Source organism: Doryrhamphus excisus, chromosome 11 (genome assembly GCF_030265055.1).
Source record: "Doryrhamphus excisus isolate RoL2022-K1 chromosome 11, RoL_Dexc_1.0, whole genome shotgun sequence".
NCBI classification, from domain to species: Eukaryota; Metazoa; Chordata; class Actinopteri; order Syngnathiformes; family Syngnathidae; genus Doryrhamphus; species Doryrhamphus excisus.
In genome coordinates this window covers 727,770-856,476 of record NC_080476.1, presented here as the reverse complement: position 1 = coordinate 856,476, position 128,707 = coordinate 727,770, and the positions used below count along the sequence as shown (strand labels likewise).

The window sequence follows — 128,707 nt, the reverse complement described above, 5'->3', positions numbered from 1 at the left end:
AAGTCCAATGCAAAATTGAGGAGAAAAAAATAATCTACCTAACAAACATGGACGCCATTAAGAATACACCATATGTGGGACGCAGATGACCAAAATGCATATGGCACAGCTTGACAACTGTTCAGTAACATATATTACAGTAAACCTCGGATATATCGGATTCAATTGTTCCCACTGGTTTTGTCCGATATAAGCGAAATCCGTTATATGCGTATACCGGAAAATGTCCGTTTTACGCATATACTATTGGATTTATATCCGGTATATGCGTAAATGGGATTTTATCCGTTATAAAAAGGCACTTCCTTGACTATGTTTCCAATGTACCTGGACGCGCAGGCAACGCTGCAAACGCTGCAAATGACGTCGTATAGCGATAGCCTGTCACGATTCGGCGAATCGGAGCGCCACGATGCGGCCATCCGATCGATATATGCGAGGGAAATTTAATGGAAATGCATTGGAACGGGACTGGAGATTTTGTCCGAAATAGGCGAAATCCGTTATAAAAAATCCGATATATGCAATGAATTTTTATTGGAAATGCATTACAGAAAATTTGGTTCTTTTTTATCTGTCCGTTGTGAGCGATTTTCCGATATATCCGAGGTTTACTGTATATACGACTGTAACAGAATAACAACTATAACAAGAATTGCAGTTCAAATGATCTGCATTTCCAAAAACACAAAGTGCTAGTAAAGAGGTCAACCTTGTAGACATGAACTACCAATGGGAGCTCACAATACAGGCTGCATTTAGTCAGTCTCATCATATCTCCAGGTAACCTTGTTGTGACTGCATTTCCTTTTTTTCAGGCTTCTGACTTTCCTCAGAGTCCTCCATTTTCATTTATTAATCTCAAATTTCTTGTCAATGTAACGCGTCGCTAAAAGGCTTGCTTGTTTCTTGAAACAGCATTGACTTTCCTGCATGTGCGCCTGTTTGATTGACAGCGTACCTCTGCCTGTCACACCCACACACACAGCCCGCGACCCGCCCCCATGACAGCCTCCACTGTGTGGACGCATTAAAAATCGGGACATATGGACAACATAACACAGCTCGGGTTCAGATCGGGGGGTCCGTTCCTCCCCGTCACGCCTCTCCAAGTCTCACTGCTGCCGCCAACATGGGCGTTGAAGCCCCCCGGTAGAACAAGGGAATCCCCCGAGGGAGCACTCTTCAGTACCCCCTCAAGGGACTCTAAAAAGGGTGGCTATTCTGAACTGCTGTTTGGCGCATAAGAGCAAACAACAGTCAGGACCCGTCCCCCCACCCTAAGGCGGAGGGAAACTACCCTCCAACATACAGGCCACGGGCCGGGGCGCAACAAGAAAGTCCACCCCTGTCCGTCGCCTCTCACAAAGTCCATCCCCTCTCGAGAGGACTGCTTGCTATCCGTCGAGGTGAGTCCGACTATAGCCGGAACTTCTCAAACTAATGCACCAACTCAGGTTCCTTCCCTACCAGAGAGGTGACATTCCATGTTCCGAGAGCTAGCCTCTGTAGCCGAGGCTACCCAAATCACTATGCGGACCCTTTTGGCCCCTCCCATAAGTGGTGAGCTCATTGGAGGGGGGACCCATGTAACCTCTCCGGGCTGTCCCGCCCGGGCCCCGTAGTTACGTATACGTAGGTCCGGCCACCAGACGTTCGTCATTGTGCCCCTCCTCCAGGCCTGGCTCCAGAAAAGGAAAAACCTGGTCTAAAGTTTAAACTCATCATAAGGGTCATTTCGAGCTACTCTTTGTCTGATCCCTCACCTGGGACCTGTTTGTCATGGGCGACCCTAACAGGGGCATAAAAGCCCCCGACAACTTAGCTCTTAGGATCATTGGGACACGCAAACTGGGATAGGCTCCAGCAATCCCGCAACCCTTGTGAGGATAAGCGGTAGAAAATGAATGAATGAATGAATAACGTTATGACAATTAGCGGTCGGACATCCCTAGCTGATGATAGTAATAATACTACTGTAGCTTGCTCTCTTTGAAATATTGTTGCTTTAAATGTGTTAAACCATTTTGGTCAGGCAGTCATTCAAAGGGTTTTTGTTATATACCCTATTTTCCGGACTATATGTCACACTTTTTTTCATAGGTTGGCTGTTCCTGCGACTTATACTCCAGAGCGACTTATAAATGAAAAAACTGCTTATGTTACATAAACCATGGACACCTTTTCTGTTTATGTTTATTTTTTGTGTAGCTGAATAAGCATTGTGTTAGCATATCTTACACCGATTTGCCTTCCAAGAGGGTGTAATGTCTATTTTGGTCATAAAATAAATTACCCACAAAAAATACGACTTATACTCCGGAGCAACTTATAGTCCAGAAAATACGGTAATTATTTTACGGCAACATGCTATGTTTTTTATATGTACTTTGCTAATATGCAAGCGCATATGACTTTGAACTCTTGCATCTCCCTCCACTGTCCATAAAAATTATTATGGGTAATCCGTATTGACCTTATTTTTTCATGTGCTCCATCTATACAGTCCAGTTCACTGGTAACTATAGGAAATAGGATTAAACCTCTACTTAAGATACTGGTGCTGTTGACACTTGGCAGGGGCTTAGTTAGCCTGAGATGTCGCCTTAAAGCACAATAATTACTCCAGCAAGAGACATCTTAAGCACTGGCACTGAACATACTGGACTCTGGTAGCTCTTTATTAGATACACCTGTGTAACCTAATAATATAATATACACCTAATGAGATCTGATACAAATGTTTAACAGCGTCTAAGAGCACTGAATGCAGTCTGCGTAGTGTATAATTCTATAATTCATACTCACAGGTGGTTCTGTTGTTTTTGATTGCCTTGTTTAGCTACATAAGAGGAGAAAAAGAAATGATACACTCATTAGTAGGATTTACATTTTGACATTTTGCTTCAGTTTGCGTGCAATAAAGCACACATCTTGTTGTGTTATTACTACACTGTGTGAGTCCAACTTCCTTTCATGTATTTTTACAAATGTTGTTGTTTATCCTTAGCTTGCTAACAAAATGGCAACCGGAAGTCAGCTATGCCCCTTTATGATGCCGTCAGCGGTTGACTCTCACAAAACACATTAAGGTTGGACCTTTCGGATCAAATAAATGATGCTAAACAAGGTTCCACCGTATATTAAACAGGTTTTTGAATTACATGGACTTAACCATTGCAGTAAAAAATTGTCTATATTAGCAAAGGGAGGTTGAGCTATGTAAAAATGAAGTATTGCAATTTGTTATGACTGAAGTGTTATGAAAAATAAAAAGTTGTCGTGTTTTATTAGGGTGAAAAAACAAACCATACATTATAATCTGTATTGGTATCGAAAAAAATGTCAGAAATGTAATCGGTAGTAATCATAAAGTCCGCTATCACCCATTACTACTATTAGCTACTTCTGGCTAGCGAAGTTACATGGAATGCCGCTCCTTTGAGCTCTCGCGAGACTTGAGATAAGAAGCGTCGCTAAATGGTGGGGGTGGGGTCAGCGTTCCTTGATGCAGTTGCAAAGCAGCGGGAGGAAGACAAGCGGTCGTCAGGCTCAGCTGCAGCCCCACTCGTCCCACACTCGAGTGTGTGGAGCATCCGTGATTCCCCGCGGCGTAATCATAATATCATCCTCACTCTCACACACCGCGATGATATCTGGGAACCGTCGAGGCGCAGTCATGGCTCTGCCTGTGGTGATATTTGGAGCCCTGATGCTGCACACCGTCTCCACGCAAAACGGTAGGAAATGAGCTGCCGTCTTTTAATTATTGCGGTTTTCTTGGGCGACGTCGCCTTCCTGTGATGAACCGCCATAGTCATTTTGGCACGCCGTCAAAATGACAAATTTGCCTCCACCTGCCGAGCCCCAAGGTAATTCCCTCAGGCTTCACCAAGATCAGTGGCTGTTCATCCAAAAATGGAGGCTTTCCGAGTATCGATAAAAGATGAATAAGCTGTGGAGGCCACGCAATGGCCTGTGTGACGTCCCCCCCCAGACGTCCCTTTTCTTAAAGTGTGGCGCTGAATGCTGAATACAGAAACAAGTGTCAAGGACAAGTTGTTGTCAGTACCTATTGGATGAGATGGAGATGCAGGTCATGTTTGAACATTGAAGTTGCACACACACATGAGCAGATAAGTAGATGTATATGTGTGTGTGGCCTGAAGAAGTGCAGCTCTGTAAATAGCATCAATCCATTTTGCTGCATGCTTCTATTTTTAGCGTGGAGATGCTGCACTGGGATCCGTGCCTTTCATGTCCTCTTCCTACAATGAATCTGTTAACTCTTTGTAGATATGCACCGCACAAGCTCATTCCATTCTCACTTCACCCCCTCCTTGTCCAAAATGCGCATAAATCTGCCAGATCAGGGGAGTGCAACACAGCCTCAGCGCAAGGTTGCAAGGTTGCAAGGTTGCAAGGTTGCAAAGCCATAATAAAAATGAGTAGTGTGTTTCTTGGAATGACACTGTGTTGGTATGCACTGTCCATCTTGTATTCAGCAACCATGCCCCCCCCCCCCTTTTTTTTTTCTTCTCCATTCTGCACTCTTGCGCAGGATGCTAAAATGTTCTATCGTGTTTTCAGTGCTTGGTCCTGGCACAGTGGCTTTTTTTCTTCTGTGTACGGTCCCGTAAAATGGGGGTTTGTCATATGAACGTGTGCAGCGGGAGTTGTTTGTGGTCGTTTATGGCAAGGCTACAAGATGCAATCCACGTGTCATGTTACTAAATGTTTGTTGACAATCATTTATTGGAAAAAAACGCTACATGAAACACTGTCGTGTGAATGAATGGCTGTCATGTGCACTGGACCGCAATCTATTTGTGGAGGAGGGGGTGGAAGGAGGTGACGTCACCAGGTGGTGCTATCATCAAATTTGTATAATGACCACGGCGCGTTTGCATGCATTACATTTTTTTGTTCATGCTAAAAACATGTTGCTGCTGTGGTTGACAGAACTAGCATAAATATGTCTTTGTTTTTGTTCTAAATAGACATTTTTATACATAAAAATGGACAGTGTCATAATGTTCACCGAGACATGACGTAACAGCGGAGTAGCAGATGATGCTATTGAGCTAGCCCGACCGCCACACAGACCAAAAGCAGACCGTGCATCTAGTATGTGCACTGCTTTCTTTGTCACCAAAGGTGCTACCATGTTTATTTGTTTATTTGAATGTTTTGGCCTTTTTGGAAAAAGCCACAAATGAGATCTGTTTATTTGTAGGGCACACCATTACACCAATGGTCTACTATGGGCAAAATCTTTGATGATTTTATTAGTAGAGGGTATTGTCTTGTTCTGCCTTGAAGAAACTTTCGGCCGTTGATAGATGGATGGAGGGATGGATACTTTATTCATATCCAAGAGAAATTCACATTTCCAGCAAAAATGTCACTTCAAAATAAGTGAGAAGAGTTGCTCTTAGAGTAAGAGTTGCACAATGAATTCCATGTTACCAACTTTCCTTTTTACTATTGACCCGGCGGCAGCAGGGCAAGTGTCTGGTCGAAGCAGCTTCACACTCAGCAGCAGGCCAGCAGGACGCTCACATGTACAAACCGAAAATAAACGAGCACTTCAATGTACATGAACCTATCAGTAAGCCAACCAATCCCGGTTGAGTAAAAACCTTGTGGCCATCACTAGTACAAACAGTTCTGTCTGGGATGAGCTTTATGGCCTAACTGGCTGTCCATCATCCTGCTTGCTCTGGAGTATTTTATAAATCTTCTTTCAATGTATGCTCGTCATATGTGTGTGTGTGTGTGTGTGTGTGTGTGCATGGACCCAATCACTTTTCCAGCATGTTACTCTGAGATGTTTCATTAATGGCACTTTACCCAATTTACTCCGGTGCTAATATTTTCACCAGGGAGGACTGAGGAAATATGACAAGGTCATTTACAAGACTTTTGCATTTGAATCCTGACATCAATTTCGATGCATGATGCCATTCATTTAACACGGCCAAATGAGCGCCGCCTTGCAGGGTCATCCCTTCCAAATTGATTGAAAGCTTCCCAGGAATAGTGCACATGCTGTAATCAGAATGGTTCCACTCGTTCTGAGGTTGACTTTGATTTCCCTCCTCCCTTTGGTGACTGATGTTGATTTCACCTTGTTGCAAATGCATTTCATTGTGTTGCTTTGTTTCGTTTTGATTTGATTACCATTCCGTTTTTTTTTGTGGGCTCATCCTTGTGCATGCTACCCCTTCTAAACCGGCACCCCCAGCCGGCTTTGTGAAGTCCCCCCTCTCTGAAACGAAGCTCACCGGAGACACCTTTGAGCTGTACTGCGATGTCGTCGGTAGCCCCACCCCCGAAATCCAGTGGTGGTACTCTGAGATCAACCGAGCTGATTCCTTCAGGCAGCTGTGGGACGGCGCCCGTAAGCGGAGGGTGTCCATCAGCACGGTCTACGGTGTCAATGCGGTTAGCGTGCTGGGAGTCTCGTATCTAACGCTGGATGATATCGGGACGTACGAGTGCAGAGCCAGCAATGACCCACGACGTAACCACCTGCACCTTAATCCCGCCATCACCTGGATCCGAGCACAGGCTACAGTTACGGTGCTGCAGAGTGAGTGGTCAGTGTAGTAGAAGTGTCCTCCCTCATGGTAGAAACCACATCTAAATCCTGTGATGCAGCCTCTGCTCCAACCTCTTCAGAGTACCTTTAGATCCCTCCGTAGGTCCCAAACGGAGATCAGTTGTGTTGTGCGTGTTCGCGTGTAGTGCCCCCGTAGAGCCCAAACCACCTCTCTATCCCTTTGTCATCCCTCCTCATCTCCTGTTTACTTGTTTTCATCATCATTTTTCTTCCCGTTGTATAAATGTGATGACTCGACGAGTCTTTTGTGTGATTTGCATAACTAATTTAACATAATTATGTGCATTGACAATGGATGTAGCTTGGCTCATTTTTGGACAAAATTGCTACAAAATCTTCAACATACTGTAATGGCAGTGACTGAGGAAGTGGTTGAGGAAGATGTAGTCACCAATGCAATTCAATTGTGTTATTAATGTAAGATATTTTTTATGGCACCATTTTGTTGACATAATAAGACAAGCTGTTTAGTTAGACATGTTTAGTTCGGGTGGGATTAGTGTTTGCGGTCTGTCGGGGAAATACTTTCTACCTTTACTACCTTCTTTCTCCTCACACTAGCCACGTATACATTGACCCAAATGTTCCAATTGCATTTGGTGTATTTGCTCAAACGGAAAGAATCTAACCTTTGTATACACCTCATTCCGAAAGAAAAGTGCCAATCCGAATGAACATATAATCGGATTCACAGGGTGGAATATTCCTTTCCCCAATCCGATTGAGGTATCTTGTACCTGCTCAAACAGAAGGTTGTCAGGGTGCGTTCTTCTTCTGTTGTTTATTGGCGGTTGGCAAGCAGCTTTCGTGTGCATTATCGCCATCTGTGGAACAGAATCTAAACCCTTCTATACGCCATTCAGAGGTTTTTCTTAAAAAAGAAAATATAAAAGAGAAAACATGTCCCGATATAATAATATTAATAATAATAATAAAATATTAGCAAGATTGAATTTAATCTGTTCCTGTTTAAATTGATCCCGGGTGCGTTCTTTCAGCGCATGCTCAGATATGACGTAACACGCAGATCCAGACGTTCTTCACTTTTAAAAATGGAGGCCAGCAATCGGCACTGGACTGCTGCGGAAAGTTTTGTTTTTGATCCAAACTAAATTTCAAGACTGGATGAACGAAAAACTGGTAATACGGAGTTATTCCAACAAGTGAAAGAAAAACTCGAGTCGGTATCACGTGATGTTGATGTTTACGTTTTACTGGGCATGCCTCTTTGACTATTCTGTTGGATTATAGCGGCGCATGTAGACAAGAGATTGGAATATTCCTTTCCATGTATACCATTGTTTTCGGAAAAGTCATTCGGAAAGTGGAAAAACTCGTCATGTAAACGTGGCTACTGACACAAGTGATGTCACTTCCAGTAAGATTCTGTGTCGGCCTTTCACAAGAACAAATGTAGCTAAGAACAAGGCCAAATTCCATCTTAAACAGTAATTTAGGTTTTGTTGGCCAATACTGCAATTCCTTTTGTGGAAATCAAAGGCCCTACATACTCATGGGAAAAATGATTAGACCACCCTTGTTTCTTCACTTTCATGTCTGATGCAACTAAAGGCACATTTCTTTGAACAGCTATAATGATGATAAGAATCGCTCATAAGAGTTCCATTTTTAAGAGATGATATCTAGCAACTTTCATGGTTTTCTTGATTCTTCCAAAATCACTTATATTCTTACATGAATAACTTTAACATTGTATTTGCTAAACATTTTTGTAGTTTAGTTGTACCAGGCATTAAAATGACCAAGAAACTGAAGAAACTAAGTGGTCTAATATTTTTTTTCCATGATCATCATAGCTGAAGTAAAGCGTTGCATTGATACTGATCGTAATGGCAGAACAGCATTTGGGTGGTTTTGAATCTTCCAAGTATGTGCGTAGACAATACAATTATGTGAGTATTGACATTCTCCGTTGTCTACATGTGCAAACAAGATAATCAGGATTAAGCAGGATACAAACGCTCAAATCAGGATTTTGCACGGTTTTCAGCATTAAGCAGTCTTAAGCAGCATTGTGGATTTTATCGCTAAGCTACGCTTGAAGCCACTTGATTACAGCTCTAACTTACACATTACAGATTGTACATTTGATTTATTTCATTTAACTACCGATTTGTCACTTTAGGCTTGACGTGCAGTTAGGCCTGTCATGATAATCAAATCAATGAACTACACAATGAATAAAAAGGAACTGGATCATTTTGCTGGTGTCTGATTTTGTCACCATTTTGTGACATGAAAGATTTATGACGAAGAAAAATGAAAAACAGCTGGGAATGACTGAAATGTACGTTCTATTGTTTTTGTTGTTTCTCAGCTGTTTTTCTCCCATTTCATGTTAGGAACTGATATTTCCCTGAAATGTATCTATGTTCTTCTGCTGAATACTAAACAATAGGAAAACACATTTTTTGGTCTAAAATGGCTGGGATTGGTCGAGTTAAATATGCTTGAGAAACTAAGGTTTATTGCTTTTTAAACACTTTTATTCCATTATTTATTATCATTACATTAAGGAATAAAATGACTAATTTTGACAGCAATCATTTGAATTTTTAGTTTATCGTGACAGGCCTATTGGTCGTAGTGACTACTCCTTCTTTCCAACATTTGTTCCTGTCAGTATGATACTATGTCGGATACGTTTTTGTCATCCCTAGTCTCCCGTTGTTACTGCACAAAATGACTGCACTTTGCTCATCTGAAGCCTCGGTCACATATTTCATAACACATTCCGAGTCAGCATGACATCTGCCTGGGCTAATCAATGTCTTTCTTCCAGAGCCATCAATCGCTGCCTCTGAACACACTTCCCTTCCCGTGGAAGGCCACAGCGCCCCTTTCGCTCTTCAATGCAACCTGACCAGCAGTGACAATCCCCTCCTGGAGAGCTACTGGATGAAAAACGGGGAGGAGATCCCAGAAACTCGCAGCCTAAATAGGAATACCGAGTACAAGTAAGACCAGTCGCTCACTCCTTGGAAAGGACCGGCGTGTCTGTGCACTTGCATCCGCTTAAAAAGAGGTTTAGTGTGGCTTCACGCTTGAGGTGTGCTTCTGGTCTGCAGGCTGAGCAAACCAAGAGGAGATGATGCCGGGGTGTACATGTGCGTCTTCACCTTTGGGATATCCCCCGCCGCCAACACGACCATTGAAGTCAAAGGTCGGTGTTGATTTGTGAGGCGCAGTCCTCTCTCCGTATCTCCTTTTTCAAGGCGACGTTGCATTTATTGCCAGTAAAACTGTGAGCCTCAAGAACACGTCGGCCTGTCATGCAAAGGGCATTTTTTGTCGTCTTGGCAGCTCATGGACAGCCGCCGCCCTTGACACCTCCCGTCCAACCAGTGGCCAGCTCAGTGGCAGCAGATGGTGTCTTGTTTGTGTGATGCACAGGGATTATGTCTCAACCACAGAATCTGGTTGCACACACGTTGCTATGGAGGGAAATTTGCACATTTCAAAGACACTCAAACAGAATACAATTTAAAAATGCCGTGTTTACAAAACACAATATGTACTGTATATCTTGTCGGTGTACTATTTTGTTTTTTTGTTTGACTCTATCTTGCTGCTTCTGTTTAGCCACAGCCCCAGTTTTGTATGTTTGATGTCTGCAGCAGATCTTAAACCTTCATCCTGTTTTTCCAAATTCAGTTCTGAGCCCCGCAGGGGCCAAGCAATCACTGTTGTGCACCTTATTTCTTTACTTTTGCTGAAGTTTAGTTGAAATGGATTTGGTATGTTTTGTCAAATCTTAGTCGTTAACAAAGTGACAATCTGGGCTCATAAACGCAACCTCTTGGTGAAGGTCATTCTCATGATTAGTTGTATTATTTCAACCAGTCCCATTGCATTTCTCTTTTTCACCATCTGTGATTGTTTTTCTTTCTTTTAGCCGCCCCTGAGATTACAGGCCACAAACGGAGTGAGAACAGGAACGAGGGTCAGCGTGCTCTGCTTTATTGTAAATCGGTGGGCTACCCTCATCCCACTTGGACCTGGCGCAAACTTGACAACGGCATTTATAGGGTATGATGCGTGTGTGTTTTCATAAGATATCTTTGAATGTTATGGCATGGTATGGTGGCAGTGGCTCAGGAGGTACAACCGGCCGTAAAGAAACCAAAAGGTTGGCAGGTTGATCATTGCTACCGTTGTGTTCCTGGGCAAGACACTTCACCCACCTTGGCTCCAGTGCTGACCACACTGGTGTACTGGTGGGGATCAATGTTTGGTGGTCAGAGAGGCTGTAGGCGCGAATTGGCAGATGTGGCTACAGATATACCTTACCACCACCGTTGTGTCACTGAGGAGTGAATGAATATAATATATAATATATATGAATATAATGAATATGAATATAATATCTATTGTCATCCATCATATCTATTATCAGTATACCTCTAAACCAGGGGTGGGCAAACTACGGCCCGGGGGCCACATGCGGCCCACCAAACGTTTGAATCCGGCCCGCCAATTGCTTTTTCGTATTTCAACTTTTAACATACCAGCTGGCAACATGACTTTCAAGTCGGATGTCTTATTCAGTAAAAAAAAAAAAAAAAAAATCGTAGTTTGATGTATCTGATGTTGAAAGTGCTCCTGAAAAAAGGAGAAATGAAAACATATAGCTGATAGTATGACAATTAAAATTAGACAAATAAATCAAGGCGTAAAATTTTTTAAAAGTATTAAAAATTATTAAAATTATTAAAATTATTAAAATTATTTAAAATTATTTAAAATTATTTAAAATTATTTAAAATTATTAAAATTATTAAAATTATTTAAAATTATTAAATTATTAAAATTATTAAAATTATAAGCGTAAAATCATGTGTGTTAAATATATGTTCTGGCCCCCCGCACAATTTTGTTAACTCAATGCGGCCCATGAGTCAAAAAGTTTGCCCACCCCTGCTCTAAACTCTTTGAATTTTTTTAAACCTTTTGGAATGTGGGAGGAAATCGGAGTACCCGGAGAAAACCCACTCCACACAGAGATGGCCGAGGGTGGAATTGAACTCGGGACAACCGTGCAGCCCCTTTTGTTTACTTACTTACTCTGCTGAAAATGAATCGAACCGTGACCTTAAAACCGAATTACCTACCGAAATGTGATGACGCCATGTTATGAACATAGCGGCAATATGAATGATTTTTTTCTTAACAGGAAATTGACAACTCATCTGGCCGATTCTTCATCAGCAGCAAAGACAATTACACTGAGCTCACCATTGCCAACCTGGACATTAACTTGGACCCAGGCGAGTACCAGTGCAACGCCACCAACTTAATGGGCAGCAGCGATGAGAGCTCCGTGCTGAGAGTCCGCAGCCATTTGGCCCCCTTATGGCCTCTTCTGGGGGTTTTGGCCGAGATCATCATCCTGGTTGTCATCATTGTTGTCTATGAGAAACGTAAGAAGCCTGAGGATTTACAAGACGGTAAGTCGCCTTTTGGAACTCTTCAAATTTCTATTTATCCTGCTCCTGTTTGAAATACAAGCGAGCAGCCGCTCCCTCACCAGTTACACCAGTAACGACAGTAACTGGTGAGGCTGCCGCTGAGGTGCTTCTTATGATGAGTTACGCTGCCATCAAAATGGAGTTGTAACAACGAGCCAGTCAGGCTGATCTTTATACAGTGGTGCCTTAGCGTCATTAATCCGTCCCAGAAGGTCCGACTCAAACCAAAACTAGACTCTAAACAAGGCAAGTTTTCCCATTGGAAAATCATGTCAATCCAGCTTTAGCTTTAGGGCGTAATCGCTTTTTCACACAGGGCCATGTAGCTTTGGATTTTTTCCCCCTTAATAATAAAAGGTTTCATTTAAAAACGGCCTTTTGAGTTCAGTTGTGTTGTCATTGACTAATATTTAAGTTTGGTCGATGATTTGAAACATTGAAGTAAGTAAGACAAACATGCAACAGGGCGAACACTTTTTCACACCACTGCATCTGTGGTGGTCCATTTTTGATTTAAATTGATAAATGAACGCATGGGAAATCAATAACAAAAATAATAGAAAGCACACAATAAAACATCCAACATGTGGATATATTTTTGCAAACAATCTCCAAGAAATCATGAACAAATATTAGATTTGCATTGCATTGGGTCCTTCCACTATGTAGCCAGCAGGAGTCTGTTGTTTGGGAAACCTTCCATTTCCAAACTTGCTTGGCTGTCCTGCCCCTGCTGATGGCAGTGACGGCAATGATAATGTGGGGTAGTGCAGCGACAGCTCCACAGAGAAGCGTACCGTGCAAAGATGCAGGCCAATAGGATGCTTCTAGAGCAGGGGTCTCAAACTCAATTTACCTGGGGGCCACCGGAGCTAGGTTCTGGGTGAAGCCGGGCCGCATCATGTTTAAAAAAAAAAAAACAAAAAAAACGCATTTATTAAAAACTGGAAAAAAAATCAATAAAAAAACTATCTTCAATGCTTTTGCTTCTGCTATACCCTACACCAGGGGTCAGCAACCCGCGGCTCCAGAGCCGCATGTGGCTCTCCAGCCTCTTTGTTGCGGCTCCCTTTGCAATGCTTGAATATTTTTTAGCACCCGTGTGGTGAAAATGCACGTCTTTGTTATGAGTTTACAAAAATCCAACTTTGTGTGAGACCATGAATGCATCCTGACTGAGTTCTGACTGGTGACTGAATGAGCAGACAGGATGCTATCCAGTTCTCTCTGACAGGTTAACATGAAGGGAAATGAGTAACACTTTGAGTTATTTGAGTTATTAATTATTATTAATGAGTTATTTGACGATTCTAAAAAATAAATTAGAGCTCATTTAAAAACAAAAGTTTATCTCCAGTACTAGCAAGAGTACTCCAACTCGTCTTTTTTTTCCCCTCCAATGTTGTTTTAAACATACAACGTTTTGCGGCTCCAGGCTATTTTTCTTTAGTGGGCAAGTGGGTGAAATGGCTCTTTTCATAGTAAAGGTTGCCGACCCCTGCCCTACACTTTTTCACTACTTTGGTTCCGGTTTTCCACACCAAAATATCTGATAAAACATTCCACTGTTCTCAAATATCTTCATTTTTATTTTTTCTATACACAAAATAAGATTAAAAAAATAAACAAATTAAGAATAAAGACAATAAATCAATCAATCAGTAATAAATAAATAAAATAATAATAAAACAGCAAATAAGAAAAACATAAGAAACCACATACAGTTGGTAGAGAAATGATTTTTTTTCAGATTGAAATGTACAGTATTAACAGTTATTTAACCTTTAACATGAACATGAATGAAACGTAATAATTGTACCCAATTAGCAAGTTAGCATGGTACTCAGTTCCATCTGGGAGCAGCGTGGTAACTTTAACAACATGTTTGATGAGATGCTTTATCTTGACGTGGATTTTCCCTTTTATTCCAAATCATTTCCTGCATTTATTTGTACCCAGCGTCATAAGCCTTTAGCTTCATTGCTAATCCAAAGCAAAACAGGGCGGGGTAACAGTATGGGCGGGGCAAAATCATGTTCATTGTGTCCGGTGTGCACACAGCTTTAAGCTGTCATTTCAACATTAAACTTTGGTATCAAGGTGGGGGCCTCAAGTTTGAGACCCCTGTTCTAGAGGGAAGCGCGGCCCGTGTGACTTGCGCTCTGCGGTCTCGCCAAACCATCAGAGTGCATTCCTTCTCTGCACTTGGTCACCCGACACTTTGCTGTGCCCACATTCAATAATTCAGTCTAACGAGGTGGATCCGATAGGCTAGTTCTGTTGCTGGAGGTCACACCTTCTCAGGACAATTTGGTGCATTTAATATTAAAGAGAAATGTGATACCGCAGTGTCATGGAGATGGACCTTCTCAATGGTTAATCGTATTGCAGGGACCTGCAGTAGTGGACACATTTAGTATTTAATACCAACACGGGAGTCCTTCATTTTTCTGCAGGACCATAAATGATGCATTAATGGTATTTTGATGACCTTTTACATTCAAACTGAATTTTTATATGATCGCAGGTTTCTGTATCCAGCATGCAAAGAATGAGTGACACCTCTGTGACGTTTACCAAACATTATCAGATGTTCATGACGAGTCTTTGAGTCTTCTTAAGACTTTTGGTATCGCTTTGAGCTAGATTGAGCTCCATTTAATAACATTGCTCGCACTTCTGAATTACTGCAGGACATGTAAATAATTGATATTGTAATTGCATTGCCTTAAATTAGGTCAGCTTGCGCTGAATATTTTATTGTTGTCATATCTGTTCCGTCTTCCCCTTTTCCCATTTGCCTAACCTAATCGGTGTTGGTGGTAAGTGTGAGACTGCATGCTTCAGCGTCAGCGTTTCCTGTTCTGCTCTATGTCAGACATGGTTTGCTGAGTTACGAGGATGTCTTCATTTTACGTTCTTGTTGCAGCAGTCAAAAAGCATGCAAAATAGTGTGGACATTTTGAAATATTCCCATTTCTAACACTAACCTCTAAGGATGTTGATTTATCATACAATTCTGGACTGTGCATGAAAGAAGGATTTTTGCTCTTTATCCAGCAGTGTTTCCCGCAGGACTGTTATCTATATGTGGTGTTGTTTGCATGGGAGGGGCGGTGGGTGACATCTAATAGCGAAATTGGCTATGGCGCAAAACTCTGGCCAAAACGGACATTTTCAAAATGTGGACTCTGTGTTGGTGTGCGGACGGGTAAAACATAAAGTTACAATTTTTTTTTTCTCACAAATTTCCAATTACACTAGTGGTCAACATTTGTAGAAAACCCTATTTTTTTTCCAGTTATTTATTGAAATTCAAGTGTTTCAAGTCTAATGAACAGCATAAAATGGTACAAAGGTAAGAGGTGAAATGCCAGAGGTAAAGTTACCTAAAAGTAAAAATAATGTGTATTTCAGAATGATACAAAAAGTCCCGTTTCAGGGCCCATAAAGTGGCTCAACAATTTAACCTTATATTGTTATATTGTAACCTTATATTGTTAACCTAAATAAAACCCGTTCTGTAGTACTTACTACAAGGTCTTGAGTATTTACTACATCCTCTGACTGCATACAAACAGTGTCGGGAACACATTGTGGTACTATAGTACTCTTGTGAACATCAGTTGAGTGTTGTACTGGATAAAGTCATTTGTTGCTATAAAAAAGGGAATGAACGATGGAAGAGAGACAGACCATCTTAACACTTAAAGGGGACCTATTCTGTTCATTTTTCGGCCCTTTTTATTGAGTTGTGGAGCTGCTACACACGATAACCCGCAAGGCTTTCTAGATCTTCCAGAATCTGCACCTATTCCAGCTGTATTTACTTGGCTTTCCAAAACGGTCTGTTTTAATTTACTCCACCCATGGCCCGTCTCCGGGCACGCCCACTCTGCTACATTCCTTAAAAAAATAATAATAAATAAATAAATTTAAAAAAAAAAAGCTATATGTATATATATATATATATATATAGCTTTTTTTTTCTCCACAGAAATTTGAGTCTTCTAAAACTTTATTATTATTTTTTTTTAATTATTTTAATCCTCCGCCATAAACGGTATTGCCTGCGACAGCTATGAAAAGGAGGGACCCATGTGACCTTTGGCCTTGGGCATGTGGGGGGGCGGTCTAAGGAAGGTGAAAGTGACAAAGGCTACACATGCTAATCTGTCTGTGTTCAAATGCTCTGTTTTGCTGCCACATTACAAATGAAAGCTTGCCCCAAGCAAGAGGAAAGTTTCCTTTTGTCAAATTCACTACTTTATTCATAAAATCTCAGATTCAGTTTTTTCAATGTGGACCTGATATGCTGTCGTAGGATCAGGATCGTACTACAACACTGGAGAATTCTGCTTTTAATTAGTTTAAAAATGATGTAATTACGAATAATAAAATTCACCATGCATTGGACATGGGTAATGAGCGAGGGCAAATTGAATAAAGTAGGGCTGCCACAAATGTACGGGAAACACTGCTCCAGTGTGTATTATTTCTGGTTTGTACATGTGCTGTTGTGCTGCATTCAAGTGCATTCTATTTGTACCGTTGCAAGACATTCTACCTGCTTTGTTCCACCGGGCTGCATTTACATATCATAAAACTGTGCAATGTGTATGAAATGCTAAACAAAACAAGCTAACCAAATGCACCACCTTTTGGACAAGCAAAAAACATCTTATTTGCATTGCTTATTTTTGGTCTTCATTTCTCCTTATTCTTCCCTTGCTGCCTCAGATGATGACCCAGCTGGACCAGTGTAAGTACCGATATTGCAGTTTTTTCTGTCTGTAGTGCTTTGGAGTAAAATCTAACAGTAATACAAGTCTGGGCCGTAAATAGCTCGAGGTGTGTCGGATGGACTACCACTGGCTAGGCCTGTCAAGATAACTAATTTTACCAATCCATGAACCCCTAGATGGTTAGTAGATGTTCCGGTGCACTCACGAGTCGGTAATTTGAGTCTCTACTTTGCAGCTCTTAACGGACTTCAAATCAGCACTTCACATACCAGTCCTACTCGTGGTTTCATACAAGAACTACACACAGCAACGCAATAGGTGGATAAGAACAGACACTACCAATGTATAATGTAGAATAATTACCAACTAGAGTTGTACAAAGGAACGGGAAGTAAACAAACATGCTTTTACACTAATATGAACTATTCATTTTTTTTAAATGCATTTTTTGGCATACATTAAACCCTTGCTATCATAAAAATGGGTAAATAAAGTAAAATATCAATGTAAGGCATTGAGAAGACTCACTGGAAGACATTGTGATGTGAATCTTATCGTAATGTCCAGTTAGACACACAAGCACCATACCTGAACTCTGAACCCCTGACATCACTTCCTGTCCGCACACCTGGAGCAAATGAATCTATCACACCAAACCACCATCAAAGAAGAAAGAGCAGAATCTACAAAATAGAAAGAAATTACGCGTTAACCAATTTAGTTCATACATTTTTTTGCGTAATTAACGCACAGCTAGCACGCTTTGGTTGTATTATGACGGCTTATGGAAGCACAATGAGCGTCGACAAGTGCGACACACTTCCTCATTGTCATTACAAGAACGCGAGATGCATTCAGGGACACCCTGAACATCACAAAAATGGCTTCATAGTGCCTGCATGCTCTTTGGATGTGGGGATGCACTCAAGGGCTTCCCCCCAACATTTAAGATTGTGACTGAAATTTTTAATAAAAGTACTGTTAATACATTTTTAAGACCTCTCCTAATGACCATTTGAAGAGCATTTAGACCAGGGGTCTCAAACTCAATTTACTTGGGGGCCACTGGAGCTAGGGTCTGGGCGAGACTGGGCCGCATCAGGTTTTCCAAAAAAAAACAAAAAAAAACGCATTTATTAAAAAAAACTTTGCTTTGGTTTCGATTTTCTACAATAAAAGCTCTGATAAAACATTCCACTGTTCTCAAATATCTTACTTTTTATTTTTCTGCACAAAATAAGATGAAAAATAAATAAACAAATCAAGAATAAAGAAAATCAATCAATCAGTAATAAATAAATAAATATAATAATAATATTAAAACAGCAAATAATAAAAAGTTAAGAAAGCACATATAGTTGGTGGGTAGACAAATGATTTTTTTCAGATGAAAATGAACAAAGCATTATTAGAGCCCTGTAGACATGACAAAACACGACTATAGTCACATTTATACTCTTTTTATTTACAACATATTGCGCAACTGCAGGGTCTTGAGACACATGCTAACTCGCAAACTAGAGAGCTAGCCACCTAAACGGTAGCCTTCAAGTTATTTCCTTTCAACTTAAATAGCCAAAAACTTACCACTTCCACACGGATAGGGAGGATAACTATGAACAGTTATTTAACCTTTAACATGAACATGAATCAAACGTAATCATTTTTTCTGGGTACATGATACCATACAGCATCCATATCAAACTTGCGCGGGCCGCACTAACATTAAACTTTCACATCAAGGCGGGGGCCTCAAACTAGTGGGCCGCATGTTTGAGACCCCTGATTTAGCCAAATGGAAGCCTTACGTTTAAATGATTGGACTTTTTAACACCCTACGGAGAACTTTATTACCAACTTAGGGTGAGTGGGATGTGTTTTCTGTGGGGGGGGGGGGGGGGAACACGTATTTTCCGTTGAAAATTAAAAAAAAAAACAAATTGTCAGAATACTGAATCACAAATGTGCGAGGATCCACTATACTCACTTTTGTGAGATGCTGTATGATTTTGTGAAGAAAATCTGTTAGCATTGGCGTTTCACATTCGTTTCAGAACGTTCCAGAAACGTTTGTGTTTCAAATTCAGTCTGTATAGCAGTGGTCCCCAAACTAAGGCCCGGGGGCCGGACACGGCCCACTTCCACATTTGACCTGGCCCCTTGAACAATAAAGCATGTACATTTTTCTGTCATAGAACTGGAAATGGTAACCTATGGTGAGCAATGTTACTACAAACACACTTTGCCCCAGTCATAGAACATAAACAAACAAACTACCCTGCCCCTGGCCCCCCTTCAGAGGAGGGAAAAGTCATGTGGCCCTCATTGGAAAAAGTTTGGGGACCCCTGCTGTATAGTGTTAGTGTTGATAAATAAAGGGCATGACCGTAAATAACCTCGAATAATGTTACGTGAACTTAGCCCTAAATGACCCAGATGGGCCTTTTTAACTTGACATTGTATGGGATAAGATGCACCGCATCAAGTGACTGTGCCATTTACTCCCTGCTAAAGGAAAACCAATTCCACCAACAACCACAAAGACAAGAACCTGCGCCAGAGGAATACAAATTGAGCTGCCTGTTTGCAGAGTGAGTATTGAATTATTAAAAAGGAGCAAACCTGATAAATATGTATTAGAAGCCAGTAGGGACAAATGACACCATTGCCCCAACGTGTGAAGTTTGCACTGAAATGAAATGCTCTAACTATAGACGTGCTTTTTGTTTCCTTTGCAGGGCACATTATGCTTATTGACCACAAGAAGGTAAAGAAGAATGGAATCCACGCCAGTTACTAGAATGGATCTGCCATTGAACGTGTGCTTGTGAGGGAATTTGAATGAGGCATGCCTTATGATTTTATTGCAACAAGCTCTAATCAATATGCCATTGATAACACAACTATTGTTACTGCATGCAGTTGTTGACGTGTATGATTTTTCCCGCCCCCGCCCTCCTCGTTTGCTACTTTTACGACTTTTAAAATAATGGCATGCAAGATATTGACCCTCTGAGAAAAGGATTTTTTTTGTGTTCTCTCAGAGTGGCTTCATGTAGATCATCTATACCAGGGGTCGGCAACCTTTACTATCAAAAGAGCCATTTTACCCCCTCGCTCACTGAAGAAAAATAGAATGGAGCCGCGAAACATAATTTAACAGCAGAATATAGGGGCTGCATAGCGGTCGAGTGATTAGCGCGCAGACCTCACAGCTAGGAGACCCGAGTTCAATCCCACCCTCGGCTATCTCTGTGTGGAGTTTGCATGTTCTCCCCGTGCAAGAAATGTGTCAACATGCTCACATCCAGAGCAAATTGCGAGTCTCCCAAGATTTTGATTGACTGCCAGATTTGGAGGGAATTTTGGGGTATCAAAGTAGTTCAGAGGAGAAAAAGCGGAGTTGATCAAGTACTCTTGCTAGTATACAGTCTCACAGAAAGTCCCATTTTTTTCAAAAGTAATTACAAAGATGCATATTTTCCTCATTTGGGTGTTAAAACAAATATTTGAGCATTGCAAAGGGAGCCACAACAAAGAGGCTGAAGAGCCACATGCGGCTCTGGAGCCGGAGGTTGCTGACCCCTGATCTATACTGTACGGTTTTAGAAGAAAAAACACATCTCAGCCGTGTCGATATCGCACTTTTGTACCATTTTATCACTCAATTGCTTATCATGACCCAAGATTCATCATGATAATATGAATATTCCATTTAAAGGGCTTTGCAATGTCCCTCTAAACCTAATAATAAGGTTCAATGTATGTACTGTATGTATGAAATCACTGTAGCTATGTATTGATAGAAACGCTATGATGCACTTCAATGTTGACAATAATGGCAAACTGTATAAACCTACGTTAAGAGATACGTTACAATCATTCTACATTGTTTTGTAATTACAGTATGTATTGTACAGCATGGCTTTTATCCTATGCAACTAATACTCATATCAATATTTGCCTAAGCAGCTTTTAATTCTTCTGTGACAGCATTGAGCTATATTAGGATCACCGTAGAGCATATAGATGTTTTATTACGCAGCTGCATGGTTTCTGTACAGCGGACGTGGAAGGGACTTGAACGGCCTGTGACAAAATATTGATTCATTTTTAAGAATAAACATTTCCAAAAATATATTTGGCTTGTTGATCTCGTGTTTTTGCCAAATCTATGGCAGAGCTCGTCAGCTGGCGGCCCTCGGGCCGAATCCGCCTGGGAATGACGGCAGAGCGGCCATGAGTTCTGTTCATTTTCAGATGCCAAAAATCACCAAAGCACAAAGTCATTTGGAGCACAGGATGTCCCAAGTGGGACAACCAGCTTTTTAGTTTGGCTACCATGAATATATATATTTTTAGTTTTACACTCATAAAACCACTTGAAATGCATATACAAGATGAATAGAAAGGATAAATTAACAGTCAAGGTTCTGTTTATTTTCACTGATGACGGGACTGTTACCAAAGATGGATCATCACGGATACCGTCTTCTCAATCTGCGCCGATATTCCCTTCAACGCTACGATCCTACAATTCATCAGTCCACTCCTTAGTCTAGCGTGGAGCCCAAATTGTCCCAAGTTGTCTTCTTTCTCTTTGGGCTTTTTTCCCTTCAGGGGTCGCCACAGCAAATCAATCTCCTCCATCCAACCCTGTCCTTCACTACATCCATAAACCTCCTCTTTGGTCATCCCCTACGCCTCCTTCCTACCTGGCAGCATCCTTCTACCAATATATTCACGATCTCTCCTCTGGACATGTCCCAACCATCTTAACATGTAATGTCCCTCTGATGTACTCCTTCCTGATCCTATCCATCCTGGTCACTCCCAATGAGAACCTCAGCATCCTCATCTCTGCTACCTCCAGTTCTGCTTCCTGTCTTTTCCTCAGTGGCACTAGCCACGTATACATGGACCCAAATATTCCATTAACCACGTATACATGGACCCAAATATTCCAATTCCATTCGGTTTATTTGCTCAAACAGAAAGAATGTAACCTTTGTATACACCTCATTCCCAAATAAAAGTGCCAATCCGAATGAACATATAATCGGGTTCACGGGGTGGAATATTCCTTTCCCCAGTCCGATTGAGGTATCTTGTACCCGCTCAAACGGGAAGTTATCAGGGTGCGTTCTTCTTCTTCTGTTGTTTATTGGCGGTTGGCAAGCAGCTTTCGTGTCCATTAGCGCCATCTGTGGAACAGAATCTAAACCAGGGGTGGGCAAACTACGGCCCGGGGGCCACATCCGGCCCGCCAAGTGTTTCAATATGGCCCGCCTGTTCTTTCCAAAGTATTTTATTTAAACTCAACATACAACCTGGCATCGTGGCTTGGGCCAACTTTTTGATGGTTGAGGTAGCTGCTTTATCAATTTCGTTATTTGATGTGGTCTGTTGTTTACAAAATGCTGCTGGGAAAAGGAACACAAGCACAATAGTAAAAATAATAATAATAATAACAATAATAATGTTGTTGTTAATAATAATATTATTATTATTATATTAATATTGTTGTTAATAATATTAATATAATAATAGTAATAATATTATTATTATTAAAAATAATAAACAATATTATTGTTATTGTTATTATTAATATATAATAATAATATATTATATAATAATAACAATAGTAATTCTAATAAAAATAATAATAATACATTTAATTTCTAATACACTTCACATCAAATAAATGATTTCAAAGTTCACATATAGCAGATTGCATGACACTTTTACATGTAAAATATGTGTAAAAATATAGGTGTAAAAATTGACTGTTACGTGTAAAATACTATATACCACCCCCCCCCCCCCCCCCTTTCCCGGCAATTTTGTTAAATCAATGCGGCCCGCGAGTCAAAAAGTTTGCCCACCCCTGATCTAAACCCTTCTATACGCCATTCACAAGTCCAGTTTTATTAAAAAATAAAATATATATCTATACATAAAACATGTCCCGAGTTACTTATAAAATATTAGCAAGATTGAATTTGATCTTTTCCTGTTTAAATTGATCCCGGGTGCGTTCTTTCAGAGCATGCTCAGATATGACGTAACACGCAGATCCAGATGTTCTTCACTTTTAAAAATGGAGGCCAGCAATCGGGAACTGGACTAAGCAAAGTTTGTTTTGGATTCAAACTAAATTTCAAGACTGGACGAATGAAAAACTCACATTCCGGAGTTATTCCAACAAGTGAAAGAAAAACTCGAGGAAGTCGGTATCACGTGATGTTGATGTTTACATTTTACTGGGCATGCCCCATTGACTATTCTGTTGGATTCTAGCGGCGCATGAAGACAACATATTGGAATATTCCTTTCCATGGATACCATTGTTTTCGGAAAGATTCCATTCGGAAAGAGAAAAACTCATGTAAACGTGGCTACTGTCTCCAGACCAACCAACATGGCTGGTCTCACCACAGTTTGGTATCCTTTTCCTTTCATTTGAGCTGAACGCCTGACACTTTACTCCACTCGTTCCATCCTGCCTGCACACGCTTCTTCACCTCCTTTTCACAATCTCCGTTGTTCTGACCTGTTGACCCCAAGTACTTGAAGTTCTCCACCTTCTGTATCTTCTCATTCACTCACAAGACCTGGCTTTGTCTTGCTGCGCCTCGTCTTCATTCCTTTCCTTTCCAGTGCAAACCTCCACTCTTAGCATCTCCTCCACCTGATGTTCCTCTGCACCAACACGTCCATCGTGTAACACGTGCATCACTTCATCAAGGTCCTTTTTCCTCCAACTCCCATCCTACTTGTGGGGCATACCCACGAACAACATTGAACAACACACCTTCAATTTCTAGCTTCAGACTCATCACTCATCATCTAACACTCTTTTTACCTCCAGGACATTCTTTACCAAGTCCTCCTCCTCCATTCCTCTTCCCATCTCCACCATGATAGAAGAAGTTGAACCCTGCTCCTAAACTTCTCGCCTTGCTACCTTTCCATCTGGTCTCCTGGACACACAGTCTGTGTACCTTCCTCCTCTGCATCATCATCGTCAACCATCTCTCTACCTTTGATGTCATAGTTCCTACATTCAAAGTCCCTGCTGTCAGTTCTAGGTTCTTGGCGCTCCTCTTCCATCTTCCTCCTCTCCATCTTTGACCAACAGTTACCCAATTTCCACCGCCACCCTGTAGGTGAACAGCACCGATGGCGGTCGTTGTTAACCCGGGTCTCGACCCATCAGGTTGGATACCCTTCCTGACACAACCCTCGTATTTATCCCTGGCTTTACCCCATTCAGGTACATTGATTTGTCCAAAGTATCCGCTGGATATCACCATATGCATTAGTTAGTAATTAGTCACCTAGTTAATTAGTAAACACACTTCATTTTTGATTAAAAAAAATAATAATTGTAAATAAAATACAATTTTGCGTAAATAGATATACATTTTTGCATAACCTCCCAGAAAAACTGGATGATGATTCTCTATTCATTTAGTGCTTTTAATTTGACATTCCGAACTGTCTCAGTTTTCCATAATACATGATAAATGACCATGGTGGAAGCGCACACATTCAATGTCTTAAAAATGTCTTGAAAATATTGTTCCAAGAAAAACAGCCCTGTTTTATGGGAATGGGAAAAGTGGGAGTTTGCACCACAGTGCCCTCTAGTGGAAAAGTGAGAGCAAGCCCATAATGAATTAGCATCAGGGGAGCAACCTGATCTCAGGCCCAAATGAATGAGACAATGGACACATCTAAGTACATGTATGTGTGTGTACTACTACTTAGTGTTAACGTACTTTGTAGCATCAAGGCAACGAGTATGTGTGTGTACTACTACTTAGTGTTAACGTACTTTGTAGCATCAAGGCAACGAGTATGTGTGTGTACTACTACTTAGTGTTAACGTACTTTGTAGCATCAAGGCAACGAGTATGTGTGTGTACTACTACTTAGTGTTAACGTACTTTGTAGCATCAAGGCAACGAGTATGTGTGTGTACTACTACTTAGTGTTAACGTACTTTGTAGCATCAAGGCAACGAGTATGTGTGTGTACTACTACTTAGTGTTAACGTACTTTGTAGCATCCAGGCAACGAGTATGTGTGTGTACTACTACTTAGTGTTAACGTACTTTGTAGCATCAAGGCAACGAGTATGTGTGTGTACTACTACTTAGTGTTAACGTACTTTGTAGCATCAAGGCAACGAGTATGTGTGTGTACTACTACTTAGTGTTAACGTACTTTGTAGCATCAAGGCAACGAGTATGTGTGTGTACTACTACTTAGTGTTAACGTACTTTGTAGCATCAAGGCAACGAGTATGTGTGTGTACTACTACTTAGTGTTAACGTACTTTGTAGCATCAAGGCAACGAGTATGTGTGTGTACTACTACTTAGTGTTAATGTACTTTGTAGCATCAAGGCAACGAGTATGTGTGTGTACTACTACTTAGTGTTAACGTACTTTGTAGCATCAAGGCAACGAGTATGTGTGTGTACTACTACTTAGTGTTAACGTACTTTGTAGCATCAAGGCAACGAGTATGTGTGTGTACTACTACTTAGTGTTAACGTACTTTGTAGCATCAAGGCAACGAGTATGTGTGTGTACTACTACTTAGTGTTAACGTACTTTGTAGCATCAAGGCAACGAGTATGTGTGTGTACTACTACTTAGTGTTACGTACTTTGTAGCATCAAGGCTACGAGTATGTGTGTGTACTACTACTTAGTGTTAACGTACTTTGTAGCATCAAGGCAACGAGTATGTGTGTGTACTACTACTTAGTGTTAATGTACTTTGTAGCATCAAGGCAACGAGTATGTGTGTGTACTACTACTTAGTGTTAACGTACTTTGATAGCATCAAGGCAACGAGTATGTGTGTGTACTACTACTTAGTGTTAACGTACTTTGTAGCATCAAGGCAACGAGTATGTGTGTGTACTACTACTTAGTGTTAATGTACTTTGTAGCATCAAGGCAACGAGTATGTGTGTGTACTACTACTTAGTGTTAATGTACTTTGTAGCATCAAGGCAACGAGTATGTGTGTGTACTACTACTTAGTGTTAATGTACTTTGTAGCATCAAGGCAACGAGTATGTGTGTGTACTACTACTTAGTGTTAACCGTACTTTGTAGCATCAAGGCATACGAGTATGTGTGTGTACTACTACTTAGTGTTAACGTACTTTGTAGCATCAAGGCTACGAGTATGTGTGTGTACTACTACTTAGTGTTAATCGTACTTTGTAGCATCAAGGCTACGAGTATGTGTGTGTACTACTACTTAGTGTTAATGTACTTTGTAGCATCAAGGCAACGAGTATGTGTGTGTACTACTTTACTTCACGTGTTTTTGTAGCATCAAGGCAACGAGTATGTGTGTGTACTACTACTTAGTGTTAACGTACTTTGTAGCATCAAGGCTACGAGTATGTGTGTGTACTACTACTTAGTGTTAACGTACTTTGTAGCATCAAGGCTACGAGTATGTGTGTGTACTACTACTTAGTGTTAACGTACTTTGTAGCATCAAGGCAACGAGTATGTGTGTGTACTACTACTTAGTGTTAACGTACTTTGTAGCATCAAGGCAACGAGTATGTGTGTGTACTACTACTTAGTGTTAACGTACTTTGTAGCATCAAGGCAACGAGTATGTGTGTGTACTACTACTTAGTGTTAACGTACTTTGTAGCATCAAGGCAACGAGTATGTGTGTGTACTACTACTTAGTGTTAACGTACTTTGTAGCATCAAGGCTACGAGTATGTGTGTGTACTACTACTTAGTGTTAACGTACTTTGTAGCATCAAGGCAACGAGTATGTGTGTGTACTACTACTTAGTGTTAACGTACTTTGTAGCATCAAGGCAACGAGTATGTGTGTGTACTACTACTTAGTTTTAACGTACTTTGTAGCATCAAGGCAACGAGTATGTGTGTGTACTACTACTTAGTGTTAACGTACTTTGTAGCATCAAGGCAACGAGTATGTGTGTGTACTACTACTTAGTGTTAACGTACTTTTGTAGCATCAAGGCAACGAGTATGTGTGTGTACTACTACTTAGTGTTAACGTACTTTGTAGCATCAAGGCAACGAGTATGTGTGTGTACTACTACTTAGTGTTAACGTACTTTGTAGCATCAAGGCAACGAGTATGTGTGTGTACTACTACTTAGTGTTAACGTACTTTGTAGCATCAAGGCAACGAGTATGTGTGTGTACTACTACTTAGTGTTAATGTACTTTGTAGCATCAAGGCAACGAGTATGTGTGTGTACTACTACCTAGTGTTAATGTACTTTGTAGCATCAAGGCAACGAGTATGTGTGTGTACTACTACTTAGTGTTAATGTACTTTGTAGCATCAAGGCAACGAGTATGTGTGTGTACTACTACTTAGTGTTAACGTACTTTTGTAGCATCAAGGCAACGAGTATGTGTGTGTACTACTACTTAGTGTTAACGTACTTTGTAGCATCAAGGCAACGAGTATGTGTGTGTAGTACTACTTAGTGTTAACGTACTTTGTAGCATCAAGGCAACGAGTATGTGTGTGTACTACTACTTAGTGTTAACGTACTTTGTAGCATCAAGGCAACGAGTATGTGTGTGTACTACTACTTAGTGTTAATGTACTTTGTAGCATCAAGGCAACGAGTATGTGTGTGTACTACTACTTAGTGTTAATGTACTTTGTAGCATCAAGGCAACGAGTATGTGTGTGTACTACTACTTAGTGTTAACGTACTTTGTAGCATCAAGGCAACAAGTATGTGTGTGTACTACTACTTAGTGTTAACGTACTTTTGTAGCATCAAGGCAACGAGTATGTGTGTGTACTACTACTTAGTGTTAACGTACTTTGTAGCATCAAGGCAACGAGTATGTGTGTGTACTACTACTTAGTGTTAACGTACTTTGTAGCATCAAGGCAACGAGTATGTGTGTGTACTACTACTTAGTGTTAACGTACTTTGTAGCATCAAGGCAACGAGTATGTGTGTGTACTACTACTTAGTGTTAACGTACTTTGTAGCATCAAGGCAACGAGTATGTGTGTGTACTACTACTTAGTGTTAACGTACTTTGGTACATTCCTTTATTTTTGTATTAATAGCGCGGACTATATGTGTGCAAGTTCAAGTCTCCTTTCACTTATGGCCAGCAGGGGGCGCACTATTACTGCGTTACAAATGAGACCAGGGACCGGTCACCAAACCTTGTAAAAACTCTTGTAAAAAAATTAAAAATATATATAATTTCAATAATTAATTTAAATAATAATAAAATAAATGTATATAATTTAAATAATATTTTTCATTTCATTTAAATAATAATATAGCAGTGGCAATGCAGTGGTTAGGCTCTACTAATGTTCTGCGCCACAGAAAATTATCCAAATTGTCCCCCAGGGTGGCCACTGGGGTGGTCATTGGGGTGGCCACTGGGGTGGCCACTGGGGTGGCCAGAGAGTGACCAAGGGCCGGCCATGGCTTCGCCACTGCTACTGGGAAGCAGTTATCATGAATAAAACTTTTGTACATTCAAGGGCAGTTGAAAAATGTTGATTTAGTGCAGGGGTCTCAAACACACGGCCCGCGGGCCACTAGTTTGAGGCCCCCTGCCTCGATGTGAAAGTTTAATGTTAGTGCGGCCCACGCAAGTTTGATATGGATGCTGTATGGTATCATGTACCCAGAAAAAATGATTACGTTTGATTCATGTTCATGTTAAAGGCTAAATAACTGTTAATAGTTATCCTCCCTATCCGTGTGGAAGTGGTAAGTTTTTGGCTATTTAAGTTGAAAGGAAATAACTCAAAGGCTACCGTTTAGGTGGCTAGCTCTCTAGTTTGCGAGTTAGCATGTGTCTCAAGACCCTGCAGTTGCGCAATATGTTGTAAATAAAAAGAGTATAAATGTGACTATAGTCGTGTTTTGTCATGTCTACAGGGCTCTAATAATGCTTTGTTCATTTTCATCTGAAAAAAATCATTTGTCTACCCACCAACTATATGTGCTTTCTTAAGTTTTTATTATTTGCCCTTTTATTATTATTATATTTATTTATTACTGATTGATTGATTTTCTTCAAAGGGACGTTTTTTAATTTTTTTGTTTTTAATAAATGCGTTTTTTTGGAAAACCTGATGCGGCCCAGTCTCACCCAGACCCTAGCTCCAGTGGCCCCAAAGTAAATTGAGTTTGAGACCCCTGATCTGATTTAGTATAAATCATGGAAGCAAAGCACTTGTCTGTGTAGCATTATAGAGCGTGCATACAGGAAGCGGGGTCTAGTGGCTCTACTTGGGTTTTTTAAGCAGTGGTGGTAGTCCCCACGGCTTCAAGTATTCCGGCGTTTCAATATGACCAACGAAAAAAAGAATCTGGCGGACCCAGACAAACACAAACTCATTGTAGCCATGCGGTGGGGCTATTTCCAAACCCCTCAAAAGCTACTACTGTCCAATCCTACCATTATGCTGCGTTCAATGTAACTTGGGGAAAGGTGTATGTTTTTGTGTGCTGCGCTCCAAGAAGACAAACTGGAATACGATATTTGAAACAGCACGAATAATTCATAATAATTATAATATAATTATAATAATTCAAAGAAATAATTTTAAACTTTAAAACATATCAGAAAGCTGCATGTCTTTGTGAGACCGCAGTGCATGCTGGGTTCAGCCAGTGAGTGACTGGTGTTCAGCAGTCGGGGGTGGAGACAGAGGCGTTACTTTAAGCCCTGAGACGTTAGCCATGCTATGGAAAAGGCTAATGCTACGAACGATTGAGAGACGTCTTGAAGTAACCTCTTTTCGTAATGTCCACTCTCTACTTCCGGATTGGAATCGGAATCCAACAAATATGGCTGTATGTTCAAAGCAGGGGCATCATTAGACCTATTTTAGACATTAAAATTGTTTTTATTTAATTTTAAAAATTATTTTAAAATGTTTTTAAGCCCCCCTTAACAATTTGATATATTTTATTGATTTTTTATTGATTATTTTTGTTTTTTTATTTTTACAAAAAAAATCTGTTTAAAAAAATAAGGCAAAATCAGGCTAATAAGCAAGTCAATAAGCAGGCTGATACTAGCCTACAACTACTACTACTACTGCTAGTAGTAGTAGTAATCAGAAGAAGAATAATGGTGATAGTAATAATAATAGTCTAATGAATAATATAATAATGATTATTATATCATTGATCACTGTCCACTGGACAGAATGGAGCAGCGGTTTTGCAGTGTAGTTTGTGTGTACTTGTGTACATTTAATGGTGGACTAAAACTATTAAATTACACCAACAGTGTTTTCTTTACATCATGGTAATGGTAATGGTAATGGTAATGGTAATGGTCATGGTTTAATTTCATTTGAACATGCATCAGATTACAACTGAATGCATCCCATAATCAGTTCCCAGTTCCACATGTCCAAAAGGAGTAGGAAGAAGCAAAGCTTAACAATGCTGACAAGCTAATGTTAGCATGCTAACAATGCTAACAAGCTAATGCTAACAATGCTAACAAGCTAATGTTAGCATGCTAACAACTAGTATGATAGTGCAAGGCGTGTTTATATATGTGTCTGCCTATGAAAAGGTAATTATGCTAACAAGCTAATGTTAACAAATGTTAAGTACACATACACTTCACACTAGGTGTATACGTGTCTACTTATGAAAAATACAAAAAATGTTGCGATGCTAATATAAATCCTACCCCTCCATCTGGGACTTTTACAATTGAACAACTGTTACATTTGTTCACTTCCTGCTTTCCATAATACAGTTTAAGTTTTTTTTTGTTTGTTTTTGAAATATTTGTTCAATATTGAAATATTTCTGTCCACCTTATGTTGTATATTTGTAATATGAGGTTTTCATGAGCTCATATTTTCATCTATTGTGATCCCCAGAAATGTATTTTCGCTCACCCTTTCAATGTCCACACCGTCTATTTGTATTTGCTGGTCATGGGTTGGTGGTCATCAGCTGTGTGTCCAGCCCACAACTTGGAGAAATGTAACATTTTGCATCAGGCTTCAGCAACACTTTGGCGGATCGTCGTCCAGCTTTGCCCGTGTTCATAAAAGAGTCCCATATTTTGCCCTTGCTGGTCAGGAATCTGAAACTCCAACCACTTCTGCCTGACGTTTGCCTCTTTAGGCGAGTCCAAACCCGAACAAATATTTCTTGGAAGCCATTGTAACACTGTGCCGGTGCGTTCATGGCCATCCTAAACGTCTTTCAGGGCTCCCTTCCAAATGTGCAAACCTCATTATCTGAAACGTTGGCATTGTTTAACACAAGAATACAATATTTGAACAACATTTAGAGGTCAGAAAATTAGAACTATAATCTGCACATTTACATGAAAATTATGATTAAGATGCAGTGTCCCTGTCTTTCTTAAATAAATACAGCCATAAATTGAATTAGCTTGCAGTGACAAAGGGTGTCCGCTTGATGCTAGAAGCAGAAAACAGAAGGAAAATGATGTTTTATTCATAAATCTTGAAATGTTGAATCATTTTGTTGAACGTTAATATAAGCCGTCTAACGGTGTGTTCTGTTTGGAATTGACAGTTGAGCGCTGCTTTTATTGCTCGCTGGATCCTGACAGACAGCTGTCCATGCGGCACACACGCGCCACAGAATTAGATGATTAAAGATGGAGTGATCTGCTTAAACATCAGGGATTTGTTGCCACTTTTTAAAAGACTCTCCATTAAGTGGCACACGACTAAAGCTGCGGGATAGCCAAATTAATCTTGCCCTGTATTTAAAAATCCAGAATAAAACAAAAAGAAATAAGCCTCTCGTTCTCCCCATTTGAACTATCAACAATGCATACTCGTATATGTATTGCAGATGTTGCTAAAATGATTGGATTCACAGATAGCATAGCAATAATCCCATTGAACCCAACACACCATCCGTTCTGAATGGAAATTTTAACCACGTTTCTGCATGGGCAATGTTTAAAAATAGCATTTCGACATTCTTGACTGTTAACCGCTGCAATATTCAAACATCAAAACACTAAAAACGCCCATCAAAGCAACAATAACTCATAATAATAATAATGTCCCAAGTGCACCATCATCCACAATCCTTATGTGGGACATGAACACGTGTTAACTTCTAGTACGGACCCCCACAGGACGTTGTGATGGACACAGTGGAATACCTTTTCCAAGTCCACAGAGTGCATGTAGACTGGTTGGGCAAACCCTCATGACCCTGCAGCACTCTCCCGAGGGGAGGAAAACCACATTGGACCTCCTGTAGCTGAGGTTCTGCCGACAGTCGTACCCTTCTCTGCTGGACTTTGCCAGGAGGGTTGTGGAGTGTGATCCCCTTTCGTTGAAAAGAGGGACCACCACCCCGTACTGTTCCCGACTTCCATGCAGTGTTGAAGACATGTGTCAGCCAAGCCGGTCCCTCAACATCCAGAGCCTTGAGGAATTCTGGGTAAAACTAGTCCACCCCCTGCCTGCAGCTTTGCCACCGAGGAGCATTTTGACCACCCCCAGATACCTCAGCCACGGTGATGGAACTGTACGCGTACGCGAAGGCCTCAAAGTATTCCTTCCGTCGTCCTCCGTCGAGGTCAAGACCCCCGTCCCCACTGTAAACGGTGTGGACCAGGCGCCACCATGTTGGAAATCCAGGGTGAGGCATCAACACGCTCGATCACACCAGCATCCAGCAGCTCAGCCGTGATGTGACCCACTCAAGCCGAGCAGAGAGACGCTTCAAAGGTGAACGCCGGGTAGAGGTCTGGAGCCATCGCCCTCAGAGAACCAAATTCCGATTTGGGAGTGTCCACAGCCATACAGCTCCTCGGCACCTGCCCTCCCGCTGATACCACCAAAGGTGACCCGTCATGACCCCACACGGCACATTCCATGACTCCAGTGGAATATGAATTCCATGAAGTCATCATAAAGCAGCTGAAACGGGACCGGCCACAACATTAGGTACATGTGCACAGTGAGCATCAAACACTCGGGCTGTACGACTACGGTCAAATATTACAGCCCACGTTGCAATCTTAAACGTACGCAAAAAAAGATGCATACGACTCGTTATGACACTGCCACAGTTTTTATTTTCATCTTCTCGTAATTTGGTTGCTGAGATAAAGTGAAATTTTCTTCAAGTTCTGAATGCAGTGTTTTTTTATTATTATTATTTTTTTTTTTTTTTAATACAGTGAACAAGGCTGAAATATAATCTCCCTGTTTGCCATCATTGCATGTTTGCATGAATCCCCAACTTAACGCAGATCATTTAAAAAATAATTCAATCTTGGAGATCACTGACACACATACACAATACACACATAACGCAATAATAATAATAATAATAATAATAAATATAGCAAACTCTGATCAATCCATGTCAATTTCAGACTAAGATACTGATTATTATTACTGATTTGCCATTTATTAGTATTTTATTATTTGTATTATTAGTATTAGTGTTTATGCTTCAACTGCTGTGTTTGTCAATCTTCCACACTAGTGAAATCACCAGACCACCAAAAGGAGTATTAAAAGAGTGTTTGGAAGTATAAAAAGTATAAACTATAGCCTGACAGTACTACTGTATGTATTTATGGGCACAGTCCTACTTCTGTTACTGACTCTTCTTCAGCACTTTTTGTAAGATATCAATATTTATTTTTGTAATACTCTGTTTGCATTTCACTTTGTCGGGGTGCTTTTTTTGAAAACCTTTATTTGTAATGTTAAGTAACAATTATATTTTGTGGTGCTTGAAGACAATAGCACAGTATTTGAGTGATGGACAGTTTACCTTACCAATGTGTACTCATTGGTTTTTTCATTCATTCATTTTCTACCGCTTATCCTCAGGAGCAGAGGCCTCAAACACGCGGCCCGCGGGCCAAATGTGGCCCACAGGACACTAGTTTGAGGCCCCCGCCTTGATATGAAAGTTTATTTATTTATTTATTTATTTATTTTTTGTCCCGTCCAGCCATTGGGGCAGATAGTATTGTTGATCTAAATGCCCTTACATGCTAAACAGATTTGCTCTGTGTCAGGAAAGGTGTTGGCTACAACAAAGTTTAATGTTAGTGCGGCCCGCGCAAGTTTGATATGGATGCTGTATGGTATCATGTACCCAGAAAAAAATGATTACGTTTGATTCATGTTCATGTTAAAGGTTAAATAACTGTTAATAGTTATCCTCCCTATCCGTGTGGAAGTGGTAAGGTTTTGGCTATTTAAGTTGAAAAGAAATAACTTGAAGGCTACCGTTTAGGTCGCTAGCTCTCTAGTTTGCGAGTTAGCACGTGTCTCAAGACCCTGCAGTTGCGCAATATGTTGTAAATAAAAAGAGTATAAATGTGACTATAGTCGTGTTTTGTCATGTCTACAGGGCTCTAATAATGCTTTGTTCATTTTCATCTGAAAAAAATCATTTGTCTACCCACCAACTATATGTGCTTTCTTAACTTTTTATTATTTGCCCTTTTATTATTATTATTATATTTATTTATTACTGATTGATTTTCTTTATTCTTGATTTGTTTATTTATTTTTCATCTTATTTTGTGTAGAAAAATAAAAAGTAAGATATTTGAGAACAGTGGAATGTTTTATCAGAGCTTTTATTGTAGAAAATTGGAACCAAAGCAAAGTTTATTCATTTTTCTGTTTTTAATAAATGCGTTTTGTTTTTTTTGAAAACCTGATGCGGTTTTTAAAAACCTGATGTTTTTAAAAAAAATTTGTTTTTAATAAATGCGTTGTTTTTTGGGGGGGAAAACCTGATGCGGCCCAGTCTCACCCAGACCCGAGCTCCAGTGGCCCCCAAGTAAATTGAGTTTGAGACCCCTGTTCAAGAGGATGGCGGGGGTGCTGGAGCCTATCCCAGCTGTCACCCTGGACTGGTGGCCAGCCAATCACAGGGCACATATAGACAAACAACCATTCACACTCACATTCATACCTATGGACAATTTGGAGTGGCTAATTAACCTAGCGTGTTTTTGGAATGTGGGAGGAAACCGGAGTACCCGGAGAAAACCCACATGGGAGAATTCCACACAGAGATGGCCGAGGGTGGAATTGAACTCGTGTCTCCAAGCTGTGAGGTCTGCACGCTAACCACTTGACCGCAGTGCAGCCTGTTTTTTTCAATGTATATAAAAAAGTTTTGTGTCCATTTTGTGTTAAGCTGTTGTTTAAAAAACCAAAAGTGTGTATTCAACTTACGGTATTAAACGGTACATTTATTGCAGATAAGAGTGTGTTTCTATCAATTAATTGTTATTAATTCCAAGTTAATTATGGGACTCGTCAAGATGAAACGTTTGAATCGATCGGCGTCCCAAATCTTGTGCACCGGGATCGAACGTTGTCGGGAGGCAGGTGCCACGTGCGTGCACGCGTGTCCCCACCTCGTGCTGACACCGCGCAATCATCCCGCCCGCAGGAGGGAGGCGGAGACCAGGCTTTGTCATCGAGGAGTCGGCAGCGGCAACACTCCCGCACTCCCGCACGTCCGACGCCCGACGCGGTCCGATGCCGGACGTGCACCTTCCTACCGCCAGCCTCCTTCGCACACCGCGGACCTCCATTGTTGACGCATCGCCAATGTTTGGACTCGGGCGGCGGTGGAAAGAGAGGCGCGTCCGAAGTGTCAAACGGTCCTGCGGATGCGCCGTCCAATGCACGGTAGCCATATGATTCATCCGCACCGGGCTCTCCTTCTCCGCTAAAATGGAAAGGTTCCAGTCTTCCATGCGCAAGCGGCTTTACAGCTTGCCGCAAAACATGGGTCCGAAAGCCTTCGCGGTGGACGAGGGGGACAACGGCGACAAGGACACGAAGAGGAAAAGTATTCTGCTGAGACATCTGTCCTCTCTGTCCTCTCTGTCGCCGGCCAACAGTTGCCGGAGCATCGACGAGGCCGGCGGGATAGAAGACGGGGAAGCCGCCGGGAAGACCAACTTGAACGGAGACTGTCGACGCTTCAAGAGCAGCGTCTCTTCCGTCAGCGGGCGTCATCCGCCGGGGTCGGATCCGGCGGAGCAGCGCTGCCTCATCCCGGAGGCGGACGCCGGTGTCGGTGAGAGTTCCCCCGGCGAGCGCGGCCCGGCGGCGGCGGCGGCGGCGGGTCGCGGTGGCGGTGGCGCCTCCGGCCGCCCGTCCGCCTTCGACCAGTCCACTTTCATCAAGTTGGAAGGCACCGAGCAAATCATCCCCGAGGATGAGCGGCTCTATCAGGCTGGCTTCATGCACCGGCAGTTCGGGGCCATGCTCCAGCCCGGAGTCAACAAGTTCTCTCTGCGGATGCTGGGCAGCGAGAGGGCCGTGGAGCACGAAAGGGAGCGGGTCAAGTCTGCTGGTTTCTGGATTATTCACCCGTACAGCGATTTTAGGTAAGCTTTCCAAACAGCCGTATTGCAACATTATTTACACGCAACAACGCAACCCTGGAGTTTTGTTGGAGAGGGCTGGGAAGTTCTGGAAGGCTGTCCTGGCATCTGATAATAAATCTAATAATCCACAGAAACAAGCAGCTTGATATGAAAGGCCAATTTCCCTCCAGGGATTGAGCAGGTGAACCTGGTGCATTGAGCCGTGTGAGCTGATGCAGGGCATGGAGTGATTGTGTCACAATAATCCATTGGCAAGATGGCTTAAATGGCTTCATTCCTGAAAGTGATCCTCTGCTGAAGACTTAATTCCACGTACCTTAAAGGCCACTTCCACAGGGAAGCGTTTCATGCCTGCTGAATGAGCTGATGAGCAAACGTGAAAAATTGCATGAAATCCGCCTTGCAGACCGCAAACAAATATGGCCGATCATTTAGTAAACAATAAAGCATTGAAAGTCATGCTTCTACTTGCACATCAGCATCAGCCTTTCACATGTAACCCGAGTCTCCGCCATACTTGTCCACCAATGTGTGTCACCGCCGTCATTCCCACTCATCTGAATGACACTTTTTATCATTTAGCGAGGCCGACGGATTAGATTAGAGAGAATGCAGCAGGGGCTTGGAAATGGGGTAATCAAAAAAGGGTAACATGACCACTGAAGATATTAGAAGCACACATCAGGGGGGGGGGGGATTATTACAGCACAATTAGTCTAATGGAGGAGAGATGTTGTGGATGGGGAGGGTGGCCGTCGCTACACGCTGACGTAGAAGGGCAGAGGAGAGATTGGAATGGAATCAAGATACCCAGATGTTTGCGCCCGGCTGTGTGCGAGGTGTCATGGCGTCACGCTAGCTATTTGGGCCATGCAGGGGGTCTCCAAGTGCTGGCTCTGAACCGCAACAAAGACCAAAGAGAGTTAATAACAGAGTTAATGATAGCTATTACGTTTAGAGCCCGACTGTCTAACTCAGGGGTCTCAAACACGCGGCCCATGGGCCAAATGTGGCTCGCAGGAGACTAGTTTGAGGCCCCCGCCTTGATATGAAAGTTTAATGTTAGTTTGATATTTGAGTTAAGTTTGATATGGATGCTGTATGGTATCATGTACCTAGAAAAAATGATTACGTTTGATTCATGTTCATGTTAAAGGCTAAATAACTGTTAATAGTTATCCTCCCTATCCGTGTGGAAGTGGTAAGTTTTTGGCTATTTAAGTTGAAAGGAAATAACTTGAAGGCTACCGTTTAGGTGGCTAGCTCTCTAGTTTGCGAGTTAGCATGTGTCTCGAGACCCTGCAGTTGCGCAATATGTTGTAAATAAAAAGAGTATAAATGTGACTATAGTCGTGTTTTGTCATGTCTACAGGGCTCTAATAATGCTTTGTTCATTTTCATCTGAAAAAAATCATTTGTCTACCCACCAACTATATGTGCTTTCTTAAGTTTTTATTATTTGCCCTTTTATTATTATTATTATATTTATTTATTACTGATTTTCTTTATTCTTGATTTGTTTATTTATTTTTCATCTTATTTTGTGTAGAAAAATACAAATGAAGATATTTGAGAAGAGTGGAATGTTTTATCAGAGCTTTTCTTGGAGAAAATTGGAACCAAAGCGAAGTTTTTTAAATTTTTTTGTTTTTAATAAATGCGTTTTTTTTTTTTTTTTTTTTTTGAAAACCTGATCCTGATCCCTGTCTCTCCCAGACCCGAGCTCCAGTGGCCCCCAAGTAAATTGAGTTTGAGACCCCTGGTCTAACTGCTGTTCTAACTGCTATTCCACTTGGGCATGAAACGGGAGTTGGTTTTAAACTGCAGTCCTCCCTCACCACTCCATGCTTCATATCACTTTTTAAAAATAATAAGGATCATGGTTGCATATTCAGTAGGAAAAATATGCATGTTTAGGTAACTGGTTCATATATTTGCCCAAATTAAGCATTTGGAGGTATAAAAATAGCATAAAATACGATACATTCTACATAATAGTAAGACCAACCAATATTATCGGCCTGATATTGGCATAAAAATGTAATATCGGTCAATAACTTTGCCGGAATGTTCCGGCAAATTCTTATGTTCAGGAGAGTCCATTATTAATATCTGTGACTTATTTACTATTTATCATCCAATCCAATCCGCTTTATTTATATAGCACATTTTATAAACAGAGTTTCCAAAGTGCTGCACAGACTAGTCAAATAAAATACAATCAATAAAGTTACAAATTGAATTTAATCCAAAACTAAAAGATTATTTAAGAAATAAAATAGTAAAATAGATATTAAAAACAAGAAGCAAAGCAATAAAAGTATACAAAAAAATAAAACCAATTAAAATAAAAGAAAGAACTAAAATACGACTCACTCCGAGTTAAAATCCAGAGAATAAAAGTGGATTTTAAGACGAGACTTAAAGCTTTCGATGTTGGGGGCCTTTTTTACATGGGAGTTCCATAGCTTGGGGCCAACCACAGAAAAGGCTCGGTCTCCCCTGGTCTTAAGTCTCATGTTCACTATATTGGCTAATAGGAGTGTAAAGGTGATTATAGGGTTGCTATTTCATGTCTAGAGGGCTCACATAAAGTTAAAATTTGCATTTTTTTTTGCTTTTCTATGCTCTCTCTGCAAGGAATACTCCTGTGTAAATAATCATGGTACCATCATTCATTCATTTTCTACCACTTTTCCTCACGAGGTTGGCGGGGATGCTGGAGCCTATCCCAGCTGTACACCCTGGACTGGTGGCCAGCCAATCCCGGGGCACATATAGACAAACAACCATTCACACTCACATTCATACCTATGGACAATTTGGAGTGGCCAATTAACCTAGCATGTTTTTGGAATGTGGGAGGAAACCGGAGTACCCGGAGAAAAGCCACGCATGCACGGGGAGAACATGCAAACTCCACACAGCAAAGTCCTGTCGTTGAAAAAAACTGGAGTTAAAGTAAAAAATGAAAGTGAAAGAGTTGAATTTTTGGAGTTGATTTTTGAACCCCGACTACCACGCGTGTTAAGGACGACTACCAGGCTGCGTCATTTTTTGGGGTTGATTCCATGGGTGTTCAGGGACCTGCACCGACTCCACTGACCCCCGGAGTTGGTGACTAACTGTTTTTTTCTTGTACTTCCCGCCGTATGTGGCTCACGATGGAAGCTCTTGTAGCATCCGGTGAACAGTTTTTGTTCAGTCTGTTGATAAAAGCTACTTAGCGTTAGCTAACCTTTCTGTTCATCTTTCACCGTTCCTGAAAATGTTGACTTTTCTTCAGTTTGTGTCTGCTTGTCCAAAACGGTACGGAAAAAAACAAAAAGCTTTCTTTTTATAAGTCAGGGTTAGATAGGCTTTATCATACAATGTTTTTGACATTTCTGTCGTGTGTTTGTAACTTTACTATTCAAAGTTAGTAACCGCTTTTCACTGTCATATATGCGAGGTTAAAATCCCACTGTCATCAGGTGTACCCCTAAATGATGCGTGTGTTCCCTTATTCCCAGACTATATATTTTACACGTAACAGTCCACCTGGTATTATTGTATCTGTAATTGTCATGCAATCTGCTATTATTATTTATTATTTTATATTTATATTTCAATATTTTAAAAATAATAAAATATTATAATAATTAAAATAAAATTAAAATAATAATTATATTATTATTATGTAAAATATGCAAATATAACAATATTATTATATATAATTAATATAATAATTAGAATTAATAATAATAATAATAATAATATTGAATTAAACACGGACTGCGTAATTCCGGTGCTAATTTGCAAACCAATCCTTGCAAATCTTGAAACGGACCAATCAGAATCCTTTATTTAGACCGCGGTCCATGTTTTACCCACACCCGTTCTTGTTGGCGATCAACCAAAACATCTATCATGGCGTCCCTGCCAACATGGTCTAATTCAGGGGTGGGCAAACTACGGCCCGGGGGCCACATCCGGCCCGCCAAGTGTTTGAATACGGCCCGCCCAATCTTTCCAAAGTATTGAATTTAAAGTCAACATACAAGCTGGCATCATGGCCTGAGCCAACCTTTTGATGGTTGTATCAATTTCGTTGTTTGACATGGTCTGTTGTTTACAAAGTGCTCCTGAAAAAAGGGACACAAGCACATAATAATAATAAAAATTAAAATAATAATTATTATATTATTATTATAACTATTATGATTATTATATTTATTATATTAATGCTAATTATTATATTAATTATATATAATAAAATTGTTATATTTGCATATTTTACATAATAATAATATAATAATTATTATTTTAATTTTATTTTAATTATTATAATATTTTTTTAAATATTTAAATATAAATATAAAATAATAAATAATAATAGCAGATTGCATGACAATTTTACAGATACAATAATACCAGGTGGACTGTTACGTGTAAAATATATAGTCTGATATCATTATGGCAGTCTTTTCATTTTACATGGGGCAAGTTCAGGCAAGTAGTTCTCCCCTTAAGGATTGCCCATGGGCAAGTCATTTTTGTTTTTAATGTAGAGCCCTGTGTTGGCTTTTAACACCGGTTAAGAGTGAATAATAATAAAAAAATTAATAAAAGTTAATAAATCAACTCAATTTGAGAGTCACATTTTACTCTCTAAAGAGTATTTTAACACCAAGAAGAGTTGAGTTAATTTAACTCCGAATAGGGGGTAAAAGATCAACTCCAAAAGCGGAGTTCTATGAACTCTCCTGTGGACTCCATGGATGTATGTACATTTACACTTAAGCATGTACACTCAGATTGAGTTGATTTCTACTCACATGGAGTTCACTCCAAAGACCAAAAAACAGGTCTGCAATGTACATGTGGTGTTGGGTGGTCTTATTGTCTTATTTGCATGACTGGTTATGACACTAAACTCGAGCTTTGGGTTTGTGTCCTAAGAAATTAGCCATCAAATCTCATGTTTAAAGGAGAACTGCACTTTTTCCTGGAATTTTGCCCATAATCCACAATCTTTATATGAAATATGAAGACATATTTCTTTACATGTGTGTTCTAACAAAAGAAAATGAGTTCATGCGAGCCAGCTAACAATGCACATCATTGACGTCATCGACTATGAAGCCCTCTAATAAGGTTCGCTGTACATGAACATGCATGATCAATATGTACATTGATGATAACATGTAATATTTTAAATATCTTGCCATCATTTTGATGATTTGAAACATGAATGGAACATTTGAGCTTTTAGCCTTCTTTTAGCTCTCAATGAATTTGAATATTTGCATGCATCGTTGGCTCTGTTTTTACTCAACTGTATTTTTATTTCTTCTTTCTCTACTGTAAAGCGTCTTTGAGTACTCTGAAAAGCGCTATAAAAATAAGATGTATTATTATTATTATTATTTTTCCTAGGCGCATGACTCAGTGTAGCCAATAGAGATAAACTGGGCCGCACGGTGGATGAGTGGTTTTTACTCAACTGTATTTTTATTTCTTCTTTCTCTACTGTAAAGCGTCTTTGAGTACTCTGAAAAGCGCTATAAAAATAAGATGTATTATTATTATTATTATTTTTCCTAGGCGCATGACTCAGTGTAGCCAATAGAGATAAACTGGGCCGCACGGTGGATGAGTGGTTAGCATCTCCGGGTACTCCAGTTTCCTCCCACATTCCAAAAACATGCTTGTTGGGTTAATTGGCGAGATTGAGTGGCGACCAGTCCGGGGTGTACCTCGCCTCTCGCCTGAAGTCAGCTGGGATAGGCTCCAGCACCGTGGAAATTTGACGGCTGGAACGACAGCAGCACAGAAACTTCCAATGTCCACTCACATTAGGATGGCTGTGTCTTCCAGCATAGTAGCTTAGCTCCAATCCTCAGATAGCAAACAAGCGTCTTGTTGAGTCTTCCAAGCCAAATTGACAGCCACTTTTCCGTCGTTGAGTGAAAGCGAGACTAGCAAGAAAAATATAATCGCTAAATATATTTTTTGCCGTTAGCTGCTCTAATATTTTTGTGAATGTTATTGTTGTGCTGATGTTATTTCCTCACATGCTTCCATGGCTTTCATAGTGTTCCACTATGTTCCACTCATGAATCGTCAGCAAAACACCACTTGGTGCCACTCGTCTTTCTAGCCCAGGGGTGGGCAAACCACGGCCCGGGGGCCACATCCGGCCCGCCAAGTGTTTGAATACGGCCCGCCCAATCTTTCCAAAGTATTTCATTTAAAGTCAACATACAAGCTGGCATCATGGCCTGAGCCAACCTTTTGATGGTTTTATCAATTTTGTTGTTTGACATGGTCTGTTGTTTACAAAGTGCTCCTGAAAAAAGGGACACAAGCACATAATAATAATAAAAATTAAAATAATAATTATTATATTATTATTATAACTATTATGATTATTATATTTATTATATTAATGCTAATTATTATATTAATTATATATAATAATATTGTTATATTTGCATATTTTACATAATAATATAATAATTATTATTTTAATTTTATTGTAATTATTATAATATTTTATTATTTTTAAAATATTTAAATATAAATATAAAATAATAAATAATAATAGCATATTGCATGACAATTTTACAGATACAATAATACCAGGTGGACTGTTACGTGTAAAATATATAGTCTGCCCCCCCCCGGAAATTTTGTTATATCAATGCGAGTCAAAAAGTTTGCCCACCCCTGGTCTAGCCTATCTTGCAGTCCGTCTGTCACTTTAAGGAAGAAAATCGATATTTTTTGACCGAATCTTCGACTTGAATCTTAGAATGACACCATGAGGTTTCATGCCATGTTTTTTTTTGAATTTTATTTTGCAGTGTGCATACGTAGAGCTGTAGTATCACAGTAAAAAAATATATACTCGGAACCGTGTACTTTTTGTGTGTCGTACGTATATGGTAGTTATCACAACACAATAACACAGAAGGTTATTATGTTATTGTTGGGAATATTGTCGCTTTCTTGGCTTTGCTGTGAATTCATGGCCGCTTCGTGGGAAGTTGAGTGTTGTGGTCTTCTGCGTCCTGATTGGCTGTAGACCAAGTCTATCTTCCTGTGCTTGCTGGTAAATACAGTAAACCATAGCAACAATAGTTATACTACGGCTTACGGTTTGGAGCTTTTTATACAAGACTAAGCTCACACGACTCAGAAATGTCAACACAAAACACATTTTCATACATTTTTATACCTTTACAGTCATATTCATCCCTCGCTACATTGCGGTTTGAATATCACTTTAGCAGTTTTTTGGGGGGAAAATTAATTTATTGGCTCCAGCACCCCCCGCGACCCTCGTGGTCTAATATTAACCAAAAAATATTGAAATAAAATTAATTCATGAAGAAAAGATGGCTGTTTTGTGGTTGACCATGGTCTAATATTAACCAAAAAATATTGAAATAAAATTAATTCATGAAGAAATGATCGCTGATTTGTGGTTGACTATGGTCTAATATTAACCAAAAAATATTGAAATAAAATTAATTCATGAAGAAATGATCGCTGATTTGTGGTTGACCATGGTCTAATATTAACCAAAAAATATTGAAATAAAATTAATTCATGAAGAAATGATCGCTGATTTGTGGTTGACCATGGTCTAATATTAACCAAAAAATATTGAAATAAAATTAATTCATGAAGAAATGATTGCTGATTTGTGGTTGACCATGGTCTAATATTATCCAAAAAATCTTGAAATAAAATTAATTAATGAAGAAAAGATGGCTGTTTTGTGGTTTACCATGGTCTAATATTAACCAAAAAATATTGAAATAAAATTAATTAATGAAGAAAAAATGGCTGTTTTGTGGTTGACCATGGTCTAATATTAACCAAAAAATATTGAAATAAAATTAATTAATGAAGAAAAAATGGCTGTTTTGTGGTTGACTATGGTCTAATATTAACCAAAAAATATTGAAATAAAATTAATTAATGAAGAAAAGATGGCTGTTTTGTGGTTTACCATGGTCTAATATTAACCAAAAAATATTGAAATAAAATTAATTCATGAAGAAATGATTGCTGATTTGTGGTTTACCATGGTCTAATATTATCCAAAAAATATTGAAATAAAATTAATTAATGAAGAAAAAATGGCTGTTTTGTGGTTGACTATGGTCTAATATTAACCAAAAAATATTGAAATAAAATTAATTCATGAAGAAATGATTGCTGATTTGTGGTTGACTATGGTCTAATATTAACCAAAGAATATTGAAATAAAATTAATTCATGAAGAAAAGATGGCTGTTTTGTGGTTGACCATGGTCTAATATTAACCAAAAAATATTGAAATAAAATTAATTAATGAAGAAAAGATGGCTGTTTTGTGGTTGACCATGGTCTAATATTAACCAAAAAATATTGAAATAAAATTAATTCATGAAGAAAAGATGGCTGTTTTGTGGTTGACCATGGTCTAATATTAACCAAAAAATATTGAAATAAAATTAATTCATGAAGAAAAAATGGCTGTTTTGTGGTTGACCATGGTCTAATATTAACCAAAAAATATTGAAATAAAATTAATTAATGAAGAAATGATTGCTGATTTGTGGTTGACTATGGTCTAATATTAACCAAAAAATATTGAAATAAAATTAATTAATGAAGAAATGATCGCTGATTTGTGGTTGACTATGGTCTATTATTAGCCAAACAATATTTCGATATAAATCGTATGTAGTGTTTTGGCCAAAAAAGTTATCCTCTGCGTTGGTGTGGAAGTGGTAACATTTTGGCTTCTTATTTTGTTATTCCTCACCGCACCGTTTAGAGTACACACAGAGTTGAGAGGACGCTAACTAGTTCTAACCTTGCTGGCCCTCTCTCGTGTCCCTGCAGCCATCCTGTAGCCTACACATTAGACCGCAATGTGGTGTAAACAAATAACAGGCCACACGGGTGTTATTTGATGTTTCCACGGCATGTAAGTCTTCCACGGTTAAACCGTCATGGCTGCTGTCTATGATGCCGTCACCGGCAGACACCGGCCGGTTAATATGATGGAGGACTCGAGCCGCAGTACAGGTGTGTGTTAAGCCACCGAACCGCATGCAGGCAGCTGCGGCGCGGCAGAAAGAGATAAGTATCTCCAGTCCAAATGTCATCCCTTTTTCAGCTGTCCTCATTGATCTAAGCTCCTTTCGCCATTTTAAGCCTTTTTGTGTTCACTTTGCTTCTAACTCCTCTCTCTTTGTGCTCTCGTGCGCTTTAACCGAGTTGCACTCTGACCCAAATCGTGCAAGATTCCTCTCCGGAGAGGTACGCATTCCCATTCCCGCTACAAGTATGAGCTTTATTTTTGATGCAAGCACCAGATTACGCTAGCAAGTTGCCCGATGTTGCCGGGGCGATGATCAAACAGGAGGGTCTGCAGAGGACGACGGTAATGCACTGTCCTGCACACTGGTCCAGCTGTTCTGATGTCCTGCAGCACAATGACGTGTGCAGAGCTGTAATGCTAACTACTCAACATCTGGCTGATGGGAGCTGACTTCTGGAGATGACATGGATTCCCAGGAGATAACGCTGGATTTAGCCAGAGAGGGGATGAGCAATTAGGACCACTGTGTCAGCACAGGGACGACGGGCGGATGAACAATGCTAATGCTTTGTTTGAAAGCAAATGGAACCTGATCCGGTCCCCCCCAATTGGTCCTGCGAGTCCGTCGCCCATGATGAGGATCGGCGCCATTTCATGTAAACACTACATATACCTTGACTTTATTCTCAGAAAATCAGATAACTCATACAATAACAAAGACGTGTTTATTAGGGCTATCAAAAATGACACGTTAACGGCGTTGATTTCATTCATTAGGTCAAATTCTTTGGTGTAATTAACATATCCGCTGAGCTAACTGCTGAGCTAAGTTAGCCATTGCCACTAATCCATTCCATTGTTAGCATGCTATTTCATTGCTATTGTTTAGTGTACTGCTTATAGCTGAGATGTTATGTTGCCGTGCATTTGTTTATGTCAGGGGTCTCAAACTCAATTTACTCGGGGGCCACTGGAGCTCGGGTCTGGGTGAGACTGGGCCGCATCAGGTTTTCATTTATTTATTAAAAACGAAAAAATAAAAAAAAAACTTCGCTTTGGTTCCAATTTTCTACAATAAAAGCTCTGATAAAACATTCCACTGTTCTCAAATATCTTACTTTTTATTTTTCTACACAAAATAAGATGAAAAATAAATGAACAAATCAAGAAGAAAGAAAATCAATAAATCAGTAATAAATAAATAAATATAATAATAATAATAAAACGGCAAATAATAAAAACTTCTTGAGACACATGCTAACTCGCAAACTAGAGAGCTAGCGACCTAAACGGTAGCCTTCAAGTTATTTCCTTTCAACTTAAATAGCCAAAAACTTACCACTTCCACACAGATAGGGAGGATAACTATGAACAGTTATTTAACCTTTAACATGAACATGAATCAAACGTAATCATTTTTTCTGGGTACATGATACCATACAGCATCCATATCAAACTTGCGCGGGCCGCACTAACATTAAACTTTCATATCAAGGCGGGGGCCTCAAACTAGTGCCCTGCGGGCCACATTTGGCCCACGGGCCGTGTGTTTGAGACCCCTGCTGCAGGGGGTTCAGTGTGTTTACATGTCACATTTTTTCATAGGAATATCAGATGAACTTTCTGGTCTTTGACTAGAAATGAGTTAATAACCAAAGTTATTGTAAAGTGGACAAAAACTGTACAGATTTTTGCTGGTTGCATTGAAATGTGTCCGACACTCTGCCAAAACCTGCCAGTGAGGTTTGGTAACGCGTCTGCCTCTCAGCTAATTCACCACTGCGCAGGATGCGCTTTGCCTGCGCCAACAATGGACCAGGTCAGAGCTGGCGCACCTTCAGCGCACCTTTTTTAGCGTGCTGTTTTGTCACAAAATGTGGACACCTCTACTAGGGTGTGCTGCCACGCTCATTTCGGCTCAGACCACTCGACCAAACTGGCTGTGCTGTGGTGGTGTGCCGGACAAATGACCACTGCGTAGGGAGCGCCACCTTGCGCAGCGCAATTAAATTAGAGCCCTCTATGTCTATGTTTAAATCGTTATACGTTTTTTTTGTCAAGAGTTGAGATTTTGCTCTTTGTTCAGCAGCCCTTAAATCCGCCATTGTTTCCATTTTTGCTGTGACTTCATTCATTCATTCATTCATTTTCTACCGCTTATCCTCACGAGGAGTGCGGGGGTGCTGGAGCCTATCCCAGCTATCTTCAGGTGAGAGGCGGGGTCCTCCGAGTACCCGGAGAAAACCCACGCATGCACGGGGAGAACATGCAAACTCCACACAGAAATACCCGAGGGGGGAATCAAACCCAGGTCCCCTAGCTGTGCGCTAACCACTTGAACGCCATGCGGCCTTGTATCACAATATGAATATAAAATGATACAAAATTGAATTCATCAGAGCCATATGATGAATTATACTGGACTCAAATTGTAAAGCACATTTTTTGATTTATTGGTAACAATCAGACTTTTATTTTGAAGGACGGCCACTGAAGTGTGCTGTGTGTGTGGAGAATGTTTCAAAAACAAAGGGTTTCCAAAAAAAAAAAAAAAAAAAAACAATTCAAAGACCTCGTCTCCTTCAATGCCACAAAACTGTCCGTTTAGACTTTGCAGGATCATCAAACATGTGACCTTGGAAGGTGGGAAAACTTTTATTCCCGAATGAGAAAAAATGTAACCTCCACGGTCCAGATGGCTTCCGACGTTACTGGCATGACAAGGAGATCCCACCTGACAGGTGGAGGAGGTCCATCATGATCTGGGGTGCTTTTTCATTGGGGCTTCAGGTTGTGCAGGGTCGTCAAATGGCAGATGGTTACAAACTATGGTCACGGTGTCAGATAAATAGAAGACAGGAAGTAAATACACATATTGTATTTAAATACACACTGTGCATTTACTGATGTATATAGAATGACAAAAAACGAAATACATGTACGTGGAATGAAAAAAAAAACTTAATACACAACATTAAACACATCATAATTATTAGTAATTACATAAGTATTTAAAGAGCAGTGCCACAAATGGGTATTTATTATGAGTGTTTCTGGCGGGGGGGAATGCTTGAGCCGATCCCAGCTGACGTTGGGCTACTGCTACCTTAGTTCTGGCAACTTAGTAAAGGTTGTATAGCACAGCTGTTAGAGCAGGGGTCTCAAATTTACCTGGGGGCCACCGGAGCAAGGTTCTGGGTGAAGCCGGGCCGCATCAGGTTTTCAAAAAAAAAACCAAAACACATTTATTAAAAACTGTAAAAAAAAAAAAAAAATCAATAAAAAAACTATCTTCAATGCTTTTGCTTCTGCTATACCCTACACTTTTTCACTACTTTGGTTCCGCTTTTCCACACCAAAATATCTGATAAAACATTCCACTGTTCTCAAATATCTTTTTATTTTTCTATACACAAAATAAGATTAAAAAAAAAAATTAAGAATAAAGACAATAAATCAATCAATCAGTAATAAATAAGTAAAATAATAATAAAACAGCAAATAAGAAAAACATAAGAAACCACATACAGTTGGTAGAGAAATGATTTTTTTCAGATTGAAATGTACAGTATTAACAGTTATTTAACCTTTAACATGAACATGAATGAAACGTAATAATTGTACCCAATTAGCAAGTTAGCATGGTACTCAGTTCCATCTGGGAGCAGCGTGGTAACTTTAACAACATGTTTGATGAGATGCTTTATCTTGACGTGGATTTTCCCTTTTATTCCAAATCATTTCCTGCATTTATTTGTACCCAGCGTCATAAGCCTTTAGCTTCATTGCTAATCCAAAGCAAAACAGGGCGGGGTAACAGTATGGGCGGGGCAAAATCATGTTCATTGTGTCCGGTGTGCACACAGCTTTAAGCTGTCATTTCAACATTAAACTTTGGTATCAAGGTGGGGGCCTCAAACTAGCGTCAAATGCGGCCCGCGGGCCACGGGTTTGAGACCACTGTCTTAGACTACTTGGATCCAAACCCAAAAATGGTTGGTTCAATTTTAGCTCATAGTAGGAATTTACTCTTACTTTCATTCTACGTTTTAGAATATTTCCACAGCATTTCAGTCCAACTTCAGCTTCCGAACAGTTGTTCAGTGTAAATTTCTATTTCCGCACCTTTTCATCCGGGTTTTCAGAATTCACACGCATTGTCTGTTGACATTTTCAACTAAACTATGTTGGTACGTTACAATTTCCCAACAATGTGTAACCTTCTGCACACCACACTTCTCAACGCTCTCCCACTTCCTCCTTCCTGTCATGTGTGATTTGTCCATCCACGTGATCCCAAATGCACTTCTGCCACCTTGTGGATGTTTTTATGGCTTGTTCTGCAGTGAAGAAAAGGTCTAAATACGTATTTCGTATGGAATGAGTTCATTGTGTCAGTATATGGTGAAAAGGTAGCTGGATAGATACTTTATTGATCTCTAAGAGGAACTCGCATTTTCAGCATCTCTGTAAAAATGTCATAATGAAGTTCATCACTTGGAGGTAGAGATGGCCCTGTATTATTATTATTATTATTATTTTTTTATTTTTTTTATTTTTTTTATTTTTTTTTTTTATTTTTTATTTTTTATTTTTTTATTTTTTTATTTTTTTATTTTTTTATTTTTTATTTTTTATTTTTTATTTTTTATTTTTTATTTTTTATTTTTTATTTTTTATTTTTTATTTTTTATTTTTTATTTTTTATTTTTTATTTTTTATTTTTTATTTTTTTTATTGATATTGCCACTTATACAGAAGTACAAGCGAAATTGTGCAATCATCCGTAATACATATACAACATAATATGCAGTGAGAGAAGGGGTGGACGGGACAGGATGATTGGGCAATGAAGGAGGGGGAGAAAAATTCCAAACCAAACTCCTAATGGAGGAGCACAGTGTGGGCCTGTTAAAAAGCCTCGGCATACATTTGCACAAGTAAACACATTTTTACACAACATGAACACAAGACCAGGAAAGGATCCCAACCGCAGATGTGAGTGTGTCTCTGGATGCCCCCACGGGCGTTCCCCGCGTTAGGTGCCCAATCCTGGAGCTCAGTTGGCAGGGTGTCATTGCCACGGAGACGTCTGTGGATGAGCCCAGACAGGAGAAACAAACACGTGTCCGTGAAGAAATAACGGCGGGTCAGAACGTATCTTGGGAGAAGTTGTTGTCACAACACGACGTTGGTTGGCCGTTTGTTGGGTAAGCTGAAATCCAGATGAAGTACATGGTTTGGTTTAGCGCACGCAACCAGGCTACTCGTTTTGTCCATTCCGGCCTCCCGATCGATCGATCTTCCTCTGCAAAGCCCAAAGCTTCTCCAAGATGGTATCCTTGTTGTGATTCATAGTCACAGTCCGAGTGCTAACGGCTTTAGCCACCATATCGATCATGACGGACAGCTGCTGGGGTGCTTCTGTCTCACGAATTCTGCGATACACCAAGGCAGTACATAATCCAAAGAGGCACCAGACCTGTTATCGTGGTTACAAGTAGGTCTTCGATGTCCTCCATGGAGAAAGGACAATCGTCAGGCACATGACCTTCCACTTCCTACAACTGTCCATCATGTACCCATCGCTGAGATGTAAGAACAAAGAAAATGCATTTGGAACAAATCAAATTTGCACTGCAATATTAAACAAGAAATAATAATAATAATACATAATAAGGTCATAAATTCAGTCTCGTGTATGTTTTTGTCCTCCTCTTCCCCTCTGTGTGGCGTGGGGGAGGATGAGCTGCTTGTCCTTGGGTGGAGCACGGCAGTGATAGTAATCTGCCGCTGAAACTGCTTTTCTGTCGGCCGATGATGCTGGGTGTCCATGATGGAAAGGAGCCTCCTCAGCCAATGACAGAGCCTGCCTTCCCCACCAGCTTTTCCAGGCGTCTTCTCGAGTAAAAAAGATGCTCATTTCATGTCTAGTTCACTCAGCCTCCCCTTCCAAACTCTTCCACTCGTTTGATGTGGACGTTCTCCTCTGATTTCAGATCAACATTTGCAAAAACGCATGATGGATGCCATGGATGGTGTGCTGTACTGGAACTCTGCTATATGTGTGTCTGTTAGGTTCTACTGGGATCTGACCATGCTGCTTCTGATGGTGGGAAACCTCATCATCATCCCTGTGGGGATCACCTTCTTCAAAGACGAGCACACGCCCCCCTGGATTGTCTTTAACGTGGTCTCGGACACTTTCTTCCTTATGGACCTGGTCCTCAACTTTCGCACGGGCATCGTCAAGGAGGACAACACCGAGATCATCCTGGACCCTCAGCAAATCAAGATCAAGTACCTGAAGAGCTGGTTTGTGGTGGATTTCATCTCCTCCATACCCGTGGACTACATATTTCTCATCGTGGAGACTCGCATCGACTCGGATTTTTACAAAACGGCTCGAGCCCTGAGAATTGTGCGCTTCACCAAAATCCTCAGTCTGCTGCGCCTGCTGCGCCTCTCCAGACTCATCCGCTACATCCACCAGTGGGAGGAGGTACAACTGACAGAAATCAAATGTATTTATTGGAGACGTACAATATGGTTTTTTTCACCAGACAAATCTCCATGTTTGTAAATTTCAATTTAAGTGTACCTGAAGGTAAGGACAAATTAGGATTTGACCATCTGTACCAATTATTTGCTTTGTCCTAATCAAATATTGCAATATTACTATATCACTACTACTACATACTACTATTAGGAGAACTATATATACATATATAACTATATTCGGATACATGTCGAGAGCAGCCGGTGTGCCGCTACGGACGTCAGGAGAACCGTAGTATTGAGCAGGAGGAGACGCCTGGCGTGGCCCGACAAGGTGTGCTGTAATCGGACACATGCTCCAAGCAGCCGGCGCCACAGAGCCAAACCTTTTACACTTTTCACTGTGCCTGATAAATGATTCCTTGTGTGCGATGATTTGGTACAACTCGTACGCAAAATGTCTTCCTCCGCACACCTACATCATTTAATTAGGTTCACCTGCATAACGTGATCAGACATCTTCTGCTCACCCTTGGACTATGTGGTTTGTTGTTACAACTCCGCACAGTAGATGGCGTCTTGGCTCTGCGTAGTTGGAGGTACTTCAGTTTCTTCAGTTTGCTACAAGACTAATTCTAGCTAATTCAGAGCATTTGATGACGATTCAGACCAGAGTCATTACTCGCGGCACAAATCAAAAAATAAACAGCACCATACCAATGAACTAGCATGCTAGGTGGGTCCATCCGTCCATCTGTTTTTTTGTGGACAGCGCTTTGATGTGTAGAAGAAGTCCCAGTTAGTGGTGGGCAAAACCGGATCATTCCGGTTCATTCAGTAAAAAGTTGAGTTCATTTGGGTCATTTGAGTCAATTGGTCGTTGGTCCGTTCACTCGTGTTCACGTTCAATGCGACTCAACAGTGTGTCGGTCATGAGCGAACTGGTCAAAAAAAACATTTTTTTTTTGTGAATGAAATGAACGAGGTCAATCTCTCGGTTTCGGTTCTCAACCACCCACCCACCCACCCACAGAGCGAGGCAGGGCGATACGATAAGATTCTGACTCTCCAGCCAATCAAAAAAAAAGCATTTGCGACTGAACGGGTATTTTGTTCCGTTCACAAAAAAGAACTAGCTCTTTTGACCCGTTCGTTCAGTCAGAGTTGGAAGAGAGCTAGCTTAAAACACAGAATCTCACGGAAAGTGATACAATATGATGTCATTAACGCTAATTTCCGAACTAAACATGTTGAAACGATGGCCTAATGTAAAACTAACCCGGAAAAAATGGTCGAAAAACTCCTCTAGCTAGCTTACTTTAGCAGAGCACGCTAGTGCTACAGTGTGTGCGACTCCAGCTGGATGAGTTTTGATGTTGTTTTAGCGTTTTCAAGTAAGTGAGCGTTTTGCTGGTTTATCTCGTCTAATTGTGTAAACAAAATAATATTGTCCTAAAAAAATATGCAGCACAGATGGACCAAAAATCATAACAGTTGTGTTCCGTTGTACTTTTAGAATTATCAACACGTATGAGTGTTAATATTGATGTCTGCATGATCTGATTAATATTGCTTACAGGTTATTACGCAACAACTTGATAGCCTTTTGTTTGCTGTAGAAGATTAAGAGCACTATGGTCTGGTAAAGGACCCCAGCAACCATCAGATCAGGACAAACACCATTTTGCAAATCCTCTGATTGCATGAGTGAGAATTCAAATTTCATAGATTTATTCGCTAAGAGATATTCATGTCCTTTCTTCACTTCCATTAATGCTGATAATCTGTGTGTGTGTGTGTGTGTGTGTGTGTCAGGTTTTCCATATGACCTACGACCTGGCCAGCGCCATGGTGCGTATCATGAACCTGATTGGTATGATGCTGCTGCTGTGTCACTGGGACGGCTGTCTGCAGTTTCTGGTCCCGATGCTGCAAGACTTCCCTCCCGATTGCTGGGTCACACGAAATAAGATGGTGGTATGTGGTTTTCATGACCAAAACTACCAATTTGATATTTTCACACTGATGTGCTGGCTTTGCCCCCCCACCCCCGCAGAACGACACGTGGGGTCAGCAATACTCCTACGCTCTCTTCAAAGCCATGAGCCACATGCTGTGCATCGGCTACGGGCTCTACCCACCCATCGGCATGGCCGACGTGTGGCTCACCATCCTCAGCATGATCGTGGGGGCCACCTGCTTCGCCATGTTTGTGGGCCACGCCACCGCTCTCATTCAGTCTCTGGACTCCTCCAGGAGGCAATACCAAGAAAAGGTAATTAACCACCTTTTAGGTCATTCATTCGTTCATTTTCTACCGCTTATCCTCACAAGGGGCGCGTGCATGCTGGAGCCTATCCCGAGATAGGGGTGTACACCCTGGACTGGTGTCCAGCCAATCACAGGGCACATATAGACAAACAACCATTCACACTCACATTCATACCTATGGACAATTTGGAATTAGCTAATTAACCTAGCATGTTTTTGGAATGTGGGAGGAAACCGGAGTACCCGGAGAAAACCCACGCATGCACGGGGAGAACATGCAAACTCCACACAGAGATGGCCGAGGGTGGAATTGAACCCTGGTCTCCTTGCTGTGAAGCCTGTGTGCTAACCACCCGTCCGCTGTGCAGCCCTGGTTCAGTATATTTTTCATGGCCAAAATGTTGTGTTGCTGCTGGATGTTCACAGTATCCGAGTGATACTGTTGTGGGGGTGCTGGAGCCTATCCCAGCTGTCTTCGGGCGAGAGGCGGGGTACACCCTGGACTGGTGGCCAGCCAATCACAGGGCACATATAGACAAACAACCATTCACACTCACATTCATACCTATGGACAATTTGGAATTAGCTAATTAACCTAGCATGTTTTTGGAATGTGGATGGAAACCGGAGTACCCGGAGAAAACCCACGCATGCACGGGGAGAACATGCAAACTCCACACAGAGATGGCCGAGGGTGGAATTGAACCCTGGTCTCCTTGCTGTGAAGCCTGTGTGCTAACCACCCGTCCGCTGTGCAGCCCTGGTTCAGTATATTTTTCATGGCCAAAATGTTGTGTTGCTGCTGGATGTTCACAGTATCCGAGTGATACTGTTGTGGGGGTGCTGGAGCCTATCCCAGCTGTCTTCGGGCGAGAGGCGGGGTACACCCTGGACTGGTGGCCAGCCAATCACAGGGCACATATAGACAAACAACCATTCACACTCACATTCATACCTATGGACAATTTGGAATTAGCTAATTAACCTAGCATGTTTTTGGAATGTGGATGGAAACCGGAGTACCCGGAGAAAACCCACGCATGCACGGGGAGAACATGCAAACTCCACACAGAGATGGCCGAGGGTGGAATTGAACCCGGTTCCCCTAGCGCTAACCACTCAACCACCGTGCAGCCCCTTTTAGGTCAAAGACATGAACTATTTACAGTAAATGTAGAGGCGACCATGAGTGCACAGCTGATATTAAAGGTACAACGCCACGCAATGAGTCATCAACTTTGCTTGAGTATTGTAGCATCTGTGACTTTGTGTGTCTGGCCCTTTAAGGGGCGGGGTTCAGGAAGTGGTGGTTCAATGTCACGAGTGAGAGAGAGCTAGACTAGGTGTGGTAAATACAACATTTAGGATATTGGATGTGTGTTTAGTAAATGTGTGAGTAGGCCTGTCATGATAATCCATAAATTGATTCATCGATCAACGATGAAAAAAGATAATTATGCCGGCTTGATGAATTGTGTCTCTTTGTACCACACAGGCTGGATGACATGAGTATTCACTCTGTAAGTGTCTGTGTGCATTGGTTCTATAGAAGAATGACTTTCTGTGCTGGCAGGCTACGACTGACTGAAAACAGAGTGCTAGCAGTAAGTTAGCCTCATGAGCTAGCATACGCTAACATGAAGTCATAGAAGCGATGGGGGGTCACGACCAACTTGTATGCACACTTCATAAATGTTTACATAAATGTATAAAGTAAATATCAACAAAATAGCGCAAAATGATGTGCACTCAACATGCAGCCTTTCAGTACGGTTGACAGGAAATGTTCCAAATGTTTGACAGACAGTAGGATTTGCCTGTTAGTAGAGACAGCAATTCTTGTGTGGGTGCTCTGTGGTATTTATTGATATTATTTATATGTCTTTTCTTTCTTCTTCATTTTATTTATTTATTTTTTGTTTGTTTAATTCAGGGGTCTCAAACTCAATTTACTTGGGGGCCACTGGAGCTAGGGTCTGGGCGAGACTGGGCCGCATCAGGTTTTCCAAAAAAAAACCAAACATTTATTAAAAACAGAAAAATGAATAAACTTTGCTTTGGTTTCGATTTTCTACAAGAAAAGCTCTGATAAAACATTCCACTGTTCTCAAATATCTTAATTTTTATTTTTCTGCACAAAATAAGATGAAAAATAAATAAACAAATCAAGAATAAAGAAAATCAATCAGTAATAAATAAATATAATAATAATAAAAGGGCAAATAATAAAAACTGACAAAACACGACTATAGTCACATTTATACTCTTTTTATTTACAACATATTGCGCAACTGCAGGGTCTTGAGACACATGCTAACTCGCAAACTAGAGAGCTAGCCACCTAAACGGTAGCCTTCAAGTTATTTCCTTTCAACTTAAATAGCCAAAAACGTACCACTTCCACACGGATAGGGAGGATAACTATTAACAGTTATTTAACCTTTAACATGAACATGAATCAAACGTAATCATTTTTTCTGGGTACATGATACCATACAGCATCCATATCAAACTTGCGCGGGCCGCACTAACATTAAACTTCTATATCAAGGCGGGGGTCTCAAACTAGTGTCCTGCGGGCCACATTTGGCCCGCGGGCCGTATGTTTGAGACCCCCGGTTTAATTGATTATGTTGTTAGTTGAATTAATGAAAAAGCTCTTGACATTCCAATTACGAACATTCCATTACATGGACATTTTTATCATCTCCATTACTCATTGGCGGGGAGCAATAAGAGCCTGTGGTTTTCCGGCCGTCAAGTCTGGTGCTTGTGTGTCTCACCCAACATTAGCGTAATATCACAGACAGCTTGTGACCAGTGTGGAATATCATCACAATTCCTCGGAATGCGAATGAGTGTCGGCAAACAATATACCGTAAATAGAGACTTCCAGCGGGACAAAAACAAACGTCGCTTGTGTCCACTGTCTATTAACGATGCTTTGCTGCTGGAGTACATGCTGAAGGACACAGCAGTTAATAGCATTAGCCGCAGCCCGCAGAGCACAACTGTATTTGTCAGATGGCCCAAACCTACACCGTGGACAGCTTTCACAGATGGCCCGACAGTTGAGTGCTAACATAATGAGGCACATTATAGTGAGCCCCTGAGCCCACACATCAAACAGATTAATATATTACGTTTGACATGACATGACATGGCGTTTTGCCTTTCATTGCCCGTGCATCATGTTACATTGTAAGCGCTTTTCTTTTCTTATTTCCATTGTGGTCACAGTACAAACAGGTGGAGCAGTACATGTCCTTCCACAAGCTCCCGGCGGACATGCGGCAGAGGATCCACGACTACTACGAACACCGCTACCAGGGCAAGATGTTTGATGAGGAGAGCATTTTGGAGGAGCTGAATGAGCCACTGAGGGAGGTCAGAAGTAATCTGCTTTGCAGTGGCTCATAAATATGTTAATGGAATGGCAAATGCAATCACATTAAATGTAACCACCGCTGTCACTATGTGGACACTTTGTGATACGGTCTCGTCTTTTCTCATCATTTTCTCCAAAAAGGGTGCAAAAAATAACATTGATGAATGATTTACTTTGAATGTGATTGCTGTGTTAATAGGAATGATGATAGTAGTTGTAATATGGCCTCCACATAATCTACCTCCTTACGGAGCCCCCCCGGGGGGGGGGACATGGTGCAAGATCACGCAGCACTTTTGTGAGATAACACAAAACTTTAGTTTTGCAAGCTCTCGCAATACAATGTGAAGCTACAGGACACGCTTACCGTCATAGCTTGTGTCCACATGGCAAAAAATCATGTGGAAATGCATCATTTTATTCCATCTTCAGAATTTGTGCACCCCTTGCTGCACGAATGTAGAGGTATGAAGTAGTGCTGTGAAAAATGAATTTAATTCATTAAAATGTGAAAAAACATCATGAAAATGGCACATGCCTCACAGCAAGCAACATCTCACTGTTAAAGTGTGATTCAAATGTTCTGCTGCTATTAAAGAAACGAGTGTTGAGTACATCAATAGATTTTTTAGAAATGTTTTAGCTTGATTTTCATTTTCAGTTCATTTGGAACTGTTAATACGTACAAATATATGTCATCCATCTATATTTCCCTCAATAAAATGCCGTAAAAATGGGCATTTTTCAGACATCAGTACAAATGTTGATTAATCACGGTTAATTCAGTTGAAACTGGTGATTAATCATTGCTAAAAAAAATAAAAACATTTTTCAGACATCAGTACAAATGTTGATTAATCATGATTAATTGAGTTGAAACTGGTGATTAATCATTGGGGGAATTAAAAATTAATTTTTGACATCAGTACAAATGTTGATTAATCATGATTAATTGAGTTGAAACTGGTGATTAATCATTGGTAAAAATTAAAAAATCATTTTCCAGACATCAGTACAAATGTTGATTAATCACGATTAATTCGGTTGAAACTGGTGATTAATCATTGGTAAAAAAAATTTAAAAATCATTTTTCAGACATCAGTAAAAATGTTGATTAATCATGATTAATCCAGTTGAAACTGGGGATTAATCATTGGTAAAAAATCATTTTTCAGACATCAGTACAAATGTGATTAATCGTGATTAATTCAGTTGAAACTGGTGATTAATCATTGGTTTAAAAAAATCATTTTTCAGACATCAGTAAAAATGTCGATTAATCATGATTAATCCAGTTGAAACTGGTGATTAATCATTGGTAAAAAATCAAAAATCATTTTCCAGACATCAGTACAAATGTCGATTAATCATGATTAATTCAGTTGAAACTGGTGATTAATCATTGGTAAAAAAATTTAAAAACATTTTTCAGACATCAGTACAAATGTTGATTAATCACAATTAATGTAGTCGAAACTGGTGATTAATCATTGGTAAAAAAAATAAAAATCATTTTTCACACATCAGTACAAATGTTGATTAATCACAATTAATTTAGTCGAAACTGGTGATTAATCATTGGTAAAAAAAATAAAAATCATTTTTCAGACATCAGTACAAATGTTGATTAATCATGATTAATTCAGTTGAAACTGGTGATTAATCATTGGTAAAAAATAAAATAAAATAAAAAAATCATTGTAATCCTTAGACAGCATTTTTTCGACAGCATTTTTGGTGATTTGGTTCATCTTGAAAATAAAATGCTAACATCCAGTCCGAACCCGTGTTAATGGAAACATCTCTATGAGTCTTACTGGAAAGGAAACACATTGATTAGTCCCTTCTGTCATTGTGGGACGGCCTGTCCTAAGCGTGAACATTCATATCGGAAACTCAACCAAAGTACTGCTCTTAATCCAAAGTTTCAACCGCAAACTCCGAATACGGAAGCAACCACAATGCTCTTAATGTAAATACTTTTGCCAGCTCACAGCTCACGCAAAAATGCATCCTTCAATGTTTTCCATGCCCCCCCGGGGGCTCCTTAATCTGTGTATCTTTATTGTCATGTAATCTGATGACTTGTTGACTGTACAAAGGCCTCATTAACAGAGCTTTTCTTTTTCAGGAGATCATCAACTTTAACTGCCGCAAGCTAGTCGCCTCCATGCCTCTGTTTGCCAATGCCGATCCCAACTTCGTCACCTCCATGCTGACCAAACTGCGCTTTGAGGTCTTCCAGCCAGGAGACTACATCATCAGGGAAGGAACCATCGGCAAGAAAATGTACTTCATCCAACACGGCGTTGTCAGTGTTCTCACCAAAAGCAGCAAAGACACCAAGCTGTCGGATGGCTCTTATTTTGGAGGTGAGGTGCCGGGAATAGTCGCTTTATTGGTCCAAAACACATTTAAAAAAACATTTTATTTGCCTTGACAGAAACATCAACTTTTTACGCCAGGACCGGTTCTCGGCATGCAAACATATTTAGGGGGTTTCTACAGTCATACAGTTTTCACTTGGAAATTTTTTATTTGGGGGGTACAAGCCATATTAGCCTTATTTAGGGGGGCGTTGTCTTCCCTTGCCCCAATGTAGTGCCGGCCCGGATGAACGTGCATCGTGTTCTGTGTCATGATTGGCTAAGGGAGAACCTGCCCATTGCCGTCTGCGTCCTGATAGGCTGTAGACCATTGTCAATCAATCTTATTCATTGTGTGGCAATGTCGCTGGCAAACAGCTTGCAGAGATTCTGAAATCTGCATGTTTGCACGTTTTCTCCCCGACAAAACCCACAATGTTGGTGAAACGTTCTGCACCCAAAAGACCAAAGGAAAAAGTTGGACTTCTGGACAAGCTGAATGAATGAATCTAAATTGGATCAGCAGAATGAGTTACTAAACGTTTAAACGAACGTTAAAAGAAAAGATAGCAACAACGTGTTATAACAAGGATATAAAAACGCTTCAGCTGAGTCACTTAATAATTTCTTGTGTCTAACCTCGTGGGTTGATCATTAAAATTCGAACTCGATTCAACGTATTTAGCATATCAACATAGTCCACGAGACCACATTGTGTCTTCCGTATGAGTTAGCTGTAGTTATTGGGTGCAGGAGAACATTTGGGTCTGAGAACACAAGCCTGCCAACAGCAGTTCCGTTTGTGCTGATGTGAAGAAATGCTAATAGTTTGCCTTGTTTAGATTTATTTTGCTCAGGCACTCAGCAGATTAACTTCCCACACACCATTGCAGCATGTCCACATCATCTCCTTAAAAGGGGTCGGAACGAAGAGGGCCTGATATTATTTCAGCTTTGATTCTATCTCCGAGTTTTTCTCCTCGATATTTGGAGCGGAAATGTAGTATTTTGTTGGAGTGAAATTGAATTCATCGCTCAGGTAATTTGTGGAGATGGATGATTGTTTTGACGTGACAGCATGCGAGGAGGAGAAAACTAGTTTGGACGATAAATTTGTCAGCAGTCCCACGTGGTCATGTGACCGTCATTAGATTAAATCAATAAACAGGACAGCAAAGCGAGAGCGTGAGAGACCTCGTGTTTGCGTCTATATCCTCAATATGTCTGCCCTCCAAAATATGTCTACTTTTTATTTTTTTTTAAATGCCGCATTATTTAATTTTTCTGATCTGGCACGGCAGATTAGGTCAGGACAAACTGTAAGCTGCAGAAATTGCATTAAGTGCTCCATCTGTGGCGTTCAGAGGCATCGCTCTTTTCATGTTTCATCATCTAACACAACTGGAAGCATTTTGGTTTTGGAATGTGGGAGGAAACCAGAGAAGAAGAAGAACATGCAAACTCCACACAGAGATGCCTGATTTTTTTTATGCCTTAGTTCCTGTTTTATGCCCTTATTGTGGTAGCGCTTCCTGTTTTTCCCCAGTAGTTCAGGTGCATGCATCTTAGTCGGTCATTGCATTGTTTCTTGGAGCTTGCCACGATACTGCAACTGTGTTTCCTGGTTTCTGGTGACTGCATATTAGCCATAATTATTCCAAAGGAAACCTGCATCGGGTCTCCTGCTCTGTGCATCCTGGGATCGCATCTCAATGTTGAAGCCAAGACTTATATTCCTCTCGATACTGTACTTTTTCACTTTTATCGGATGCCAGTTGATTGGAGCACCCAATAGACCCAAAAGACATCATCATTTATTATATTTTTATTATATTTTTAACAGTGCACAGGCCACATTAATCGTGATTAATTCCGTTGAAACTGGGGATTAATCATTGGTAAAAAACATTAAAAAATCATTTTTCAGACATCAGTAAAAATGTTGATTAATCATTATTAATCCAGTTGAAACTGGTGATTAATCATTGGTAAAAAAATAAAAAATCATTTTCCAGACATCAGTACAAATGTCGATTAATCATGATTAATTCAGTTGAAACTGGTGATTAATCATTGGTAAAAAATTAAAAACATTTTTCAGACATCAGTACAAATGTTGATTAATCACAATTAATTTAGTCGAAACTGGTGATTAATCATTGGTAAAAAAATAAAAATCATTTTTCAGACATCAGTACAAATGTTGATTAATCATGATTAATTCAGTTGAAACTGGTGATTAATCATTGGTAAAAAAATAAAATAAAAAAGTCATTGTAACTGGAAAGGAAACACATTGATTAAGTGCAGGCCACACAGCTGGGAAACCAGGTTCAATTCCCCCTTCAGGCGTCTTTGAGCGGAGTTTCCATGTTCTCCAAATGTATGCTAGGTTAATTTTTTTTTAAATCCCTTCATTTAGTCCAAAATGTTCTTAAACGCAACCAGAGGAGAGAAGAGGAAGAGATCCTATCTCACCCATATTAGCCGTACTACACTGGCTAAACGCAGTACAGGCACCAGTATATCTTAAAGAACTCCTACAACAATAGAAACCACTGGACGCCTCCCCTGGTGCGCCGTCACACCCATCTTAGTGCAACCCAGTCGACCAAATGACCAAAATACACTACGCCACCTTGCGTTGCACCACAACATTAGAACCCACGGTCTTAAAATGTGTATACAAATACATCCTGACTGATTTTTATACCATGAATCTAAGATGTTCTAAGTCGGGAACATGTAAAAAGTCGTATTCATAATTCTTCTTCCTCTCTTGCTTCAGAGATTTGCCTCCTGACGCGAGGCAGAAGGACCGCTAGCGTTCGAGCTGACAACTACTGTCGTCTCTACTCTCTTTCTGTGGACAACTTTAATGAGGTGCTGGAGGAGTATCCCATGATGAGGAGGGCCTTCGAGACCGTGGCCCTGGACCGGCTCGATCGCATTGGTGAGACCCTTGGGCTAACATGAGGTGGCCCGTCGAATCCTTTTATTAGATGTAATGGTCTTGCAGACCACATGCTGCTCTTTGGCTTTTGTTGACTACGGGTGGAAAAAAGTGTCAGGAATGAAAGGAAAGGTATACAAAAGTGTGGTGAGACCAGCCATGTTGTTTGGTCTAGAGACAGGAAGCAGAACTGGAGGTAGCAGAGATGAGGATGCTGAGGTTCACATTGGGAGTGACCAGGATGGATAGGATCAAGAAGGAGTACATCAGAGGGACATTACATGTTAGAATGTTCAGAAAAAAAGTTTGTTTCTACGATTCTTTAGTCATCAGCAGCAGAACTTGGGTACGTTTCAGCAAAAGATCTCAAAAGATCTCAACAAAAAAAGGCTTTTTGTGTGCATTATTTTCACTTTGATACAAATTTAGCCAAAAAAAATTAGCCAAAAACAACACAAAAATGTTTGTTTTACATGACAATAACCATTTATTTACAAATATAACACCATGAACATTTGGAACGGAATTGTTTGTGCTTGCATTAAAACAGTGATTTTCAACCACTAGTGTACCTTGAGAAACCGTCAGGTGTGCCGTGAGGAATTATCCAATATCACTTTTTTTATAATTAACATTTATTAATCATCATTTGCAAATATTATAATATAATATCCATTATGTCAATAGTATACATGGACCCAAATATTCCAATTCACTTTGGTTTATTTGCTCAAACGGAAAGAATTGAACAGGGATGGAATATTCCTTTAACCAATCCGATTGAGGTATCAAACGGAAAGTTGTCAGGGTGTGTTCTTTTTCGTGGTGTTTTTCTTCTTCTGTTGTTTATTGGCGGTTGGCAAGCAGCTTTCGTATGCATTAGCGCCATCTGTGAAACAGAATCTAAACCCTTCTATACGCCATTCACAAGTCCAGTTTTATTAAAAAATAAAATATATATCTATATAAAACATGTCCTGAGTTTAATTATAAAATATTAGCAAGATTGAATTTGATCTTTTCCTGTTTAAATTGATCCCGGGTGCGTTCTTTCAGAGCATGCTCAGATATGACGTAACACGCAGATCCAGATGTTCTTCACTTTTAAAAATGGAGGCCAGCAATCGGGAACTGGACTAAGCAAAGTTTGTTTTTGATCTAATCTAAATTTCAAGACTGGACAGACGAAAAACTGGCAATACGGAGTTATTCCAGGGGGGACCGAGCCTTTTCTGTGGTCGGCCCCAAACTATGGAACTCTCTGCCCTCCCAAGTAAAAAAGGCCCCCAATATCGAAAGCTTTAAGTCTCGTCTTAAAACCCACTTTTATTCTCTGGCTTTTAACTCAGAGTGAGTCGTATGGTCCTGTGTCTTTTAGTTCTTTGTTTTTATTGTAATTGGTTCTATTTTTTATACTTTTATTGCTTTGTTTCTTGTTTTTAATATTTTAATATCTATTTTATTATTTTATTTCTTAAATGCTCTTTTAGTTTTGGATTATTACTTTTTATTTTTACTCGTCTGTGCAGCACTTTGGAAACTCTGTTTATAAAATGTGCTATATAAATAAAGTGGATTGGATTGGATTGGATTATTCCAACAAAAACTCATGGAAGTCGGTATCACGTGATGTTGATGTTTACATTTTACTGGGCATGCCCCATTGAATATTCCTTTCCATGGATACCATTGTTTCCCGAAAGGTGATTGGGAAAGAGAAAAAGTGGTGATGTAAAAACTTGTCTACTGTGGAGCGTCTGTGGTGTAAAGACTAGCATAGCAATGTAATATTGGTCCGTGTGGCAACACCTACCTTGTTCCTCCCATAGACTTATTGATGCACGTGTGAGGTCGTGGTGACATTTTGGAACATTTTTGGTTAGTGGTGTGCAACAAGATTTTTACAATGTAAAAAACGTGCGTGGCTCAAAAAAGGTAGAAAAACACTGCATTAAAATGTCCCCTGAATGCATCTCCTGCCTTTTCAGCCTTTTCACTTCCTGGTTGCTGCGGAAGTGATGGTGATGACTTTCATCATCTTTGTGCCTCTTGCACACAAAAAAAATCTTTGGCAGTTGCACTGCCATCTTTAAAATAATTTTTCTGTGACTCACTTTTGGGTCACGACCCACCAGTTGAAAATCTCTGCAGTAAATCATCAGCGCGTGGTAATCGTCAACTAACATGATCGGGTCACCATAAGTGTTTTGAGTCTTATTTGCCATGTTTGGAGGGGATGTGTGCTTCTAAATGTTGAATGGAATGTTGATGAATGTACATTTGTTTGGGTTTGATTCCTTTGATTCCTGTCTCTATTCAAGCCACTCAGGCACGTCATTACAACGTAACAGATGAACAGATAACAGCACATCTAAAAAAAAAAAAAACAAACAAAGAAAGAAAAAGATGGTGCTAAATTGTTCGGTTGCGGTCCAAAATGAATTGTTGTGGGCCGCCACAAATACAGGAATGTATGTGAAAGCCTATTTCTCATCAGCGTGGTCGTCTCCAACCATGAATACACTTTCATTCATCTATTTGTTGTGTTTTTCCAACAACAGGAAAGAGGAACTCTGTTCTTCAACATAAAGTCCAGCATCACCAAAGTTCTGGCACGTTAAACCTCCAAGAAAGCGAGATCATCCAAAGAATAGTACAGCATGACCGCGACATGGCCCAGTGCACACAACTCATCCAGACCTGCACCGCGCAGAGCTTGACCGCTCCCCCTGCTCCCGCATCGCCCACCCCGGTCATCTGGGCCCCCCTGGTTCAGGCACCTCTCCAGGCGGCCGCTGCCACCACGCCGCTGGCGCTGGCCTTGGCTCACCACCCCCAGCTGCCCCCCATTCTATTCCACCATCCTCTGGCCGTCGGCTCCCTGAAAGACACCATGGGTCACTCAAAAAGAGTCCACAGTGGGGTGCTTCCATCTGGGCCCAATTCTCCCCTGAGTTCAGCCAAATTCCACCCAGGGGTGGACGCCGCCCCACTGGGCTCCATTAGAGTGCCGCACCTCACCACTGGACCGCTACCGACCCTGACCTCTCAGCCCATCTTCACCAGCAGCTTGCAGCCTGTGGCCCCCCCCCACTCGGGCGTGGCCTCCAACTTCCCCGTCGGCCAGGCCGCTGTCTCCTACACGTGCGCCGCTCAGCTCCACTCGCAGCCCTTCCACGGCACCATCGCCGCCCCGCCCCATCCGTTCGGTTTACTCCAGCAGCAGGGGGAGGTAGCGAGCCTCGCTGGGAGATTCCCGGCCCCCTCCTCTTGCGCCATAAGTCCTCTGATCTCCAGCTCTGTCAGCCCAATTCTAAGCCAGCTGCAGGAGGGCTCGCACGCCATCACGCAGCAGATGGGGTCCTGTCATGGCGGCGTCAGGAGGACTGCCAGTGGTCAGAACTTCCCGCTTTTACCCATCATCACCAGCGCCACCCAGCCCACCGTGAGGTTTATTCCGACAGCGGGCGGGGGCGGATGTGGGGGCGGTGCTGCGGCAACTCTGGCCCAGCACAGTCTGACGGGCCTGCGTTCGGCGTTCCTGCCGGAGGTTCTGCCTGAGCAGTCCGCCCTTGCCGCCTTGGCGCAGTACGGCTCTGCAGAGGCGTCACCATGCTACACGCCGCCCCTTCACAGTCCCAGCCTGCAGAGTCCGGCTAGGGGAAGGACGCTTTACCAAAACCAGGACATGCACAGCCCCTTTCACACTCAGACCTCATGCCCAGCCGGGGTGGCGACCCCCATCAGGGATCACGACGAATCACCAGGGGAGATAAAGACCATATCGGGCTCTTCGCACCACACGCAAGACAGGCTTTCAGGGGGGGTGACGAGCCCCTTCTCCTCCCCTGTTGCGGCCAATAAAGCCCAACTCTCCATGCCGGGCCACGCCACCGCCGTCACCTGGACGCATTCAGCACTTGAACCTCAGTTTCTGACGGTAAACTCTCAGCTGTTGGAGGTGGAACACAAACAGTCCAAATTTCCCTCCAGCTTGTGAGGCTCAGACACACCCTCCTTCCTGCTTTCATGATGGAAGTCCAAAACCCCCCTCATTGACCCCGCTTCTGTCAATCAAGGAGGGTGTGTGACTCGTATCCAGCTTCGTAGCGACGCCCTCCACCACAGAAGGTACTGGACATGGATGGACTCTTTTTCTACAGCGTAGTTCTCCTTTAGATATAATAAGAAAAGGACCCATTGCCAAGTAAATACAGTATAATACCTGTAGCACCTCATGGAAATATGGAATTATCGACTCCTGTATTACAACCATTATGTGATGATTTCAGTTGTTCAACCCCGTGTACTTTGCAACCTTCACCTGTCGCCACTTCTTTACGGTCCTTATGTTTGACGATTGAAACGCACGGCGTCGGGATAGACGTTGGACTCGGTCAAGGATTTACGTATAATCCAGTACAGTGGATCCCCGCATATTCGCCATTCTGCATTCAGTTTGCATATGTCCATAATGTCCAGCATAGAGTAGACAGCCGATAATTTCAATATTTTTATGCTTCACTGATGTTTTTGTCGGTCCTTGAATGCACCACAGACCTGCACGACACTTGTAGCGAGGTGAACGCAAGTTGATGTATGAAGATATCGTGGATTATGTAGACGGAAATGGACACAGGACACTACGAAGGCAAAGACTACATGATTGAGGAGAACTGTACCAGATGACTTTGTATCCAGCTCACATCAGAACAGACAGTTTCCACTAACAAGCAGTGATGAAGATTCCCATGATTTCCGGTAATTTCCGTGAAAAAGCACATGATTGGTATAGCCAATACACGCCTTATAACGCCCAGCATTCAGCCTGCAGCCAAAGTTAAACATGTCTGCCGCGTGGGACTTCCTGTTGTTTTGCACGTGACAGGATGTGGTGAGTGTTTGAGTCTTGGTGGCTCACGTAGCCAAAACGCCGGACACTCGTCCATGTGTGTGTGGCAGTTGGAGGCCAAAGTGGTCGGATTGGTCGGACTGGATGGCCTGCTTTTCATTTCAGAAAGAAATGCATTGTGGGAGTTGTGGATACCAATATTTTATTTTGTTAACAAACATATTCGCTTGGTTGGGCTGAAATAAGCTATGCAAATACCGTATTTTCCGGACTTTTTTTCCTAGGTTGGCTGTTCCTGTGACTTATACTCCAGAGCGACTTATAACTGTTTTAGTTAGTTTGTAAAATAAATTACCCCCAAAAATGCGACTTATACCCCAGTGCGACTTATGTATGTTTTTTTTCTTCCTAATTATGCATTTTTGGCCTTGTGCGACTTATAGTCCAGAAAATACGGTAAATGTTACAAAAACAACTAGCCATTTTCATACCGTTAAAGTAGCTTTAAAAAATATTGGTGACCCCTAATATAGCCAATAGTACTAGTACACTGGTACTAATTTACACTACAACTATATGACCGGTGTCAGACGATTTCACTCATCGATGATTGGTATCAGAATCGGCAGCATAAAACCCCGATCGGCGCATCCCAAAAAGATAACCTTTGACCTTGTATGTATGTCAAGGCATGTATGTTCACCTTGGTAGCTTTTATTCAGATTTCCGTGTTTAGCTTGTTCTGGTACAGAGAACGCTATGATATCATAGATGCTGATCTGTCGCCTGCAAGCCTCTAGCACCAGCCATAAAACCTGGTCTAACCAGGTCAGGTCAAAGACTACACCGTGACCCCGACTCCATCTTTTCATTGGTCATTCATTAGTGGTGACTACCTGTACATGTTATACTTTAAATGTGTTTGATATGTGTGTGAGGCATATTTAGCACCTAAACCCGGATTGAACAACGGCAATTGAAGAGAGAATGGGAGGGTTTTCGAGCTGCAACATGGGATAACGCCAACGAGTCATGTGTTTATAAAAGACATGTAGAAATGACTAACGTTTACAAACGCATAGTACAGTGATGGCCAAAGGTTTTTGAGGTTTGCGTCTTCCTCAAAGGTATTATGGTCTTAGGAGTTTCCTGGCCATGGACCCAAAATGTCAATGTTTTGTTCCCAGAGCGAATTAGTTTTCACTTTTACCTCCTGGCAAGGTGCTCCATCATGCGGGGAAAAGTAGGCCGTTCAGAGGCCGTTTTGGTATCATCCTTTATTCAACTGGTACTTTTGTGGCAGGACTGAAATGCAGTGGAAATTGTGTTTGAGGGGATTCGGTTCCTTATGAGGGACTTTGTAATTTATCTTATGAATCTTGATAACATTCTGCAGTATAAGTCAATTGCCATTACAAAAAGAACAAAAACATTACTCTCAATGTGTCCTGAAGGTTTGAGTGAGTAGTTTGATGGCGCGTGTTGCCATGTAATGGTGTAACGGTGATTGTGCTGGAAAGAGAGCTGACCCAAAAAGGCAAAGCTCTCATTTTTCCAGTAATCTTCATTCCTACTGTTATTTATGCTAAGAAATTGTGGGTAATGTCCAAAAGGACACCGAAAGCAGCCCAAATGACACTTTCTGAGCGTACTGTATACCCTTTAAAATGTGATGAGGGGCTCAGTCATCCAGACTCTTTTGGTGTAGAGTTCCAGGCATGTCCTCGGGCAGACACGTCGGAGTTGCCGTGACGTTGAGCCTCCCCTACATTGGACTGGCTGTCCTTTGCTGGCCCTGCAAGATGGACCAGGATGTACGAATGTGTTGAAGTCAGCATGTCTTCCAAGATGCTTATTGCACAAAAAAAGCAGATATCAAACTAGTGAATGTAATGTTTGTCTACTTGATGTTCTATTGCAACATCGTGCTGGGACATTTAAGCCATGCAGTATTTACACTCACTTTTGCTGTGACTTCAATCAGAAAGGCAAAGAAATCATATATGTCATCCCATATGTCACATGACCGTATGACAAACATGGTGAATGTTTCCTGCACCAGTCAAAGGGCTAAAAACAACATAATGAGCAGGACACATTTACCTCTTTGTTGCTGCTAATCAACAAGAACGCTTCCCGGCTTGGTTGTTGAACCGCCTGTTTTGCGAATCTTGAGGCCGAGTGACCGAGCGATGCTGTGGGTCAGCAGGCAACATCTCCGCCGGCGGGCTGGATCAATCCCTCATTAATATTCCCCTCCAAGCTCACACCAGCAGCTTGAATGTAACGTTACTTTGAGTGCAAGGTGTGGGAACACTCATCTATTTCTCTATGTTTATTGTTCTTTTTCATAGTTCCATCTGTGTGTATATTTTAACGTTTATTTTAGCTATGGAATTCAATGCAATAAATAATGATCTGGTCAGCCATGCATGTCTATAAAGTTGTGTTCTTTCCATAACAAAGGTAACGTTGATAAAGGGTAAAAATATATGCCGCATATTTTTATTGTATTTATTGTTTGCCTTGTTTTGTCTTGATTTTCTCAAAAATCCAAATGCAAATTTCAATAATTTAAATAAATTTAACTTAAATCATTTAAATTTAAATAATTATATTTAATCACAGATATATAATAAGGGATTTGATAGGCACCTATGATAACCAATTATTTACATAATTTATATACCAATAATTTGCTTCTGTGAATCAATAAAAAAAGCACAATTTAGATGACGTCAACACTTCTGGTTCACCATTGGCTCCTAATGAACCAATCACAATCAAGAAACAAGGTTCCAATGGCTTCCTTGATGATCATGGCACAGTGGTTTGAAAGATGCTAATATTTTCCATCAATTATGCTTCGGTGTACGCGTGAAAAAAAGAAATACAAACATGACACTTTGTTTTTAGGTGAGGGTGGAGTACAAGAGACAACCTGCACACAGAGAACATGCAAACTCCACACAGAGATGCCCAGTGTGGAATCGAACTCAGGTCTCCTAGCTGTGTGGCCTGTGCGCTAACCACTTGATCACTTTGCAGCCACATTTTTGTTTTTAGTTGTTGTTAATTATTAGTTGTCTGAGCGTCCCTTTCTCTGTTTCCACAAAGGCTGTGCTGCATGTTGGCTCATTTGCATACTAACAGTGATTGGATGGTTTACTGGGGGGGGGGGGGCATTCTGTACTATGAAAAAGCATCCACAGCCACGCAGATGAGTGGATACACATGTATGTGCTTTTCTGGCATAGTTGTCACTTCTAAAATGCTTTTTTTGGGAGGTGGGACCTCAGACGGTTACACTGACACGGAAGTGTGATCAAAATTGTTTTCATAAATTTCATAAATATTTGTTGACGCCACTTCAAAAATGGAACCACATTGTTTTCACCATGTTTGTACATAATGGGGTGTAATAACGGGCACTCGCCAGCAGGGGGCAGTGAGACGGCTCGCCTGGCTTCTGACACTTTACGTGAGTTAGTCTGCTTGACGAACTTCCTCTTTCTGCGAAGCAACATGAAGGACAGCCGGAAGTGGGCTGCGTCTCATTCATAGCTCTGGTTTTGGTACGAAAATGCGTTATGTAAATAAGTTATAAAACGTTTTAATGTACAAATGGTGCTGTTATTAATATATGAGGAAGTACATGTGTGGAAAAGGGAGGCCGCGTAACGTTTGCACGCGCCGACGCCATCTTGTGCCAATTAAGCATGTTTGAAAGAGAGTTGGAATTATTCGTGTTGTAGAAGTAAGTAAAATGTTTAATGTTTATGAATGACTTGGTTAAAAAGAAAGAAAGCACACGCACGTCAGCTCATACACTGTTTTGAAAAGTAAGCGATTTAAGGGAAAGAAGATTATAATGCAAGAACCATACGTGAATGGAAGAAGAGGCTATGCTGTAATGCAAGCTAACATAATACAATGTCGGCATTGTTTATTGATTTGGTTTGTGTCAAAATGTAGCTCAGTGAATGTGCTGAATGTACAACTGTGATGGGGAATTCTGTATTTATTCTGAACTAAAGCTAAACATGGATTCATTAATGTATTGGACATGATGAAAGAGAGGATTTAATGTGCAAATGGTTAATAAACACTTCTCTCTTTCTGCTAAGCAAGATGAAGGACAGGCGTGAAGTTGGCTGTGTTTCATTCATATCTCTGGTTTTCAGAGAGAGCATATATGCCGTCTAAAGGTACCAGCCAATACCTGAAACAGTTAATTAAAATAGTGGTTGCTGTGATGGTTCATTCCAGGGAAATCTCCCTGTGCTTTTATTGTGATGTTGTTCTTGTCATAGTTTTACACAACACATCATGAATAAGATAACATAACATAACCTTTTCACAGTCACAACAAACGTCGACACTGACGGCATCGCAGTCAGCCAAGGAGAATGCAAACGGATGAAGCTGAGAGTGGAGCTTTTCATCACAAAGATGTGAGTATTCATAGTAAACGACAGCCATGTACAAAAAATAGAATATAGTGTAAAAGTCATCACACTGTTTTTGTGAAGCGGTTCGCCGGCAGAAGTGTTAGGTTACAAAAATACACACAAACAGGACCGTTGAGTTGTAAATAAATGCAAAGAGGAGAAACAGACATTTCAAGAGTTCCTTTTAATTCATTGAAGCCATGGCATGACAACACAACTATTGGAGGTTTCAGCAGTTCATTGTGGTCATTAAAGGGGGCCTAACTTGGCTTGAATATATAAATGATATATTGTTTGTAATTATGTCCTACATTGTCCATTGACAATGTACGTTTGCTTTCTTTGTGAGTCTGAAGCAAGTCAAATAAAACAATGTACAATTGGGTAATTTTGTGGGGGCAAAAACCATGAAAAGTCTTTGTGGATGAGTGACATTTTGCTAATGGAAAGAAAAAAGACTGGAAGAAGGCCAGGTTGCTAATGTCCTCTTAGGAGCTCAAGGCACCAGAACCACTCTCATGGTGTTGGTGTACCCAGTACCTGGGCGCCAACCGGTTACAACGATGGCGACATCACCGGTCTTGAAGAAGTTCTGGTGTTTACCTGCAGGGGAACATGCAGAACCTTTGACTAACTTCCACGTGAACCCTTTGTAGGACATTTTGTGAAATACTTGGACAAATATAACTGTTTAGATTTTCCAGAATCTGCACCTATTCCATCTGTATATTTCCGTGGATTTGTGCTTCCGGCCAAATCGGTCTGTTTTAATTGCCTTCGGGCATGCCCACTCCGCTGTGATTGGTCAGACACCCAAAGTGCTTCCTTACTATGAACCATATAAGGAAGTCCCCCCTCTGTGATGTCACAAAGGAACGGTTTTACCACACCTAGTCCAAACCGAGCGTTTTGAGCTATGTCAAACGTCTTTCAGGGCTCACTTCCAAATGCGTAAAACTCATTAGCTGAAACTTTGGCGTCGTTTAATGCGAGAATACAACATTCTAACTACATTTATAGGCCAGAAAAGTGGAAAAAAAACATTAAAGATTTAAGGTTTGCTATGTGCAAGAGTAGTGGTGTGTAGTCAGGGCCAACAAAGCCTTCTCTGCTGGCCTAAACACAATCAGTCTGTGTTGTGGTCTGTGTTCCATGAAAGTGTATGAATTTATTCCAGTGGTATTCTTGGCCGTATTCAGTGTGTGTGCAGCATGTTGGACTTTTTTTTTGTCCAATCCGAGTTTAGCTTCTGTGTGTCGCAAAGTAAATCTAAACTACCGATACCCTCATAGTAATGGGGCCGTCTTTTTAAATAACAGATCAGAGGGGCCAGCAAGCCGGCTCACCGTGACATCTGCATTGTTCCGTCCTCTGATTGGTTGGTGAGAGCAAAACAGGCAGGTTAGTACTACTGATACTACTTTACTTTACTACTGCTGAGCAGGTGTAGGTGCCTTAATCACTGAACCGCTCCGCTCACATGTGTATATGCTTTTTCTGTGTGTTCTAAAGATATAAAAACAGATAAAAAAGACATTAAGTACTACACATAATGGGATACGCTTACATGTCTACAAATGAAAACATTTTATGGTTCTATATAAATGGCGTGTGTGACTGGGATGGGATCGGTATACCAGTAGAAACAATATTTTCAAACATTGATGGTGCCTTCCGTGTAACTGTGCCACGGTGTAGCAGTAGCACGGCTGAAGGCAGAGGAGAAGATTACACACAATGAAAATTGTTGCTAAACGGTGAAGGACCTCTATAAAATATATATAATATAGAACGGTATCATAGAATATATGTATAATATAGAACAGTTTGGTTTCAATATGCAGGTCTAGAAAAATATATTTAAATGATATATTATATTATACATATTTAGAAAGGTTTACTTTAATTTGGAGACAGTAAAGTAACCCTGAGTTTCCCTACACACCACATTATTCCATCATATGTATTTTTGCATGATATTTGTCATCACTGATCACATGAGAGAAGTTCTAAAGATCTTCTACTCACCAACGTCCAAGGCAAAGTTGACACGCAGGTCCACATCCTCAGCCCAGACATCATTAGCAGGCTTGGTGTAGAGCACGGGGTAGATACCACGGTAGAGGTGAGCCTGGCGGGCTGTCTGACCACAGCGGGTGACGGCAAGGATGGGGGCACGGGGCCTGTACCTCGACAGCATGTGAGCAGACCTGCAAGTGCACGTAGAAACGTAGTTTGTCGAGAACTTTCTAGCAACATATACAGATGCTGATATTCCGTTACAAAAGTTAGCCAGGCTGCACCCGTTTATCAAATACTGGCCAAAATTGGCCCATTTGATATATTGCATCAATACATGTAACACATTTTGAATTTAAGTTATTTCATTAATTTCATTAATTTCTCACATCATTTTTAATCTAATTTATGCTAATCGATTGTCCTTCAAATGATAATAGATTGTCCTTGAACCTAAGTAAAACTAAAATCATACTGTTTGCTAACAGCAGAAAGGACACGCACCAGCAAATACAAATAGACGGTGTGGACATTGAAAGGGTGAACGAAAATACATTTCTGAGGATCATAATAGATGAAAATATGAGCTGGAAACCTCATATTACAAATATACAACATAAGGTGGACAGAAATATTTCAGTATTGAACAAAGCAAAATTTGTTCTCAATCAGAAATCACTCCACACTCTTTATTGCTCTCTGGTTCTACCATATCTTACTTATTGTGTGGAAATATGGGATAATAACTATAAAAGCAATCTTCACTGGCTAAATGTACTGCAAAAAAGGCCAGTAAGGATAATTCATAATGCCGCCTACAGAGAACATACTAACTCCTTATTTGTAAAATGACAAATACTTCAACTTGCTGATATAGTTCATCTTCAAACAGCTAAAATAATGCATAAGGCTAAAAAATAAGCAATTAGCTAGGCATTGGATGCTCATATCACAGAGTACTTCCGTACGAGGTGCATTATTTAAAAAAAAAAAACAAAAAAAAACTTCAACTGTATTATGGAAAGCAGGAAGTGAACAAATGTAACAGTTAGTGATTGTAAAAGTACCAGATGGAGGGGTAGGATTTAATAAGCTTTGCTTCTTCCTACTCCTTTTGGACATGTGGAACTGGGAACTGATTAATTGTAATCTGATGCATGTTCAAACGAAATAAAACCATTACCATGAATTCATGGGTAACACTTTATAATAAGTTACACAAAATGACAGGACCGAACCTACCTAACCTAACCTACTGTACGTCCTTCCCATCTCCGTCTCTCTACCTTGCCAACCTGTAGAGATCCATCTCTCCATCCTTAATGTTCAACCTAGCGTACAAGTCATCATAGACCTCTTGTTTGGTCTTTGTCTCCTCTACTTTCACCTAGCATTCATCTCTCTGTACTCCCGTCTACTCTCCTCAGTCCTCTCCATGTCCCACTTCTTCTTAGCTAACCTTTTTTGCTGTATACACTCCTGCACCTCCTCATTCCACCACCAAGTCTCTTAGTCTGCTTTCTTTCCAGATGACACACCAAGTACTCTCCTACCTGATCCCTGATCACATTTGCTGTAGTTGTCCATTCATCTGGAAGCACCTCCTGACCACCCAGAGCCTGTATCAACTCCTGCCTCAAAATCCTACAACACTCTTCTTGTTTCAGCTTCCATCCACCATTTGGTCCTCTTCATCTTCCTCACCATGAGGGTCCTTCTACACCCCCACCATCCTATGCTATCTGGCTACACTTTCACCTAGCACTACTTTGCAGTCACTCATCTCCTTCAGATGACAGCGTCTACACAAGATGTAGTCTACCTGTGGACTCCTACCTCCGCTCTTATAGGTCACCCTATGTTCCTCTCTCTTCTGGAAGAACGTAGTCACTACAGCCACTTTCATCCGCCACTGAATTTGATTATATTGTGATGCATACCAAAAATGTTGTGATACATGCTAAGGTCCATTCCGCTACACTAACACTAATGGGCAGTGAATCCCTACGCATTTGACATTTACAATTGATGGAATTTGACCAAAATGCTTCAAACTTTTCTGTTGACAAAATCTGTCATCAGTGGTGGTCATGGATTCCCTCGTCTATCCATGAATAAAAATATAATATATTCTCTGCCATATTTGGGGGCATGATCGCCGGCCGCCACACTGATACCAAACGGTAGGCATCAGAAGGCATATCTCCCAACTAGGGGTGCCGCAAGGCTCCATTTTAGGCCCAACGCTGTTTTCCATCTCCATAAATGATGTAGCCTTATCTGCTGGTAATTCTAAGATCCATCTATATGCTGATGACACCATCTTATATGCAGAGGGGCCTTCATTACGCTCTGCAACATCCTCACTTCAGTTCAGTCTCACCTCAGTAGAGCAGCACTTCCACAGCCTTCACCTTCTCCTTAACACTAAGAAAACCAAATGCATCATGTTTGACCGGAAACCTGTTCTCACCCCTACTCCCCAAAGTTTCTGTGTCGACGGGTCTGAACTGGAGTTTGTGACCTGTTGCAAATATCTTGGCCTCTGGTTGGACACGTCCCTTTCCTTCACCACCCATATCAAGCACCTACAGTCAAAAGTCAAAGCTCGCTTGAGCTTCCTCTATCGCAATAAGTCCTCTTTCACCCGTTCTGCAAAACATACACTTGTCAAAATGTCCATCTTGCCTATTGTTGATGATGGTGACACCATCTATAAGCAGGGGTGCTCACACTTTTTCAGCATGCGAGCTACTTTTAAAATGACCGAGTCAAAATGATCTACCCACTACAAAAATGCAAAACATCTATTTATTTTCAAATGTATTGAGGATTATTTGTACGTACAATGTATGTTGATGTACCTTACATAACCAAATGAGCCAATATTGCAAAACACACATAATTAACTATTAACATTTTTTGTAATTACCTGAGTTTACTTTGATGACTTGCACTGAATTGAACCAGCCAGGGATGCATAGTCCGGACAGTAGCTGCTGATAGCCAGCCTCAAGCACACTTCCAAATGTTTATCAGTCATGGATAATATCCGTATCATAATATCCGTATAATATTCCATATCCGTATGGAAGTGATATGTTTTTTGCCTTTTTACTTGGTCCAGTTTTTGCCTTTTTACTTGGTCCAGCTCCTTCACTCATTTTAGTGACCATAAACTTTAGCGAGGGCTTTAAAATCTCGCAATTCGCCGACTAGCTTAGCACTTTGCATCGTTGTTTACGCATGAGCGGTGACCTAAAGGTCAAAATTCAGTTGTCATCTGACTGGTTGTCCTGTATGTCAATCAAGTAACGGGGATGGATGATAGGCTGACATCGTAAGTTCTGCTGCACTTAGAGACGTTGTTTGATTTGATTGGTCGCCCGAAGGGCAACATTCAGTTGTCATCTGAATGGCTGCCCTGTATATCAATCAAGTGACGGCATTGATGCTGGGATGATATTTTTTAATGTCACGCCGCGATCGACCAGCGATCGACCAGTACCACCTCCGCGATCGACCGGTAGATCGCGATCGACTTAATGAGCACCCCTGATCTATAGGATGGCGTCTCAGTCCACTCAGTCCATAGGAAGAAGCTGGATATTCTTCACCACTCCGCCATCCGTTTTGCTACTAGCGCCCCTTTCACCACTCACCACTGTGAATGATATAAGTTGGTAGACTGGACATCACTCCATACCAGACGGCTCCGTCACTGGCTCCAGCGCATCGACAAAACCATACTTGGCATCACACCCTTCTATCTCTCCTCCCTCTTCCATCTTTCTCACTCTGCTTACAATCTAAGATCCAGTAATCACATCAAACTCTCCATCCCCAAAGTTCGTATCGTCTTTGGACGCAGCGCTTTCCGGTTTGCTGCTGCTAATGACTGGAACACCCGACAAAACTCTCTAAAACCTTCAGCCTTCACATCTCTCTCTGTCTTTAAACAAAACTTGCAACTAATTCCATCTGACTCTTGCACTTGCTGATTAGGCCTATTGCCATATCCCATTGTTTTAATGTTTGATGCTTTTGTATTACATATTTGTTGCTTCACTGCATAGCAGTGAACCTCCTGTCTGCTGGGTTTGAGAACCGGCGCCATTGTGTTGGTTGCATCACCTTTACATCAATGCCTTCGCTTTCCATGCGGTGGAGCAGAGGTGTCCACCTTGTTATGTTTGAACTATTTTAGCTGGTTCTGTATCCAACTGTCCACCTGATCTGAAACCTCCACTGACCTCATTTCACGAGGCCTTCACAGCATCACGAAGCCCTGAGTTCTTTATGATTTGATGCTTCAGCTCCCACAACACACTGCACACTCGCACCCAGAGCAAATTACACACCTCTCTTAATGTGACAGCCTTCAATCCCGTTGTACGCCCCCCCCCCCATCACACACAGACCGCACAGAGAGGTACGATGCCTCGGTGGAAACCCTCCTGAAAACGAGGTGCTATTTGTCCGTCAGCATTTCTTGCTGGCCAGGAAGTGGACGGACGCTAGGCTTTTGGAGCTTTCCACAGCACGCTGCATCTGGAAACAACTTGCTGACAGCAGTGAGACTGAATCAAAACCCAAAAGTTGCAAGCCAAAAAACAACAACAAAAGAAGGACAATGAACTAAAATATCCAATAAAGCTGCAGGGATCACATCATGACCGCTGGAATATGCACTCAACACCTACTTGGAAAGCCATCATGAGTTCCTGGGATTTTTGGCCAAATAGTAGTTAGAGAGCACTTTAAAATGACATATTAAAAATATAAAAAATGCAAACATTTTGTTTGCTGTGATTTTAGGCAGTATTGCTGCAACACTGCCACGATGCAGTAGTGCAGGAGGACAATTACTGACAATCCTTCCATTTTCATCAGGAAACCAACGTATTTTACTCTTCTATCCCTGCGTCCTCCTGTTTTAATACTTTCACTTATTGTAGCTTTTATGAAATGAATTTCCTGTCCAGTTCTGGCATGATGCATCAAAATGAAAGTACGCCACTAAAATAACAGTACGACCTTTAGACGGTACCAGATCTAGATCTGTTCTCCAGGTGTAGCGGTATTGACGTACCATGAGTTTCGTGGCTTTTTCAGCTTCTTTTTTAATGGTAATACAGGTTGCTCATGAAAAGGTTAACCGAAAAGAACAAACAAAAAACATAATAATAATAATAATAATAATAATTCATTAGGTTAAAAATATATTTAAATTGGTTTCAGACACTTGTTAGATCCATTCATTTATTCATTAAAGGGGACCTATTATGCTTTTCCGACCTATAAATGTTGTTACAATGTTGTATTCTCATTGTCTGTTAGACAATGCCAAAACGATAATGTGATGAAGTTTGGGATGGCTCTGAAAACGTTTTTTTTTTTTAAACACAGCGTTCTACTTACAACCCGACTTCCTTACATGGGCTGCAAATAGCCTGCACTCGGAAAACGTAACCAAAAGTACTCCGGAGCTCTTAATCATAACCTTTTTTTTTTTTCTTATATCATATCCGGATGCAAATGGACACTGAAAAAATACAATTGTGATTTTTTTTAATTTTGTCAGCATCCCCTAACTCTTCTGCTCAAAAGAATACGTTCATGATCATGACATGCAGCGGTGATTATTATACTAATTTACTTGCCTTTCTCATGAAATCCCAGCTGGATGAATCACGTTTTTTTTTTTTTTTTTTGAGGATGAACCCCATCATGCGGGCAATGAAGAGGGAGTTAAAATTATCGTGCAAAATGTCAGGGTTCACATCCCAAAAGGTCAGAAGTGGCTCACTTCACTGGAGCCAGGAGGGATTGGCCACATGGAGTACAGAAGAAGCGGAGGGATTCTAACCTGCCACTCCTGGTGAGCACAATCAGGGCGCTGGCACAGCATTTGAAGGACGCCTCCACTGCACCAATGGCGACGGACTCCGTGGGGTCGCGGGTCAGATGCGAGACGCGGCGCAGCTCCTCAAACATCTGCCTGTGGAACATGGCGGCCTCGGCTTCACGGGCAATCTGAACAAAAATATGGTTTTTAAACATTACTCAACATTGTTGCGTGAATTTCTACTTTTAAAAGACAAAAAAAAACTTCAGGTCTAAGACGTCTTCATACCTGGAAGCACCACATGAAGCTAACGATGTCCACGGGCTGTTGCTGTGCACTGCAGCTCCTCACACACATGCAAACTGAGCAACATGAACACACACAGGAAACACAGTGCAACTCCATGACACGGGTTATAACACGTGTTATAACACACACAGTTCTAAACTACCCGTTAGTCAGGCAGCGACACTGATGGCAGTCAATGTGTTCACCTTGAACTTAAACAACTAACTTACGTTACCATATTAACCCAAAGATTTTGTCCCCTGAAAGCAGTCTGAAAAAGACAGCTTGTCTTATATTCGCGGACCAGAGATGAGAAACAGATAAAACAAAAATTGTTTCCATTGTCCACACATTTGTTCCATAAACAATCATTTTATCCGTTGTTGTATTCTCATGTTAAATGATGCCAAAGTTTCAGAAAATGAGGCGAAGTGAAGCCTGAAATAAATATAGGATGGCTCAAAACGCTCAGTTTCACAAGGCGTGGTAAAGCTTCCCCTTTGTGATGTCACAGAGGGTCGGACCTCCTTATATATAAACTTTGCACACTTTTCAGTTAGCTCTCCAAAGACTTTAGTCATTTATAATAACTCCTATGCTCTAACTATATCCTAACTCCTATTCCTTCTTAGTTAGGGAGCACTTTGAGAGTGTGACCAATCACAGCGGAGTGGGCGTGCCCGGAGGCAGGCCCTGGGTGGAATAAATGAAAGCAGATCATTTCAAATCCAAGGAAATACAGCTGGAATAGGTGCAGATTCTGGAAGAAAAGCTTTGTGTGCAGGTTATTGCGTGTAGCTGCTCTATAGGAGTCCACATCTCAATACAAAGGGTCATTTAATGAGCATAATAGGTCCCCTTTAAATATTCTTATGTAACTCAAATGAGTCATTTTTGGCATATTTTGACATATTTGACATATTTGTAACCCCGATGACCATGATGAGCTTTCACACGTGGACTGAGCATGCACTCACTTGATGCTGTGTGCGCACCGCCTCCAGAGGGTAGTCACCCTTGGCCGTCTCCCCACTCAGCATGATACAGTCATTGCCGTCCAGCACGGCATTGGCGACATCGCTGGCCTCTGCACGGGTAGGGCGAGGCTTCTTGGTCATGCTCTCCAGCATCTGAGGACAAGAAGAAGAAGAAGAAGAAGAAGACAGATTGTATCATGAAGAGCTCGCACAAACAAAAGACAACGATGGCACCACTTCCCAACGCACCTGTGTAGCACAGACGATAGGCTTGCCCATCCTGTTGCACCTGCCAGTCATCATCTTCTGAGCGATGAAGACCTTCTCTGTTGGGATTTCAATACCCAGATCTCCACGGGCGACCATGATGCCATCGCTAGCCTCCAGGATCTCATCAAATCTATGACAAAGAAAATCAGTAAGACATAATTCGATGGTATTGTGCCTTGTGGAGGTCCCATCGTGACCAGAGACCAGCTACGTGAACCGCTACAATACGCACCTGCGCACCCCCTCGTGGTTCTCCAGCTTGCTGATGATCTTGATGTCCTTGCCCTTCTCGCCCAGTGCCTTCCTGACCGCGTGAACGTCGGCAGCCTTACGGATGAAGGACGCGAACACCATGTCCACGCCCTGTTCCACGCCAAACTGCAGGTCCTGAAGGTCCTTCTCGGACAAGGCGGGCAGGTCAACGGCAGCGCCGGGCAAGTTGACGCCTTTCTTGCTGCCCAACATTCCGCCATTTTGAATCTCGCACCCCAAGAAGTCGCTACCTTTGGATCGGGCAGATTTAAGTGATACTGACTGGTTGTAGACCAGATGCTCAAACTGGTCTTCCTTCTTACCGATTTCTTTGACCTTAAGGGAAATCAGACCATCGTCAATGTAGATGTGACTTTCTTTCTCAACGACCTTGGTGATATTTTTGTAGTCCAGCCACAGAGTCTTCTCATCGCACTTCTCCTTGTAGCTGTCATCAAGAGTCAGCTTGATGGTGTCACCTTTCTTCAGCTCCACCTCAGCGGTTCCGCTCTGCACAACAAGAACAAGAACAAGAGCGTGCGTGACCTTCACTCTCCTAGCTAGCCCAGCTGGCGTCGTCATTGAGGCTGTTGGTGATCACATGGTAACAACTTACACCCTGGATGAGTCCGGTCCTGATTTCTGGTCCCTTGGTGTCCAAAGCGATGGCCACCGGCCGGTAGCCAACCGAGCCTGCTCCAAAGCTCTCTGCTGCTTCACGGACGTTCTTGATGGTCTCTGCGTGGTACTGGTACACAAGGTAGAACACTTGACTTAGCCAAATACCTTTGGAGGTAAAGCACAGCCTCTAAAGTTGGACAATTTGACAATAATCAAGAACGTATGGCTTTCCAGCGGGGACTACGGTATTCAACTGACGGTGGCTCAGGTTGGGCGATGTGGACCAAAACTCATATGAGATATATTTAGGCTGAATATCGATGTACGATATAAATCACAATATTTTTTCCACAAAGTGAGTTTAGACAAAGTCAAAGTTTCATTCAAATGTTAAAACTCTTAAAGCGGACCTATTATGCTCATTTGTAGCATTTGAATTGTGGACTCCTATAGAGCAGCTACACACAATAACCCACACAGAAAACAGATTGGGTGCCTATTCCAGCTGTATTTCCTTGGATTTGTGCTTCCTGCCTGTCTGTGTTAATTTACTCCACCCATGGCCCACCTCCAGGCACGCCCACTCCGTTGTGATTGGTCACACGCCCAAAATCAACCATATAAGGAAGTCCGCAAGTCCGCCCCTCTGTGACATCGTTTAACACGGGAATGAATCATAGCTGCTGAAATAAAATAGTCCATTCTCTTTTTGAAATATAGAAATCTTGAATCTTAATCAGGCCGCCCCCCTGCAGCCGCGTTAGCGCCGTTAGCTCTTCCATCTTGTTTTCGAGAGCTCTCACGTTGCCCACGGTTTTGATTGGCTGTCAGATGCGGAGGGAATTGGAGGAGACGCAGCCAGTGTTGATGGAGTTCCATATTCTTGCTAGTACGGGATCTTGACTATGATATATTTGTACATATTGGCAGGTCTACACTAATATTGAAAGTACTCCCTGCCTCTCACGCCCCCCTTGACAGTCCACAGCGAGCCCACAGGGGGACCCGAATGTGAACTTAGCCGCTATGTTTACTCTGCACCAACAAGTTCCTCTCTAGATGATATAAACAGATGTGGGAAATCTGACATGGCAAATGTAGCGTACTGATTAGCATCCTGTCCACTCATTGCTTGATCAATGAAACTCCCTCTGATTGGTCCTCATCTAGAAAAGCTGAACATTTTTCAACTTTCTGGGATCCCGTTGCAAGCCAGCATGCGCATAAACTTTCACATGCACAAATTTCACGCGTCGCTTGGCTGGACGGGAATTGAAAACGAATGGACTGGAGGCCATGTGGCCTTCAGCGTGTGGTGCCCATTTTATTTACATTGTTACGATGAAGAACCACTTTACCACCGGCTAGCGACTAACGACACACTCCAAAGATAACGCTACATATCGGTTGCTGTGTTTTTAATTCATCTCAAATTAACTAGTTAATTATGTTCATGTTAATTAAGGGGCAGAGTGGTTAGCATGTTGGCGACACAGTCAGGAGTTCGGAAAGACTTGAGTCTTGGGCATCTCTGTGTGGAGTTTGCATGTTCTCCTCGTGCATTGCAGGTTTTCTCCGGGTACTCCGGTTTCCTCCCACATTCCAAAAAACATGCTAGGTTAATTAGCCACTCCAAATTGTCCATAGGTATGAATGTGAGTGTGAATGGTTGTTTGTCTATATGTGCCTTGGGATTGGCTGCCTGAAATCAGCTGGGATAGGCTCCAGCATACAAACGCCACCCGAGTGAGGTAAAATACCATAAAACTGAAAATGTACGTGTGCAGGAGTCGGGGGTGCTTGGCTTCAGGTCAAATGTCTGACGGGGTACGCCGCTGTCAAACCTTTGAGAAGCACCGCTATGGAGAATCCTTGACTAGCGCTTCTAAAGAGCAGATGGTTCAACGTATCGGACGGAGCATAGAAGAGCAGTGAATCCTAAATGACAACTGCAATGCCAATTTTAGCACATGACACAAAACAGCTGCTTGGGGTCTTATAGTATTATATTATATATTATAGTATTTCTTGTTTAAACTATTCTCTTCTTGATATGTTCTTGATATATTTGTATGCGCTTGGTGGCTTTATTCCTGTAAGGACTTGAGGAAAACGGAACACTGCGGGATTGGGAAGGTTGTAGAAGAGTATGGAACTCCAACTCTTGGCTCTATTTGTAGTCCTGACAAGTGGCCCCACAGCACTCAATTTCAAGACTAATCCAAGTTGTAGTAACAAGCCACATCATTAGGTACACCCGATATTATCCAATATTCCAAGTGTTGGGTCATACGTACTTGAGAGTCAAGTTTCATGGGTGTTAACCCAAAGGTTGGTAGTTCACTGATCCGTTGGAGTGACCGGAAAGCCAAATGTCATGACGTTTTTTTTTTAAAAGGTGACAGGTCAGCTCAACTTCCGAACACAGTTAGGTCACATTACAGCCGTGGGCGGGTCACATGACTATGGTGACTGGCGTCAGGGATAGACTCGCACTCGCGCCCACACAGCAGGGCGCTATTACTACTGACTGGTAATGACACTGCAAAGTTCATCCATACAGTACATTTATAAACTTCAAAAGTCTTACTGACCTGATTTACCAACATCGCTTAAATATGTTCTGTATTGTTTGGAATTATGTAAATGCTGAAAGTATTACTCCTCCGTTTCTTTATTGACGTCCGTAGGGGAGCCCAGACAGGGGCAACCGGTGTCCGTGAAGAAATAATGGAGGGACAGATATTCATAAATGCTCTGCATTGCAGGCATGCCCATAAAGTGTTGTTGTTATTTACCAGTTCTCTTAGGTAAAGAGACATTTTTCTATGTGACAATCCATCAGAATGCAAACGCCAAAGATAAATGCACGAATGCAACGTTTCATATATTTCTAAAACATGAATGACAGTTTGTCATCAAATTCAGACTCTGTTCCTGAAATCTGACATCTGAATTTTACCACTTCATTTTCACATTAGAACCTTTATGACACTAAAACTTCATTCCAGAATCTTCTGTTTTTATCTATTCATTGTTCTTGTCATATTACAACCTAATCATATATATCAATAATATAAATCATAACAACAATAAATCCATAATTTGAATCAATTAGTAATATTAATTAATAATATTAATAATAATATTAATGACCTCATCCTCATATCACCACTTGATTTTCATAGTACTACGCCAATTATCTCATGAAATATTTTTCCCACAGAAATGTTATTTCTAATATTTAAAAAAATGATATTACAACTTTATCCAAGTAATCTTACAATATTGTTTTTCTTTTTTCCCGTCATATTTTACATGATAATAATAATAATGTAAAATTATTCTCTGAGTTCTAATATATTCCTGCAATAACGCTAATTGTCAATTGTCAAATCCCAAGGGACGATTCCAGCGACTAGTAGTAGTTGTACGACTAGTTGTACGCGTTTGGTACCCAATAGGTATTTTATATCTCCAATATATGTATCTTCCTTCACTCACCTCATGTGTTCCGTGTGAGAAGTTCATTCTTGCAATGTTCATCCCGGCCTTGATCATTTCTTTGGCCATGTCCACAGATCGCGAGGCAGGTCCTGCAGGAAAACATTTAGCATGAGATGCTAAGCTAAGATATTCAATTAGATGGATATATTATGGGAATATTGGACTTTTTTTGTGCGCCTGACCGATAGTGCAGATGATGCCGGTGTTTCGGGACACAGCAGGTTCAGAGTCGATGTCCAGCAGGCACATGTGCTCGATGAAGGTGTCCGCCATGGCAGCGTGCAGCTGCTGGGTGTGGATGATGGAGGCATCCTTGGACTTGGACATGACTGGACAAAAGGGCCTTTGGGACGATGCCTTCAGGCGGGGGTCAGACAAAAAGACATTGATGAGTTCTTGTCAATAGTGAAGGTCAAGGTCAAACTGGACACATTTGACACTCAGGCCTGACCCTAAGCCTTGCGGACGGCCATTGGACATACAATTAGGTACACAGGACAAGCTGTATCCTGTGGTTCTACCCCACGGCAAACTGCAATAGAAAGGACTCTCTGGAAGTGTCAATCAAAACATTTGGTTACCATAGTAACTCGGAAGCATCCCACAATCGGGAAGGGTTACTTTATTTTTACAGTGACATGCGTTTGTTGGTTCCTGCTTGTCGGTGTGTTTATGTTCCCTTATAATTTAGTTTCTCTTTGGATGCTCTTATTTTGGTATTCACTTCCTGTCTGGCCCTGCTTCCGTTTTCCTGCTTTTCGTATCCTAGCTCAGGTGTGCTCCTTCCTTTTTCCATTTTGAACCATTTTCATAAGTAGACACACGCATATAGATACATACATTTAGCTACTATTATTCTAGATGTTAGCATGCTAATGTTTGCATGTTAGCATTGCTAGCATGGTGACAGCATATACAAGCACTTTCAGCTCTTTCCTACATTTTGTGAAGCTGAGGTGGTTATTTTTTTATAAATATGTTTTTAATGACTTAGTTATTTATGAACTTATTTATTTAACATTTTCAAAAAAACAGCTGAGCATGGCAAAACCGTTGAGCCTTGTTACCTGAACTATTTAGTCTAATAGTACTATAAGTTCAAAAGTACAACATTTGTACTGTTGGACACAAAGCTAAATTTAAATTGATGCCTGATTTACAGTCAAACTTTTTCCAAATTGTTCAATAATATCTTTTTTAGTTCAAAATAACACAAAATAATATCATTCATTTTCTACCGCTTATTCTTATGAGGGTTATGAGGGGTGCTGGAGCCTATCCCGGCTGTCTTGGGACGAGAGGCGGGGTCCACGCTGGACTGGTGGCCAGCCAATCCCAGGGCACATATAGACAAACAACCATTCACACTCACATTCATACCTATGGACAATTTGGAGTGGCTAATTAACCTAGCATGTTTTTGGAATGTGGGAGGAAACCGGAGTACCCGGAGAAAACCCACGCATGCAAACTCCACACAGAGATGGCCGAGGGTGGAATCGAACTGGTGCGTTGCTGTGCTTTTTGGAGTCAGAAGGCGCATCATTTCCCATTACATACAGTAATGAGCTGTCTCTTTTTATCCATTTGTATATCTTTAGAATGGAGTAAGAGTCCCACGTAAGGATTGTTCCATTTGAACAATCCTTGTTCAATTTAAGCCTGAATGGTGTTGCGAGTAAACAGTGGCAATTGAAAAGAGAAGAGGAGGAATCTAATCTAATCATTGGAACAGCTACTTTTACTGCAAATGTTAATCCGAAAACAGAGGAGTCGATCAATATCAAGCTAGCAGGAGGGTTTGCCGGTGGAAAAAAGTTAGCCGTGGGTCAAAAATAGACATTTTTATGAAGAAGCATATCAATGGAGAAAGTGGTGAGAGAGCAACACTTGAGAAGCTTGTATGAACGCTGTAATGAAAGTACTCTAGATCAGAATAGAGGTCTTGGTGCCAGCTGAACAAACAGCCGGTGCAAAAAAGCAACAAGGGCAGCGTGTGCCCGGCTGACTGCACGCTCCGCATTCCACCCGGAGTCCATGTGGGGCTGAAGGACACGAGGAGCAAGTCACTTGTGGCCGAAGCTAAAGGTGAAGCACAGATACCCGAGGATAGTGGGTTCTCGTGTGGGAAAAAAACAAGAAACACAAGGTTTTCCAGACTGATTTCACTCAGTGGAAAGACTCGGTGGTCCGGTACAACATTCTCGCCCTTAGCACCGACTTAAAATAACCACCTGAGAGTATTTCTGGGGAGGGGAAACATACTTCTTTTAATAGAACATTTGAAATGACATAATCCCTCACAGAAAGGTCACTGCATGTACAAAAGTCATCATGGATTCAAACGCTATAGTGATCATATAGTATAATACAGTATGCCATTTAAATGGTAATACATGCAGGTGAATGTAACCCACAGACCTTCCTAATACTACATGGAGAAGTTCACTATTATTATCCCAGAATGCATGCAATTAAGGGGAAATAAGACATATACACATCTATATAATAATATATATATAATATATACACTTTTCTATATCAAAATACCTCCTCAGAAAAAAAAACAACAATAAAAAACATAGTGGTGCAGACACACACACACGAATGTGAATGTGCACTCACCTTTCGGTTGAACTTTGCAGGGTCCTGAATGCACCACTTCACTGCCTGCAGCGGCTCCTTTTGTGCGCTCGGTTAACCGGAACTACTTCACGACGAGAATATAGTCCGCGTTCATAGGAGCTAGTCGCTAGCTCGAGGTTGTCTCGACTTGCGCTGACTTGTACAAATAGAAATACTTACAAAAAAAAAAAAAGCTCGTACAGGTGAGTTTTTTCAAAAGAAAACATGCCTGACAAACTTGGAGTTGGACACGGCACCCGCTTGTGATAACCTGTGACAATAGCGGCCTCTTGTGGCCTCCCAGGGGAAGTGAACACACAAACCATGCTAAATAATTACTGTTGCATCTAGAATAGATCATTTTACTGCAAAAACCCTAATTATCTTTCTGATTCTCAATTAATGAAATAAATCTAAAATCTAAAAAAAATCGGAAAAAAGATGCACATGCAAGAAAAAAATGTGTCGTTTTATACAAAATATGAGCAAATATGCAAGCAGCCACCATAATTAGTTTAAATGGTTTTGATGCAAGGAGTGTCAGAACTGATCAATTAACTTTTAAAGCAGAGGTCTCAAACAGGCGGCCTGCGGGACACTAGTATGAGGCCCCTGCTTTGATATGAAAGTTTAATGTTAGTGCGGCCCGCGCAAGTTTGATATGGATGCTGTATGGTATCATGTACCCAGAAAAAATTATTACGTTTAATTAATGTTCATGTTAAAGGTTAAATAACTGTTAATAGTTATCCTCCCTATCCGTGTGGAAGTGGTAAGTTTTTGGCTATTTAAGTTGAAAGGAAATAACTTGAAGGCTACCGTTTAGGTCGCTAGCTCTCTAGTTTGCGAGTTAGCATGTGTCTCAAGACCCTGCAGTTGCGCAATATGTTGTAAATAAAAAGAGTATAAATGTGACTATAGTCGTGTTTTGTCATGTCTACAGGGCTCTAATAATGCTTTGTTCATTTTCATCTGAAAAAAATCATTTGTCTACCCACCAACTATATGTGGTTTCTTAAGTTTATTATTTTTATTATATTTAATTATTACTGATTGATTGATTTTCGTTATTCTTGATTTGTTTATTTATTTTCATCTTATTTTGTGCAGAAAAATAAAAATTAAGATTATTTTTTGTTTTTTTTGTAAAACCTGATGCGGCCCAGCCTTGCCCAGACCCTAGCTCCAGTGGCCCCCAAGTAAATTGAGTTTGAGACCCCTGTTTTAAAGGAACATATGGCCATCTTGAAAAAAAGAAGTCCCAGACCAAACACTCGCTCTTACTAGTTTAAGTGGATTAGGCTGAGAAAAGCACTTAATGAGACAGCCCTGATGCACGAAGGCCGAGAAGTGTGTCATCTGACCAGACTGTGGACCAGCAGGGTTAACTGCTGATTAAGGTCAAAGTAGACACACACACACCGAAAAAAAAAATGAGTGTTTTGAATCAATTTGTTGTCACCTCAGGGGGAGTCTGCATCCTGCCGTGAGTGGCTCAGAAAAGTTAACACCACTCTGGGCCTGGAGGATCACATGAGGCCATCCGTGAGTCCCCGACTGAACATGTGGACTTCCTCCTGTCCGGATCGCAGGACATCGATGACAGCAACACACAGGACCAACCGGGCCGTGAAGTAGCACGCCGTATTCCTGGACTCCTTGCGGATATTTCAGTTTTCTTAAGTGACGGATTTGGATGGGCAACATTTATCTGTAAAAGGAGGTAAGTACACACACCGTAAACACCCCATTCATTGTATTGGAACATAATAATCCTATGTGGAATATGTATGTTCATTACAGGGATTACCATCTAATAGCACAGTGAGGAAAAGTGTTGCTCATGGTGAGTCCATATATACATTTTTTGGAGTCTTTCTTCCAAGTTGATACTACGAGAGCCAATACAACAGATATATCAAACAGGATCTGCAAATATCAACAATAATACTCCACGCTCACAGACAGTATAAAAGAATGCAACCATTCCATAAGAGTCTATGGCAGGGGTGGGCAAACTGCATTGATTTAACAAAATTGACGGGGGGGCAGACTCAATATTTTATATGTAACAGTCCAGCTGGAATTATTGTATCTGTAAAAGTGTCATGCAATCTGCTTTATGGGCACTTTGAGATCATTTATTTGATGTAAAGTGCGTTATAAATTTATAATAATAAATTTATAATTTTTTTTATTATTATTATTTGTTATTATTATTATTATTTGTATTATTATTATTATATGCTTGTGTCCCTTTTTTCAGGAGCACTTTGTAAACAACAGACCACATCAAATAACGAAATTATTAAATCTGTAAGTGTCATGCAATCTGCTATATGTGCACTTTGAGATCATTTATTTGATGTAAAGTGCGTTATAAATTTATAATAATAAGAATAAATTTATTATTATTTGATATTATTTATTATGATTTGATATTATTATTATTATTTTATTATTATTATTATTATTATGAAAAGTGCATTATAAATTTATAATAATAAGAATAAATTTAGTATTATTTTATATTATTTGTTATTATTTTATATTATTATTACTATTATTATTATTATTATGTGCTTGTGTCCCTTTTTTCAGGAGCACTTTGTAAACAACAGACCGCATCAAATAACGAAATGATTGTATCTGTAAAAGTGTTATGCAATCTGCTATATGTGCACTTTGAGATCCTTTATTTGATGTAAAGTGCGTTATAAATTTATAATAATAAGAATAATTTTTTTATTATTTATTATTATTTTATATTATTATTTGTTATTATTATTATCATTATGTGCTCGTGTCCCTTTTTTCAGGAGCACTTTGTAAACAACAGATCGCATCAAATAATGAAATTGATAAAACCGCCAAACCATGAAAATGTCGTCTCAAGCCATGATGCCAGCGTGTATGTTGACTTTAAATGAAATACTTTGGAAAGAACGGGCGGGCCGTATTCAAACACTTGGCGGGCCGGATGTGGCCCCCAGGCCGTAGTTTGCCCACCCCTGGTCTATGGCGTTGCCGGGAGCACTTCCTGTTTCCCAGCGTGCTTTGCTGACTGTTGTCTGCTCACGTAGTTATTGGTTACATTATTCAGTGGTGGTGTCTTGTCTGTTGCCATTGCGTTTCTGTGGGATGTTTTAGCTCTTTTGTTACGACAGTAGGACCGGTATGTGGAGTGGTGACTTCCTGTGGTTTCAGTGGGGCTGATAAGTTTATTGTGCACACGCTTCCTCACCTCCTGTTCATCTCCATTGCACTTTAAATTCTCCACCTTCTGTAGCTCTTCTCCTTGTAACCTCACTCTTCCACTCCGGTCCCTCTGACCTTCTCTGTACTTCTCTGTTAACATTCTTAAAGCAAATACTGCATCTGTAGTACTCTTGTTTTGACATGAAACCATTCTAGTGCTCTGCCCTTAGCCTAGCTTCAACTACTCTTTCCATAACTTCATGGTACGGCTCGTTAGCTTTACACCTCTGGAGTTGCCACAGCTCTGCACATCGCCCTTGTTCCTAAAAATGGCCACCAAAACACGAGGCATCTTCTCACCACCTTAGATCCCATTGAGCAACCCGGTTAGGAACACTTCCATACCTCCTCAGGTAGACCATCAGGACCTTCCCACTCTTCATCCTTTTCAATGCTTTTCTCATTTCCTGTTTACCAATCTTTGCTACTTCCTGGTCCACAGCTTCTACTCTTCCTGCTCTCTCCAGTATTTTGTACATTTAATCACGTACTTTATCTCTTATTTAACTGTTTAGGACACTGAGGGCCATGAATGGAGTGACGGTGAGGAAAGTGAAGGAAGTGAGGACGACTTCACCTCCGAGGTAAACATCTTCCATCCACGTCTCTTTAAGTGTCCTTTAAGGCTGAACTACATCCAGTTACAAATAATACATGAACGCAAGCTCCCTTTCACAGCAATATTATTTTTGACGTGTGATTAACGTTTGAGGAAGCAGTGGTGACTGTGGACGGACAAGCGGGGGCAAATATTGAGCAGAAATGGAGAAAGAAAGGAAAGAAAAGGGTGAAATCATCTTCAAAGCCTGGCAGAAAGTTGTTTGAAGCTTCTGTCGCTGTGATTTGAGTTATCACAGATCATCGCCTGGAGTTACTGGATTGTTATCGGTATTTTTTTATTGTCATTTATACAGTCATACCTTGGCATAGCCTACTAGTGTTGTTTAAATGAACAGGCAGGCATAGCTGAGGACAGCTATTTGGGGGCTTGTGTCAATGTGACCATAGCTGAAGTAAATAGCATTAGCAGCGCACTAGCTCCAGAGAGATTTAGTGATTTAGTGAACGTATTAGAGATACTCAGATCAGGGATTGATGCTGCCGATATTGATCATCCAGGACGGAAATACCGATACCGATCACATAAGTCAACATACATCGATTGATTTATGATGATTTTATGATTATGAGTGCTATCAGCCAGGGGTGTCGTATGAAGGGGAAAAAATCAGGACAATTACCAAGTCCTTTGACTGCCAGCAGACCCAAAAACCGAATGGTTGTGGTCTCTGCTGCACAAAATAAATAACCCAACTCATCACATCAAAAGTATTTCCACCTACTGGCGCCGCTGGATGCCTCGATGACGGCAAATGCGGCTTCTCAATTATTTTCTGTCATGCACCCCCCATGGGACAGAAGCCCCCCCCCCCCGTTGAGTACTATAAATTTGTACACAATCTGACCCCTCACAGACCTCCTTCATCCACACAATCCCCCACGTCCCCTTCGCTCCTCAGACTCCAACCTCCTGACACTCCCCTGTAAGACCAAGCTCCCAACCTGGGGAGACAGAGCCTTCTCCATCGCTGCCCCCACCCTTGGGAACTCTTTGCCCCATTCACTCCGTGCTTGCCCTGACCTTCCCAGTTTCCCACCTTCAAAAAAACTACTAAAAACCCACCTCTTTAAATCTGATTTTAATGTCTAACTTTTTATACCTGACTGCTGTGTCCCACCCCTCCCCGCCTTGTTTGAACTCTGATTGAATGTATGGATATTGTATTTTAATGCATCTTTTACTCTGTTTTTACTCAACTCTATTTTTATTTCCTATTTTCTCCACTGTGAAGCGTCTTTGAGTGCTCTATACAAATAAAATGTATTATTATTTTATTATTATTGTACATGTTGGTAGGTCTGCATTGAAATGAAAGCCTTGCCCCCCTCCCTCGACAGTTCCCCACGATCCCCCGGGGGGGCCGCCCCACTATTTGAGGAAAAATCAATATTATGGGTGGGCGGATATTTTATTATCGAACATCCATACTTATTATTATGGATAAAAACTTCTTTCTATATGATTAGGTGTGATTAATTATGAGTTAACTTCAGACAAAATGTGATTAATTACGATTCAATATTTGAATGGTCCGACAGCCCTAGTTATGACGCAATAACTGTCTTGTATCAACGTATGAAAACTAACGTGATTGGTTGGTTGGTCCTTGGAGGGGAGCTATGCCGTTGAGCCCAGCTGCCACCCCCGACTGGACACGGACGTCGAGGCCGTCAGGAGTCTCTATTCCCATAGCGCAGTCTCTACCAGGTGAATATGGAAATATATCATCACATCAGAAAGAAAGAATCCCACCATCTTTCCTCTCCTTCCAGGGAATATCAGTGGCTTGATGACATCGACGTGGATTTGAACATTAAAGCCAACTTTTTGGATGTAAGCATACATCGGACTCGTTGAGCGATTATGTTTGGACCTGAACTGCATGTTTGGTGTCCACAGGGGGAGGCGGCCAAGGCCTGGAGTGTAAATCCAACCGAGCCCATCACTGTGCGTCTGCACTTCTCTTTGTCGCAATATCTGGATGGACCAGGCGAGCCTCCACGCCGCTGCTAACGCAAGCTATCACATTTGGGTCTTACACCATTTCTCCCCACAGAACCCACAGTTCAAGTCTTCCAGCCGTCTAATAGACATCATTTCAAGCTTGGGAAACAACTGCAGAGGTAGAAGCAACTAGTATCTTCATCGCTATGGTTTGTTGGGAAAGATCCATGCTTTATTTGTGCTGAACAGTGTAATTGCAGCCTTCATATCTCAAGAGTGGAAACATCTGACAAATGACAACATGGTCGTCTGTCAGAAGAGGAAACACAGCTGGTTCAGGCCTAGCGGAACCATGAAGAAATTTGGTGCCAGACTCAGCATCTGGATGCCGCTGTCCAAGTACGTGAGTCCATGTCCTGGTTGTAGTGGCAGAGTGTGGAAGTGGTTAACTCTTAAAAATGCTGGGTTAAAAACAACCCAATATGGGTTTTCCCAACCCAGCGCTGGTTAAATATTGGACCAACCTAGCGTTGGGTTATTTTAACCCAACAAGTTGGGTTGGTTATCTTAACCCAACAATTGGGTTGTTCATATGACCCAACGCTGGGTTCATATTTACTACACTGCTGGGTTATTTCAACCCAGCAAATTGGGTTGCCAATATGCCATATATATTTTATTTTTATTTTTATTTTTATTTTTATTTTTATTTTTATTTTTATTTTTATTTTTATTTTTATTTTTATTATTTTTATTTTTATTTTTATTTTTATTTTTATTTTTATTTTTATTTTTATTTTTATTTTTATTTTTATTTTTATTTTTATTTTTATTTTTATTTTTATTTTTTATTTTAACATAATGGAAATCCCAACCCAGCAGCAAATAACAGATATAACCCAGTGAATTGGGTTCTCAGAATACCCAATTCGATAAAAATGACCCAACAGGCTCAACCCAGCGGTTGGGTCAAAAAAACAACCCAGCATTTTTAAGAGTGTACAAACTACGACACGCATGAACACATCTCCAACATCATCAGTGAAAACAGAGCATTTGTCAATGCAGTTCTTGACATCTGATCACCCGACAGATCCAATACCATCCAAGACCGCAGCCTGAGAGGAAGGATCGTTTTGCCTGCCATGAAACTCAACCAATTCACCAATCGCACAACTTCGTACAACATCAAGAATCCATCAGGAGAACTTTTCACGTACACCCCCAGTGGAAAGGTGAGCTTTGTACCCACTTCAAGATGTTTGGGATGTTTATCTCTTAGGGTCAGTCCAGCTCCCCTCCAAAGGAAACTCATTTCAGCCGCGTGGATCTGCGATATCGGTCTTTCATGAACATAACGTAGGTGAGGGTGGGAACGTAGTTCGACCGGTAAATGAAGAGCTTTGCCTTCCGGCTCATTCCCAACCCGGAGGGAGCACTCCACAGTTTTCCGACTGGGAACCACGGCCTCTGATTAGGAGGTGCTGAGACGCAAAGCGATGTAAAAGCTGAAGGTCACAGCAATAAGAGGCCATGGTGGCCATTGTGACATAATGCCATACTTTTGGGAGCTTTTGCAACGTTATTGCGTTCCCTCATAAAAGATTTGCAAGCTCTCACAAATATTTGTAAATCAATATTTTCCCCTTCATTTTTCTTCTTCATTTCCCCTCTGAGTCTTAATCATGTGGGCTCAGTGATTTCTTTTTTTATTACGACAATGTGTCATCTTCATTGCTGCCATCTTTGATGTCATCTATTTATTCTCCACATTATTATTATTATTATTATTTATTATTATACGGGGGCGGCACGGCGGTCTAGTGGTTATCCGGTGGCAGACCTCACAGCAAGGAGACCAGGGTTCAATTCCACCCTTGGGCATCTCTGTGTGGAGTTTGCATGTTCTCGAACCCAGATTCCTCCTCTTCTCTTTTCAATTGCCACTGTTTACTCGCAACACCATTCAGGCTTAAATTGAACAAGGATTGTTCAAATGGAACAATCCTTACATGGGACTCTTACTCCATTCTAAAGATATACAAATGGATAAAAAGAGACAGCTCATTACTGTATGTAATGGGAAATGATGCGCCTTCTGACTCCAAAAAGCACAGCAACGCACCAGTTCGATTCCACCCTCGGCCATCTCTGTGTGGAGTTTGCATGCGTGGGTTTTCTCCGGGTACTCCGGTTTCCTCCCACATTCCAAAAACATGCTAGGTTAATTAGCCACGCCAAATTGTCCATAGGTATGAATGTGAGTGTGAATGGTTGTTTGTCAATATGTGCCCTGTGATTGGCTGGCCACCAGTCCAGGGTGGACTCCACCTCTCGCCCGAAGACAGCTGGGATAGGCTCCAGCACCCCCGCGACCCTCGTGAGGAAAAAGCGGTAGAAAATGAATGAATGAATGATTATTAAACGGGAGCCAGGCAACAACATTCCGTTGGCAATTTCCCTGCTGTGTTATTGTCCAATGACAATAAAGGAAGTCTATCTATGTACCATTTTCTATACCACTTGTTAGCACTCACTCCAGTTGTGGGTGGAAGCTGGAGCCCATCCCAGCCGACTTATTTATACGTTTTTATCAACCTGAATGAAGATACGAAGATATACCGTATTTTCCGGACTATAAGTGGCACTTTTTTTCATAGGTTGGCTGTTCCTGCGACTTATACTCCAGAGCGACTTAGACATGAAAAAAGTGTTTATGTTCCATAAACACTGGACACCTTTTCTGTTCATGTTTATTTTTGTGTAGCTGAATAAGCATTGTGTTCTGTTTTGGTCAAGTAGTTTGGAAAATAAATTACCTGGATATATTGGACCATATTGGACCAACCTAGCGTTGGGTTATTTTAACCCAACAAGTTGGGTTGGTTATCTTAACCCAACAATTGGGTTGTTCATGTGACCCAACGCTGGGTTCATATTTACTACACTGCTGGGTTATTTCAACCCAGCAAATTGGGTTGCCAATATGCCATATATATATATATATATATATATATATATTTATTTTTATTTTTATTTTTATTTTTATTTTTATTTTTATTTTTATTTTTATTTTTATTTTTATTTTTATTTTTATTTTTATTTTTATTTTTATTTTTATTTTTATTTTTATTTTTATTTTTATTTTTATTTTTATTTTTATTTTTATTTTTATTTTTATTTTTATTTTTATTTTTATTTTTATTTTACGATAATGGAAATCCCAACCCAGCAGCAAATAACTTAACTGGGTTATTTCAACCCAGCAAATTGGGTTGCCAATATGCCATATATATTTTATTTTTATTTTTATTTTTATTTTTATTTTTATTTTTATTTTTATTTTTATTTTTATTTTTATTTTTATTTTTATTTTTATTTTTATTTTTATTTTTATTTTTATTTTTATTTTTATTTTTATTTTTATTTTTATTTTCAGGGTAATTTGCAGGTAATTTTCAATAAATTACCTGCAAAAAATTTTACTTATATATACTAGAGTTTTTTTTCTACCTAATTATGCCTTTTTGACCTTGTGCGACTTATACTCCGGAGTGACTTATAGTCCAGAAAATACGGTAATTTACATCTTTTATGTTTTTTTGCCCAAGAGGCAAAAAGAGGTGATGATGGGGTCCCATATGATAAAAAATACTTGTGTATGTAGTACAGGGATGGGCAAACTACGGCCCGGGGGCCACATGCACTCCACCAAGCGTTTGAATCCGGCCCGCCAGTTGCTTTTTAAGTATTTCAACTTTTAATATACAAGCTGGCAACATGACTTGCAAGTCGAAAAAAAAAAAAGTCAAATTCTATTTCGTAATTTGATGTGGTCTGATTTTTAAAGTGCTCCTAAAAAAGGGGCGTAGGACACTTTTACAGATACAATTAGACAATGAATTCAATGCAGAATGTTAGAATTGTAAATGTAAAATAGTGTGTGTGTGTGTTAAATATATTTTCTGCCCCCCTGGACTATTTTGTTAACCTTCCTCTTGTGTTAGATTTCTGGTATCATTTTTTATATTAACGGGTCAGTTTTGACCCGTGTATTAAATCAGCTATAAAATACACTAAAAACAATAAGTTACCATCAAATTTGCTTCTCATGTCTTGGTTACCGTCTTAGGCTTCCTCATCCATGAAAATGTTGCTTTTAATACTTTTGGTGTGGGCATGTAGGCCTTTTTTTGTCACTATACCCCTCCATTTCTATTTACAAAAATGGTCAAATGAACCTCAAAAGAATCATATTCATAAATTTCTTACCTGGCTATTACTGAGGGATATAGAACATATCTTTTAAATCAATTAGTTTATTTATTTTCTAATTTTAGTATTAATCACTAAAGAAACATGTATGGTGTTGGGGTGAATTTTGACCCATATATATTCATGTCAAGTAAAGGTAGAAAAAGTGATTGTTTTCAGCAACACAACTTTAATATAAAGTGAAATGAAAAAGCAGACCAGGTCCAGATCTTGGTTCACTGTACTTCTCGTTATTCTTTCCATGATCCAAATTGTAAATCAGCCAATCAAATGAGTGAATTCCCCTCACATGTCTGGACCTTGTTTTTCTGCTGGTATACTGGAAAAGCGGTCAAAATGAGAATCCCCTGAAGCTTCCATGATGAGAAGAGGAGCTGGTTGTCATTGTGTTGGCTAATTGTACACTTATGATTTCAGTTTCGGCTTAAATATTGCTTTATAGCAGGGGTGGGCAAACTTTTTGACTCATGGGCCGCATTGAGTTAACAAAATTGTGCGGGGGGCCAGAACATATATTTAACACACATGATTTTACGCTTATAATTTTAATAATTGTAATAATTTTAATGATTTTTAATATTTTAAAAATATTTTAATGATTTTTAATATTTTTTAATATTTTTAAATAATTTTTAATAATTTTTAATAATTTTTAATAATTTTTAATAATTTTTAATAATTTTTAATAATTTTTAATAATGTTTTAAATAATTTTTAATAATTTTTAATAATTTTTAATAATTTTTAATAATTTTTAATAATTTTTAATAATTTTTAATAATTTTTAATAATTTTACGCCTTGAATTATTTGTCTAATTTTAATTGTCATACTATCAGCTATATGTTCTTGTTTCCTTTTTTTCAGGAGCACTTTAAACATCAGACCACATCAAACTACGATTTATTTATTTATTTTTTTACTGAATAAGACATCCGACTTGAAAGTCATGTTGCCAGCTGGTATGTTAAAAGTTGAAATACTTAAAAGCAACTGGCGGGCCGGATTCAAACGTTTGGTGGGCCGCATGTGGCCCCCGGGCCGTAGTTTGCCCACCCCTGCTTTATAGTCATATTATTATAACCGGGTCTAAACCCGCCCTAACAATACAGTGGTCATAATTTCAACCAGACTATTTTAAAATGTAGTAAAAATATTTTTTTTGTTTTTATTTTGTTGAAATAGTTTCCTGACAAAGTGAAAAAAAGCCTTGATGCAATAAACAAATGTGATTCTTTTTATGCACTAAAATGTAAAACACGTCGATGCCGACCCTAACACAAGAGGAGGGTTAACTCACGAGTCAAAATGTCTGCCCACCCCTGATGTAGTCCATGTTTAGTACCTGATCGGTCGTCTGTGTCTTTTCCTCCTCAGAGAGTGGTGGTGTCAGGAGTGAAATCATCAGCTCAACTCAGCACCAAGCAGCTGATTGAGCTCCTGTTCTTCTCTCAGGCCATCGGGCATTGTAAGACCACCCCAACGCTCCAACATGGCTTCCTGGTGCAGGTCAAAAAAAAAAAAGAAAGACTGCAAAAATGCTTTATTCTGCTGAGATATCTTTTGAATGATTTTTAAAATGAAATACGGTATGTCCACAGGTTATGAGGTATGCAGAGCAGAGAATGGCTACGTTGAACGAATACTGCGTGGTTTGTGATGAGAGACACGTTTTCCAGAACGGCCCCATGTTGAAGGTAAATTCCGCCCGGCAACCCCCTGTTTATGAAACCGCACTCTTATTGTGTTGTGTTGCGTTCCTAGCCTGCGGTGTGCACCAGGGAACTCTGCGTCTTCTCCCATCACACCATGGGGGTTATGGCAGAAGCCACGGAGGAGGTCGCCACGGGTGCAGAGGTTAGGATCTCCAGGATTGTTCTTGTGTAAAAGTTGAGCCAATCCTCAAAGTATAAATATAGTTATTGACACCGTTAGCCACTCTATCCTCCTGTCCCGCCTCAAAACCAGCCCCAATGTCACTGATTCATCTCTGGCCTGGCAACGGTCCGTGCTCCTCCTCCGTAGCCCCTTTACCTCAAGGTGTTCCCCAAGGTTCGGTGCTTGGTCCTCTTCTCTTCATCCTCTATGTACATCCTTCCACTTGGCAATATCATCCGTCGTCATGGCCTCAATTTCCACAGCTACGCCAATAATATTTATATTATACATTATACATTTCTACCACCTCCATCGCCTCCAACATCTACTCCACCCTCACCAACTGCTTAGATGATATCAAAATTTTCTTAAACTTAATAGTGACAAAACAGATATTATCATCATCGATCCCAAAAACGGTACACCTTCCAAAACCCTCAACAAACTACAATATATTCACAACCTCACCTCCACCCGCTCCCGTCAACACATTACCCCTGTCCTCCAAAACCTCCACTGGCTTCCCGTCCCCCAACGCATTCACTTCAAAGTTCTTCTCATAATCTACAAAGCCCTCCACGATCTGACCCCCCCATATCTCACAGACCTCCTCCATCCACACAATCCCCCGCGTCCCCTTCGCTCCTCAGACTCCAACCTCCTGGCACTCCCCTGTAAGACCAAGCTCCCAACCTGGGGAGACAGAGCCTTCTCCATCGCTGCCCCCATGGAACTCTTTGCCCCATTCACTCCGTGCTTGCCCTGACCTATTATTATTATTATTATTATTATTATTATTATTATTATTATTATTATTATTATTATTATTATTATTATTATTATTATTATTATTATTATTATTATTATTATTATTCCTCTTCCTCTTCCTCTTCCTCTTCCTCTTCCTCTTCCTCTTCCTCTTCCTCTTCTTCTTCTTCTTCTTCTTCTTCGAAAGAGTATTCAAGGAAATACTTGAAGTTGTGCATCATATAAAGAATGTACGTACGTTTGATGACGGCTATGCTGGTTATGTATTTCTGCACTTGGGATCCCGCTTTATTCCATCATGATTGCAGTGGCCGTGTGTTTTTCCCATACGTAAACGCAACACTGTTTCTGCTCCACAGGTGGTGGACCTGCTGGTTGCCATGTGCAGGGCGGCTCTACAGTCCCCACGCAAGAACATTATATTTGAACCTTACCCATCCGTTGCAGATCCAAACAACCCCAAAATTCTGGCTTTTAGTCCGAAGGTATTATGACAACTCTGCTGTCATCTTTGTATGACGCGATGATCAATTTAAGATGAAGAAGTTCTTTTCTCATCACAGAGAAAGAGCTACGAGAGGCTACAAAAAGCCCTGGACAGTATCCTGTTCATTCGGAGGATGGCACAGGTGAGAGGTACTCTTGTACTATATGGTGTAATTACAGTTTCCATTGCAGGAAAAGGGTTTTCGGAAATTAAAAAAAAAAAAAACATTGAAATCATGTTTAGAATAAAATCTTTCAAGGAGTTCTAAAATAACTAAATGCAACTAAAATGACAGCAATATTTATTCTAATACAATAACAAATGCCCTTTTAATGCCTTGCTCACTGACAAAATTATTCAACCCCTTAAAGATGACCACTCAGAAGAACAGAGGTTTCAATCAGGGGTTGAAAGCACCTGGAGATGTGAACCGTAACAAGCCAAAACAACTGTGATGCTCAGCTCCTTCTAGACCAGGGGTCTCAAACTCAATTTACCTGGGGGCCACTGGAGCTAGGGTCTGGGCGAGGCTGGGCCGCATCAGGTTTTCCAAAAAAAAAAAAAAAAAAAAAAAATGCATTTATTAAAAACAGAAAAATGAATAAACTTTGCTTTGTTTCCAATTTTCTACAAGAAAAGCTCTGATAAAACATTCCACTGTTCTCAAATATCTTACTTTTTATTTTTCTACACAAAATAAGATTAGGAATAAAGAAAATCAATCAATCAGTAATAAATAAATAATAATAAAACGGCAAATAATTAAAAATTAAGAAAGCACATATAGTTGGTGGGTAGACAAATGATTTTTTTCAGATGAAAATGAACAAAGCATTATTAGAGCCCTGTAGACATGACAAAACACGACTATAGTCACATTTGTACTCTTTTTATTTACAACATATTGCGCAACTGCAGGGTCTTGAGACACATGCTAACTCGCAAACTAGAGCGCTAGCGACCTAAACGGTAGCCTTCAAGTTATTTCCTTTCAACTTAAATAGCCAAAAACTTACCACTTCCACACGGATAGGGAGGATAACTATTAACAGTTATTTAACCTTTAACATGAACATGAATCAAACGTAATCATTTTTTCTGGGTACATGATACCATACAGCATCCATATCAAACTTTAAACTTTCATATCAAGGCGGGGGCCTCAAACTAGTGTCCTGCGGGCCACATTTGGCCCGCGGGCCGCGTGTTTGAGACCCCTGTCGCTGGTGTCTTGGCAACATGGTGAAGTCCAGGGAAGGGAAATTTCCCCATGTGCAACTAATAAGGGCATATCTATCTTATCTTGTCCCCATTTGCCTTTCCTGGCTATAATGTCACCGTTCCCCAATCTATACGCAGGGTCCTTATTCTGACATTAAAAAGCAGATGGACAGGATGGACCCTCTTGCAGTTCCTCTTCTACAATGGTAAGAACACAGGAGATCAGGATTTTAGCAACTGCACACACTGGCCACTTCATTAGGTATGCATGCATCATGAATTCATGTCCTTGAAGATGAAAAAGAGCTACAGTCGTCGCTCATTTATCGCAGTTCATTGGAATGGCTGAAAGTTTACACATTCAAATTCAATATTTTCATGTTTAGAGCATAGAAAAACTTTTGGATATTCTAAATACAGTTTTAACATTATTAGAGACATCTACACTAGAAATAGCACCCCTATTGTCACCTCTACACTCCATTCATCTTCTATGGCCTCGCTATGCCAACTTTTTTCGGGTGAGAGGCAGAATGGCTCATTCAATCCCAGACATTTAACAAAATACAACTGGTCGTTTTAGGTGATTTCCAATGATCTTTCAAGGCAAGCAGAATATTCTATGATTATATGAACATGGAACATACTAAAAGAAAGACTACAGAAAAAAGGAGGTTTCTCCCTTCTTCCATTCTTTAAATTACCATATTTTCTGGACTATAAGTCGCTCAGGAGTATAAGTCGCACAATACCAAAAATGCATAATTAGGTCGAAAAAAAACATACATAAGTCGCTCAGGAGTATAAGTCGCACAAGGCCAAAAATGCATAATAAGGTAGAAAAAAACATACATAAGTCGCTCCGGAGTATAAGTCGCACAAGGCCGAAAATGCATAATTAGGTATAAAAAAACATACATAAGTTGCACTGGAGTATAATGGCACAAGGCCAAAAATGCATAATTAGGTAGAAAAAACATACATAAGTCGCCACAGAGTATAAGTCGCACAAGGCCAAAAATGCATAATAAGGTAGAAAAAAAACCATACATAAGTCGCCACAGAGTATAAGTCGCACAAGGCCGAAAATGCATAATTAGGTAGAAAAAAAACATACATAAGTTGCACTGGAGTATAAGTCGCACAATGCCAAAAATGCACAATCAGGTCGAAAAAAACATACATAAGTCGCACAAGGCGAAAAATGCATAATTATGTAGAAAAAAACATACATAAGTCGCACTGGAGTATAAGTCGCACAAGGCCAAAAATGCATAATTAGGTAGAAAAAAACATACATAAGTCACTCTGGAGTATAAGTCACACAAGGCCAAAAATGCATAATTAGGTAGAAAAAAAACATACATAAGTCGCACAATGCCAAAAATGCATAATTAGGTCGAAAAAAACATACATAAGTCACACTGGAGTATAAGTCACACAAAGCCAAAAAAATGCATAATTAGGTAAAAAAAAAACATACATAAGTCGCACAATGCCAAAAATGCATAATTAGGTCGAAAAAAACATACATAAGTCGCTCTGGAGTATAAGTTGCACAATGCCAAAAATGCATAATTAGGTCGAAAAAAACATACATAAGTCGCACAAGGCCAAAAATGCATAATTAGGTAGAAAAAAACATACATAAGTCGCTCTGGAGTATAAGTCGCACAAGGCAAAAAATGCATAATAAGGTAGAAAAAAACGTACATAAATTGCTCCAGAGTATAAGTTGCACAATGCCAAAAATGCATAATTAGGTAGAAAAAAACGTACATAAGCCCCAACATGAATAAAAGAATAGAGAACAGGCTGAACAGATGTAAGATATGCTAACACAATGCTTATTCAGCTACACTAAAAATAAACATGAACACAAAAGGTGTCCATGGTTTATGGAACATAAACACTTTTTTCATTTATAAGTTGCAGGAACAGCCAACCTATGAAAAAAAGTGTGACTTATAGTCCGGAAAATACGGTAAGTTAGGTAAGTTTGAGGAAAATGTCAGTTCTCAACTAAAAAAGAGAGGAAAAGCAGCTTTTTGAAAAGACATTGGTTTGCTTTTATGACAGCTCAAATATCTAAACACTATACCACATATATACCACATATATACCACATATATACCACATATATACCACATATATACCACATATATACCACATATATACCACATATATAACACATAGATACCACATAGATACCACATATGTACCACATATATACCACATATATAACACATAGATACCACATAAATACCACATATATACCACATATATAACACATAGATACCACATAAATACCACATATATACCACATATGTTCCACATATATACCACATATATACCACATATGTACCACATATATACCACATATATACCACATATATACCACACATATACCACATATATAACACATATATACCACATATATAACATATATATACCACATATATACCACATAGATACCACATATATACCACATATATAACATATATATACCACATATATACCACACATATACCACATATATAACACATATATACCACATATATAACATATATATACCACATATATACCACACATATACCACATATATACCACATATATAACATATATATACCACATATATACCACATAGATACCACATATATACCACATATATAACATATATATACCACATATATACCACACATATACCACATATATACCACATATATACCACATATATATACCACATATATACCACATATATACCACACATATACCACATATATACCACATATATACCACATAGATACCACATATATACCACATATATAACATATATATACCACATATATACCACACATATACCACATATATAACACATATATACCACATATATAACATATATATACCACATATATACCACACATATACCACATATATACCACATATATAACATATATATACCACATATATACCACATAGATACCACATATATACCACATATATAACATATATATACCACATATATACCACACATATACCACATATATACCACATATATACCACATATATACCACATATATATACCACATATATACCACATATATACCACATATATACCACATATATACCACATATATAACATATATATACCACATATATACCACATATATAACATATATATATACCACATATATACCACATAGATACCACATATATACCACATATATACCACATATATAACACATAGATACCACATATATACCACATATATAACACATAGATACCACATAGATACCACATATATACCACATATGTACCACATATATACCACATATATATACCACATATATAACATATATATACCACACATATACCACACATATACCACATATATACCACATATGTACCACATATATACCACATAGATACCACATAGATACCACATATATACCACATATATACCACATATGTACCACATATGTACCACACATATACCACATATATACCACATATATACCACATATGTACCACATATATACCACATATGTACCACATATATACCACATATATACCACATATATAACATATATATACACCACATATATACCACATATATACCACATATATAACATATATATACCACATATATACCACATATATAACATATATATACCACATATATACCACATATATAACATATATATACCACATATATACATAACATATATATACCACATATATACCACATATATAACATATATATACCACATATATACATAACATATATATACCACATATATACCACATATATAACATATATATACCACATATATACCACATATATACCACACATATACCACATATATACCACATATATACCACATATATAACATATATATACCACATATATACCGCATATATACCACACATATACCACATATATACCACATATATACCACATATATACCACATATATAACATATATATACCAGATATATAACATATACATACCACATATATACCACATATATACCACATATATACCACATATATAACATGTATATACCACATATATACCACACATATACCACATATATACCACATATATGACATATATATATATACCACATATATGACATATATATACCACATATATACCACATATATACCACATATATGACATATATATATACCACATATATACCACATATATACCACATATTTAACACTACACCACAACATAAAGAAAACAAAGGTGGTTTTCCATGAAAATAAAACTTATATACAAATATAACACCATGAACTATTTACAATTTCCACATTTGGAATTGAACCGTGTATGTGTGCATTCCTTAAAACATCCCACTATGCAAACCTTCAGCACGCTACACTCCTCCGTGCTCTTCCACCTCCTCCTTGCCGCCATGTTTGTTTTTTTCATTCAAATTCTTATCAAATGCACTTTTGTCACCTTGCGGCCATTTGTGCGGCTTAAAGCCGCAATACATATGATGCAATATAATTCAAAAAACGTGACCTGTCTAATGCTAATTTTAGAACGTGGTATTGTGCACGTGGACCTCATGTGGCAAACACTTGCTTTTCTTTTTCTAATGTTCGATGTCAGGATTTTATCCAGTAACAGATCTCACATCGTCAAGCTCCCAGCCAGCAGGGTAGGACCGAGCTGAGCCGTGCTAGTCGTAGACAACCAGTAGTACAGTAATCGTGTACTTTAGCAATACAGCAGTAGTAAAGCACTGGAAATTGAAATCATTTCTTTTCCTTCCTGGCTGGCCAACAGCAAGTGGCGTTCATGCACACGCCTCACCAGTTCCTGCTCATCAGCAGCCCCCCCAGCAAAGAGGCTCGTTTCCAAACCGCCCGCAAGCTTTATGGCAGCACTTTTGCTTTCCAGTGAGCAAAATCAACACATTTTCATTCCAATTCCGACTTTATTTCATCCTAACAACACATTCCTTCTTTCCCAGTGGTTCCCACATTGAAAACTGGCATTCTATTTTAAGGACTGGACTTGTTAATGCCTCCAATACCAAGTTTCAGGTGAGACTATGGAAAATGTAAACATTTATACACACTTTATGTATTTATATAAAGTGTTGCTGTTATTTACACGTGTGTCCTTTCAAAAGATGCATGGAGCAGCGTACGGCAAAGGCATCTATTTAAGCCCAATCTCAAGCATCTCCTTTGGATATTCTGGTATGAATATGCACAGCATTTGAATGTAATACTCAGACGCTCATATGGGCATGGCTGTCACATTCATTTTGGGCCCTTTATGGTTTATTCATACGGAAAACAGGGTTCAATTCCACCCTCGGCCATCTCTGTGTGGAGTTTGCATGTTCTCCCCGTGCATGCGTGGGTTTTCTCCGGGTACTCCGGTTTCCTCCCACATTCCAAAAACATGCTAGGTTAATTAGCCACTCCAAATTGTCCATAGGTATGAATGTGAGTGTGAATGGTTGTTTGCATAAATGCATAATTAGGTAGAAAAAAACATACATAAGTCACTCTGGAGTATAAGTCGCACAAGGCCAAAAATCCATAATTAGGTAGAAAAAAAACATACATAGTCACACAGGAGTATAAGTCACACAATGCCAAAAATGCATAATTAGGTAGAAAAAAACATACATAAGTTGCACTGGAGTATAAGTCGCACAATGCCAAAAATGCATAATTAGGTCGAAAAAAAAACATACATAAGTCGCCACGGAGTATAAGTCGCACAAAGCCAAAAATGCATAATAAGGTAGAACAAAAACATACATAAGTCGCACTGGAGTATAAGTCGCACAATGCCAAAAATGCACAATCAGGTCAAAAAAAACATACATAAGTCGCCACGGAGTATAAGTCGCACAAAGCCAAAAATGCATAATTAGGTCGAAAAAAACATACATAAGTCGCACAAGGCCAAAAATGCATAATTATGTAGAAAAAAACATAAGTCGCACTGGAGTATAAGTCACACAAGGCCAAAAATGCATAATTAGGTAGAAAAAAACATACATAAGTCACTCTGGAGTATAAGTCACATAAGGCCAAAAATGCATAATTAGGTAGAAAAAAACATACATAAGTCACTCTGGAGTATAAGTCACACAAGGCCAAAAATGCATAATTAGGTAGAAAAAAACATACATAAGTCACACTGGAGTATAAGTCACACAAAGCCAAAAAAATGCATAATTAGGTAGAAAAAAACAGTGGTATCGCTTCATTTTATAACGAATCAGATGCAGAGTGACGCCTCTTGTCATCCAGCCTGTGTGACACACAGACACAAACCCTTCCTGTTTATAAAACTCACCAAAGATGTTGTGTAATCGTTCCACCCTGGAATAAGAATTATTATAGGTCCAAAATGAACATGACATTCATGCCCATTTTGAGTGGTTAGCGTGCAGACCTCACAGCTAGGAGACCAGGGTTCAATTCCACCCTGGGCCATCTCTGTGTGGAGTTTGCATGTTCTCCCCGTGCATGCGTGGGTTTTCTCCGGGTACTCCGGTTTCCTCCCACATTCCAAAAACATGCTAGGTTAATTAGCCACTCCAAATTGTCCATAGGTATGAATGTGAGTGTGAATGGTTGTTTGTCTATATGTGCCCTATGATTGGCTGGCGACCAGTTCAGGGTCTACCCCGCCTCTTGTGAGTCCCAAAGATCAACCAGTACCTCGCAATTGACGAGTTGACTGAGTCACAGTGTCATCTTAGTAAGAAAATGTTTCCAACACTAAATTCATCACACAGCAACTTAATACACAAAAGGTGTTTTTTAAGTTTGAAATGACAAAAAACCCAAATTTTTCAAAGTTTGAAATGAAATGAACACCGCAAAGAACACAACTAAACATCCAGCTGGAGCACAATGTTTTGGCATGAACTATAAATTCATTCATTCATTTTCTACCGCTTATCCTCTGGGAACCTGTTGTACATTCTTTGAGTTGTTGAAAGAGAACAGTAAACTTGCAAAAATGTCATTTATAGTGGCTGCACGGCGGCCGAGTGGTTAGCGCGCAGGCTCCCCGTGCATGTGTGGTTTTTCTCCGGGTACTCCGGTTTCCTCCTACATTCCAAAAACATGCTAGCTTAATTGGCAACTCCAAATTGTCCATAGGTATGAATGTGAGTGTGAATGGTTGTTTGTCTATATGTGCCCTGTGATTGGCTGGCCACCAGTCCAGGGTGTACCCCGCCTCTCGCACAGCTGACAGCTGGGATAGGCTCCAGCACCCCCGCGACCCTCGTGAGGATAAGCGGTAGAAAATAAATGAATGTATGTAAGCTTCAGCTGTACGTCTGTACCTTCCAATGTTCTTCATCAGACATGGGGAAGGGACAACACCAGATACCAACCAAGGAGGACCTCCTGAAGAAATATAACCACATCCATAAAGTCCAACAGGTAAGCCACTTTTTACATCGAGCTTGTATCTTCCAAATCTTGGTGTTAAACGTGATATTATCTCATTGTTGCAGGATCCGCCTGGCAGGTTTCTGCAAAGCAGGAACCTAAACTGTGTTGCGCTTTGCGAAGGTTGGTATCACCAAGAAAAGCTTTTTATTTGTATTAATTGACTCCACTCTTTTGCATAACATTTGTGTTTGTTATATAAACAGTAATAACCACAAAGGACCTCAAGAAGCACGGGAACGTGTGGGTGTGCCCCGTATCCGACCACGTGTGCACACGTTTCCTGTTTGTGTAAGTGCAACCGAAACACGCCAACTTCAGCGCAACATTGTGCGTCTGCCTTGAAACAATGTGCCGCCATTTTGTGTCTCAGGTATGAAAACGGCCGCGTGGGAGATGTCCACATCAACACTCAGGACTCCGACATTCAGAGACAAATTTTACACGTCATTGCAACCAGGCCAAGCTGAAAAAAGGACGGATATACGTACCATACAGGTGGTCACATGACGTTTTGGGGTTCCAATCGATTGATTAACTGATGCCAAAGTAGATCATGAGGTTTGAGCATTTGGAAGTGAGCCCCGGAATCAATGAAACCTGAACTTCCTTACACGGGCTGCACTCAGTAAACACACGGGGGTCCTTGGGAACGTTTGGGAGAGTGACCAATCACAGTGGGGCGGGGGTGGAGTCAAGTTACACACACCTCTTGGGCGGTAGGCAGGAAATCCAAGGAATCATTGCTGGAAGGGGTGCAGAATCCGGAAGATCTAGAAAGCCGTAGCTGCTCTACAGGAGTCCATAACTCAATGCAAGGGTCCATTTAAGTCCTCAATCTCCAATCTTAATTCAGATCTTTTTAGTCACTACGAGGTTAGCCCTTTTTTCCGACACTATTTTACAACATCTGTGCAAATGATATGCAAATGAGATGATGACACACCGAGGATAGCCAATGATTACCTTTTGTCACGCCCTGCAGTGACACCAATTAGCTGCTTCAGGTGAGCAGCCTGTTGGTTTCTCTTTGGTTGTTTTGCTTTGGTTTTCCTTCCGAGCTTCCTGTACGGTTTTGTGTCGTCATTTCAGACCTTGGCGGTCCTGATGGGAGGAGCTACCTGACAAGCTTATCTGTGCTACACCTTTGGTGGCAGGGGGGCGTCGTTCCATTGCTCCTCAAGGACGCCCGCCAACTCCTAGCTTTTCTTATTGAGAGAGATTTACGATCGTCTGCTCTTCGCCTTCCTGCCTGCCAGGTAGCTTCTCCCAGTCTTTCGCCAATAATTAGATACCGTATTTAGTCTTTAATATGGTGCTTTTAGTTGCATTTATAATTTATTGCACAATAGTTTTCCGTTATTGCATTTTTGCCTTATGGCTGCTGTGTGCGGTAGAACGGATATTAAAAGACTCTTTCTTCAAATCGACCTGCTTGTCTGGGATTCAACCCATCCTGAAGCGTGAGATATTTTGGAGGCGTACGAGTGTGTTCAGTGTTCAAAATGCATGTCTGTTGGTTTCTCTCCCAGAGGCGAGCGTTGAACGTAACAAAAAAAAAATTCCCAATATTCTTTGACCATTAGAGTCCCAAAGATCAACCAGTACCTCGCAATTGACGAGTTGACTGAGTCACAGTGTCATCTTAGTAAGAACACTAAATTCATCACACAGCAACTTAATACACAAAAGGTGTTTTTTAAGTTTGAAATGACAAAAAACCCAAATTTTTCAAAGTTTGAAATGAAATGAACACGGCAAAGAACACAACTAAACATCCAGCTGGAGCACAATGTTTTGGCATGAACTATAAATTCATTCATTCATTTTCTACCGCTTATCCTCTGGGACCCTGTTGTACATTCTTTGAGTTGTTGAAAGAGAACAGTAAACTTGCAAAAATGTCATTTATAGTGGCTGCACGGCGGCCGAGTGGTTAGCGCGCAGGCTGACCGTGCATGTGTGGTTTTTCTCCGGGTACTCCGGTTTCCTCCCACATTCCAAAAACATGCTAGGTTAATTGGCCACTCCAAATTGTCCATAGGTATGAATGTGAGTGTGAATGGTTGTTTGTCTATATGTGCCCTTGGATAGGCTCCAGCACCCCCGCGACCTTTGTGAGGATAAGCGGTAGAAAATGAATGAATGAATTTATAGTTCATGCCAAAACATTGTGCCGCAGCTGGATGTTTAGTTGTGTTCTTTGCAGTGTTCATTTCATTTCAAACTTTGAAAAATTTGGGTTTTTTGTCATTTCAAACTTTATAAACACCTTTTGTGTATTAAGTTGCTGTGTGATGAATTTAGTGTCGGAAAAATTTTCTTACTAAGATGACACTGTGATTCAGACTGTTAATCTTTACCAATCTTTGCTACTTCCCGGTCCACAGCAGACTTTTCCTTCTCTCATGTTTTCCTCATTCATCAACTCTTCACACCGTCACAGTATTTAGTACAGTAAACCTCGGATATATCGGACTCGGATATATCTGAAAATCGCTCACAACGGACAGATAAAAAAGAAGCAATTTTTCTGTAATGCATTTCCAATAAAAATTCATTGCATATATCGGATTTTTTATAACGGATTTCGCCTATTTCGGACAAAATCTCCAGTCCCGTTCCAATGCATTTCCATGAAATTTCCCTCGCATATATCGGATGGCCGCATCGTGGCGCTCCGATTCGCCGAATCGTGACAGGCCGCTATACGACGTCATTTGCAGCGTTGCCTGGTACATTGGAAACATAGTCAAGGAAGTGCCTTTTTATAACGGATAAAATCCGATTTACGCATAAACTGGATATAAATCCGATATATGCGTAAAACTGACATTTTCCGGTATACGCATATAACGGATTTCGCTTATATCGGACAAAACCAGTGGGAACAATTGAATCCGATATATCCGAGGTTTACTGTATTTGAGCATTTAAAAGTAATATTTAAAGTCATTTACTTAGTCTTGCATTTAATTTGAACAAACGACAGCGTGCTTATTGTTCATGTTAGCAAACACCGCAGGATGCATCCCCTCCTGTGAGGCAGAAAGGCAACATTATAACACTACCGTGCTTCCATATGAGCCCCACAGCTGCCACCCCTTCTTCTCCCGTCGGCGTGGTTGGCTTCCATTGCTGTTTTAAAGACATTTAGGCCAAAAAAGTGATGACATAGTAGTGACATCATAGTACAGCAGCCATTTAGTGGGTCATCCCAGCAGGCGATAGATTGACTACAAGGTTGCATTAGCCCAAAGGACGACCATATGGCTTCCTGATTCTGGTGCAAAGGATACGGACATGATTACCAGACTCGTATGGGCATCAAACACCCAAACTTTCTGAATGATTGATTGCACAATAAAACAATTGAGTTGTGCACAAGCGCACGCCTCGTTGCGTCACATTTAATCATGCGTATTCATTCGCAAAATTCCTGCGGCTTCAGGGTGTAAATGAAGTTTGATTGGCCAACGCCAGCGTACATTAATGAGTTAGAATGCCGCATGTGCCTTTAAGAGCTCTTTGTGCCACTCCACATGCCTCTCTCGGAGCCTCGTGAGTGTTTCTTGGCATCGACTCTCCTCCTGCTGAACCGGGCGAGGATGTCCTTCACATCAGAGGTAGAAGTAGACAAAGACATGTCCATGTTTCTTCTTTTTCTTCATTACCTCACAATGACGGATGTTTGGACACATTATGGACTGTAAACAATGACGGAACCAACGGATCAGATGAGAACTTCACTCAGTCAGAAGAACTTGAGGAGAGTGAGCCGCACAGAAGACAGCAGTCCCTATCCCATTCCTGGACTTGCCACGGACTTTCTCCACATGAGAGTGAAAGAAGGAAGCAAGATCCGCAATTTACTGCGCTTCGCAACAGCTCGCATGCAAGACCAAGGCAAAAACAGCGAGACACCGCTGAGACAGGTCGTCTTCACCGGTTCGGACAGAGGAGTCACTAAGACCATCACTTGTGTGGAGATCCTCAAACGCAAAGTGGCAGGACTCCACCAGGTCTCCAAGCTCTACTACAAGACAGTGAATGAGGTTTGGGAAGATGACGGAGACGGAGACGGAGACGTGGGTGGAAGCAGGCAGAGGACAGTCCCTGCCATCTGTATCCTGCTGTCCAAAGACCCTCTCGACGCTCAGGAGCCCGGATACCAACCTCCACATACCGCGATCACAGAGGACACGGACACATGTGAAGGCGTGACCCGGACGCCGCATGGGCCACCCTCGGCTAAGCGAATACGTATGGAAGACTGGAGTCAAAGTGTGCCTCTGTTGACAAATCCATTTCAGGGTGGCCTAGTCGGCTTACCAGGACAAAAACATGGCGAGAGAAAGAGCCTTCATAGCACAGCGGTTCAACTAGCAACCAGCCGGTCCACTCTAGACAGAGAAGAACCTGTTTTTGATGTAGGTCCTTAAAAACCGCAGAGAAGAAGACTACTACCCCCATCCAGATAGAGAAGCTGCTCCTTATGCATCCATTTCTGTACCGCTGGTCATCGTTAGGGTCCCGGGTAAGCTGGAGCCTATCCTCGCTGACGGTCAGGGGCGGGGTACACCTGGACTGGATGCCCATCGCAGGGAACATGTACTCCGTATATGGACCAGCAACCACTCACGTTCACTTTAAGACCAATGGACAATTCAGAGAAGCACCAAACTACACGCAGAACAGGAAGGACATATACATGACTAGGACATCGACCTTCTCCTGGTTTTAAGCAGCTATCTTGCTTCACAGCCATTTTAATGGACAACAAACATACAATTATTAATTAATTATACAATAAGTAATTATGTAAAACGTACATATTAAATCTTCTGGTTCACTTACTGTTGTACTTTTTCAAATAACCCGCGCGCGCAACGTAACCTGAGGTGGCTAACGAATCAAGCTATCTTTAGCTAGTTTAGTCGTCTCCCCTCTCAAAATATACACACTGTGGACGATGCACAACATAATCACCCTTCTGCTATATGTTAACCACGTTCACCTTACCTCGTGTCTAGTCTGACGCTTTCTAGTTAGTTAATATTACGTTTAATGACAATGGCATTTTAAGCTAGCATCCACTCGGTCACATTAGCCCTTTTAGAATTCGGTATTTTCAACCGCCAGAAAATAACTGAAGTGCACAGCGAACAACAATATAAATTAATTCTAACATGCTGCTTCAGTTGAAACTCCAAATAATTGGTTTATTAAGTAATTAGCAGAAACTTACCGTACGTACTCTTTCCACTGGGAGAAAATGCCGTCTTGAAAATTCTGACGGTTAGAAATTGAAGAGGAGGTGGGCGGGGCTCTTCAGAGTAAGTCTAACACTGCTCATTTAACGACGGAAATTGACACCAACACTGGGGGGCGCTTTACTCAAGCTGTTGTTGTATTAACTCGGATAGAGTCAATGCACTTTGACACTGCATATTTAACACTGGGGAATTTACTGTGTAGGTGTGTGTTTGGAAGGGAGACAGTGCAACTCAAAGAGAAAGAAGCACTGATAAAAAAAAAAAAAAAAAAGGTAAAGGCGCCAATTAGAGACAGAGAGCCCTTTTCATTGCACGTATAGGATGGAGTATATTATTATTATTATTATTATTAACCTCCAAACGTTTCTCCTGTGGTGAAAAGAACTGAGCCATATTGTTCCCCGGTGTTATTCCTTCATTTTGAGCTGTGAATATTCTTATGTTCCGAGGAAGCTCGGGGATCTCTCGGAGGTTTGCATGTGTGGATTTCTTTTTTTTTTTTTTTTTTGCGGCGTATTGAATTGAAAGTAAACTTCCCCTGATAAATAGTTTCCAGTTTAAGTGACCTTTGATGAACTTGGATTGCATTGTCATCAGGATGCTGGTGAATGGACAAGGAGGGGGGACAACTCTTATGAATGAATGTACAGTGCAACCTCTACATTTGAACGACCTTGAAGCAGGAGTGTCCAAGGTGAGACCTGGGGGCCGTTTGCAGCCTGCAGGACATTCTAAGAATAGGATTCAATGGGAAAACTAAGGGGAACTACAGTAGTACAATTAGAAATATTGGTAAAAAAATCTAACAATTGTGACAGAAAGTTGCAATCTAACGAGAAAACGAAAAAAAATTATAACAATTAATATATGAGGAAAAATAATGCCATTTGTGCACATTGTTAAACAAACAAATCTAAATAAAGTTGTGGAAATATGATATAATATGGGCATAAAGTCATAATATTACACACACAAATTTAACAGAGGAAAGGTGAATTCAAATTCAAGAAAGAAAATGTTTTTTTTTAAACTTGTACTATTAAGAGAAACAAACAATACAATATAAAGTTGTAATTTTAGGAAATTTAGGTTGGGGCAAAGGATATAATATCATGGAAATAAAGTCAAAATATGATAGGAAATAAGAGGACAATTTACACAAAAAATATATAATATTAATATATATTAAATATATAATATAAAATATTTATTCTCATCAAATTATGGCTGTTTTTTTACCTGTGTAAAAAAACAGCCATAATTTGATGAGAATAAATAAATATCACAAGGAAAAGTTGTATTCTAACCAGAAAGATAGTTTTACAAAATGGACTTGTAATAGGAAGAAAATAATGTTATTTTTGTAGCATATAGTTGAAATATTAAATATATATGTATATTTGTAAAATTACGAGAAACAAATAAAGCAAAAATAAAGTTATAATCATCATTCAATTACTTTCAGGTGCTCCACCACATCAGAAAAGACAGGAAGAGGAGTAGGAGGAAGAGGAGGAGTAGGAGAACACCAGAGGACAATATCCAAAGACAACACACATACAAGTGAGCAATATTGGTCACCTAAATCCTTTCCCAGACGTCTTGAACGCCACACTTGAAGCTGAGACAATAGACATTCATCACTGAATCTCTTCTGCCATCTAGCGGTTGAAAGCAACAACAGCTGCACATGCGCAGTAACATCCTGAGAGGCATATTTGGTTCCAACTTCGATTTAATAGGACAAGCATTGGACAAAGGATGAATAAGGACTCGTATTATTCTAAAAAAATATATATTCAAATAATACAATACCGACTTGTTTGTCCACCGCATTTAATAAAAATGAAATAAAACAAAATAAAAATATAAGTCAATTGTATGTATTGCATTGTCGTGTTACAATAATTAAGGAAGCAACACTATCAAAATAAAATTATACTGCATAGCTACTTTCTACCACTAGAGGTCAGCGTTGCCACATATATACATTAGACCAAATGTTGACTGCTTTACCGTTTAGTTTTAATTAATGAACCGTAAAAAGATATACAACAATAACAAATCAGTACATAAATAGAAATTTGATATATTTAAAAAAAAAACACAATATATTTTACTTTACAAATGGAACCTTAATTAATTATTAGTACTGGAAAAAATATAGTTTTCATCACACCCAGCAACCAGGTGATTTGAATCACGAGGGTTGACTCCTGTGATTCTGTGCACCCAATCAGGATATCACCTCTTGATCACATGACACACAATGACCAATAGATAGCTAACAGGAAGACCCTCACCAAACAAACATGGGGAAACACTTGCTGCACAGGTAAGCTAGCAAATACATTTTAAACAATATACAATATGTTTTAACACTGCTGTATCTAAATATGTTATAGGCACCAACCAATTACTACTGCTGTGACTGGTAGCACTAAGCTAGCAGCATTTCATAGATTGGTAAGTGAAGAACTGGTAGTGTTGCTAAAATTAGCTTCACTTAGCTTAGCCACCTAGCCTCATTGTGTAGGCCGGTTAGCATGAACAGAACAGCATGAACATTTTGAGTATTGTGTTCACAGAACTTACCAATATCACAGCTCCTGTGTTGATATGGTTAATTGATGTGGTCTGTGTTCATACAGGCCGGTTTTGGTACAGGAGGACATTGATGGCGAGCTAAGCGAAGGAGACCTAGAGCCAGGACCGCCTTGGACTCCATGTGGATGAACTGACGACCCACCTGCTCCTTCAGGCCTGGTAGGAGGTTCTTTCTTTGTTGTTGTTGTTATATTGTTTAGGGGTTTATGATATGGACTATGGGTCATTTTTCCTCCCTACTAATTACTGCTAACTACAACTAATTAAACACTGGTGACAAATATATAGGATATCGCAAATATATGTGATATGGAATTCATTCTTTGGGAAGAATGAATTCTAACCTGGGAAGTAAACAGGCTAATGTTGCAAATGATTTGCTTTCAACCCACACAGCAAGAAATAAGCTTGCTGATTGTATTCTTACTGAACAAACTAAGTCAAAGACATTTCATAAAGTTGCAAATGTAGCCACACCGCATGTTTTTAAATTGATGTTAGAGAAAAAAACAAAACTAACAAAGGCTCCTGGCAGAATAAATTACCGGAACACAAACAGACCTAATGGCTGCAATATAACTTACCTGATGATTCTCGCTTGATGCTAATGTATTGCATGTGTAATGTCTTACAGTGTGTGACCTAGCATAATCATGACCACTTTTATTCGACAGAATATAAATTATCTTTATTTGTCAAAGCCTGGAAAAGAAAGAAAATGTGACTTCATGTAATGTGATTATTTTCCTGATGAAAGCAAAACATTTCTCATAATTGCACTGTAGAATGACCCCGGGCTATTTGTGCCTTAAATGCCTTACATTCATATTTTTGTTAATTTCTCCATCTTAATGACCGAAAATGCTTAATTTGGGGCCAGGAATACATACAATTTGTCGATACATGCATATGTTTGGACTATTAGACCATATTCAACCGCTAAACGGTGATCATCTATTTATGACCTCATTCAATCTCGGATATTTTTCAAAAGCCATCCCTCTTGGTACAGCCCATTTTTGATGGCACACAGAATATTTCCATCAAACATTTAACAACTCAATACACTCGTATGTGACTTTTACTCATCTATATACACCATTGTTTGCACTAAAATTAATATATATTCCAGTGTCTGCAATACGTATCTGCTCCTGTGCAATATTATGTGTATATCTTGTAAAACTGTCTTTTTTTTTACTTTTATTTTTTGTATACTTTTTTAACTGAAAGGAGAAGCTCTACAATGTCGTTGTACATCTTGTATAATGACAAAGGCCGTTCCATTCCACTTCCTACTCAACAAGCAGGATCAAAACTAGCAAAGTGCTGTCAGTGTGTTTTTCTAAAACGGTGCATTCAGGTGCGTTCAACACCTCGGACACGAGTTGCCGCTGTATTCTGGGACACTTGTAAATCACAGCAAACACACCCACACATGCAGTAAAATATGGGAAAGTTTCAGGAAAATATCAGTTTCCAACTAAAACAGCTTTGTGATACATACAAGTATATCGGGTATCGTCCGATCCACCAACCTTCTCTACCTCCACAAAGGTCTGAAAGTCAGCCACTGCCCCCCCCCCCCCCTCCCTTTGCTCTGCCAGACTGACGGCTAGTAATCAAGATGCTAAAATCAGACCTGACATGCAAGTTTTGTTTGTTTTTAAACAGCAAAAATGTCACATCTAACAAAGTTATAACTTGGTATAAATGCACCTGCTCTTTTTCTTGTTCTTGCAATGTCGTTCAAACACTTGAAATGTGCAATCTCGCATACTGCTGATGTCTTTGTCCCACTAATTAAGTGTTGAAATGATTTGCTTTCTTCCTCTTTCTGTGATGTCTTTGTTTCCGATTTGCCACTTTACTACTACAAGTAAACAGCACTCCATTCTCTATTTGTCATACATTGATGAGTCATTGTCATTAAAAGCAGCACCGGTGCGGCATTGTGCAATTGAACTGCAGCAAACCACCAAAAGACGACAGGAAGCAGTGACGTCAGAGTGCTTGTTGTTTATCTGTTACCAGCATCCCACCCTAAATAATCTTTCATCTCAGCTCTTGCGAGGTGTCGTCGTTCTTTTGAGATGACTGACATTTGAAGCGACGCGTTAGATTTTGGATTAAGATAGTTTCCTAGCGTTCGCGGCGGTCAGGTTATTCTGTGTAAAGTAGAGCAGCTTTGTGTTTATCTCAGCTGCGAGTGTAACCATGCAAAACTTTCACCTTTTGCAACCTTTTACTGTGAAGGTTTGCACTTTATGAACGTTTTTTTTAGGTAAGATTTGGAACAGGGCATAAGAGCTCCCCAGCTCTCTTAAATTGCCGTTGTTCACTCACAACACAATGCAATTTTAAGCCGGAAATATGCCTCACACACTTAAAACAGTATAAAATCCCGGGCTATTTGTGCCTTTTTTTAAATGCAAAAATTTTTTTTTAGAAAATTTATATAACACCTTGCAATTATCATGCATTGGGAAACAATGTAAAGTATTATGTTATTTGGAGCAAATATATGTATTAAGTGGACCAAACCATAACCTTAAAACTGAGGTGTCTACTGTGCATCCTGGATAGCCGCCTCATGTTCGCAGTTGTTCACAAACTACCCAGGATATAGGGATTTACCTACAGTATTTCGCCTACAAAAACCTCTAAAAAAAACTGCCAAGTGTTCCGTATTCCGTTGTCCCAAGGTAGGATGCTATATAGCAAACACAGAATGCTTCCTCCCTTCTGTGGCCCCTTCTCAAGGTTCCTTTTGTCCCAAAAGGGGTTTTGAGTTTTTCCCTTGCCTGGATGGGGGTTCAGATCAGGGGATGTAGGCGATCGTTGCCAGCTTGTAAAGCCGGTTGAGGCTCTTTTGTGATTAAGGGATATATAAATAAACTTGACTTGACTTCTCTCTGCTGTTGTTTGTTGACGGATGTAGCGTTAGTTGCTTGCACTCTGAAATCAATGCCCTCAAGAAAAGTTCTGGTAATGCTTAAAATGACCAAAATACTGTAAGTATTACGTGTTATGATTGATGATTGTGTCTGCAGCTGTTACTACGTTGATACATGTCTGTTCTTGTGAAATTAAATACAAAAAATGTAAAAGTGCTTTCAAGCAGGCTGAAGGATCGACTCGATTGGATTCTCCGTCGGCGACTTAGAGAGAGCGAGCAAAGGCGAGCAGATGGTGCGAGAACTAAAAATAAAAGGTGGTGCCCAATCCTTCTTCAAAAGTAATCAAATAAACCCGGAGTACTCCGACACTCTTAATAATTACTATCAAATCTGTCAGTTTACACTTAGACTTTGCTACCTCGTCACACAGCCAGAAATAGCAGCCATCGTCTCATAGGTCGGTGACTTTGGAGATATGAAGTTACTACTAAACACTAACAGTCTCAGAAAATACACAAGCCCACAAACAGTTTACTCAATACTGCAAACAGTACAAAGCACAAATGTACTTTCATTGTGACTATTGTATTTTGCAAAGACTTTACTGTGAACTCAGATTCATGCCCAGTTGTGAAAGCATTGGTTTTCTGCCAAAAGGAAGTTCTTCCCTCCCCCGTTCTTCCTCAGCCCCTCCCCGCTCGGATGGGCGTGCCGAGGGAATCTGACAACATGCGTGATGATGTTCAGCAGCTAGAGTTGTGCCCACATCCGTTCAGAATAGAAACTTTTTGTAGCCTGCAGCAGGTGGTTCACAGCAACGGTGGAAACGAGAAGTGGAGACCAACTGGCTGAATGAAAAGTCCTATGTTCTAACTTCCATCCATCCCTAGTCAATAAGGCCTGTCGTCATCTGGACTGTCAATCGCCAGTAAGTGACAGGGCACACTCCACAAAGTGTTTTGAACCCGATACGGTATTTACCACTTGGCCAATGTGCAGTAGGGGTGGTTGTTCCTGCAAATATTGGTATGGACCAATGCCAATTGAATCATAACTCCAGGGCCAGTTGCGCTGATATCAGTACTTAGTCATTGAATTAATTTGTGATCATAATCCGAAATTATATTTTTTTTCAACAATGTTAAGAATGGAATATTTTCTATCCTTTTCAACATGTCTTGTTCAAAGGAGATGGGCTATATTCCATTCCTAATATTTTCCCGTCTGCTTCAAACAGGATATGTTGAAAGCTTCTTGAGAGCAGAGGGAAAATGTTCCATCCCTAACATATATTCCATGTTCCATTCCTAACAACAAACTAATTTGACAATATATTTCAACATATCTTGCTCAAAGGAGAGGGAACATATTCCATTCCTATTTTCCGTCTGCTTCAAACAGGATATGTTGAAAGCTTCTTGAGAGCAGAGGGAAAATGTTCCATCCCTAACATATATTCCATGTTCCATTCCTAGCAACAAACTAATTTAACAATATATTTCAACATATCTTGCTCAAAGGAGAGGGAACATATTCCATTCCTATTTTCCGTCTGCTTCAAACAGGATATGTTGAAAGCTTCTTGAGAGCAGAGGGAAAATGTTCCATCCCTAACATATGTTCCATTCCCAGCAACAAACTAATTTAACAATATATTTCAACATATCTTGCTCAAAGGAGAGGGAACATATTCCATTCCTATTTTCCGTCTGCTTCAAACAGGATATGTTGAAAGCTTCTTGAGAGCAGAGGGAAAATGTTCCATCCCTAACATATATTCCATGTTCCATTCCTAGCAACAAACTAATTTAACAATATATTTCAACATATCTTGCTCAAAGGAGAGGGAACATATTCCATTCCTATTTTCCGTCTGCTTCAAACAGGATATGTTGAAAGCTTCTTGAGAGCAGAGGGAAAATGTTCCATCCCTAACATATATTCCATGTTCCATTCCTAACAACAAACTAATTTAACAATATATTTCAACATATCTTGCTCAAAGGAGAGGGAACATATTCCATTCCCATTTTCCGTCTGCTTCAAATATGTTGAAAGCTTCTTGAGAGCAAAGGGAAAATGTTCCATCCCTAACATACATATATTCCATGTTCCATTCCTAACAACAAACTAATTTGACAATATATTTCAACATATCTTGCTCAAAGGAGAGGGAACATATTCCATTCCTATTTTCCGTCTGCTTCAAACAGGATATGTTGAAAGCTTCTTGAGAGCAGAGGGAAAATGTTCCATCCCTAACATATATTCCATGTTCCATTCCTAACAACAACAAACAAATTTAACAAAATATATATATATCCCTTATTCCATTTTATAGCATACAATTGTTTGAGCAAAATTCGTCATATTGTACATGTATGTATAATAATGTAGTCATGTATATGTTGACATTTTATAAAGAAATCAATTTAAATGTAAGAGGGATATTCCTAATTGTTTCCTAATTTATTGTATTGAGTTAGAATTCAATGAACACAAACAAAAATACCAAAAAGCAAAAGCTGTTATTCTGCTTCATTATTAATAATATTGATCAATCCATTTCAAAACAGATTACAATTATCAGGCTTTTCTCTAACTTTAATAATGTAAAAATATAATCCAATATAAAATAAGAATTAGCAACACTTTCAGATGTGAACATAATGTTTCCAATGACAGATCGGTCTCAAATAGACTGATATTCAGCGACACCTTCACCACCATTTGCATGATCAATGACATAAAGCCCATTTACTCCCGACAGGCCAGGTAATCAAGCACAGAAACACTGATTATCTAGCAAAACGACCTCACCAGTAGAGTATGTTGGTCAAGCATTGCAGTATTATTATTCAACAGGCAAAACATTCAGTCAACTGGTGCTCATGTCTGACATTTAAGCCACCGTGACGTCATAACAACACACAATTTAGTAGTTCTTCGTAGTTCGGATGTCATATTTTCTCCTCTTTGGTTTGGAACAACTACGTCTACGACTCCCTCCGACAATCTTACCCTGCGTGTCAGCTGTTTTGCACCACTACTTCTACTACCAGTACTACTACGATCCACTACCACTACGATCCACTACTTCGACTGCTACTGCGCGCGCACACACACATACGCACATACAGTAAGCGCGTGCCAAAACACGTGGTTAACTTACCTCGTGTCCTTTTCGGCCCCCTCACGTGAAGCACCTTCGTCTTATATGTTTTAAAACCCGAACGTCGAGCTTGAAACCAGCATGTCAAGCTTGTTTACAACTTTTCAGCGTGAACTGTGATTGGTCCGAGAGGAGTTTAAGCCACGCCCCCCGAAACTACGTCACGGGGCTGACTCAGTTCTGCTTTGTTTTCCTCCTAAGAGGCAGACACTATTAGGGCGGAAGTGAACTTAAAAACTACTCTCATATTAAACGTCATCAGAATAATTTTAATGCAATATCTTATGCCTTAAATTGTTTTTGATATACTTCTCATGGTATATTGATTGTGTGAGTTAAAAGATGCATTCTATGTATTAAATGAGGGGTGTCCAAAGTGCAGCCCAGTAGCCATTTGTGGCCCACAGCTGTCAATTGAAAAGTTGCAATTGTGGGGAAAATGTAGTTGTTCAAAGATTGTAGTGTTAGAAGAATAATAGACAATATGATGCGAGTAAAGTCAGAAAATACAAGACAATGTAAATATTGAAATATTTTTTGATAACTCGAAAAACAAGCAGAAAATGTGTAATTAAGGAGAAAAAATTGACACTAATAATCCTCTTTTTAAAAAAAAAAAACCTGTTGAAATGCAGGCTGTTTCTCTTAGAAATATAATACAATATATATAAAATACAACACATGGGTTGGTGTACAAAATGGAAAATATCGTAGTGGCCCGTCCATATTTTTCAGTATGCCAGGAAAAACATTTGGACACCCTTCTATTACATAATGTGGTTTTACACTTGACTCCAACCGGTAGTCATTTGAATGGTAAACACATTTTTCAATGAAGATGAAAATGAATGCACAAATAACCGCATTGGCGCAGAGCAAAATACGCACAATGCGACTTAATGCAATTTTGCATCCCCGTCTTAGCTTCCCATTAACCCAACAAGAAACCCTAATGACTTAATAGACACCAGCCCATTTCTGAAAATAAACTTTCCAGTAACCATTTACATTTAATTGGAAGATATGAGAATTGTCTATTTACAGAAACGGCATTCATTTTCTATGCGGAGTGTCCTAACTGGGACCGTGGGGGTATGCTGGAGCCTATCCCAGCTGACTTTTGAGTGAGAGGCAATGACTTAAGTTGAAGTATAAATGTAAAAAATGCTGTGGTGAATGTGAGCTTGGCATCTATAAGAATGGCCAACAAAACACTGATCTCTCCCCTGGTTGATGACTTTTTGTCTGTCCCCCACTTGGGGACACCGCTGCAGTACTACAGCTAATTAGTGCTGTGCTAAATGCATAATCCCCATCTAAGTCATTAGCTAATGAAAAAAAAAACTGTCATGCTCCTTTGGAGGTAATTAAGACTGATCCCTAACACAGAGGCTAAACATTATTAGCAAATCTTTTTTGGCTGGAAGTGTGCAGCGCTGTTGTATCTGCTCCTGGACAACCGTTCACGCTTCTGCAGCAACAGAACAATAGAGAGACAGGAACAATGTCCAAGCGCGTTGGCGACATTGAAACACAAGATGGAAAGCTACTAATATTGTGGCGCCGACTGTCAAGCCTCGGAGGGAACAGTCATTCCTCATCACTCTATCTCAGATTTTCAATGATATATTCATATATTTAATACAGTCCATTTTTAATAAAAGAATGAACATATTTTAATTAAACATGTTCAAGCATAAAAATGACAAAATGAAGTAAAATATAAAAAGCATTCAAAGGATGCATTCAAAAACATGACACCATGTAGTATTCTCCACTGGCCACTAGGTGTCAGTAATGTTCCTGTAATGATTGCTGAGGCACACAAGCAGAAATAATAATAATAATAATAATAGCATAATAATGATCATGATACTAACCCTAAAAAATAACACAGCAAGCTAAAACTGAAAGCTTAGCATCACTTCCTGTCGTCCACACGTCTGGAACGCATGAACACCAACGCACACAAGCATGATCCTAATTCATGTCTGAAATGGCTCATTTTCTCTAATTATTAGGGTTGCCAAATGAGTCAAAATGTCAGTTGAATTAATTACTTATGATTAATCACCATTTGCACCTCAGTGTGAAATATGCCAATTTTTTTTTTTACTGTATTTTATGAAGAAAAGGACAAACGGGACACAATTATATGTGTAAAATTGTATGTATTTTCAAGCTCCCAATTAACTGAAAATGTAACTCAAAATGAAAATTAACACACGTCTGAAAATCCATTTGCACAATTTTTTAGCTCAACATAATTGCATTTATACCAGAGGTGGGCAAACTATGGCCCGGGGGCCACATCCGGCCCGCCAAGTGATTGAATATGGCCCGCCTGTTCTTTTTAAAGTATTTCATTTAAATTTACCGTACAACCTGGCATCATGGCTTGAGCCAACCTTTTGATGGTTGAAGTAGCTGTTTTATCAATATTGTTATTTGATGTGGTCTGTCGTCGCAAAAAAGGGACACAAGCACAATAAAAAAAAAATAAAAATAAAAAAATAAAATTAAAAAAATAAAAACAAAAAATATTAATTCATTCATTCGCCGGGGTTGCTGGAGCCTATTCCAGCTGTCCTTGGGCGAGACGCGGGGTACACCCTGGACTGGTCGCCAGCCAATCACAGGGCACATATAGACAAACAACCATTCACACTCTCATAAAATAAACATATTTAAATAATAATAATAAATTTAATTTATAACACACTTTACGTCAAATGAATGACCTCAAATTGCACATATAGCAGATTGCATGACACTTTTACAGATACAATAATTCCAGGTGGACTGTTACGTGTAAAAAAACATAATAGTCTGGCCCCTCGTCAATTTTGTTAAACCAATGCGGCCCGCGAGTCAAAAAGTTTGCACACCCCTGATCTATACGCATGTTGTTCTAAGTTGAGTATTAGACGCACCTTATGCAGCAATGCTGGAGCCTATCCCAGCTGCTTTCAGGCGATAGGCGGTGTACATTTTGACTGGTCACCAAAATGGTTCCAACATGTCGCCAACACCAAGATTTGACACCGCAGCATTGTGGTTTCATCAGGTCTCCCGTTAGGGGTTCCACCCCAAATCATCCAAGCCATGCCATCCTGGATTTTGACCGTCGCCAAGCTGACTCCCTGCACCTGATACAGCTCTGTGTTTTTTAAAATGTTCTTCGCCGTATAAATAAACCTTGACCTTGACCTTGAATAGCAGGGATCGACGGTATTGCAAACAGAGACTTCATCTCTAAGTGTGAAAAATGGAGCCAACAAACCGTGTAACTCCATTCACGTGTGCATGTCGACATAGTGTATAATACCGTCGGACGGTGTTGCACCAAAATTGCAGTCCCGCTGAGCCGAAGCCATCAAGCTTTTTTTTTTTTTCCATTTGGAGTAAAAGCCGCCATTTTCAGATTCTCTATAAGAACTATTCCATGTGCACCTTCTAGTGTGACTGATTACACTTCTTGTCCAATGGGCCGTCGCTGTGTCTGTCTCTCAGTTGGGTGCCTCGTCTCCGTTCGTGTGGCTGTAGGGTCCAATTGTCACTTCTGATTACTCTGTGCTCTGTTAGCCGTAGTGATTGGCATTATTATCACCTTTCTCATCAGGGGGACTGTGCTTGTCACTGTTATCACCTTCCACATCAGGGAAACCGTGGAACAGAGAATCATTGTAATTGCCTACTTAGTGGTGTGTGTCTTTTTGGTTCCACTCCAAGTTTGTGTTGTGGTGGATAAAATGTCATTAGCTCGTTAATCTTTAGTCCTTTTGGTCTACTGTGCGGGTTTTTGGAAAAAATTACTCTTCTAGGGATAGATTAAAATTGACCAAATCTTACAGCGTTTCATCGTTTTTTGCTTTCCAGAAATCTTTGGAGGGGAAGAGACATGAATATTTTAACCGTATGTTGTCAATTTTATTCTGCTCTTTATGTGCTGTGTTATGTTTAATATTTTACTACTCTTAACATTCATTTATTCATCATTCATTTTCTACTGCTTATCCTCACGAGGGTCATGGGGTGCTGGAGCCTATCCCAGTTGTCTTAGGGCGAGAGGCGGGGTACACCCTGTGGACTGGTGGCCAGCCAATCACAGGGCACATATAGACAAACAACCATTCACACTCACATTCATACCTATGGACAATTTGGAGTGGCTAATTAAGCTAGCATGTTTTTGGAATGTGGGAGGAAACCGGAATACCCGGAGAAAAGCCATGCATGCACAGGGAGAGTCCACACAGAGATGGCCGAGAGTGGGATTGAA

The 128,707-nt window shown here is 40.3% G+C and overlaps 5 protein-coding genes across 23 annotated transcripts; 4 read left to right on the top strand and 1 right to left on the bottom strand.

Moving 5' to 3' along the window:
- The first annotated feature begins 3,486 nt into the window (after positions 1–3,486).
- Positions 3,487–20,995, top strand: LOC131138883 (neuroplastin-like). 2 transcript variants are annotated; one of them, XM_058088222.1, is made up of 9 exons: positions 3,487–3,740; positions 6,248–6,595; positions 9,429–9,603; positions 9,715–9,809; positions 10,542–10,675; positions 11,820–12,093; positions 16,855–16,876; positions 19,374–19,450; positions 19,598–20,995. In XM_058088222.1, the coding sequence occupies exons 1-8, from the start codon at positions 3,509–3,511 to the stop codon at positions 19,432–19,434; spliced, it is 1,341 nt and encodes a 446-aa protein (XP_057944205.1). In that variant the 5' UTR covers positions 3,487–3,508; the 3' UTR covers positions 19,435–19,450; positions 19,598–20,995. The 2 variants fall into 2 exon arrangements, with proteins under 2 accessions (XP_057944205.1, XP_057944206.1); XM_058088223.1 differs by lacking the exon at positions 6,248–6,595 and having other exon boundaries at positions 3,492–3,740.
- A 13,438-nt stretch (positions 20,996–34,433) lies between these two features.
- LOC131138875 (potassium/sodium hyperpolarization-activated cyclic nucleotide-gated channel 3-like) lies at positions 34,434–70,191 on the top strand. Of its 2 annotated transcripts, none has more exons than XM_058088195.1 (8): positions 34,434–36,294; positions 51,458–51,881; positions 53,693–53,854; positions 53,934–54,152; positions 57,389–57,535; positions 59,669–59,909; positions 62,692–62,856; positions 65,418–70,191. In XM_058088195.1, exons 1-8 carry the CDS (start codon positions 35,633–35,635, stop codon positions 66,854–66,856), a joined length of 3,459 nt encoding a protein of 1,152 aa, XP_057944178.1. In that variant the 5' UTR covers positions 34,434–35,632; the 3' UTR covers positions 66,857–70,191. The 2 variants fall into 2 exon arrangements, with proteins under 2 accessions (XP_057944178.1, XP_057944179.1); XM_058088196.1 differs by having other exon boundaries at positions 35,977–36,294; positions 51,379–51,881.
- An 813-nt stretch (positions 70,192–71,004) lies between these two features.
- On the top strand, positions 71,005–117,511 carry LOC131138880 (protein mono-ADP-ribosyltransferase PARP6-like). Of its 12 annotated transcripts, XR_009132149.1 has the most exons (29): positions 71,198–71,465; positions 72,072–72,162; positions 73,479–73,560; positions 90,034–90,289; positions 90,370–90,412; positions 92,340–92,408; positions 94,059–94,153; positions 94,219–94,279; positions 94,346–94,436; positions 94,503–94,569; positions 94,640–94,789; positions 95,484–95,625; positions 100,042–100,173; positions 100,266–100,361; positions 100,429–100,521; positions 101,670–101,795; positions 101,874–101,939; positions 103,157–103,224; positions 107,646–107,694; positions 107,823–107,935; positions 108,010–108,082; positions 108,172–108,241; positions 110,382–110,461; positions 110,536–110,593; positions 110,677–110,761; positions 110,844–110,968; positions 116,344–116,440; positions 117,212–117,309; positions 117,412–117,511. XR_009132149.1 is itself a non-coding variant. In XM_058088209.1 (27 exons), the coding sequence occupies exons 5-26, from the start codon at positions 90,410–90,412 to the stop codon at positions 110,938–110,940; spliced, it is 1,884 nt and encodes a 627-aa protein (XP_057944192.1). In that variant the 5' UTR covers positions 71,198–71,465; positions 72,072–72,162; positions 73,479–73,560; positions 90,034–90,289; positions 90,370–90,409; the 3' UTR covers positions 110,941–110,968; positions 116,344–116,847. The 12 variants fall into 12 exon arrangements, 8 of the variants coding, with proteins under 8 accessions (XP_057944193.1, XP_057944192.1, XP_057944194.1 ...); XR_009132148.1 differs by having other exon boundaries at positions 117,212–117,436; XM_058088209.1 differs by lacking the exons at positions 117,212–117,309; positions 117,412–117,511 and having other exon boundaries at positions 116,344–116,847.
- On the bottom strand, positions 72,107–124,570 carry LOC131138881 (pyruvate kinase PKM-like). Of its 6 annotated transcripts, none has more exons than XM_058088214.1 (12): positions 102,295–102,317; positions 100,010–100,164; positions 86,124–86,298; positions 85,939–86,030; positions 82,430–82,561; positions 82,137–82,323; positions 81,794–82,064; positions 81,541–81,691; positions 81,292–81,444; positions 80,048–80,214; positions 74,188–74,369; positions 72,107–72,762 (listed from the first exon to the last, which is right to left on the bottom strand). In XM_058088214.1, the coding sequence occupies exons 2-12, from the start codon at positions 100,067–100,069 to the stop codon at positions 72,656–72,658; spliced, it is 1,677 nt and encodes a 558-aa protein (XP_057944197.1). In that variant the 5' UTR covers positions 100,070–100,164; positions 102,295–102,317; the 3' UTR covers positions 72,107–72,655. The 6 variants fall into 6 exon arrangements, with proteins under 6 accessions (XP_057944197.1, XP_057944196.1, XP_057944198.1 ...); XM_058088213.1 differs by lacking the exon at positions 102,295–102,317 and adding an exon at positions 124,426–124,570 and having other exon boundaries at positions 72,108–72,762; XM_058088215.1 differs by lacking the exon at positions 102,295–102,317 and adding an exon at positions 90,029–90,277 and having other exon boundaries at positions 72,109–72,762; positions 100,010–101,133.
- LOC131138884 (ribonuclease P protein subunit p25-like protein) lies at positions 112,701–116,049 on the top strand. Its single transcript, XM_058088224.1, has one exon. It carries the CDS (start codon positions 114,187–114,189, stop codon positions 114,910–114,912), a length of 726 nt encoding a protein of 241 aa, XP_057944207.1. The 5' UTR covers positions 112,701–114,186; the 3' UTR covers positions 114,913–116,049.
- Positions 124,571–128,707: the final 4,137 nt, after the last annotated feature.

What these genes read in the sequence shown, in the direction of transcription:
- LOC131138875 (XM_058088195.1), top strand. Translation starts at nt 35,633, where the DNA reads ATGGAAAGGTTCCAGTCTTCCATGCGCAAGCGGCTTTACAGCTTGCCG. An exon ending in GGAGGCAATACCAAGAAAAG is followed by an intron (nt 54,153 to 57,388) that starts GTAATTAACCAC and finishes TTGTGGTCACAG; the next exon opens with TACAAACAGGTGGAGCAGTA. An exon ending in GGACCGGCTCGATCGCATTG is followed by an intron (nt 62,857 to 65,417) that starts GTGAGACCCTTG and finishes TTCCAACAACAG; the next exon opens with GAAAGAGGAACTCTGTTCTT.
- LOC131138881 (XM_058088213.1), bottom strand. Translation starts at nt 100,069, where the DNA reads ATGATTTCACTCCTGACACCACCACTCTCTGAGGAGGAAAAGACACAG. An exon ending in GGACCGGACTCATCCAGGGT is followed by an intron (nt 82,324 to 82,429) that starts GTAAGTTGTTAC and finishes CTTGTTGTGCAG; the next exon opens with AGCGGAACCGCTGAGGTGGA. An exon ending in CCTTAAGGTCAAAGAAATCG is followed by an intron (nt 82,065 to 82,136) that starts GTAAGAAGGAAG and finishes CCCGATCCAAAG; the next exon opens with GTAGCGACTTCTTGGGGTGC.
- LOC131138880 (XM_058088209.1), top strand. An exon ending in CGTACACCCCCAGTGGAAAG is followed by an intron (nt 95,626 to 100,041) that starts GTGAGCTTTGTA and finishes TTTCCTCCTCAG; the next exon opens with AGAGTGGTGGTGTCAGGAGT. An exon ending in CATCTCCTTTGGATATTCTG is followed by an intron (nt 108,242 to 110,381) that starts GTATGAATATGC and finishes GTTCTTCATCAG; the next exon opens with ACATGGGGAAGGGACAACAC.
- LOC131138884 (XM_058088224.1), top strand. Translation starts at nt 114,187, where the DNA reads ATGACGGAACCAACGGATCAGATGAGAACTTCACTCAGTCAGAAGAAC.
- LOC131138883 (XM_058088222.1), top strand. Translation starts at nt 3,509, where the DNA reads ATGCAGTTGCAAAGCAGCGGGAGGAAGACAAGCGGTCGTCAGGCTCAG. An exon ending in CACGACCATTGAAGTCAAAG is followed by an intron (nt 9,810 to 10,541) that starts GTCGGTGTTGAT and finishes TCTTTCTTTTAG; the next exon opens with CCGCCCCTGAGATTACAGGC. An exon ending in GATGACCCAGCTGGACCAGT is followed by an intron (nt 16,877 to 19,373) that starts GTAAGTACCGAT and finishes TCCCTGCTAAAG; the next exon opens with GAAAACCAATTCCACCAACA.